At 39.1% G+C, this 144,179-nt stretch overlaps 6 protein-coding genes across 6 annotated transcripts in view; 4 read left to right on the plus strand and 2 right to left on the minus strand.

The window, feature by feature from the left end:
* Window positions 1-1,614: 1,614 nt before the first annotated feature.
* LOC134496680 (vomeronasal type-2 receptor 26-like) lies at window positions 1,615-42,816 on the minus strand. Its single transcript, XM_063302391.1, is given in 13 exon segments — window positions 1,615-1,832; window positions 1,835-2,545; window positions 2,921-3,047; window positions 5,120-5,347; window positions 8,099-8,567; window positions 8,569-8,936; window positions 9,495-9,786; window positions 10,686-10,770; window positions 22,535-22,855; window positions 36,403-37,164; window positions 37,750-37,876; window positions 40,217-40,444; window positions 42,271-42,816. Coding segments are annotated over 13 exon segments (4,482 nt in total).
* A 4,193-nt stretch (window positions 42,817-47,009) lies between these two features.
* LOC134496681 (vomeronasal type-2 receptor 26-like) lies at window positions 47,010-76,906 on the plus strand. Its single transcript, XM_063302392.1, has 7 exons — window positions 47,010-47,229; window positions 48,151-48,442; window positions 66,671-66,962; window positions 67,997-68,863; window positions 69,909-70,136; window positions 74,448-74,574; window positions 76,005-76,906. The coding sequence occupies exons 1-7, from the start codon at window positions 47,010-47,012 to the stop codon at window positions 76,904-76,906; spliced, it is 2,928 nt and encodes a 975-aa protein (XP_063158462.1).
* A 6,538-nt stretch (window positions 76,907-83,444) lies between these two features.
* On the plus strand, window positions 83,445-95,758 carry LOC134496682 (vomeronasal type-2 receptor 26-like). The gene is made up of 6 exons (XM_063302393.1): window positions 83,445-83,590; window positions 84,982-85,273; window positions 86,045-86,902; window positions 88,234-88,461; window positions 89,969-90,095; window positions 94,857-95,758. Exons 1-6 carry the CDS (start codon window positions 83,445-83,447, stop codon window positions 95,756-95,758), a joined length of 2,553 nt encoding a protein of 850 aa, XP_063158463.1.
* Window positions 95,759-110,778: 15,020 nt separating this feature from the next.
* On the plus strand, window positions 110,779-119,649 carry LOC134496683 (vomeronasal type-2 receptor 26-like). Its single transcript, XM_063302394.1, has 7 exons — window positions 110,779-110,861; window positions 113,856-114,002; window positions 114,875-115,166; window positions 115,939-116,796; window positions 117,846-118,073; window positions 118,445-118,571; window positions 118,748-119,649. The coding sequence occupies exons 1-7, from the start codon at window positions 110,779-110,781 to the stop codon at window positions 119,647-119,649; spliced, it is 2,637 nt and encodes an 878-aa protein (XP_063158464.1).
* Window positions 119,650-130,017: 10,368 nt separating this feature from the next.
* Window positions 130,018-136,886, plus strand: LOC134496684 (vomeronasal type-2 receptor 26-like). The gene is made up of 6 exons (XM_063302395.1): window positions 130,018-130,403; window positions 130,913-131,204; window positions 131,772-132,629; window positions 133,595-133,822; window positions 134,703-134,829; window positions 135,985-136,886. The coding sequence occupies exons 1-6, from the start codon at window positions 130,018-130,020 to the stop codon at window positions 136,884-136,886; spliced, it is 2,793 nt and encodes a 930-aa protein (XP_063158465.1).
* Window positions 136,887-142,240: 5,354 nt separating this feature from the next.
* Window positions 142,241-144,179, minus strand: part of LOC134496685 (vomeronasal type-2 receptor 26-like) — an 8,252-nt gene continuing 6,313 nt past the window's right edge. Inside the window, exon 6 of the mRNA XM_063302396.1 lies at window positions 142,241-143,139. Within this exon, the coding sequence (XP_063158466.1) occupies window positions 142,241-143,139 (899 nt within the window). The remainder of the gene's footprint in view (window positions 143,140-144,179) is intronic.

The raw sequence follows: 144,179 nt of genomic DNA on the forward strand, positions 1-144,179 counted from the left end.
CTCTCTCTTTACCCCTCCCTGCCTTTCCAGCATTAGAATTTCCATCTTACCTTGGATGCTGTAATGAAATATATGGGACAATATTCTATAGATGTATCAAAGCATAATCACTTTCTGCTTTTCATGGAATGGCTCAAAGAAAAAGGACAGAGTTTGGCCAAAGACAGTCCATGAATTCTCTGCTGAGGTGAAAACTAGGAAGTGGCTTTTTTCTAAATCAAACCCAAAATACAACTGTTCAGTGATTGAGTTATTAGTTCTACCTGGAAAATGCAAGAGTGGAACTGGGAATATTGTGACTGCAAAATGCAACCAATTACTGAATGCTATCAAGTAAGAAATAGAACACCTCAGATAATCAGTGATAATCAGTAATTCATTAATAGAATCTAATCTCATGAATGTGTTCTGATATTAAAAAAAAAATAAAATCAGGAATGCATAAGTCTGATGAATCAGGGAACATACAAATAATTGCAATACATAAGTAAATAAATTACTAGGATTTTGGTGGTGATAGTAAAACTGTCAGAAGGACATGATTTTGAGTGATGGAAGCACATCCACTTACTAATTACAGAAAAACTTAAGGAAAGGAAGAAGGAACGGGAGTAATCAGCTGCAGTGGGCAAAGTTTCAGATGAGAGAGCACAATAAAGCAGTTGTGAAATATTGAAATTTAAATAGACAAAATTAAAGTGCAGAATTTCAGAAAATGAATGAATGAATAAATAAATAAATGAAAAGCTTGACAATCAAGAACATGGTGATGCAAAGCAAACAAACATACCTGACAAACAAACACCAAAGTGTGACAATTAACAAAAATACTATGTGAATTGTTGGATATATTATAAATCATTATTAAATGCAAATTTTAGAAATAGTGTCCTAACAAATATTGAAAATAAAACAGGTGTGATTATTCAATAATAAGGAAAAATCTCATTCAGAAGGCAGATATCAGGATCCTGCACAAACTCATCCAGTTTTCTTTTGCTCAAGTGGGATAGAAATGCTTACATGGCTTCTTTCATACTAATCTCTGAAGGCTTTTCTAGGAAATCAGTTGACAAGTGGAGAAAAAAGACCTGGGAAACAACCTCTCCAATGGCAAAGTTCCCTGGCTGGTAGAACTCATGTAAAATCATGACTGGATCACTTATTTTGCATACAGTGGAAGGAGTCTTAATCCTGCTGGAAAAGGACTTTATCTTGAAAGCAACTGGACACAGTAATAAGAATGGAACAATCATGTTGAGGCTCAAGGATGTTTTGCGGATGAGCATTTTTCTGATTTCTTCAACAGTATGTAACATCTTATAATCAGACGAGGCTAGCAGGTTAATAAGGGAGAGACATGCAGATAATGATAGTGACATGAAAGATAATAGGACCTCAGGTGCTGAAGTTGTTGATATCTGGAGAAATGTTTTTTTCTCTTAACGTAGACTTCATCGGGTGCTCAGTAGAACACTGTTTCTCAAAATATGAAATGGAAAATGGCAATGGTCCCATATGTCCAAACATTCACTAGCTTCAACCAAACTATCTACTTTATTAGTATTTTAGGAGTCGGGTTAGTTATATATGTATGTATGTAAGTAACGATTCCTAGATAAATTGTTTCTTATACTGTATGACCAAGCATTGTCTCCTTATTAGTTGCTCCTTGTTATTCAGTTCAGGCCTGAATACAATTATGTAGCATTTAGGGAAAAAGATGCAACTCAACAACCCAGCACTCGAAGTTAAAATAGAGAAGACCTCCACAGCCACCACATATTTTCCTTTGGCGCTCAGGTACATTGGAACAAAAGACAACCAAACATGCAAAAGACCAACATGCTGAAGGTGATAAATTTGGCTTCATTGAAACTGTCAGGTAGCTTCCTGGCAAAGAAAGCCACAGCGAAGCTGACCATGGCCAGGAAGCTCATGTAGCCCAAGACAAGGCAAAACATGGTAGCTGAGCCCTCATTACATTCCAGGATGATTTCCTGATGGAGAGAGTGTAAATCCCTATCTGGGAATGGTGGGGACGTAAACAGCCAAAGAGAACAAATGCACACTTGGATAGAGGAGCAGGAAAGGACAATGGTATCTCCCAACCTTCTCCCTACCCATTTCCTCATCTTGGACCCAGGCTTGGTAGCCACAAAGGCCAGAACGACGGTAATTGTTTTAGCCAAAACACTGGAAACGGCCAAAGAGAAGACAATGCCAAAGGCTGTTTGTCGGAGAAGACATGTGGCAGGTGCTGGTTTTCCAATGAAGAGGAGAGAGCAGAGGAAGCAAAGGAAAAGAGAGTAGAGAAGAGTGTAGGTGAGGCTTCGGTTGTTTGCTCTGACTATAGGAGTGTCCTGGTGCTTCCAAAAAGTTCTAAGTACCCAAACTGTTGTCAGAGCAAAAGAAATAGAAGACCCCATTAAAGTGATCCCTAGCAGCTCTTCATAGGAGAGATAGTTTAAAAGCTTTGGGATGCACTGGTTCTGTTCAAAATTTGAATATTCATCTTCTTGACATTCAGTGCAGAAATCCATATCTGGAAATAGGAGGGAGAAATGGATTTTAGATGAGAAGAAAATCTGAGGCAATCTAGAAAGGAAATGGAGGTTTCAATCTCTTATTGGAGAGTCAAAGAGCTGTCCCCATTTTCATTTCATTTTCATATCACTTCTTTACCCTATTTGTTTTCAAAGAAATTCAAGCTGGTTTATATGGTTCTATCCTTTTTTTTTTTATCACCCCAGCAATTATGTGAGATTGGTTAGATGGAAGTCTAACTAAAAGTCATCTACTAGACACATGAAACACACAGTACTTTGTACTGGGCCACTGGGAACAGTCCCATTCTCCCTTCCAGGGCATCTAAATTTTATCTGGGGCTGATATTTTGAAAAGGAATCTTGTCTCATACCTTTCTGGGTAGAAATCTTTCTTTCTGGACATGGTACACAATGATAGCAACAAAATGGCTCCCCTTCCTTTTTTCTCTTATGGAGACCAGGATGACAGTGGTCATTACATACAGAAATTGGCAACACCTAACATAAAACATAAGTGGAGAGTATTTAGGACTGAGAAATATGACCACCACTGATATGTACGTGAGCACAACAGAACTATGTTATAATAAAACTTAAGGAATTACATTTACTCTGGATCTGCTATCAAGTCCAATTCATGGAGTTTTTAATAATTTTTAAATCCCTAAATACTGGACACATCTTAAACCATGTCACCATTGATGCTACTGCAGAGAGTGCTGAGTGTAAAAAAAAAAATCTTCTGAGTTGCAGATTTCAACTTTTAAGGAATGTGGACCTCTCCCACTACACCATTCATCTCCAAATGGGTTCTTGATACTTCCTCAAGTCTTTCAAAGTTTCTCCAGAATTCAAAGATGGCATACAGAGGTGATTGGCATATTTTTGACACTGCAGTCAAAATTTTCAGGTGATTTCCTCTATGGTGATAAAAAACATAGGGCTGTTCTGTTCAGACTATGAGGTGGCCAGACAGAATTCTTGTCAAAACTCTTTATTTACAACAACGATTTGGCAATTCCAATCACGATCACCCTGGCAGTGATGGATGAACAGGGTTAGAGTGCAGGGTCAGACTGTGGCAGAACAGTGAGGCAGAATTCAGCTAACTCTCTGATCAAGTCTGTCAGGCATGGTGAAGCTAGAGTGCATGGCAAGGCAGGAGGCAAGGAGCTGTAAGCTGGTGCACCGATAGGACCAGATCGACATGTGGAGACTAGGCGAGATGGCACTGGAACCACTGGGCAAGGCTTGACTCTTGAGACTAGGCTGGGCTGGACTGGACTGGATACTCTAGGCAAGGCTGAGAACTGGAGGCAGGGCTAAACTGGACTGGAGACTCAAGGTGAGGCTGCGAGCTGGAAGCAAGACTAGACTGGATTGGAAACCTGAGGCAAGACTGAGAGCTTGAGGCACAACTAGACTGGACTGAAGTTCCTAGACAAGGCTGAGGGCTTGAGGCACTACTAGACTGGACTGGAGATTCTGGGCAAGGCTGAGAGCTTGAAGCATGACTAGACTGGACTGGAGATTCTAGGCAAGGCTGGGACTCAGAAGCAAGACCAGGTGCACACCTGGATCATGCTGGAGTGCGGCAATGAGATCTGAACTCAACAGGGACAGCAGGAGAACGATCCTCTGGAGCAGCTGGTACAGGAAGTGATTTTACGGAGGCAGAAGACTCTGGCACTGGTTTCACTCTGGCTACAGGCAAGGCTTCTGATGCAGGTAAAGACTCTTCCTCATTGGCTGAGAGCAAGAAGGATTGGTTGTTTCCGGCAGCTTGCTCTTCGTGTGTCTGCCTTTTATGCCGATCCTTTGCGTGCCTGTTTCCTTCTGCAGCCAATCAGGCTGCCTTTTGCTTCATGTGCTTTTCTGCACGCCTTTCCTGCGCGCTGATTGGCAGATTCAAAGTCTCCTCCGAAGTCTGGCCAATCAGCATCTCGAGCTTCTCCTGCTCTGCTGAGTCACTTCTGAGTTTGTTTTCCCACGTTCTGCCTGGTATGTATCGGTTTCCCCTTCTGACTCAGAATCAGGTTCATTTTCTGAGTCAGAAGCCAGCTGAAACCTCACAAGGGCATAGGAGTAAGCCTTGCAGTTTCCTATATAGTAAAGCCATGGAATGCATCAAAGGATATCTAGCATTATTTTCTTAGATCTCCCAAGGCAATCACAGTGATGCTTCCAAGAAGAAAATATGGTCCATTGTCTCAAAATCTAAAACTCCAGAAGAGCTATTAGCCTTCAGTATCCCTTTCCCAACATCTTTTTGCTGCCATTAATCATCCACAAGGATAATCAAAGTCCATTTCATCCAAAGCTGAAGAGAACCGAGAAACTGCATATTTTCTGTGCTTTTCCTTGTTCTAAGCCATCTAACAGGATAATCAAGGCTTTAACATTTTCCCGACTAGACCTCTAGCTCCATGACTACACACAATGATTACGATTCTTACTGTAATTTGAGAGGACACTCTCTGAATCATTCCTTTTTTGAATCAAGAATTTGAGATGACACTACCTTTTCTTAAACCAAGAACCTGAGATTTTTCTTTTTTCCTTTTTCTTACCTGGTTAAACCTTCTGTGCCACACAATGCTTTCATCATGAATGGACAATTCTTTGCCTTGAGGAGCCAGAGGATCCAGACTTCCAAATTTGACTCTAACGTATGATTGATTGGGGAAAGTTACCCAGTTTGTAACATCAAATCCAGTTACTAGTTCACCATTTTCATCAAAATGCACCATTTCTCCAGCACTGTTGTTGAATGAGATACCTCTTAGAAAGGGATGGAGCTAAATCAAAACAAGAAGAACATTGATTGTTGAAATCCTGAAAAATAGGCTAAGGAACATTTATTGCTGAGGGATTAATACTTTCTAAGTCTGGTTAGAAGCAACTGGGGGCCTGTAGGGTTAAGTAAGCATCTTCAGGTTAATTATGGAGGGAAAACTTTAAGATGGGGAAATCAAGTTATGTTTTTTATAAAGTTGTATATTGTTCTGGTCAGTGATGATAATAAAGGTATTCATTTGTTTTATATAACAGAATTTGTTCCAGTGTCATTTTAAATGAGGAACTGAACTGTTGACCTCCAGCCACTCAAGAGTCAGTTGCTCAGATGATATAACAGAGAGGGAAGGTTTGCAGTAAGTGCTGTATGCTAAGAAAAGTAGGGAAAGTTCCTTTGCAACCTTTGTGGCAATGAAAACGTATTGAAAAGAAGATGTTTGAAAAACCTGCACAATTTGGGGAGCAACTTACAGTGTTACCTGTAACAGGCTAAACAAGTAGGGAAAACATGCAGAGCAATGACCTTGGGAAACATCTGCATTCTCTGCTCTGCAACAAAGTAAAACGTTACACCTCTATGTATACATATACATGCTTCTGCTCTCTCCTTCTGTTGCATCTGTGTGGGTTTGTGTTTGCATGTGTGTACTGGGAACCACATGAACTGCATATGCTTAGCTATGGTTCATGTGATCAAGAGGAACGAGGGAGGGGGCCTTAGAATGAAACAGTCCGCAACGTTCTAAGCCACTACCCAATTGCCTCTCTCTTGGAAAGCATTGGAAGATTTTTTTTCTGATTTTTTTTCTCTCCAGCCCCCACCCTGATCCAGTTCAGTTTTGAACTCAATGTTTCTCTTGCAAGCTTCTTCAGTGAGCTTCCTACCCGGCTGATGGAGAGTCCTTGCCGCCTTTACCTAATTCCTTTCCAACATGCTGTTGGATTGGAAAGAATAAACTATTTGTGTGATAATACAGCTGGCAGTAACAGACCTTGTGGCAGCAGACTAAGAAAGCTTATGTTACATGATTACGTTGTTCAGACTTGATCATCCCAAATAAAAAGAATGATATTAGATTATGCTGCCATCCCAGGATTCTGTTTCTAAAAATCCACAACCACTGAAATTCTTCCAGGATGATTCCAAATTCTTTTTTCTCCTACTTTGCAATTGATATTTAAAGCCCCTTTTAAATAACAGTTATTCATAATATGTCCTCCATCTTTTATTTTCTAAATGCCCTTTTAAAGTAATCTGTACTGTGGCCAATACTAGATCTGGTGATGCTAAATCCTATATTCTATTTATCCATATATTATAACCATCCTGAATCTACTGCCAATCATATGCTCTTGTTATATGAAATGAAGAGAGAGAGAGAGAGAGAGAGAGGGAGAGAGGGAGAAACCTTTCATAACCTTTTCTTCCATCTCTTCAATAATTTACTTCAAATGGGTACCCAAAGTCATACAAGAGTATCCCAAAGACACCTCCATTATTATAACAGCAGACAGTTTATTAACATGTCTCCCTGGGGGAGAGGGAGATTCTGGACACTTTTGAGTTCTTTAATAATATTGGGATGACCAAAACTTTACCCAATATTTGAAATGATGCCCAGGGCATCATCAAGATCAAGGGACTAGAAATTGTGTCGATTATGCCCAGAACTGCATTTCCATTTTTTCACTGATGTTGCACGCTAAATGCCTATTTAGGTCTGTCCACAGATATTGAAGTTGGTGGCATGGGCACCTAATTTAGATGGGAAACATGGAATGCAATATACTAATATTAATATTTAGGCTTTGGAAAAGATTCAAATGCTGTGATGTCTTTATACCTACAAAGATCAGAATCATGCAAACCAGGTGAGACTCTATGGAAGTGAAAGTTGGACTTTGAAGAAGCAGGATAGGAAAAGTATTGATGCTTTTGAACTTTGGTGTTAGAGAAGACTCCTGAAAATACCATGGCAGCCAAGAAAACAAACAATCATCAAACAAATCAACCCCAAGTTCTCACTCAAGGTACAAATGACCAGGCTCAAATTATCCTAGTTTGGACATATTTTGTGTAGACCTAGCTCTCTAGAAAAGGGTCTGGGAAAGGTGGAAGAAAAGAGAAGAAGAGGGAAGACCAGCAGCAAGGTGGATGGACTCAGTCAGGAGTTGAAAACAACTTGATGACACATAATCAATAAATCAATGTACTGTATGTATATGTGTATGTGTATGTGTATATACAGTGTGTATGATATTTATGTATATGTATGTAGGTATGTATTCTATCATTCTGACACATTAATTAAATGATATAATTACTTTGCAGTGCAAATTAAAGTCCCTTGGTTTGGACTACTGTAGGATCGTAGCTGGAGGGAAAAAGATTAAAACAGTTTACTTGCAACCATTCCAGTGTCCTAAACTGGATGAGATCTTTGCACTTCTGTGAAAAAAATTATCCAATTCTCATACGGCAGATACCCATTTGGAAATATACATTTTTTCCAATTACAGCAATACAATTTCTATGGCATTTCGTCACAACCAGTTCAGTCCCCATGTTTCTATACATGAAGTTGAGCATTTCTTTTCTCCAAAGCCAGGTTCATACACTTTTTTGGAACTGCATTTCAACACAAATGGAAGACACCAAGAATGGAAATTATACCCCCCTTCCCTCCCCCAAAGTTCTAGCTTCTGATAATCTGCCTATGAAAACTAAGCCATGCTTTTTGGATGCCAATTACCTGTTGTGGCTGGAGATTCCAAAACCTCAGGATTCCTCCAGGCACCCTTCTTCTGTATTTTGCTCTAGCTTCATAAATAGTATGTAGAGTATGTGCAATGGCATGGGCAGCATTATAGATATTATAGCTGTGGCCAGTCATTTTCATTTCAAAGAAAGTCCTTGGGAGGTTCTCCAGTTTCTCCTCTCCTGTGCACTCTTTCTTGGGCTCCTCATCTTCAGCCAACTTGTAATTTTTCAATGAACAGCTAAAAGCCTTTTCCCAAAAGTCCTGGATAAAACCATCTTCTTTTCTCCAGAAAGGCTTTACCTTCTCAAGAAATGCCTTAAATCCTGGTATGTCATTTGAATGTACTGAAAAAGATATAGCACCTTGGAAAGGATGAATATCCATGTTCTTCTGATAGTCAGTTAATGTGAAATCCCACTGTTCTGTCATAATCCACACCTTACCAGTTTGTGAATCCAAGGCTTAAATTAAGCATGGATATCAGTGTACCAAGGGCAATAAATACATTGGCTTTGCTTTTCATGAGACTGGGAAATTTCTCCAGATCATCTAGAAATAAGTCTAACAGTTCAGCCACATCAGTCCATTTGGGTGTTGCTTTGATAAAAGCAAAACAGATATGATTTGCAAAAAGCATAGGCACCATGGCTTGGAAAAATCTTTCTCCATTGTCATCATCCACCGCAAAGAGGCCAACCCATGTCCATCTAAAATATATCAGCAACTGAACAATCCCAATGTACTGATTGAATTCATTTGGAACCATTTGATATATGGAAGAAAGAAGAATTTCATCACTCAGTCCTAAAACAAGTGATCCATAAATGATCTAAAAGCATACATTTCAATAAAAAATGGAATAATTTTGGTATGACTGATATGTGCATTAAATTAATTCTTAACATGCATTTGTAGCCCAAATATCTTACAATCTGCATTTGAACAGAACTTTAATTGCATCAAGCTTGGGAGTTCCAATCCATTCTCTAACTTTATATTTCATTCTAGGGCCTAAATAAAATAAATACTATTCATGTCTTTGCCAATTAATCATGTAATGAAGAAAGTCAGTTAGAATACTTTCTCCTGACAAATTTATTACTATCTGCAGGGAATGTTTTGCACAGGGAAACCTTTAGAAACTATCTCAGCTGCATTCTTCAACTGCTGGCATAGGATTGCCATCTGATATGCTGTTTCTGGAAACTAATATGAAATGTATTTTGTATGGTGGATATGCTTTTTATGCATTATAGACTATACTTTTACTTACAACCTTGATTTATTTCTGTGTGTCTCATGAATACTAACTGTCCTTCAACAGCTTATAAATATACCATAATATTTTAGTTATGTAATGTTTTGCAGGTACACCCCAAAATATCACCTGTGGAATCTTGTAAACATTTAATATTGTAGCCATGTAACGAGAGGTTTCAGAATCAAGCCCTCCGATGACAGCTATCAAACGGTCCTCGGGGTCACACTTGTAGTTGGGGACAAATCTGCTCTTTGTGGAAAGCAGGCGCAGGGTGGCTTCATATGTGATCTGTCCACTGCAGTAGTTGTCAAAGATGTGCAAACCCAGGGTGACATTGGGAAGAATCATGGAATCCTCATTGATCTCATTTATTGCAAATACAAGAGCCAGAATGTACTGGTAGTTCTTTGGCATCACACTGCAGAGTTACATAAGGTGCAGTGAAACAGGTTTGAGAAGAAACAGTTTAGCAAACAAAAACAGTTTTTTTGTAATATAAAAACTAGCAAACATAGAATGTCCTGAGTTGTGTAGGTAAGAGAAAACTTTAGCAAAACTGAAAGGAAGTCTGTGAACAAAAATGCCATGTGAAATGATATATACTAGATTACCAGTAAATCCAGCTATCAGAAATAAATGGAAGTCTAACAAAATACTGAAAATAAGACAAATGTGATTCTCCATGAGTAAATAAAGGCATAATGCAAAGGAAAGAGCAACAATAATGCCATAAAAATCAAAGGATATTTTAAACTCCTCACTGTTTCTCATGTCCCAATTGTTTCAGTCTTAATGAAGTGATGCTCAGGGGTGGGAGAGTTGGCAGGAAGAGAGAGTGAAATGCTTACATGGCTTCTTTGAAACTAAACTGGGATGGCTGCTCCATGAAATTAGTTGAGAAGTGAAGGAAAAAGATTTGAGAAGCAATCTGTCCAATGGCAAAGTTCCCCAGCTGAGAGAATTCATGTGAAATTTTGACTGGATCCTTCATGTTGCATATAATGGAAGAAGTCTTTGAAATAGTGCTGCTGGAAAACGAATGTGTCTTGAACACGATTTGACATAGTAACATGAGTGATATCTTCATTTTGAAACCAGGATTACTTTTCAGATTAGCATTCTGCTGCTTTCATCAATAATGTCCAAACTGTTATTACCATTACATGGAATATCTCCTCTTAATGGTTGACAATGTTCTTGGAATCCATACGCTGTCTGTTGATTTTAGCTTGATTTCCAATGTTGTACTTGCATTTATGCATAATTTTTCTTTTTACTCATCGTGTAGTTCATATAGTTCAAGCTGATAGATTTTACCTCTTGAGGGCATAGGTTTTCCTGTTGACATTATGAATTTGATGCATTCCTGGCTTTATGAAGAAGCTGAACAGGTATACTTTAGCTGAGATATCAAAAGGCTGAATGGTCAATTGCTTAGGTTACATGCAATAAGTTTCCTTTCCATAATTCACAAGACACAAAAGTAAATCCTTCAGATCTATACTTGTTCCTGGATTTTAATTCATCGCCTACAACTAGAGAGTGTCCTTATGGATGTTCTTTAGATATTGCCTACAGCTTTCAATTTCCCTTGATGCTCATCTAGAGGATGCAGTAATTAGAGACAATCCAGTAAAGATAATAAATTTTAATAAGTCCTCTGGTGCTGAAGTTGCAGTTGACATTAGGGAAATGTTAATTTTTAACTTAAACCTCTTACACTTTAAAAATATCACTTCTCAAAATACAAAAACAAGAGATGACAATAATTTGATGTACCCAAATGCTCTCTGGGTACAGCCAAAGTGAGAGAAGCCTGTTGTAATTTATCAAAGGTGTTGTCTCTGTGTGTGTGTGTGTGCTAGTGTGTGAAGTGGGGGGAAGGGACAAATAATGAAAGGAGTGCTGTGCTGTCATGATGCCAGCTCCACCATTTTTGTATGTGCATTATGATATCTCATTCACCTATGAAAGCAGTGGAGCTGGCATCATGATGGTGTGACACTGCTTTCATCATTTTGGAGAAAGCATCAGATCCTGTGGATGCCTCCATGTTTTAGAGAATGTTCATGGACAAATGGCTCATATAGAATGGCTTCTATCAAAACAATCAGCTTGATGGTCCTGTAAATTAAGTGTATGCAAAACCTAGTATTCTGGGCATGGAATATTTTGAAGACCTCTAAATGATCTGGTTCTCCTTTAGGCTACAACGATCTGGTGGTTTTTGGGTGGCCCAGAGGTTTTTCCAGAAGTTAATATTCTAAACTGGAAGCAGTTTGTGGTATTATGGGCATGATGTTCAGATGAACCATGTTTGTTTGTTTGTTTATTTGTTTTATTGTTTTTATTTTTATCCTGCCTTTATTATTATTTTCTTTATAAATAACTGAAGGCAGCAAACATACTTAATACTCCTTCCTCCTCCTATTTTCCCCACAACAACAACGCTGTGAGGTGAGTTGGGCTGAGAGAGAGTGACTGGCCCAAGGTCACCCAGCTGGCTTTCATGCCTAAGGCGGGATTAGAATTCACAGACTCCTGGTTTCTAGCCCAGCACTTCAACCACTAGACCAACCTGGCTCTCTTGTAAGGGAGCCATTTGTTATGTCTGGAACTCTACAAACCACTTCTGCAAAATCTCTGGATCTCTCTCAGAACAGGCAGACTGGCATGTTCTAGAAGAGAAATGGATCATACTGTAGTTTTCTGGACTTTCTATTTCCAGCTGGTTTTGCAAATCACTGTTTTAATTCCTGCAGGCCAGCAGCCTTTACGTTCCTACACATTAATTGTCTGCAGGCCAAAAAGGCATGCAAATTCTGAGAGATATAATTCCAAAAGGATTTTTTAGAAATACTGTTTTTGAAATGATGCAGGCCCAGGTGCAATGATAATTGGAGTTTATAATTTGTCAGGCCTTACAGTGCTTATCTGGTTTAAGGTTGTAACATACAGTATCTTAGTTTTGTGAATTTATCTCAGTTTTGTGAATTCTACCCTAGTTTCATGCACGCATTAGTGGACTCACTGGACAGACAGCAGAGAAAGGAGCAGAATACAAATGACTCTGAATACAACTGAGTCAAATCCCAAAGAAAGGTCTGGTTAACTACGCATCACTGTTTAAGGCCTTTATGGATCAGTGTTGGTTCATTGACCTTACTGAGCCAAGATTGCTCTCTAATTAGAGATTGGTTCCCTGATCAGCTCTGACTTCCTTCAGCAGGTTTCTCCCGAGTAGGTCTCCCAAGTTCAGCTGTTTCTTGGTGTAGGCTCTACATCTACACCTCTTGACTTTTGATGTTTTCTCTTTAGACACTGGCATTCTTGAGAGTTCACTAGGGGAGAACTTAGTCTGGGCCCAGATTCTGCTGGGTCCAGGATAGACATGATGTGGTTGGTTGCTGGCTCAGTGTCAGCTGAAGCCATTTAGTGGCCTGCTAGAACCACTGAAATGGAGCAGAGCTTAACACAGCTGAGAAGCTGGCACAGAAAAAGAATATTGTCTTAAAATAGCTTTAATGAGCATGTCAGAGAAACACAGATTATTGATCTTACACACTCAGCCCTTCCAAGCATAAAGAATCATATGCTTAGACATAGTAGGTTTAAAGATAAGTAAAAGAATTCTTACTGACTTTATTCTTTGGTCCAGTTACATTCTAAACTTAATTCACCCTAAACTCTCAGCCCTATAGCTGCCAAGAGCTGCGTGGGAGAAAATGGGAAATCCAGACCCAGCACATGGCACCTGGAGATGGAGCAGCACACAGCTGTGTGCTTGCTGCTGGTGGAAGGAGGAGGAAGAGAGAGGGAGGAAATGGGAGTGGCAACAAACAGCTTCCTCAGAGTTGCATTGTGGGACAAACTCAATTTACATTTTAATGAGGCATGCTGGATTTGCCAGGGCCTCCAACATCCCTTCTCAAATCATGCATGCATCATGCCTAGACAAGGTTTAATTCACTTCATAGGCCTTGATAGACACCCTTTGCAAGTGGCTTTGTCAGGATGTCAGCAATCATGTTCTCAATCGAAGTGAATATTTGTAGCTCAGGGTTGAACTGTGGAGTCCTTGGTGCTCTCTGAGCCTTGTTTTCCTACAGATGTTTCATTGCCAGACTAGGCAACATCTTCAGTGTGAAGAGGGAGTGGGCCTTGCTCTCAGTATATATACTGTGGCTTGCCCTGCTTGTGTAGGTGGAGGTGTTGTTCTCTCCTTGGGAGTTCTTTGATTAGGCTGTTGTTTGCTGCTTGGTTGATTGACTGAGTTAATAGTTCCTTGATTAGGGTGTATTGTGCTGTTTGATGGTTCATCTGGTGTTAATCCTAATGTTGATTTTTGCATATCTGGGTGTTGATTGCTGGCGAGGGAGCGTATTGGTCTTTCGGCTTTTCTATTGTCTCTTTTGAATGGTATGTAAGTGTTGTTTACCTCTATGTGTCTGTTGATGGCTGCTTTGTCTGAGTGTTGGGCTTCTAGGAATTCTGTGGCATTTTTGGATTTGTCTTGGTTTAGGATGCTCTCAGTTTCCCAGTTGAAACTATGGTTGAGTTTGTCCATGCGTTGTGAGATTGAGGAGTTCTTATAGTGTCTTCTGACTGCTAGTTGGTGTTCGTGGATGCGTTCTGCTAGTCTTCTGCCTGTCTGTCCTACATAGTGGCTGTTACAGTCTTTGCACTGTATGTTGTAAATAACTCCTGTTTTTTCTTCTTGGGCTATTGGGTCTTTTGGGTTACTTAATATGTTTTCAAAAAGTTTTAGTTGCTTTATGTGCTCCGGTGATGCCATGCGGTTGTAACGGTCTGTTGGTGGTTTCTGAGATGTTTCTGAGATGTTTCTGATGTAATTATAATGCGCATGCTAATGAGGCATGCTGGATTTGCCAGGACCTCCAACATCAACTACTGGGGATACTTCTTCCTCGTCCTCTTCTGAGGAGGGATCATGAGATTAGGACATGACATCTCCTGGATTTTCGTTTCCTTTCATTATGTAGTAAATAATTGTTTTCTCCATTGTTTTATAGTGTCATGTTCCCCATTGCAAGGCATATGTGCATCACAATGGGGAACATACACATTAGGTAAGAGGAAGGGATAAGCATAATCCCTAAATCACTCATACATCCCCCAAGCACCCATATCCAGAAGGGAATCCCCAACACAATAGATAAGCCCCTCAGACCAGACTTGGCACCCATAAAGAGGTAAGGGGAACGCCTTCCCATTCCCCCAGGGGATGCATTCACACCTCCCTCAGGTACACATGTCCACAGAGGAATATCCAACATAATGGGAGCGCCCATCAGACAGGTCTTAACACCTATCGAAAGATCGGGGAAACGCCTTCCCATTTCCCCAGGGGACGCACCTGGTCCGGACGAAGACAGGGAGACAAAGGAGATTGCTGGAATCGCCCATCAGCTGACGCATCGCAGTCCCAAGCACCCATCCGGTCCTGGCTCGAGGGTGGAGAAGCACAACGTCCACCAACAAAGTATAAACAGGGCACCCTGTCAACACATAAGGATTCCTGTCTTTTTCTTTGCACGCACTCCATTCCAATAAAGCCAGAAATCCTTAGATCTTTTAAGTGAGTCTGTGTTTTATTTAGAGTGTGGCTGCCCTGACATATAGACAATGGCCCTGTAAACAAGAATGGAGGAAAACACAAAATAGTAAAATACTTTTGCAATTATATTTCAGCTGATGAAATTGCAGGTAGTGAGATCTTGAATAAATATAAAATTCTTCCTTGCCCTAATATGCAAAATCAGATGGTCTCTAGTCTACTTTGAGCTATTGATACATTTATTTTTGCCTGCTCAGCTGAAGGAGAGCTGAGGGAGCATTTGGTAATCATCTCCATGTTTGCTGAGCAGTAACTTATATTCCAAAGCATTCCAGGACAAAGAGCATTTTACTTCCCATGTGTCCTTGGGCTAGCCATTAGAATACAAATAGGCTGGATAATAATTTTTGTCTGGCTCATTATCCATCTAATGTGTGCTTTCCCTAAATTAACTAGTGAGGCATTATTTGCTCAAAGCTCTGATCTGTTTCACAGTCAAATATGCAGGGAGAATCCAAATTAGTAGCAGTCATTTAGAAAATAGTGAGTTCAGCCTTCCAGAAATAATGGCATGAGACATTATGACATTGAAATCACAGGTTTATTAATAATCACCATGATCTGTACCTGGTAGAAAACTGATCAACCCTAAAAAAAATGCAGGCAGATCAGCTCTGGAGAAGGTGGTTGGAATAATCTTCCAACCCAATAGTCCCAATGGCTATCTGTAGTTGCATCCTGCATGGCATATGCTTAATTGCACATACCGAATAGATGACTTTAAGCTTCCTTCCAGAATGAGTATATGATGTTCTACAGTATTCCTTAAAATATAGGTTTGAACCTAAATATATCTCCCATTCATCTCCCATTCATATACTACCTGAGGGCTAGAAGGTAGACAATAGAGAAGCATGATTCTTCATTCTGCAGATGGCGGAGTACTCTTTCAGGACCTTACCACTAGATGCATTAAACTGGATGTGCTACTACAAGATTACCATGTGTCGGGTTTCTGGGGAAGATATGGCGGACTGAACATGGCTCCTCAAAGAGTGGAGCTGATGACTGCAGCAGAAAGAGGAACCAGGAACTGATCAGCTCCTTGGAACCCCTCTCTGGACAAAGGAGAAGTCTAGGATTACCCACAAGTCTACTCCATACAGAAACTCTGTGCCTCGTGAAGAAATTGCAAAAGTGTTATTTACAGTGGTTTTAATGCTCTGGGAGCTGAGGAAAGACCATCCTGCCTATGCTGTCGTTCAGTGCCCTTAAAAGAGACACTGGGTTTGTCTACTTCCTTTCTTAATTACTTTAGGAAATTGCTTATTGTTGATCTTTTGAATTTTAAGAGCCTCCAGAAGAGCAAGCTTTATTACACTGGGAGATTTTCCTTCTATCCGTGATGAAATAATCTTTATGTAAGTTTTAAGAATAAAAAGAAAAACTTTTACCTTTGGAAAACAGAAAAAGGGGATTACAATGTTGTCTTTGGAAAACTAAGGGGGCAGATGGATATGAAAGAATATCTTCTATGGGTTGTTTAAAATTCTATAAAATATATATGAGGATTTTGAAATTAACTGTAAAATATCCTCCTGTGGGAATGTTTTGTGGATTGGAAAATGAACATATGATAAGAAGAGACTCTGAAGGTTGGCTAGAGGGAACTAGAGAGAAACAAAGATTTCAATTAGAGGAGAAGTGACCCATTGAAATGGAGCAATACTATTTGACTATAAAACAAATCAAAGCTGTTTGGGAACAAAGTACACAGGAATCACGTTTAAGATTATCTTATTTCTGTCTTAATAGACTTTTGCTGATTAGGACTGAAAGATGAGTTTTTATAATTTGATTATTGATAAAGGATGAGATATGGAAAGAGGACAGCTTTTTTTTCTTTTCTTTTGTAATAAAATACTAGAGAAGGTGTTACATTACTGAAATTGTTTATACTTGCCTGGAGGGAGGGAGGAGTCATCTTTTATATATCTGCCTTTTTCTCCCTCCCTCCCTCTTTCTTACTTTCTTTCCTCTATCTCTTTTCACTCCTTTCTTTATTTTCTATATTTATTTTAGTTTGTATTAGTCTTAAATTTCTATTTTTTTAAAAAATTAATATATTATTGTTAAAAAAATAAAAAGATTGCCATGTGTATTATTAATTTACCTGGATATTGAGACTGATTCTTGGATTATTTATTTATTTTAGTATAAGTAGACCTTATTGAAGTGAGTACTTCTGTAATGAAGCCAAAGATTATGTCTACATAAGCATATTGTAATATTTCATAATGTCTAAAATGAATGCCATCACTTAGAACTATCATGCGTGGCACAGTCGGTGATCACATTTCTAATTTTCATACCATTTCTAAAGTAATGCTTACAACCGTTATATAGAGATAATTCTTTTTAATAAACTGAAAACTTTTATCAGTTTTTTCCATATGAGCTACAGTTTGAGCAGAAAAAAAGAGGCATATCTGTTTAATTTGTGATATCAGAATGGAATATTTACTGTAAAGAAAATGGAAAGAAAAAGCTTTCAAATAAAGGCAAAGAGCTCAACTTGGAAAGTAAGACTTTCCTCCTCGTCCTCCTTCTTGTCCTCCTCCTTGTCCTCCTCCTTGTCCTCCTCCTCGTCCTTCTCCTTCTCTCTGAGCAAGTTTTATTCAAACACATTTCAATACTCCTAGTATTCCTTGAACAGAAGTTTGGCAATGATGCAGTCCAGCAATGTCTCTGTTTCACACTTTGGAAATTGCTATGTCATATAACTGAGGGGCAATCTTCACAACCATTCTGACTTGATGCCTATACAATGAATGTTGTTCTTTGTGGCAAGAACAAATTTGTTGTAAAGCACCTATTCTAGTTTGTGACCAAGAACTGTACATGCAGACAACTACACAACCTGCTTATCTGTCACTGTCAGGTAATGTCTTTCAGTGTCATGTTTCAAATCTGCCACCTTCATGAAGTAACCAGGATATTGATGTAACAGTCCCTGTTTGGGATGTCTGTGCTTCTACACAGGGCAAAATAAATCAGTCCATGTTTTATGACAGCTGTGGGCATACATTGTCTGCAAACACCATGGACCTGTATTAATGAAGTTCTCATAGCACTACTGAACTGATTCATGATTTTGTTTAAAAGCATGGTAGACATTCAGCAACATAAAATGATGCCATCTATGCCAGTGAATCTCATCATGTGCTCATTTGTGTTTTCTTGGCTTCTGTGGGGTGAACAAACCATTTTAGGACTGACAGCATGGGAGCAACAGAATCTCATTAGAACAGTTGTAGTCATAACTTGCAGGATAATTTATCTCAGCATGGACTCCTAAGATTAGTAGCAAACGGTTCTGGGGACTTGAAGTCAATCAATCTGAAGGGCATTCAGACTGGAAAATGGTAGCTTATTTCTTATATTCTTAGGATTAGCTGTCTCCTGTTATTCAGTTCAGGCCTGAATACAATTATGTAGCATTTAGGGAAAAAGATGCAACTCAACTCAATTTTTCAATGAACAGCAAAAAGCCTCTTCCCAAAAGTCCTGGATAAACCATCTTCTCTTCTCCAGAAAGGTTTACCTTCTCAAGAAATGCCTTAAATCTTGGTATGTCATTTGAATGTACTGAAAAAGATATTGCCAGGCTCCCTTTGCACACCTGCCATAAAGCACTGCTACACGTATCAGCCTCCTACACGCATCAGCCGAGGGAGAACAAACCCATGTCAGCTTTGCAGCTCTGCAGCTTTGCAGACAGAGAGATTGCTTCTGCACATTCTTTCACAAGCTGTTAGAGCCAAGGATGGGCTGATAATTTATTCCAATAACAAAGATGTGAGGGATTATCAGGGATTGAGTTACAACTTCATCAATAATCACAAGGATATGCAACAGATATACAAGTAATATTCTAGAAAAACCTTAAGTAGACCCTTGAGATTGTCTTGGCATAATCAGTCACTCTAATCTACTTTCTATTTTTTTCTCATCTGAAGTAATTGTTGATTACTGATGGGCAGAAACTGGTGAATAAAAGCACTCTGAATTCTCACACTGTTAATAGCTGTCAAATAACAAGTAGGATGATTAACATCTTTTCACTGTTTTATTTATTTATTTATTTGAATTTATTAGCCACCCAACTCCAATGGACTCTAGGGTGCCCAGGTTCCCCTAGCTTGCTCACTATAGTATGATCTCAACCTCTTTTCACCTGTGATTAAGAGAAGCTTGGATCAGTTAGCTAAACTGCAGTTAAACACCTAATCAACATAGGCATAGTTGTGAAACTGAATGACATATCTAGGGAATCCTAGATATGGTCATATTTCACAGTAGATCTGAAACAACAGAGTAGATTCACTGAGACTTTCTTTCTTAATGTTCATCAATTCCTTAAATGAGGTCATCCATGAAGACTAATAAAACTGAACATATTTTGGATTTAATGTTTTTGAAGTCATACTTTGGGCTGTTTTAAGTGTATCTTCAGTTGAAATATATGACGAATACAACTCAGATCATAATCCACAGATTTTTTTTTAAAAGGAAGTCCCATTAAACCCAATGATTTTTCATAGAAACCTAGAGTAGAAAAAAGTCATTCAGGGAAACAAGTTTCATTGTGCACATGTACAGTATACTGGGATGGATTGTATTAAACATTTCTAAGTAGAATAACACTCTATTAAGGGACTACACTTGACTTACAGCAATAAGGTATATTAACTCACAAGAAGGGATATGGCTGCACCCAATCCAGTCCCCAGACTCCCAATACTCATATTGCTTATGAAAGTTTACAATAGGCTTATAGTTCCATTAACTGGATTCATAGTAGAAGTTGTGATAGGACCAGAACTCTGCTTCTTAGGATTCTCAGTTGTTCAAAGGGAACTAATCCCTTTGATGTAAATGTAAATAGAACTTGGAATGTTATGAGTGGCCAGATATAGCCAGCATGTGTGGCTTCTATACCTCTTATCTATCGTCTGCACCTACCCAATGGAACAGCATTTCCCCAGAAGTTTCTATGGCCCTGGCCCTGTTGTGTTTTTGCAAATCTTTAAAGACCTGCTCTTCCAATAGGCCCTGGAACTGGGTGGGTTATGATCCACTTCCTGATATTAGCATGCAGTTTTCTCTTGCTTGCTATTGGTTTTTTGGTTTTGTTCTTCCCCGACGTGCTGTGGGTTACTATTATTTTTTGGTGTTATTATGATGTTGTGTCTGTATTTTGTTTCTTTTTGTTTCATATTTTAGTCCTAATATGTAAGTCACCTAGACTTACTTTGTGATTGGGTGGCATACAAATTTATTAAATCAATCAATAAATAAATATTGTCCAAAGAGGATTTTTACTTTGTTCAGGTATGAAACAGGACCACTGGGGTATATATTTTTCAAAGATAATTCAAAATAAATATTCATAAATTAGGGTAAAGGAAAGTTGATTCTAAAACCTTTTATTTTTTATTTTTTGTTCTTGTTACTTCCTCATGCTGTTAAGATTTTTTATAAATACATGCACACCCACACCCACCCACACACCCACCAGTAAAATATAATTGGAGGATAAGAGAGAGGAGATCTTCCCAGCTGCCATGTCTTTCTTTTTGGTACACAGCTCCTTAGTGTTTTGAAGAAACTCTTCCAGATCACTGCACCAGTCCTCCTGTTCTGGAGGTGGTCCAGTGAGTTCCAGAAAGTTGATCCTCTGAATCTGAAGTAGTTGAGGGTGTTCCAGACATACTCTGCCTTCTGGATGTCAGCCTCACTTGGTAAGCCTGTAGTTATTTGTGAATCTACGTGTTGCTGATGTTGCAACAATGCTGCAGCAAGGTGCTCAGTGGACCTTGGGAATATACTGAGGATTAGTGGCCTTCTCTAGCTACAAAGGTGAGACCTTCAGCCTCTCTTGAAAGAGATTAGGAGATTTGCAAGATTGTTGTAAGCCCAACTAGGTAGACAAGACCAGGAAATCAACTCCACAGAAGACTAAAAATATTTTTATTGAGACTGGCTATAATAACAGAATCTTGCAATTTTGATTGTGCTGTACATCTCCCCTACTTATACCCCAGTGAATCGGGGAAGCATCTGCCTGAGTCATTTCTGAATATTACTTCTCAGGAGTTTAAAAAAAAAAGTTTCAGCCCCTTTTGCTTAGGTAACAGTTCTTGCATATTTCTACCAAGGTCATCTTCCTTATTGACTACACTGGAACATCACATCCTGAACCCCATGAATTGACTCTGGTTTGGAGGATTAAGTAATGGAAAATCACTTGCAGGTTTATTTCAGAAATTCATTAAGAGAAATGGGAGGAAGGCTTTAAGAAGAAAGGGGAAAATGTCACAGTCTCCCCACCTTTCATTCCATTAGTATGAGCCTTGAAGGCCATGTCATGTTCATGACATTGAAGATGCAGCTCTACAGCATTGACATTTTGCCGCTTTTCATCATATTGATTACTATGCAATAAGGGGTTAAGCCAACAAGTCAGGTGCTCCTTCTTTGTTCCACTCTGCTGTGTTTTACCCTGATTTTGAGAGTGATAGTTTTAATTTTTCCAATCCATCTGCTTCCTACAGGAAGAAAAAAAAACCTTTTATTTCTTCAAGGGATGGCAACTTGGGGCATTTGAGAGGTAGCAAAATATGTCCCAAGTATCCCGCACCATTGGCTGTACTGTGAAAACAAGTATGTCAGCAATACCTATATGGAAGTCAATTATTTTTTCATACTTTAACAACTAAAAAAATAAGTCATTTTACATGTGGCTTTCAATTTTCTGAGGCATGATTACTCTACTTCAGTGTGAAGTAAAAAGTAAGAGAAGAGACATACAAAAGAGCCAGCTGATTAGAAAATAAACCCCACATCACCTCACAGAAGAAAGGTGGAAAAAATTCTCCATGCACCTTCCTAAAGACAGTCTAATCAGAGTGGAAAATAGGATGGGAAATCTCAGTGCTTTTGCTTTATTTTGTTCTCCTAACCAGTTGCTCTTTTCTGTTCAGATCTGGCCTGAACCAGATGATGTAGCATTTAGGGAAGAAGATGAAAACTACCAAGCCAGCGCTAGAGCTTAAGATGGAGAAGACCTCCACAGCCACCATACCTTTCCCTTTTGTGCTCAGGTAGGTTGGCACAAAGCAGAACCAAACACTGCAATAGACCAGCATGCTAAAGGTGATAAATTTGGCTTCGTTGAAACTGTCAGGTAACTTCCTGGCAAGGAAGGCCACTGCCAAGGTGACAAGAGCCAGGAAGACCTTATAGACCAAGACACAGAAAAACAAGAGAGTCGACCCCTCGTTACACTGCAGAATGATTTTTCCCTTCAGTGAGTGCAGGTCCCTATCAGGGAATGGTGGAGCCTTAGTCAGCCAGAGAGTTGAAATTCCCACTTGAAGAAAGGACAAGAGAAGGAAGATAGTAGTTGCTAATCTTTTCCCCACCCATCTCCTTAGTCTGGAGTCTGGTCTTGTAGCCATGAAAGCCAAAAGAACTAATATGGTTTTTGCCAAAATACTGGAAAGGCACACAGAGAAAATGATACCAAAAGCAGCCTGTCGGAGAAGGCAGGTCAATGTTTTTGGCTGTCCAAGGAACAGGAAGGAGCAGGTGAAGCAGAACATGAGGGAGGAGAGAAGGATGTAGGTCAGGCTTCGGTTGTTGACTTTGACAATGGGCGTGTCCTGGTGCTTCAGAAAAGTTCCAAACACAAGAGCTGCCATGAAAGCAAGGATGATAGCCAAGCAAGCAAAAGTGATCCCCAGGGGCTCTTCGTAAGACAGGTAGCTGATAACTTTAGGAATGCATTGGTTTTGACCCATGTTTGGATAGTAATCTTCTAAACAGTCAGTGCAGGCATCCATATCTAGGAGAAAAATATTAAATCAATGTAGACCCATTTCAGATATCCCATTAAGCCACAGTGTGGTTACTTTACTGTTAGCCTAGTATGTTTTTGATCCCAGCCATTGTTATTTGCAGACAGTGGTTTGTGGTAAAATAAAAAGCCAGGAAAGATGCCTTCAGCCTTTCCCAAATTTGATAGATGTTCTCCTTGCAGGGAAGGAGGAACAAGATAAGGCTGTTAATTCTTTCTTGGCTCCTTGAATATCCCACTTACCCAAAGCAAAAGCCAGTGAAGCAATATTCAGCAGTTTAGTCAATATCCCTGATTCTTCACTTGGTTTATACTGGAGGACTGACAGATATGATTGGGTGTGAAAGGCAAAACACGCTGGAAAGTTCAGAGAGTTTGGCCAGACTTCCTAAAACGTTGTTTAATACCATTATCAATAATGGTAAAAAAAGGACTTGCTTTACGGTATGCTGTGCTTTTTGTCATGTATCATTGAAGATATGTTGAGAATACTGAAAATGGTAAATAAAAAGTCTATTATCTGAAAAGCATAATGCCTACTTGTGGCTCATTACGAAGCCTGACTCCTACCTTTCTGGCTTGAAATCTTTCCTTCTGGACATGGAATACAATCATAACAACAGAAAGGAAGCCCTTCCTTCTTTTTCTTGTGATAGCCAGGAGAGCAATTGTCATTACACACTGAAATGGGCACAACCTGTAGTAACATCAGGAATTTCTTTTTTTTAAAATAGTAATTTTATTAAAAATTACAACTACAATCATAAAAAACTAATACAAATTATAAAAAGAAAAAAGAAAAGAAAAAATTGTAGATGCAGAAAAGAAAAAGCATATAGAAAAAATAGAAATGAAAGAAAAAATAGAAATGAAAGAAAAAATAAGAACATAGTAAAGAAAATAAAAGAAACATATAAAGAAATGACTTCCCCCTTCATCACAAGAAGTGTAAACAATTTTAGTAATCATTACCTAAATTATCACCTTCTCTTAAAATACAACAATGATCTCTTCTTCCCATATCACATCTCTTATCTATAAACAAATCTGTAAAAACCTCATCATTTCAGTCCTGATGATCAAAAGTCCATTAAGGGTTACCAGAGATAACAACATATCTATTTTAACCTTGATCCAATAAACCAACTTTATATTTGTGACTTTTACTTTTAACATCAGAAATTTCAGAAAGTGTTATTTTCCTTCATTCACCACACAGTTGTCATGTATCTCAGCTCCCTATTGATAGACAAGACCCAGTAATCTTACAGCAACATACAGTATGTTAGTTCTTAGTACAGGTAGTTCTCACTTAACAACCACTCATTTAGTGACTGTTCAAAGTTACAATGGCACTGAACAAATGGGATTTACAATTGGTCGTTGTGGTTCTGGCTGTTGCAGTGTCTCTGTAGTCACATAATCGCAATTCGGGTGCTCTGTGACCAGCTTGCAATTATGCTGATCAGCGTCCCACAGTCGTGCGATTGCCATTTGTGACCTTCACTGCCGGCTTCTGAGAAGCCAAGTCAATTGGGTCTAAGTCAATGGCAGCCATGTGATGTGCTTAATGACCGTGTGGGATTTGCTTAACGAGGGCAACCAGAAGTGCCGGAACTGCCATCAAAACTCAGAACGCACACGTGACAACGTGCTTTACGGCCATGTTCCTTAGCTATGGAGTGTCTGGTTCAAATTACTGTTGTTAAGCAAGGACTATCTGTAGTGTTTTTAACCTTATTCTTATAAAAGACCTTGATCATTTAAGCCCCTGAGATGAGTACATCCTTTCCTCTTAGGTTTCTTTAGAAGAATTTCTTAAAAATCAAGGATAAATTTCATGAATGGAGTAATAAAACAGCTGTGGGGTTCCAATGAAAGCCATGCATATGCATACAATCGATTCCATGTATATGGATTTGAATATTTGAAATTTTGGTTTTAATACAGTACATCACAACTCTTAATTGATTGGGTGCTTGTAATCTTTCCCAAATGTAATCCATATCTGCATAACCACCCTGTGTTCCCCTCATTGTTTTTCAGCCTAGCTCATCTCAGCATAAATCCTACATAAGTTAAGCCACTCCATGCACCTGATGAAGGGAGCTGTAGTTCACAAATGCTTATGCTGTGCATAGAACCTGAAAGGGTGTTACCAGACTCCTTCTGATGTTTGGTCTTACATGGTTCTTCTTCTACAATCCTACCTGGTTAAATTTTCTGTGCCACACAATGCTTTCCTCCCGAATTGTTATGCCTTCATGTAGGGGAGCCCAAGGATCCAGCCTTCCAACTTTGACTCGAAGAGAAGACTGATTTGGGAAAGTTATCCAGTTTGCAACCTCAAATCCTGCAATTAATTCTTGATTGTTGTCAAAAGAAATTGTCTCTCCAGCGCTGTTGTTGAATGAGATTCTCCTGAGAACGTGATGGAGCTAAGCTCAAAGAGAACATGAAAAGATTCATTTTGTTTTATTTGCCCTGAACCAGGTGGATTTAGTAGCTTTTAGCCAAGGATTTGGTCAGAAATGTTTCTAGTGAATGTCTGGGAGAAGAACAGAGGATGAGGAGGATGAGGAGAAGAAAAAAGGGAAACATAATTTAAAGTGAACAAAAATTGATAATTATATTTGACGATTGGTAGGAGCTATCACTCAGTATCTCTCTCCTTTTTTTTTCTTGACAGAAAAAATCTTTTTTTTCCCTAATCCTCAAGCAATAGCCCTGAAATTTCCATGCTTTACATGCAGTACCCTCATGGACATGAGAGTGTGATGTTGAACACAACCAAAGAACAATAGCTAAACTATCCAGCAGAATCACAACCCCATTCTTGAACAAAAAAAGCTTCCAGAATGACTTACAACTGACATTTTTTAGTTCTTAAATGACTGTCCTTTGTATATCCAGTTTGACTAATCAAAGTTTCCAGCATCAAGAGCTGATGTCCAGGTGACCATGTGTTTGGCATAGCACTTGGAGTCAAGCTCGTGTCCTGCTAATTGTGGCACAAACTTTCATTGCTAACTTTTGAAAAGGACATGAAATTATGACCTCAACCTGCCTTTCTAGCAGTGGAGAAAGACATTTTTAATGAGGTAGGCTTTTTATTGTCAACGTTAATAATTAGTAAATAGATTTCTTGGAGGAGGGTGCTATATTTTCCAGTTGTATGATGTGCTTTTAGTTCACTACATTTTTTAATAGTCTATTTCAGTATAGTGGTTTAAATATATTTAAGTGATGCAGTCTCCACCCTTTCCAGGTGCCTGGGGCTGTGGGGGCCTGGATGGGGAACAACAGGCTTCAACTGAACCCTGGTAAGAGTGGCTGTGGATTGATGGCCCCTCAGTTTCCAGGAAGTTGTCATCTTTGGTTCTGGATGGGGTGGCACTGCCCCATTCGGAACCAGTGAGGAACCTGGGGGTCCTCCTGGACTCGTGTCTCCTGCTTGAAGAGCAGGTGGCAGTCATGGCCAGGAGGGCCTTTGCACATCTTCAGGTGGTGTGCCAGCTACGCCCATTCCTGGACCAAGATGCCCTCTGAACAGTCACTCATGCCCTTGTCATCTCCCATATAGACTACTGCAATGCGCTCTACATGGGGCTACCCTTGAAAAGCATTTGGAAGCTTCAGCTGGTCCAGAATGCGGCTGCGTGGACAGTTATCAGGGCTGTAAAATCAGCCCATGCGACACCACTGTTATGCGAGCTGCATTGGGTACCAGTTTGCTTCCAGGTCCAATTCAAGATGTTGGTTATCACCTTTAAAGCCCTACATGGCATGGGACCAGGGTATCTGAGGGAGCATCTCGTCCCCATAACATCAACCCGTCCCACCCGGACAGGCAGGGAGGGCATGCTATGGACCCCATCAGTAAAGGAATTTAATCCAGGGGGGTCCAGAAGGGGAGACTTCTCTGCAGTGGTGCCTGCCCTTTGGAACATCTTGCCCCTGGAGTTGAGACAGGTTTCCTTGCTCTCAGACTTCTGGAAGAAACTGAAGACCTGGTTCTGCCACCTTGCTTGGGAGAGGGAGAGTGATAGCTCCACCTGGGGATGGCTGGCGCCATAGCACCACTTAGTGATTGTGTTCCATCTCCACTTTCATTTTACAGTTATATGTGTGTGTGTGTGTGTGTGTGTGTGTGTATGTATGTATGTGTGTGTGTATATATATATATATATATATATTTATTTATTTATTTATTTATTTATGGTAATTTTTAGATGATTATGTTTTAATGTTGTTTTATTGTAAAACACCCAGAGTCCCCCATGGGGGAGATGGGTGGTGATATAAATTTAATCAATAATAATAATAATAATAACAACAACTCTATAAATTCTATATAGAAAGGCAGAAAACCATGCATCGGGCGTGATAATTACTTGCCACGGTTGGAGATCTTGGGGAGTCAGCTTCCTTCCAAGTCCTTGTAATTTTTTGGATCCAGATTGAAAAAGATCATGTAGAGCATGTGCCACAGCATGGACAGCATTGTAGATGGCATAGCTGTGGCCAGTCATGCTCATTTCAAAGAAAGTCCCTGGAAGACTCTCCAGATTCTCCTCTCCTGTACAAACTGGCGGGAGCTCATCAATGACATGAAGATCTTTCAGAGAGCACTTGAAGACCTTTTCCCAGAAATCGTGGAGAAAAGGATTTTCTTTTGCCCACAGAGAATTGAGACCATGAAGAAATGTCCTGAATCCTGCAGGTTCATTTGAGTGAAGTGACAGGGATAGGGCACCCTGGAAGAGTTGTATATCCCAGTCCTTCTGGATGGTGGTTCTTTTGAAAACCCAGTATGTGGTCACAATCCATACCTTACCTAGAGATGAATTCAGGAGAGTTGGATAAAGACGCACATAAAAAGTATACATTGGTAAAGTACCAAAACTGATTACAAAAATGTTGGCTTTGCTTTTGGTGAGAACTGAAATTTTCTCCAATCTATTATAAAATAATATTGACTTTTGAATGAAATAATTCCATGTGGGTATCTTTACAATAAAATCTGTACAGATGCCATGGAGGAAAAGCAGGGGCATTATTATTTCCAAAAATCTTTCTCTAGGATAGTATTCCCAGGAAATCAGCCCAATCCAAGTCCACCTGAAATGAAGAAGCAATCGGACGATCCCAGAATACTCCAGGATTTCACTGGGGACCATCTGATACAAGTGAGGAAATAGCCTTTTCTCAGTTATGTTTGGATCAAGGGACCCATAAGGGAACTGCAGAAACAAAGAGGTATATTACAAATAAAGTATAAAATATATGTGCTCTTTATCTGTATTAAATACATGGCTAATATGCAATTCTTTGTCTTATTTGACTTTATGCAAAATTTATAGTGTACTACATATCCCTTTCTTCTTTTGTAAAAACCTTTGTGTTATATTCAGTGATATTTTGAAATGCAATACATTTAAACAGCTTTCAAGTGACTTTAAACAACTATCTTAGCCATCCACCCATCCATCCTTCCCACATTTTCCATTGAAGAAATAAAATGGAATTGAAACTGCTCTAGTGTGTGTCTCAGAATATCTACCTGTGGTATTTTATAGGTGTTCATAAGAGTGGCTAAGCTGTGAGAAGACGAAGAGGACATTCCACCAATGACGGCAATCAAATTGTTCTGTATGACACATTTGTAATTGGGACCATGTCTGTTTTGTGCAGAAAGAAGGTCCAGTGCAGTTTGATAAGTCATCTGAGTACAGCAGAAGTTGTTGATGATATGGAAGCCCAAAGTAGTATTAGGTAAGATTTTAGGATCTTTATTAATCTCCTTTATTGCAAAGGTAATGGCCAGAATCTGCTGGTAATGGCTTGGTATTAGGCTGCAATAAAAGGTACATTCTGTGTAAAAGAATATGCAAAGAAATGTTTTTTTTTTTATTTTTTTATTTTCAGTTGCCATTAAATATACTCCTCTGTTCTCCATGGATCAAACTTACTCAAAGATTTATGTCAACCCCTGTCACAGGTTCGTTTGATACCCAAGGGTTGTTTACTCAGACTCACCACGATGTTCCCAAATGAGACACTGCACATGAAGAGCTTTTGTTCACCCTTTTTATGTAGGGGGGTTCTTTTACTTAGAAAACCACTATTTACAGTATAAAAGTGATTTTTTCCTACCAACTAACACAATTCTTTCCAACTAACCTATATTTCTATCACTATGACTACTCTAAACTATGTCTATTCTAACTAATACATGTAGGTCACTAAGCTATTCTATCACTATACTATTTCTATTACTAACAATTCTACTACTACCTTTAGAACCCAGTTCTCCTTCAAATGGACAAAGTCTCACTTACTCCTTCTCTACCTTTGCTACAACCCTTGACTGCCGCTCTCACCCTCACTTCTTTCTGTCTTCTGCTTCTCCCCCACAGCACCCCCACTACCACACCACCACCCCCAGCTGTTCCAAACCCAGGGCTTTTAACCATCTCCCAGCCCTCCTTAAGCTGAGGTGTGTTAGGCTTAAAGGGGAAGGAAAGCACTTAAATGGGTGCCTACAATTTTATGACAGTCCATCCTGCCACAACCCCATTTTATTCCCCCTACCTCTGATGATTACATATTTGGGATGAGACGGCAAACATCAGAACATCCATAAGGCACAGTTGGAGAAAGTCTACTTCTGCCAAAATGGCTAGTTTGATCACAAGACAGTTTGGAAAAAAATGGAGGAGAGAAAATATGGGGTAGGCACAAATTGCAGCAGAGTTAATGTTAGGGAAGGACGATCAGGACAGCCATAAGAGCAATCTTACAATTAAATTGAAAACCACAAGCAATGTTGATGCTTATATGGAGAAAAATACCAAATGTTAGCTGAGAAGGAACAGACTCAGTAACTTAGTATCTGTGCTTCGGATAACAGAAGACAGATTTTTAATACTTACCATGAGAAACTTGAAGCGACACCAAGGAGGCCTAAACTCCCTCAGTGTGAGTTAAATCTTACCGATTCAACCATACAGAATATCCATAGTAGGGGAAACTATAAGATGTCAGGGTTCTTTCTGCTGATCTCTCTCTCTCTCTCTCTCTCTCTCTCATCTATCAGTCATCTCTGTCTATCTTCTGGAGCTGTGCTGGTGGAACAATACAAGACTGAACTTACATGTAACATAGCAATACAAATTAAATGACTTTAGGTCGAAATGCAAAGTATTATTTTTCACATTCAAAAGAAGGTACAACTCCCATGAAACAGTTTTTTCTTATCATTTTGTTTGTTTCTAATTTATCAGTTCACCTGGGGGTATCCATCTTCCTTTGGTTCAAGTGCTGAAGCAGACATTGTCCAGCCTGTTGAGAGCCCCATATCACGGTTAAATGGGACCAACATTACAAATGCTCCTGATAGTTTGGAATTAGTAATTTCAAGGGTTGAAGTATGTGTCTGAAATCTTCACAATTGTTAAGACCACCCATCTGGCCATTTAAGCCCTCTTCTTTCAAAGAGAAGAAAAGGCCAAAGTTTAGGGGTTTGCCCAGCATGGGGAGCTATTGGGTGGCAACTTATATAGGTTCTGCGTTTTCCATCATTGATCTAAGCAGATAAATGTCAATGAGAGAATGAAGAAAGCAAAGAAAATTCCTTACACATTTTCCTGGATCAAATGGGAAGAAGGAGGTGCACTGAAATTTGTTCTGAAGCGTAGATGGAAACCCAGACAAGGTACTTCTCCAATGATAAGTTCTCCTTCCTGAAACTTCTCCTGAGTTTTAAGGACCAAGTTACTTATTCTGCATTTTCTAGAGTGAATCTTTAGATCAGGAGGAAGAAGAATTTTCTTACTGACACTGTGAGGCAGAAGTCCAAGCATCATCATCAATAACAGTAGCATTTTGTGGACAAATCCATCATTCCAGGAACTTATTCCACTCTCCCTTTCAACTCCCTTCACTTTGGGCACATCTGCTTGTTCCAACCTGCTCACGTTCTGTCAAAATGAGAGATTAGCAACTAGTCAGATTGATTATATAGTTATTAAAGCAAATCTGCCAGAATCTTGGTCACAGATGGCTTGTTTGGACCTCATCTGTGCATTAAAGAAGGGTTTTATAATCAGTGTCTGAAATAGTTGTTCTTCTTCCCTCTCGGTTTAGAAATTACTTTGGGTGTGGTAGACAGAAAAATTACATGCTGATAATTGCAAGACAAAATATTAGCCACCATTTTGCTGATACTGCTGTGGGGTCAAACACAGAAAAACATCTGTGAATGTGGCAGGTGTTGAAGATGACCCTTTTGTGAACTTTTCCCCATCTTCAAATCAGAAAATGATCATTTTTCTCTAGTCTAATTCAGTGCAATTAGTTATTAGAGTTAGAGAGTCCTCCATGTGTACAGGTAAATATGCAGAAGGTCTACATAATGCTGAAGAAGTTACATAGGCTGGGAATGCCTGATCATGGTAAGATAATTGTTCAAAAGATGCAGAAGGGTTGGGAAGAGTAGGATGACAGCAATAACAACAACAACAATTATACACAGAAAGTACCCTAACCATTGTAATATTTATGAGGTGTATTAAAGCTGAAATCACAAGAGGCTTACAACTGTTTCATTCTTTTTTTCTATCTGAAACATATACATGGACAAGAAGAAATAAACCAAGCTGAACTGAAATGGCTTTAGCATAAGGTTGCTTTTTACATTCTTCCTAATATAATATTTAATTAATTGCTCATAGTTCTTGTTTGACTGAGAGTTATGTGCAGATAAGTCCCCCATTCATAAGGCGCAAAGGCAAAATCAGAGACAAGGTGAGTCAGAGTCCTACAGACAATCCAAAGGTACAGGGTCAACATTTTAGGCAGCTGGTCAAAAAGAAACCCAACTATGGAAATTGTTTCCTAGTAACATGTCACCTCGGATAACCAGTTTTCTACTCCAGATTTCCAACCTCTGCTGTAAGATAGCTGCACTCAACTTCTGTATCTCAGAACATCTATCTATCTATCTATCTATCATCTATCTATCTATCTATCTATCTATCTATCTATCTATCTATCTATCCAGGAGCACCGACGATGTATTAGCAGTTGTGAGTGTGATAACTGATCCCTTTGTCTCCTGGTGCTCAAACCCATGGGAGATGGGTTCTCCCTAGCTTTGGCTAATGTGCCCTGGCTTATGGCAATTCATGGTTTCCAAGCAGTCCATGTGTACCCCCCGCCCCCAATTAATGATTGAAGGAGACAAGGAAGCCCCATGCTTTTGGCTTTTTTAAAAATCAAGGAAGCAATCCCTTGTAGTGGTTTGGCTGTTGTGATGTGTGGCATTATGAGAGGATCAAATCAAAACAGGAAAATAAGAGTTTCTCTAAAAGAATGAACGACAGTTCATTTATTGCTGCTTTCCCTTGGGTTAAGGAGAAACCTTGTAGTAGGAACAGAAGTAGTAGAAATGGGAGAAGAAATAGAAAACCATACAAAAAAATAACTATTATGGTTACATGTAAGGAAGATCTGAACACGAGAAAAGAAAGTGCTCATCTCCTCTCCAGTTCTCTGGCTAGCTTTACTTTATGAATACATCCAATTAATTAAGGATGTGGAACAAAGGAAGCAAAGAAGGGACGCTATTAAGGTGGATGTAGATGAAGTTTTCATTGCTAATTTTTACTACAGGAGTATTGTTCTGTACCCAAAGTAAAATAAAAAAAAATAAACATTGGTGAGATCTGCCATCTCGCTTGAGGCAGGAAGGGGGGAGGTAACCAACTCTGGGGGTGGTTAGTGCCCTAAAGAGGCCCCCGTGTATTTATGAATTTAAATTAAGAACTTTTAATGTTGGCATACTGGATTTTATATTGATATTTATAATTTAAGAGGTACTGTTTTTATTGTATTTTAATCTGTATTTAGTTTTAGTTTTATTGTAAACTGCCCAGAGTCCCTGTTTCGAGGGAGGTGGGTGGTAACAAATTTTAAAGGTAAAAAGGTAAAAATAAATAAATAAATAAAAATATTAACCCCAAGCACAAAATCTGTGACCAGAGCAAAAGGAACAGCATTTGAACTTATTCTCAAAGGTTCTTCATATGAGTGGCAAGCACTGATCCTAGTCAAAGTTCCCTCTGGTCAACTCAGCCAGGAATCCATATTAGAACAAGAAAATATATAGATTGCCATGCCTTTTGACTCTGCAGCATTTAAGAGAAAATCCAGATGAGGAAGGATTAGGGGAAGGAGGGAGTTTAGTCTATGTAAACAAAACAACTACCGTTTCTTTAATGAAGCAGTTTGAACCACTTGGGATTCTCTGATTTTTCTGTAACGAGCCTTGAAAGTATTTTGGCACCAATGGAAGTGAGTCCAGGATGGGAAGCTTTGGTGCATGCATGCTGCCGGTAATCCTGCTGCATTCATGGAGCTGGCTAGTATAGAAAAAGTTTGACTCAAGGGGGCAGAAAGGTAGGTGAGGCACTGCTGAGAGGACAGGGGCGTTAGCTAACTCCCATCTCTTTTGACACTGTGTGAAGAAATTAAGATCTCTCCCTCCCTGCCATATTGTCTTCCCCTCCTCATGTGAGGTAAACAGTTACAAGTTACAAAGTGGAATGGGTTCATACCAAGATGAAGCAAGAAATTAAAATTTGACAGGAAATCCCAGCTGTTTAGACAAAAGATTCCCTTCAGACTGAATCAGAGACCTTGTAAGACAAAAGGTTGCTCCTTCACAGAATTTAGCAGAGCCTGTTCAGGTAGATCTTTCCCCCCAGCCAAACAGATCTCCATAACTGAATAACAACATTAATAAGAAAACAACAATAAGAACATTCCAAACTAGTAGACAAAGCCTCAGCCCAGCAGGGAACCTAGACTATCTGAGAACAGGAAACCACAAACAGCAGGGAGCCAGACCACAGAGTGCCTCCTCTCTGAACTCTGGTAAACTGCACTTTCCTGGAATTCCTAGAGAGTGTCCCCTTCCAAGAAACCAGCCAAATGCACTTTCTCAGATGTTCTTACAGGGCAGGAACACTTTTACATAATAATAGCCAAGCTCTCCTATATAAAGAGCTTGTGGAGAGAATACAAATGTGGCCCCCTCCGACCAGCAGACTCTGTACCATGCTCTTGGAAAAATAAGGTTCACCTCTGTCCAAGCAACTGCCTGAGTACTTTCATTCTGGGCTCGGAACGGACCTGGTAAGATTTCCTTCCAACAACACAAACTGATAAAGTTCCTGGCCAGCACATCCTGCTTGTTCACCACCATCTGGCACAGACTGGAAATGTTCTTGGTCACTGTATGTAACCACATGCTATAAGCCTCCATGATGAGAAATTCATGAAATGTGCATTGTGACATAAGGATGCAAACCCCAGCCTTTCATTATTGATTCTGATAGAGCATTCAGATTCATAAATCATGTGGTTTATTTTGCAATGTTGCAATGCATGTTTCATCATTCACTCATTCTTGTCCCTTCCTTTGGGTCCCATGGCAGGCTATCCTGGCTCGTATCCTATCCTGGGCTATTGTGACCAACTTGTGTGGGAGGGAGTACACAGGCAGCAGACAAATTAGCACAATTGGCTTGCATCTTCCATAACAAGGGGCCCAGGAACTTTACCCAACCAGTGCTGGAAACAGCTGGGCAATCATCACCACTGGTTAACCTCACCCGGAGTTGCTGGCCAGGAGTTCTAGTCAACAGATGCTAGAGAGAGGGTGGGTTGAAGACAAAGCCGCATCCCCAGCTGGTCTTCTCCAGAGCTGCTGACCAAAGCTTTGCATGGAATGACTGAGGAAGTTTTCAATCAGCAACTTTCAGAATTCAGACAATGCCAGAACCATCTAGCCAGGGACATCCCTTAAGCAGTGCTTCAGAAGAAAGCTTCTCTAAATAGACTTCTGCAGCATTCCCCAGAAAAGACTCTTCTCAGCCTCCTTTGGTATAAATATTTCTTGGAATCCCATGATGTGCACAATTTTTAAAAATGCAATTTTTATAGCATTGTCTCTGGGAAGGCTTGGAAAAAACCCCAGTATGGATATTTTAAGAAGGAAAATGGTGCTGATGAAGAATATAAGATATTAAACCCCAGCCACACCTTTGGATTAAATCACCATTAAAATAAAAGTCTCTTTCATGCTATCTCAGTTTTTTACTTGAACTTTATTCAACAACCTCTCAGTACAAGGGCATCTCAGGGACCATAGAATACATGAGACTGAGAAGCATCCTTAAGTGATGATGGGAAGGATTATTGCTGTTGCTCCTCCATGACACTGTTCTAATTAGTTGGGAACATTCCAGTGGTGTATTGGTGCATTTTAAAGAAGAAACATGATCCTCTAAGCCCAAGCACTTGGATTTCTCCAGCATTCCCTTAAATGGGGTAGAGAAGAACTACATCAGAGCTGGAGTCTGCAGAGATTATTGCCCTCCCATTAAGAGAAACGGGAGGAAGATGTTGGGAAGAAGAAAGGGGAAAATATTGCTTTCCCCAACATCCACAGCACTGGCAGGCCATGGAAATGGATGATGTTGGGGAGGCAGCTTCAGAAGCATTAACTCTTTGCACCTTATATATTATTCACCACTAGAAGTAAGTCATAGAGCCTCTTTATTTCATTTATTTTAGTAAACGCTGACCACCTCTATAACAACTTTGGATGGTGTACAATAAAATAAATTCTAAAATATAATGAAAATCCCAAATGTCTGGAAGAAGAAAAAACATTGAAAAACTATCAAACTCACAGAACCCACCTCTCACTCTAACCCAAGGCCTGGGGAAAGAATCCAGTTTTCAGGGCTCTTTTAAATATGGTCAGGGTAGGAACCAGATGTATCTCAGGGGGATGGTGTTCCCCAAAGCAGGTGCGGCAACAGAGAGGGCACATATCCTAGGTGCCATCAGGTGATGCTGCTTTAGATATCCTGGCCTTAAATTATGAAGAATTCGATGTCTCTTTCAGCATTCCTTTCTCCAGCTTGGGATACTGATCCTCAGTGTCATTAAATAGCATTCAAGTGTGAGTAACTTGGGACATTGGAGATGCAGCCCACTGGATCCCAAATCCCTCAGACCTGATCCTGATGTAAAAGTACAGAGCTGACCAACAGCCAGAGGTTGAGTAATTTTTCTTGTTGAAAGGAATAACTCCCTGAGGGATACTACAAATGACTGTCAATTGGCTGATGTGTGCAATAGTATATTTGTTCTGTTTTAAAGTAAAGCAAAGAGGAAGAGAAAAGTCCATCAATCTATCTGGACCATAGAACAGTAATTAGCTCATCACCTGAAAAAGGAAAGATGGACGAAATTATCTTGGCACCTTCAGTAAAGGATGACAAACCAATGAAAATAGAAGATGTCTTGGGTGTTTATGCTTCAGTTTGTTCTCCTAACCAGCTGCTCTTTTCTGTTCAGATCTGGCCTGAACCAGATGATGTAGCATTTAGGGAAGAAGATGAAAACCAGTAAGCCAGCACTAGAGCTTAAGATAGAGAAGACCTCCACAGCAACCATACCTTTCCCTTTTGTGCTCAGGTAGGTTGGCACAAAGGAGACCCAAACGCTGCAATAGACCAGCATGCTAAAGGTGATAAATTTGGCTTCGTTGAAACTGTCAGGTAACTTCCTGGCAAGGAAGCCCACTGCCAAGGCGACAAGAGCCAGGAAGACCTTATAGCCCAAGACACAGAAAAACAAGAGAGTTGACCCCTCATTGCATTGCAGAATGATTTTTCCCCTCAGTGAGTGCAGGTCCCTATCAGGGAATGGTGGAGCCTTAGTCAGCCAGAGAGTTGAAATTCCCACTTGAAGAAAGGACGAGAGAAGGAAGATAGTAGTTGCTAATCTTTTCCCCACCCATCTCCTCAGTCTGGAGTCTGGTCTTGTAGCCATGAAAGCCAGAAGAACTAATATGGTTTTTGCCAAAATACTGGAAAGGCACACAGAGAAGACAATACCAAAAGCAGCCTGTCGGAGAAGGCAGGTCAACTTTTTTGGCTGCCCAAGAAATAGGAAGGAGCAGGAGAAGCAGAAAATGAGGGAGGAGAGAAGGATGTAGGTCAGGCTTCGGTTGCTGGCTTTGACAATGGGCATGTCCTGGTGCTTCAGAAAACTTCCAAGCACAAGAGCTGTGATGAGAGTGAGGATGAGAGCCGAGCAAGCAAAAGTGATCCCCAGGGGCTCTTCGTAAGACAGGTAGCTGATAACTTTAGGAATGCATTGGTCTTGACCCATGTTTGGATAGTAATCTTCTAAACAGTCAGTGCAGGCATCCATATCTAGGAGAAAAATATTAAATCAATGTAGACCCATTTCAGATATCCCATTAAGCCGTAGTGTGGTTACTTTACTGTTGGCCTAGCATGTTTTTGATCCCAGCCATTGTTATTTGCAGACTGTGGTTTGTGATAAAATAAAAAGCCAGGAAAGATGCCTTCAGCCTTTCCCAAATTTGATAGATGTTCTCCTTGCAGGGAAGGAGGAACAAGATAAGGCTGTTAATTCTTTCTTGGCTCCTTGAATATCCCACTTACCCAAAGCAAAAGCCAGTTAAGGAATATTCAGCAGTTTAGTCAATATCCCTGATTCCTCATTTGGTTGATATTGGAGGACTGACAGATATGATTGGGTGTGAAAGGCAAAACACGCTGGAAAGTTCAGAGAGTTTGGCCAGACTTCCTAAAACGTTGTTTAATACCATTATCAATAATGGTAAAAAAAGGACTTGCTTTACGGTATGCTGTGCTTTTTGTCATGTATCATTGAAGATATGTTGAGAATACTGAAAATGGTAAATAAAAAGTCTATTATTATCTGAAAAGCATAATGCCTACTTGTGGCTCATTACAAAGCTTGACTCCTACCTTTCTGGCTTGAAATCTTTCCTTCTGGACATGGAATACAATCATAACAACAGAAAGGAAGCCCTTCCTTCTTTTTCTTGTGATAACCAGGAGAGCAATTTTCATTACACACCGAAATGGGCACAACCTGTAGAAAGATAAGGAATTTCAAAAAGTGCTATTTTCTGAAATCACCACAGGAACTTTTGCTTGCAAGAAGATTACCATTGCTGCAAGGGTTGGATTGTCTCATAGGTGTGTTGGCTTTTTTGATGAGTGTATCAGTGTGTGCGTGTGACATCCTGACCCTAATAAAGACTCAAATACTTCATCACTATTAATGAGATGTTTAGGTAAAGAACTCTTCCCTGTGGTAAGGAATGTGGTTTTGTCTAGATGCACACATGTACACAAACACACTCTTTTATCTAGCCAGAAGCAATATCTGTGTAAACATACAAGGGAGGTGGACCAGATTCAAATATTTTATCCTGAAGTCAATTTTGGTTTAGAATAAATGAGAAAAGAAAGCAAAATTATGCATCTTACATAATTCCAATGGTATAGTCCCATTTACTTATCACTATTTTTTCAAGAACGCCTTTTCCTTCATTCAAAGAACAGTTTTCATATATCTCAACCCACCACTGATATGCAGGAACCTGTAATCTTAAAGCAACATATGGTATGTTAGATCTCAGTAGTGTTGTTAACTTTAACCTTATAAAAAGTCCTTAATAATTTAAGCTGGTATCCTTTCCTTCGATATTCATTTTAGAGGAATTTCCTAAAAATCAATGGTAAATTTAAGGAATGATGCAATAAAAATGGTATGGGGTTCTACTGGAAACCACACAGATGTATAAAATCAATTCCATGGATATGAATTTAAATATCTGTAGTTAAACTAATTAAAAGTTTTGCATAATTGTATAACTTGATAAAAATATTTGGCCATCTGGTATGAGAGTAAAGAATCACTCAAAAAGCAATAAATGTAAAATCTATCAGTATGACCCACAGATTTAGAAATACTTGGGGAGATCCGAGCACGTCTTGGGGCATCATAAATAGGACATCATATGAGGAGATGGGCAAGAGCTTCTGCCTCCCTGGATCCACAGGGGCAAAGTCCCTGTGACCAAGGCGTCCCATGAAATCTTCCTGCCAGCAGTGCTGAAGGGAGGGCATCAAAGCGGACTCTGGAAAAGGCCCATCTATATTTGCTTAAGGAGAGATTGTACGGATACCCTGCAGTAGAGGGTTTGAGGCTATCTAGAATTCACTAGATTCCATCCAAATCTTAAAGGAGCAGAAAAGACAATATAAGGCTCTGCTCAGAAAGAAAAAAAACCCAACATCAGAAGAAAAAGTGGTCACAGCTAATCAAAGCTACAAAGTCAAAAAAATCCTTCCCTATTCTGGCATATTATAACTAATTGCTCCCATAATGACACCATACAAGTGCACTGTAGTATTCCCTCAAGCTCCTAGGTATATCATTTCCAAACCCTCTACTGCGATCCACATGCTAACACCTATGTGATGGATTTGCCCTTATCCGCACTGCAGCAGTGGCTCCCAGTCACACGCAAGGAAGTTAAAAACCTTGTTAACTAGCTTAAGTGTGGTAAAGCCCCCTGTGTAAACACACAAGGGGGACCAGATTGAAATCTTTTACCCTAAAGCCAATTTTTGTTTGGACTAAGTTATTCATCTTAAATGACTCTGGTGGTAAAATCCCATCTTCTTATTTCTTCAAGTCCAGATTCATAAATTCCTTCCTAAAGTCAGTTTTTGTTTACAATAAATTAGAAAAGAAAGCAAAATGATGCATCTTACAAAATTCTGAAGGTAAAGTCCCAATTTCTTTTCATTATTTTTTCATCTATTCCTTTTCCTTCATTCAAAGAACAATTTTCATAATCTCAACCCACTATTGATATGCAGGACTCAGCAATCATAAAGCAATATATGGTATGTGAGATCTCAGTCGTGTTCTTAACCTTAGCCTTACAAAAAGTCCTTAAAATTTTTAACCCCTGAAATGAGTGTATCCTTTCCTTCAATATTCCTTTTAGAGGAATTTCCCAAAAATCAGTGGTAAATCTACTGAATGATGTAATGAAAAAGGTATGGGGTTCCACTGAAAACCATTCTTCTGTATACAATCTATTCCATGTCTAGGAATTAAAAAAAAAAATTGCAATTAAACATCTTATCAAAGAAAATGGGTTTTTAATACATTATAACTGTTAATTGAGTGGATGCTTGTAATCTGTCCCAAATGTTATCCATATCTGATGACCACCCTGTCTTCCCCTCTTTTTTTCAACTCACCTCATCAGATTAAGCCTCCATGCCCTTGATGAAGGGAGCTGTAGTTCATGAAAACATATGCTTTCAATGATATTTGAAAAGGGATTACCAGATACTATCTGATGTTTTGCTGCTATGGTCCAACATAGCTCTTCTCCTACAATCCTACCTGGTTAAATTTTCTGTGCCACACAATGCTTTCATCCTGAATTGTTATGCCTTCATGCAAGGGAGCCCAAGGATCCAACTTTCCTACTTTGACTCGAAGAAAAGACTGATTTGAGAAAGTTACCCAGTTTGTAATCTCAAATCTTGCAATTAATTCTTGATTGTTGTCAAAAGATATTGGCTCTCCAAGACTGTTGTTGAATGAGATTCTCCTTAGAAAGTGATGGAGCTATACTCAAAGAGAATATAGAAATATTCACATTGTTTCAAATTTACCCTGAAACAGGTGGATTTAGTAGTCTATAGCAAAGGATTTGGTCAGAAATGTTTCGAGTTTATGTGCGACAAGAACAAAGAGAGGGAGGATAAGGAGGGGAAAAAAGGGACAGATATTTGAAAGGATGTGAACAAAAATGGATAATTGATAATTGTTTGTGGGTGATAGTTCTGTGTATATCGACTGGAACCTAAAAAAATGGGTTAGATTGCCCAGAAGAATCATGATTCCACACTTGAAGCAAAATTGCTTCCACAATGGCTTACTATTGACAATGTTCAGTTCTCAAACTGACTGTATTTATTATGTCCAGTTTGAATAATCAGAGTTTGTGATAGACAGATTTCTAGCATCCAGACCTGATGACCAGGTGACCATGTGTCTGGTATAGGACTTGGGGTTCAAGCTCATGTCCTGCTAATTGTGGCACAACTTTCCATTGCTAACTCTTTGAAAAGGACCTGACTTTATGACATCAACCTGGCTTCATCTGGAGCCCACCAGAGAGGCTGTGTCAATTCATCATTAGCTGTTTCCCCGCATGTCCCGACAAACATCTCCCCATCCAAAAATATATGTCACACCTTATTAATGATGCAGTCAATGGCTGGGATCTACTATGCTTTTGTTGGCCACTTCATATACATGAGGACATGCTTCATCCCTACTGTGCTGGGTTCTCCCCTGTACCTTACAAACCTGCAGTTACAAGGAGCTGATCTGTGACATGAGAGACCTGGCACCAAATGGCCACCATCCCTCACTTGTCATACTCCCTGGTGGAGTAGTTATGTTTAGCTGATAAAAAGCAATTAAAAAAAAAAGTGTTTGTTGCAATGCTGAAGTTAGTGCTATTCTGCATGTGTGCCATCCTGTTTTAGTGCTAAACCTGTATCCAAAGGAGCCTGACTATCAGCACCAATGCAAAGTATAGATATACCTAAAAAACTTCATTCCTTAGTATCAGCTCGATCAGGTTTAAGAATCTCAGTTGCATTTTTCTTTGTTCTGCCCGTTGTTCGCTTCTTGGTAGCAGTTTCCACTCCCTAAAAGAAGACTAATTTCATCATCATTGCTTTCCTACCAGTGGGTGGAGAAGTTTTGAATGAGATAGGGTTTCTATTGTCAATCTAACATAGTTAGTAAATAGATTTCTTATTGGAGGGTGCTAAGTACTCCATGTGTATGATGTGCTTTTAATTCATTGCATTTTTATTTAATTCTTACATTACAAACATCATGAAATTGCTGTGAGTAATCAATAAATGGTAAATGTTAGGAAAGTAGAGCTGTGGCCTAATCGCTTAGTCTTTCAATTAGACAAAGTCTCCAGAAATAGGTTTATAACAAAATCAAAATTAACTTAGTGCAAACATAAAAAAAGGAACCATAAAATATGAATAGGAAAGGTATGTATGAACTTTTAAAGGAAACAGTAATTGAAAAACATGCCATTCCTGTCATTTAAATATGACTGAAGAACCAAACATTGAAGTGGAACCACTCTAAAATCATTGTCTTTTGTGCTCTTCAGAAAATAGAAGGAAGAGGAAGAGGAAGAGGGGGAAATGAACTAAGTTATACAATTCAACATTATCAATTTTATATGGCACATAGGCACACATACACATACATATACACGAAGAGAGAAAACATATATTTTTAAAAAAATTGAGCCCAAAGTATTAGAAAGTTGAAAACTTTTCTCACATTTAGAAGTCTGGGATATGCTAGCCTTGTGTAAAAGAATAAAACCGTGCTTTGTGTGTGATAATTACCTCCCATGGCTGGAGATTTTGGGGAGTCAGCTTCCTTCCAAGTCCTTGCAATCTGATTTTGGATCCAGATTGAAAAAGATCATGTAGAGCATGTGCCACAGCATGGACAGCATTGTAGATGGCATAGCTGTGGCCAGTCATGCTCATTTCAAAGAAAGTCCCTGGAAGACTCTCCAGATTCTCCTCTCCTGTACAAACTGGCTGGAGCTCATCAATTCCATGAAGATCTTTCAGAGAGCACTTGAAGACCTTTTCCCAGAAATCGTGGAGAAAAGGATTTTCTTTTGCCCACAGAGAATTGAGACCATAAAGAAATGTCCTGAATCCTGCAGGTTCATTTGAGTGAAGTGACAGGGATAGGACACCCTGGAAGAATTGTATATCCCAGTCCTTCTGGATGGTGGTTCTTTTGAAAGCCCAGTATGTGGTCACAATCCATACTTTACCTAGAGATGAATGCAGGGGTGTTGTATAAAGATACCAATACAGTGCATGCATTGGTAAAAGACCAGCACTGGTAACAAACACATTGGCTTTGCTTTTCATGACTATTGAAATTTCCTCCAATCTGTTATATAATAATGCTGATATTTTGTCAGCAGAAGTAATTGTCGGTATCTTTACAATAAAATCTGTACAGATGCCATGGAGGAAAAGCATGGGCAATAATATTTGCAAAAATCTTTCTCCAGGGATGTAGTCCCAGGTAATCAGCCCAATCCAAATCCACCTGAAATGAAGAAGCAATCGGACAATCCCAGAATACTCCAGGATTTCATTGGGGACCATCTGATACAAGTGAGGAAATAGCCTTTTCTCAGTTCTGTTTGGGTCAAGGGAGCCATAAGGGAACTGCAGAAACAAATACGTATATTATGAATAAAGTATAAAATATATGTGTTCAGTACATAGCTAATATGCAGTCCTTTTGCACAATGGCTTATTTGAATTTATGCAAAATTCTCAGTGTAGTTTTCTTCAATTATAAAAGCTTTCAGATTATATGAGTGATATTTTGAAATAGTAATACATTTAGTAATACATTTAGAAAACTTTCAAGTAAGCTTGAAATATCTATCTTCAGTATCCATCAATCCCTCCACCAATCCCAATTTTTCCTCTGAACAAATAAGATGGAATTTAATATTGCTGTATGTTTCAGAATATCTACCTGTGGCACTTTATAGGTATTTATAATAGTGGCTAAGTTGTATGAAGACAAAGAGAACATTCCACCAATGACAGCAATCAAATTGTTCTGGACGACACATTTGTAGTTTGGGCCATGTCTGTTTTTTGCAGAAAGAAGATCCAATGTTGTCTGATAAGTAATACGAGGATTGCAGAAGTTGTTAATGATATGGAACCCCAAAGTAGTATTAGGTAAGATTTTAGGATCTCTATTAATTTCCTCTATTGCAAAGATGAAGGCCAAAATTTGCTGGTGATGACTTGGTATTAGGCTGCAATAAAAATTACATTCTGTATAAGAAAACGAGAATTTATTCTGAAATATGCAAAGATATAAAAATTCCCTTCTCACTCCTGTGTGTGGTATGTGTCTTCCTCAACCTTGGGTCCTCTACCAGAGGCCTGGGAGTTTGAGGGTTCTGCTGAGTATCTTAACAGTAGCTGTTTCTAGCACCGGAGTCTTCTGGACAGAGAGCTGTGATGTTGTTCCTGGGAGCTGTTGGGGACAGTCTCGCTCTTTGGAGTCACAGCCCCGAGTGCTCCTACCACCACTGGCCCACTTTGGTCTTTACTTTCCACACCCTCTCTAATTCCTCTTCCAGGCCCGGGTATTTCTCCAGCTTCTTATACCCCTCCTTTCTGATGTTGCCATCACTTGGCACTGCTACATCTATCACGACTGCTCTCTGTGTGTATTATTTTCAGTTGCCATTAAATATATGTCCTTTGTTCTTCATAGAATGAACTTACTCAAATATTTGTTTCAACCCTATTTTATTCCCTCCCACTTCCAAGGATTACATATTTTGTAAGATAAGATAGTTTGGAAAAATTGGGGGAGAGAAGATATGGGGTAAGCACAAATTGCAGCAGACTTAAATGTTAGGGAAGGATGATCAGGATAGCCATAAGGGCAGTCTTACAATAAAGTTAAAATCCGTGAACAACATTGATGCTATTGTGGAGAAAAATATAAAATGTTAGCTAAGAAAGAGAAGACATAGTGGCTTCCTTTCTGTGCTTAGAATAAAAGAAAAGAGTTTTTTAATACTTACTGTGTGAAAAAATGAAACAACACCAAGGAGGTATAAGCACCCTGAATGGAATCAGTACTTTCAAAGATGAAATAGATGTCTGACATCTCAGCAAGCCTTAAGACCACCCATTTGGCCATTTAACCTTCTTCTTTCAAAATGAACAAAAGGGAAAATGTTAGAGGTTTGCCCATAATGGGAAGCTACTGGGTGGCCACTTTTTAATAGGTTCTACTTTTTGCATCATTGAACTAAGCAGATAAATATTTTATGAAAAAAAGAAAAGAAACTTCCTTACATATTTTGCTGGATCAAATGGGGAGAAGGAGGTGCACTGAAATTTGTACTGAAGTGCAGAAGGAGGCTCAGAGAAGTTACTTCTCCAATGGTAAGTTCTCCCTGCTGAAACTTCTCCTGAGTTTTAAGGAAGAAGTTACTCACTCTGCATTTCCTAGAATGAATCTTTAGATCAGGAGGAACAAAAAGCTTTTCATTGACACTGTGAGGCAGAAGTCCAAGCAGCAGCATCAATAACAGTACCATTTTGAGGACAAATCCATCATTCCAGGCATACATTCCACTCTCTTTCACTCTCTGCAGTTTGTGCACATCTATTTGTTGTAACCTACTCACATTCTGTTGCTTTAAATCAAAACTAGTCAGATAAAATGTACAGTTAATAAGCAAACCTGCCAGAATCTTGGCCAGTGACCACACCTGAGCATTAAAGAAGGCTTTTATAATTAGTTTCTGAAATAATTGTTCTTCCTTATGGGTATTTCAAAATTCCTTTGGGTGTGATGGGCAGGAAAATTATGGGCAGGAAAATTACAGGGTGATTATTGGAGGCATAATACTAGCTACCATTGTGCTGACATTGCTGTGGGGTCAAACACAGAAAAAATATCTGAAAATGAGGCAGATGCTATTGTGAATTATGTCCCATGACCAAATCAGAAAAAAGATCATTTTTTCCTCTAGTATAATTCAATGCAATCACTTATTAAAGTTAAGTATGTACAGGCAAATATGCAGAAGGTCTACATAATGCTGAAGAAGTTGTGTAAGCTGGGAATGCCTGGTCATGATAAGATAATGATTCAAAAGTTGCTGAAGGAAGGCATTAGGAAGAGAGAATAATAATAATATAACAAAGTACCAGAACTATTTTAATATTTCTTTAGTGTATTAAAGCTGAAATCATAGTATTCTCACAATTTTCATTCTTTTTTCTCTCTTAACCATATACAAGAAGCAAGGAGAACTGGACTGAGCTGAACTGAAATGGCTTCAGCATCAGGTTGCTTTTTACGTACTTCCTAATCTAACTTTTATTTAATTGTTCATAACTCCGGTTTGACAGAGAATCATGAGCAGACAACTGGAGATAAAACCTTTATTCCATATTGTAAAATATTGTTATATCAAAACCTTTATCAGTGTTTACTTTCCTGAGATAGGTTTAGATAAATACAATTATATTTCCAGTTTCTGAAATATCAGTGTTGTCATGGTTCCTGTTCCAATGTTCCTGAAACACCACAACGAGTTCCCATGTCATGCTGGTGTTGACACGTGTCGTTGTACAGGAGGGGGCTGCTGCCGCTCCTTGGTGCCAGGCAGCGAGCTGGATGATGCGAGTCTGGAGGAACGCATGTTTGGGCTATCTCAACTGGTCAAGGAGGTTACCTGAGGACTGCCAGCAACCATTAGGAACACCTGCTGGGGGATGGAATTGTACTGACTCTGGGGGGAGAGGTTTGAGATTGCCTGGGAATTAATTGGGAGAAATCCCACACTTTTAGTATTCTCAGCTTTGCCTGTGTTTCTTTATACTATTCATTATTAAATTAGATATACATAGAATACCTGTGTGAGTCTGACTGTCATTTTGAATAGGCAGTCATTACAAGTGTTGTGTCTTTAAAAACTTTGCTGTCAGGTTTGGAGACCTGTCATTTAATATTCACAGAGAAGTTTATGAACCTATATACCTTGAACTCACATTCCTTTGTGGCTCTGAGTTCCACTGGTATGGAGGTTAGGGTTAGAAATACCCTAACCCTAAAACTAACCCTCCATGTAGGAAGTGTTGAATGGGGTCTCCAGGTTTCCTCTCCAAACTTAAGGATTTTTTTTTTTTTTTTGGTGTGTGTGTGTGTGTTGCAGTGTTTTTTTTCTGGGTCTTTTTGTGACACCCTTCAGTGGGAAGGTGTCCCCCCCCCCAAGTTGGGGTGATTCCTGCCTCCTGTTCCTGGGGAGACCCCCCTTTTTTTTGTTTGCCTCTATCCTGCTGCCTTTTGGTGGCAGCCATTTTGTGGCTTGCTTTGTCTTCTGCTTTTTTTCAATTTTCTCTTTTAGTAGTTCGTTTTTTTCCTGGCCATTACAGGAGGGCTCTTCAGGGGCAAGGGGAGTTATTGTTGGGCTCCCTCTTTTTGCTGACTGGCATTTTTTGGTGGGTGAGTCTGTCTCTTTCTTTTCCCCTTCCTGGTGTGTTTGTTTGTCTTTGGCGTTATGGCTGACCTGTCTCAACTGGGGTTTCAGGAGAACCCGTCTTTAGAGCAGGTAGGAGGTGTGATGGAGGGCTTGGAGGGATGCAGGAGGCACGTAGTGGAGGCAGTCGCTGACTGTTCGGAGGTTGCTTTGCTGGAGCTGGTGGCTCAGGCGCTGCCTTCGTTGGGGCTTCCTTGGGAGTCACTTATGCAGCCGACTGGGACTCCATCCTTCACAGTAGGTGAGCCAGCTGCAGTTCCTCAGCAGGGCCTGGCCTTAGCCAATCACTCTGTGGGCCGTGCTCAGGGGTACCTGTCTCCCAGGCAGGAGTGAGTCCCCTGGGAGTTTGGGGGGCACAGGGGGAAGGGGGGAGCCCTGCGATGGTTTTGCCCACTGAAGCTGAGTGAAAAGCAGCAGCAGCAGCAGTTGCTGCTGACCCAAGTCCGAAGAGGGGAGGGATCCCCTTCTTCAGGGCCCATGTGGTTGTCCCACATGTTAGGGGACAGTATGGAACCTGTGCATGGCCAGGTTTAAATATGGCCACAAGAGGTTCTGGCTGCTCCTGGAGTGGGAACTGGAACCACTGCTGGGAGGGTTTTCAGGACAGGTTTTCCCTGCAGGGCCCTGGGTTTGACTGTGCCACACAGGCCTGCACGCTCATGCTCCGGGTGGTAGAGTGGTTTTTGGTCACTTGGAAGCCAAGGGGGCCTACTTATTGGCTGGAGTAGATAGAGGACTGGGGGTTTATTTGGGCCTTTCAGGAGATCCTCAGGGGGTGGCAGGCCATCTTGGGTGCAGAGCTCCCCATTGTGGCTCACGAGGGACATGATGCATCAGTTCTGTCCCCTGAAGAGTTTGCTCAGTGGGTGGATCAGGTTATAGCAGCGCTTAAGCATCATCAGTGTTGCATCAGCCAGGACCATTAGCTGGCCCCTCGCTCAGCCAGCCAGGTGGCTGGCAGCAGCTCACCCCCTGCGAGGAGTTGACCAGACATAAAGGGAAGGGTTTGTCACATTGCTTATGTGCACAGCGACACATGGACACCAGTCTGTCCCAGTAGGACAAGGGGTGTCCTTCTCATCTGTGCCATTGCAGGAGGTTAGGCAGCACTGCTGCTGTATGCAACTGGGGCAGTTTGATGCTCGATGTCCATTTTCCACAGGTTCCAAAGAGGAAGCAGTTGGGGGGACTTGGACATCTGATGTGGGCCAAGGGACCATGAGGCATCCTTCTTCTCAGCTGTCACCACTAGGCCCCTCTGGGAACCTTTTGGATGTTTCACCTCCTCTGACACTGGGGGCAACTTGGTCCTGCTCTCGGCTGGTGGCATTATCTTCCTCTTCGAGGGGGTTTGGCACAGAGGTGGCCTGTGAGCCAGACATCTTGGAACAAGATGTCCTATTGTCGGGTTCCTCAGTCCCTCCGAGTTTGCCAGAGAGGGAGTCCTTGGGAGGGTACTGGCCGCTGCCATATTCCTCAGGTCAGGGGCCTAACCCTAACCCTATCCAACAGGCTAAAAAGGTAAAGAGTGTAGGCCGCTTTCCACTGCATTAGTGGAAGGGTTCTTTTAATTGGCCATGACCAAATGTGCTTTCTTGCACATTTTCTATAGTTTGATAAAAACAATTCTGACAATATCTGATTGGGAACTTAAACTTGGAGAATACACAGTAATGGCAAAACTTACACAACAGAAGTTTAACCAAATTTAAGCAAGAACAGTTCCCATACATACAACACATCATGTAGCATGGTAAATATAATCACTTATTATATGGCTTTTAAGGGGGGCTAAATGTTTACAAATGTTGCAAATTAGCAAATGTATAAAAAGGGGGGAGACAGAAATTAATAGTTGTTGTTGTTATTATTATTATTATTATTATTATTATTATCTCTCTTTTTTGTTTTTCAGGTATTTTAACTTTTGTTAAATTTGTTTTTTTTCCTTTTATCAATATATAAATATATACGCTAAGTAATAATACAATGGAGATCTTAATCCTAAGTAATTCATTTCAGACCGAAACTATTGTCACATAACTACTACTTTGATATGATATGCAGCAGTCCTTTTTTATGTTATGCTCAATTTTGGATGGAAAGTTAAATAGTTTTATGCTTGCAATATACATCCTAAGATGCTATTAATACTGAAAGAATGTTTACTTTTTTCTTCTTATTTTCAATACTTTAAGCTTTCTAAATAATAGAATGTTCATAATTTATAATCATATTACATGAACATGGCATTGAAATCTGCATTGAAATAACAGTGTATTAAGATTTATAATATTACAATAAAAGAAAAAAAATACCCTAAGTGTCTTTTGTTTATCACCAGATATTCAAAGAAATAGAAGGAACTGTCCAAGGAGAAGAGAGTTGTTGTGAACAGCTTGTTGATGATGATGGCAGATCTCACTGATGGTTCAATCATGGTTGCAGAAGACTATGAAGGAGTTTATAATTCACATGACCTATAGGACAGTGGAACCCTGCTTTTAAAAAAAAAAAAAAAAGCCTAGCTAGGAAAAGTTATTTAGTTAGCTGAAGTAAAGAAGATACTAACTAAACAAAATATGTGTTTTGAGTCAGCAACCTCTTACATGCAATGCCACGGTGACATTTTAGTATTAATATCAAAGGTGAGGTCTTGGAATCTCTCAGATCAGGGTAGCGGTTGCCTCAGTTGAGGGGGCATTTCTTCCTCTATGAAGGAGTGAATGACTACCAGAGCTAACCTGTAATGAATTAAAGTGCTCTGGCTGAAATGGACAAGAACACTCATGGTGACAGAAAAGGAAAAGGCTACTCTCAAACCATAGCCAGAAAATGCACCTGAAGGTCACATTGTGGTTGGAGAGGGGTGCATAAAGGCTGACATCAGCCATATATGCCCTGAAAAAATGGTTGCTGTCCTGTTTTGGTGGTGGGGCAATTAGGCACTAAATTGAGAATCTGTCTGAGGAGGAGAGAGCACCTAACCACCCTACCTGGGCATGGAATCTAAATAAGGGTTGGGACCACCAGGGAAGTTTACGGTAGTGTGTTAGACTGGGAAGTTGTAAATACAGCCTGGAAAAAGCAGTCACAAACTGCTAATATACTGCTTCCCAGAAAACAGCATGATTTTGTCCAGGAAGTCCCTCGGAGTCAGGCTGAGCTCAAGGGTGTCTTAGTCTTAAATGTCAGAGCTCTATAAAATATAATTGGGTCCTCAGACAACCTTATGGAAAACAGATTCCCCATTTTTTATGTGCTTGGTAGGAGTGCATATTATTTTACTTTCCCATTTGGTTGGGAATGGGTTTTTTTGACCATAGAAAGAACAATTACAACAATAAAATTGCTTTTCTCCCTTCCTTCATTTATTTAACTTGATTGCAATTCTTGTGACACAGTGACATGAAAAATTGGGGAATTTTAATATCTTTTCCTTGTGGACCCTTTTCAGGTGTTCAAAAGACAAGAGGTTGCTAGTGTTTTTGGATGAACATACTGTAGTTATCATATGCATTAATACAATTTCCTTTCAGATGGTCTAATTCAACCTGGGAAATTCAGGAGAAGAGGATACCATGTTGGTGGTCTAATTCTTGTGTCCTCTCCATAGGCAGTGTTTTGGATGCCTGAGGAGAGCTCTTATCATAAATCAACCTTTTCACTGTTTATAGCTAACAGCCATTGAAATCACATAAAAATAAACAATCACAAACCTAACCATAAAGCAATATAATATAGATATTGCTTCCCCAAATTTAATTCCAAAAGCATCTAAATTATATTTTGTATTTGAAATACAGTATATATATGGATATGGATATGTATACGGATATGTCTTCAGCAAAGGATTGTTACCTTGTCGTGGTGTTGGAGCTTGAGCACCTCAATGATGCCATGAGCTAAACCCTGCAGGGCCACCCAAGACGGGAAGGTCATGACAGAGAGGTCAGACTAAATGTGATCCCTGGGGAAGGTAATGGCAACCCACCCCAGTTTTCTTGCCGTGAAAACTAAATGGATCAGTACAACCAGAGGTATGTCGGTATACCATCGGAGGATGAGACCCCCAGGTCGGAAGATGGTCAAAATGCTACTGGGGAGGAACAGAGGATGAGTTCAACTAGCCCCAGACGTGATGACGCAGCTAGCTCAAAGCCAAAAGGACGGCTAGCGGCCGATGGTGCTGGTGGTGAACGGCGAATCCGATGTTCTAAGGATCAACACACCATTGAAACCTGGAATGTAAGATCTATGAGCCAGGGCAAATTGGATGTGGTTATTGGTGAGATGTCAAGATTAAAGATAGACATTTTGGGCATCAGTGAACTGAAATGGACTGGAATGGGCCACTTTACATCAAATGACCACCAGATCTACTACTGTGGACAAGAGGACCACAGAAGAAATGGAGTAGCCTTCATAATTAATAGTAAAGTGGCTAAAGCAGTGCTTGGATACAATACAAAAAACGATAGAATGATCTCAATTCGAATTCAGGGCAAGCCATCACAGTGATCCAAATATATGCCCCAACCACAGATGCTGAAGAAGCTGGAGTAGAGCAGTTCTATGAGGATCTGCAGCACCTACTGGACAACACTCCTAAAAGAGATGTTATTTTCATCACGGGAGACTGGAATGCTAAGGTGGGCAGTCAAATGACACCTGGAATTACAGGTAAGCATGGCCTGGGAGAACAAAACAAAGCAGGACATAGGCTGATAGAATTTTGCCAAGACAACTCACTCTGCATAACAAACACTCTCTTCCAACAACCTAAGACACGGCTTTATACATGGACTTCCCCAGATGGACAAGACCGAAATCAGATTGACTACATCCTTTGCAGCCAAAGGTGGTGGACATCTATACAGTCGGTAAAAACAAGACCTGGAGCTGACTGTAGTTCCGATCACGAACTTCTTCTTGCACAATTTAGGATCAGACTAAAAAGATTAGGGAAGACCCACAGATCAGCTAGATATGAGCTCACTAATATACCTAAGGAATATGCAGTGGAGGTGAAAAATAGATTTAAGGGACTGGACTTAGTAGATAGGGTCCCGGAAGAACTATGGACAGAAGTTCGCAACATTGTTCAGGAGGTGGCAACAAAATACATCCCAAAGAAAGAGAAAACTAAGAAGGCAAAATGGCTGTCTGCTGAGACACTAGAAGTAGCCCAAGAAAGAAGGAAAGCAAAAGGCAACAGTGATAGGGGGTTTGTTGTTGTTGTTTATTCGTTTAGTCACTTCCGACTCTTCATGACTTCATGGACCAGCCCACGCCAGAGCTTCCTGTCGGTCGTCAACACCCCCAGCTCCCCAGGGACGAGTCCGTCACCTCTAGAATATCATCCATCCATCTTGCCCTGGGTCGGCCCCTCTTCCTTTTGCCCTCCACTCTCCCTAGCATCAGCATCTTCTCCAGGCTGTCCTGTCTTCTCATTATGTGGCCAAAGTATTTCAGTTTGGCCTATAATATCGTTCCCTCAAGTGAGCAGTCTGGCTTTATTTCCTGGAGGATGGACTGGTTTGATCTTCTTGAAGTCCAAGGCACTCTCAGAATTTTCCTCCAACACCACAGTTCAAAAGCATCGATCTTCCTTCTCTCAGCCTTCCTTATGGTCCAGCTCTCGCAGCCATATGTTACTACGGGGAACACCATTGCTTTAACTATGCGGGCCTTTGTTGTCAGTGTGATGTCTCTGCTCTTAACTATTTTATCGAGATTTGTCATTGCTCTTCTCCCAAGGATTACGCATCTTCTGATTTCCTGACTGCAGTCAGCATCTGCAGTAATCTTTGCACCTAGGAATACAAAGTTTTTCACTGCTTCTACATTTTCTCCCTCTATTTGCCAGTTATCAATCAAGCTGGTTGCCATAATCTTGGTTTTTTTGAGGTTTAGCTGCAAGCCAGCTTTTGCACTTTCTTCTTTCACCTTCATCATAAGGCTCCTCAGTTCCTCTTCACTTTCAGCCATCAAAGTGGTATCATCTGCATATCTGAGATTGTTAATGTTTCTTCCAGCGATTTTAACTCCAGCCTTGGATTCCTCAAGCCCAGCTTGTCGCATGATGTGTTCTGCATACAAGTTGAATAGGTAGGGTGAGAGTATACAGCCCTGCCGTACTCCTTTCCCAATCTTAAACCAGTCCGTTGTTCCGTGGTCTATTCTTACTGTCGCTACCTGGTCGTTATACAGATTCTTCAGGAGGCAGACAAGATGACTTGGTATCCCCATACCGATAAGAACTTCCCGCAATTTGTTATGGTCCACACAGTCAAAGGCTTTAGAATAGTCAATAAAACAGAAATAGATGTTTTTCTGAAATTCCCTGGCTTTTTCCATTATCCAGCGAATATTGGCAATTTGGTCTCTAGTTCCTCTGCCTTTTCTAAACCCAGCTTGTACATCTGGCAATTCTCGCTCCATGAACTGCTGAAGTCTACCTTCAGGATCTTGAGCATTACCTTACTGGCATGTGAAATGAGCGCCACTGTTCAATAGTTTGAACATTCTTTAGTGTTTGCCTTTTTTGGCATGGGGATATAAGTTGTTTTTTTCCAATCTGATGGCCATTGTTGTGTTTTCCAAATTTGCTGGCATATAGCATGCATTACCTTGACAGTATCATCTTGCAAGATTTTGAACAGTTCAGCTGGGATGCCATCATCTCCTGCTGCCTTGTTATTAGCAATGCTTCTTAAGGCCCACTCAACCTCACTCTTCAGGATGTCTGGCTCTAGCTCACTGACCACACCATCAAAGCTATCCCCGATATTGTTATCCTTCCTATACAGGTCTTCTGTATATTCTTGCCACCTTTTCTTGATCTCTTCTTCTTCCGTTAGGTCCTTGCCATCTTTGTTTTTGATCCTACCCATTTTTGCCTGGAATTTACCTCCAATGTTTCTAATTTTCTGGAAGAGGTCTCTTGTCCTTCCTATTCTATTGTCTTCTTCCACTTCTGCGCATTGCTCGTTTAAAAATAATTCCTTATCTCTTCTGGCTAACCTCTGGAATTTTGCATTTAATTGGGCATATCTCCCCCTATCCCTGTTGCCTTTTGCTTTCCTTCTTTCTTGGGCTACTTCTAGTGTCTCAGCAGACAGCCACTTTGCCTTCTTGGTTTTCTCTTTCTTTGGGATGTATTTTGTTGCCGCCTCCTGAACAATGCTGCCAACTTCTGTCCATAGTTCTTCCGGGACCCTATGTACTAAGTCCAGTCCCTTAAATCGATTCTTCACCTCCACTGCATATTCTTTAGGAATATTAGTGAGTTCATATCTAGCTGATCTGTGGGTCTTTCCTAATCTCTTTAGTCTGATCCTAAATTGTGCAAGAAGAAGTTCGTGATCTGAACTACAGTCAGCTCCAGGTCTTGTTTTTACTGACTGTATAGATGTCCGCCAGCTTTGGCTGCAAAGGATGTAGTCAATCTGATTTCGGTGTTGTCCATCTGGTGAAGTCCATGTATAAAGCCGTGTCTTAGGTTGTTGGAAGAGAGTGTTTGTTATGCAGAGTGAGTTCTCTTGGCAAAATTCTATCAGCCTATGTCCTCCTTCGTTTTGTTCTCCCAGGCCATACTTACCTGTAATTCCAGGTGTCATTTGACTGCCCACCTTAGCATTCCAGTCTCCTGTGGTGAAAATAACATCTCTTTTAGGCTTGTCGTCCAGTAGGTGCTGCAGATCCTCATAGAACTGCTCTACTTCAGCTTCTTCAGCATTTGTGGTTGGGGCGTATATTTAGATCACTGTGATGTTAGATGGCTTGCCCTGAATTCGAATTGAGATCATTCTGTCGTTTTTTGGATTGTATCCAAGCACTGCTTTAGCCACTTTACTATTAATTATGAAGGCTACTCCATTTCTTCTGTGGTCCTCTTGTCCACAGTAGTAGATCTGGTGGTCATTTGATGCGAAGTGGCCCATTCCAGTCCATTTCAGTTCACTGACGCCCAAAATGTCTATCTTTAATCTTGACATCTCACCAATAACCACATCCAATTTGCCCTGGCTCATAGATCTTACATTCCAGGTTTCAATGGTGTGTTGATCCTTAGAACATCGGATTCGCCGTTCACCACCAGCACCGTCGGCCGCTAGCCGTCCTTTCGGCTTTGAGCTAGCTGCGTGATCACATCTGGGGCTAGTTGAGCTCATCCTCTGTTCCTCCCCAGTAGCATTTTGACCATCTTCTGACCTGGGGGTCTCATCCTCCGATGGTATACCGACATATCTCTGGTTGTACTGATCCATTTAGTTTTCACGGCAAGAAAACTGGGGTGGGTTGCCATTACCTTCCCCAGGGATCACATTTAGTCTGACCTCTCTGTCATGACCTTCCCATCTTGGGTGGCCCTTCACGGTTTAGCTCATGGCATCATCGAGGTGCTCAAGCTCCAGCACCACGACAAGGTAAAGATCCTTTGCTGAAGTGTGATAGGGGGAGATATGCCCAATTAAATGCAAAATTCCAGAGGTTAGCCAGAAGAGATAAGGAATTATTTTTAAACAAGCAATGCGCAGAAGTGGAAGAAGACAATAGAATAGGAAGGACAAGAGACCTCTTCCAGAAAATTAGAAACATTGGAGGTAAATTCCAGGCAAAAATGGGTATGATCAAAAACAAAGATGGCAAGGACCTAACAGAAGAAGAAGAGATCAAGAAAAGGTGGCAAGAATATACAGAAGACCTGTATAGGAAGGATAACAATATCGGGGATAGCTTTGATGGTATGGTCAGTGAGCTAGAGCCAGACATCCTGAAGAGTGAGGTTGAGTGGGCCTTAAGAAGCATTGCTAATAACAAGGCAGCAGGAGACGACAGCATCCCAGCTGAACTGTTCAAAATCTTGCAAGATGATGCTGTCAAGGTAATGCATGCTATATGCCAGCAAATTTGGAAAACACAAGAATGGCCATCAGATTGGAAAAAATCAACTTATATCCCCATACCAAAAAAGGGAAACACTAAAGACTGTTCAGACTATAGAACAGTGGCACTCATTTCACATGCCAGTAAGGTAATGCTCAAGATCCTGAAGGTAGACTTCAGCAGTTCATGGAGCGAGAATTGCCAGATGTACAAGCTGGGTTTAGAAAAGGCAGAGGAACTAGGGACCAAATTGCCAATATCCGATGGATAATGGAAAAAACCTGGGAGTTTCAGAAAAACATCTATTTTTGTTTTATTGACTATTCTAAAGCCTTTGACTGTGTAAAAGTAAAGGTAAAGGTTTCCCTGGACATTAAGTCCAGTCGTGTCTGACTATAGGGGGCAGTGCTCATCTCCGTTTTCAAAGCCGAAGAGCCGGTGTTTGTCCATAGACACGTCCGTGGTCATGTGCCTGGCATGACTACATGGAACGCCGTTACCTGCCTGCCGAAGTGGTGCCTATTAATTTACTCACATTGGCATGTTTTTGAACTGCTAGGTTGGCAGGAGCTGGGACTAACAACGGGAGCTCACCCCGTCACGCGGATTCGAACCGCCGACCTTCCTATCGGCAAGCTCAGCAGCTCAGCGGTTTAACCCACAGTGCCATCGTGATGATACTCAGCTATATATTTCCATCCCGAATGAAGTAAGTGATTTCTCTGTGCCTGGGGGCTGTTAATGTAACTTTACAATAAAGATACAGCTAGTAGATGCACATACTTGTGCATCTTTTCTGGAATACCTTGAAGGGCTAACACATTCAATAATTATGTGTATGATATTTAGGAAGTATTCAGTCATAATATTATTGTGAGAATCAAACTGAAAACCAGGGCAGAGAAGTCAGTAATGTAATAATGTAATGTAAATAATCAACAACTATATGAGAAATTTATCCGAAGAGGACTTTGGTAACAGGGATCAGAGGCACTCATTGAAGCACAAATTGTTTGATTATGGTACTGGAGGTGGCTGAAGCAAAAGCCTAAAAAGGCACAGGATGACACCACTCTATATAGATATGCAAACTGGAATATACATACTATTGAATATGGCATTATAACTGATTGATCATAACATAATATGTGTTAATGAGGTATTGATGGCAAGGTAATGGGTATGTCACTAAAAAGACAATGGTCCCTTGAATTAGACAAAGACTGTGTCTTATGTTTAAATCAGTAAATCTAAATTCAACTGTCCTTTAGTCCATTTTAAACTTTCTTAAGTTCAACTCATGGCAAGCTTTTTGCCTTTAATTATTTTTAAATCCTTAAAAATGTTCCTTTGCTCTTATCTTTAATCTGGGTTGAAGGATCACTTGCCAGGTGGCTTAATCTGCTGCATCGAAGATCTTTCTTTAACTCTGAAATAATTGTCTTCCGAATGTGTTTAAGAAAGTGGCATCTTTTGCAAACCCAGTGTCCTTTTGCAGGCTCTGCTGTGGCTGTGAACACACTGTCTCTTTCATAGCCTCTGGTGCTCAGACTCATGAGAAGCCGGCAGAACTTTTTTGGATCTTGCAGATCTCCTTGCAAGGAGCAGCCTTTCAAAGCACAAGTGGGCAATCTTCTGACCTCTGGAGAGGTGACATTCACCCAGGCTTAACACTTGGCTGCCAGTCTTTGCCACAGTGTTGTCTCCCCTGTTTGTGGAGGTGCATCAGTCTGCCATTTTTCTCCCACCTACAATATTGTAGGAAGCCTACAATAAATATTCTTAAGTAGCTGTGCTGTGTTATGTGTCTGAGAGACTTCAAGTAATTTCAAGCCTAGCAATCAAGCTTAAGCATCCAGGAATTTCTTTAAGGTTTGCTGGAGCCTGACAATGATATTGTTGGCAGGGAGAAAATGTTTGTCTTGTGGACAAGGGGACAGAATGAGGACCCATGCCATGAATAATTGGGGTGGGAATTTAATATTTATGTTAGTTCTATTCATAATATGGATCTTCAGAAGATGTAATGGAATTTGTCAGGACAGAATCTTTCTTCAATGTGTGTATGACACCACCCCAGGTCTCTGAAATAACTTCTTGATCAATTTTGCTTTCTGGCCTAATAAATGTGCTATTTGGCACTTGAGATTCACTTCTGTCTCTCTCTTCCCCAGACCGCAGTCTACATCACAAGATTGTTATCGTAACACGGTTGCCAACAAGAAATTTCTAACCATATGGAAATCAGCCCTGATTCTGTATGAATTGGAGATTTGAGAAATGAAGTGGGCTTGATTTAATTTTGAGATCTGAGATTTGAGGGCAACCTCATATCTGGATTCTGCTATTATATGGCATCTATTGATCTCCAGTTGGAACTCCATATCATCCATCCTTGTCTGGCATTTTCATAACCCAGCGTAAGAAGGTACATGTCTGAGAGTCCATAGGAGAATATTCTTCTGCCAATACAGGGGTAGTAGGGCATTGGGGAAGAACTGGAACTTTAGCCAATAACTGATCATCAGCCTTCAGGCCACAACCTCTATTCCAGGCATTTCCGCCTCAAGTTGGAGAATGGCATAATGGGGAAGTATTAAGATACCTGAAGAGGATTCGTTTTTGGCTAGAATGACATGAAAAAATCAGGGATGATAGAACCTTGAGACCTTCAGTTCTGCCAGGTATCAATTGGATAGCTTCAAGGGTATCTAATTTTATATTTTTGAATTGTCCTCCCTATATTTCGTTTAAAGTAGATACTTTATTTATTTTATAAATGAATTATGAGGAAAGGCTAGCAGAACAGCTTGCAAAGTGTCAAGCAAAGTGTCCATAAAGATGTTGGCTGAAACAATATAAACAATATAAAAAGTTATACTTCAATTTAAAAATAGGAATTCTGAAAACATTACTAAAAAAAATAAAATTTAACTTTTCTACTTGTTTTTCTGGGATGCCACAGCCTTGTGTCCTGATGACTCCGATCCTGCATTTTTGGGGCTGCAGGACCCTTGGCATAGCTAGCTGGCAAGCTTGGTGCCTTCTGGGAAGGATGTCCTCATCACCGGCCTAGAAACTACTACTACATTTAACATAGTAGCAAATTTTATTTGTATGGAATATATGCCATAAAAAACAAGCTACAAAATCAAATCAAGTAATGAAAACAAGATAAGGGAAGGTACAAATATAGGGTTATTTGAGATTGTATTTGCAGTTACCAGCATGAAAAAAATTCTTCTTAAAAACAGCTGCAAACAAGGCAAATCTGGCTGTAGCCCCCCAAACATTATCTTTATATGGAGATAGGGAAAAATTATATAATGATGTGACCAATACATTCTGTTCGGCAGAATAGGCAACAGAATGAATGTGATCCAAAATGCTGGCTTGAATCAGATTTCATCTAAAAAGAACTTTTGCCAGTTTCTTCTATCACCATTTCCTGTTGAAAGCAAAAGTATTGTTTTTGTCACTGTTGAAGAAACTGCCACTGAGGGAAAAAAAATGGTAAAAAATGTTCTTCATAAAGAACAGGTCGCAGTGTAAAAGTGTTCCAGGAACAGAGAACAAAGGAAGCACACTAACAGGGGAATGAGCATATAACAGACTAATAGCTGTTTCTGATGTTTTCTGGGGTTTAATAAAGGCCGAAAACTAGTGCTATGTGCATAGAAAAAGGCAGAGTGAAGGAAGCTAATGTGTGTTGCAGAATGCTGGGAAAGCCTTTAGCCCAGGAGAGGTCAAAAAAGTCACACACCAAGCATTTCTATAAAACTAATTTATTTACAGAAAACAAAAACAAAAGCAAAACATTTAAAGTACTTAGCTCCGTTTGGAGCAAGCCTTGCTGAGCTACATTTCCAGCAGAGAGAAAAAGAGGAAGTGAAGAACAAGTCCGGGCAGGTCCTCCCCCCAGGCTATTTTGCATGAAGCACGTGAGAGGAGACAATCACTTGCAACCTTTCACCCGGCCAAATGATTAGGTATAATAGTAGCTTAATCTATTAGTAGGAAAACCTCAACAATGTGCTGATCATGTCTCCATCAAAAAAGAAAGCTAATGGTCTTGAGAAGGACAGTCTACCAGCAGCAATCTTAACTACCCTCCAGTTGTCTAATTAAAGCCCTTTTGAGGCTCCTTTGCTCTCTACTCAGGCCCCACAGCTGTGGAAGCCAGGTGTCCAGTCTGTCCTGCAGCCAAAAGGGCCATGAAGGGCCATTCCCAGTGATCAGAGGGGAAGGGGTGTGACCACAGCAGTCTCAAGTGCCCATTAGGATCCAGTATATTTTTATTGGGATTTTCAATACAACAAATGTTTTAAAATTTAAAAGAAAAAGAAGAAAGAAAAAAGAAGAAAATAGAAAAAAATGAAGAAAAGAAAAGAAAAGAATTATAACTTACCATCTGTGGTTCTGGATGGGGTTGCACTGCCCCAGACAGATCCAGTGCGGAACCTGGGGGTTCTCCTGGACTCACGAGTCCTGCTCGAAGAGCAGGTGGCAGTCGTGGCCAGGGTAGCCTTTGCCCAACTTTGTGTTGTGTGCCAGCTATGCCCCTCCTGGATTGGGAGGCCTTCTGGTCAGTCACTCATGCCCTAGTCATCTCCTGCATAGACTATTGCAACATGCTCTACATGGGGCTACCCTTGAAGAGCATCTGGAAGCTACAGCTGGTTCAGAATGCAGCTGTGTGAGCAGGTTTAGGAACGCCAAAGACGGCACATATAACACCTTTGCTGCGGGAGCTGCACTGGGTGCCAGTTTGCTTCCGGGCCCAATTTACGGTATTGGTTATGACCTTTAAAGCCCTACATGGCATGGGGCCAGGTTTGTTTTTTTGTTTTTTGTTTATTTATTATTCAAATTTCTATTACCACCCATCTCCCTCCAAAAAGGGGGACTCTGGGAGGTTTACAATACATCATCCTTTTAAAAGCCTCAGCATATAAAATTACAAAGTCAGCATCCAAAATACTAAAATAATAAATATAAATATAAAGTCCAAGTGGGAGAAATTACATTTGGTATTGAGAACTCTATGCCACTAGCCACCCCCATGAAGAGCTATTGCCCTTCCCCTCCCAGGCGAGGCAGCAGACCCAGGTCTTCAAACCCTTCTGGAGGGTTGGATGCAAAGGGGCCTGCCTCATCTAGAGGGGCAGAATGTTCCAAAGGGCAGGCACCACTGCAGAGAAGGCTCGCCTCCTGGACCCCGCCAAGTGAAACTGCCTTGCTGACGGGATCCATAGCATGCCCTCTCTGCATGACAGGGTGGGACGGGTCGATGTTATAGGTATGAGATGGTCCCTCAGGTAGCCTGGCCCCATTTATTTATTTATCAAATCGCCTATTTCCCCCACAAGGAGGGACTCTGGGCGGTTCACAATAAATAGCCTGGCCCCATGCCATGTAGGGCTTTAAAGGTCAAAACCAACACCTTGAATTGGACCCAGAAGCAAACTGGCACCCAGTGCAGCAGTGGTGTCAGATGTGCTGATCTTGGGGCACTCATCATTGCCTGCGCAGCTGCATTCTGGACCAGCTGAAGCTTCCGGATACTCTTCAAGGGTAGCGCCATGTAGAGCACATTGCAATAGTCTATGTGGGGGATGATCAGGGCATGAGTGACTGTCTGGAGGGCACCTCGATCCAGGAAAGGGCATAACTGGTGCACAACATGAAGTTGAGCAAAGGCCCTCCTGGCCACGACTGCCACCTGCTCTTTGAGCAGGAGTTGTGAGTCCAGGAGGACCCCAAAGTTCTGCACCAGTTCTGAATGGGGCAGTGCCATCCCATCCAGAACTAGAGATAACAACTCCCCAGATACTGAAGAGCCATCAATCCACAGCCACTCCATTTTACCAGGGTTGAGCTGAAGCCTGCAGTTCCCCATCAAGACCCCCACAGCCCCCAGGCACTGAGAAATCACTTACTTCATTCAGGATGGAAATATATAGCTGAGTATCATCAGCGTATTGATGATACCTCATCCCATGGTGATGGATGATCTCACCCAGTGGTTTCATGTAGATGTTGAAGAGGAGTGGAGAGAGAACTGAACCCTGCAGCACCTCACCTACCTGAGGGACTGTGATGGTTGCCTTATTCCAAAAAACACAGACTCACCAGCCAGGGCTAAGGATTTCTGGTTTATTAGGAATAGAATGCATACACGGAGAAAGACGGGAATGAGCACATGGCATGCGAGGTAGCCGGTAAATACCCGCGGTGTGGACCTGATCCTTCCCCACCCCCCATTGTCCCAAAGTCTTGACCAACGGTGAACCCGGAGTCTTGATGGGCGATCAGGGGGCGATTCTGGAGTCTCGATGGGCAATCAGGGGGATTAGCGCTGATTACCTCTGTCCTCTTCCTGTGTCCGGAGCAGGTGTGTCCCCCATGGTAATGCAGAGATGTCAGGGAGATAGGATGATGGCTTCCCGGGTCAGGGCAAAGGAATGTCTCCTTTGTCCTTCATCTGTATTGTCTTTCCGTGCTTATGGGATTAGCCCTGATTCTGTCCTTCCCCTTCCCCTTTGCCAGAAAGGCATGTTCCCCATTGTGATGTATGTATACATCGCAACGGGGGACATGACAGGGACTGCTTCATCCTTATTACATTGACCCGTCCCACCTGGTCAGGCAGAGAGGGCATGTTACAGATCCTGTCCATGAGAGAGTGTTGATTGGCAGGGTCCAGGAGGAGGGCCTTCTCTGCCGTAGCCCCCACCCTCTGGAATAAGTTACCCTGAGAGGATAACTTATAAGGCTTCCAGTGTTTTAAAAAAAGTTTTTATCATTTTTTCCCCATGTCCTGAGGAGGCATTGATACTGATCACTTAAAACACAAGTCCATGCTCTGATTTCAATCTTTTGAAGATACTCTGTCTAATCAGTAGTGAACAAATTAATCTCAAATATCTAACAGTAAGATCACAATTTCTTTCTTTATGAATGTCATTCTGTCTGAATACTCTTCTGCCACAAGGTATTAACCCTCCAAATCTCTGTACATACCCCAGATCAAATTCAGGGTGTAGAGAGAGAAGGTGTCATGTTCACTGTTTCAATGTGCACTGTACATCGTAACGTTTCACATACCATGGCGCTGACACGCGTTTCTGTTTGGGAGGGAGCTGCTGTGAAACCTTGTACCAAGCTCTGTATCTATGTTCATTTCAATGGAATGTGTTTGGGTTATGTGCTCTGTTCAAGGTCTTTTCCCACAGACCATCAGAAGCCATTACGAGCACCTGGGATTTGAGCTTGGGAAGATTCTACGGGGGGGGAGGGATCTCATTTGTACCGAGGGTTTTTAGTTTGAATTTGGCGCGCTTTTATCATTCTCAGCTTTCTCAGATATCTTTGCATTCCTACTCATGAGTCTGAGAGTGTTTTAGAATAGGCATTCATTACAGAAGGATAGAGAAAGGAGCAGAGCTTAGATTACAGCTGCCATATTGACGTTTATGAACCCTCCTGGGATTACTGTTTAGATGGGAGAGCACCAGGCAACCACAGGCTAGGCTGGAAAGTAAATACACCCACACACCCTCACTCACCCTGGATAAGGCAACGGCAAAAGTGTTCCTTTGAAATAAATTTTCATTGCATATCCCATGATTGTTTTTGCATTTGAGGTATACTATTTATATATTTTGTGGCTAAGTCTGAACTGAATTTTCCCCCTGAAATTTACAGAAAGAATCCATGCTACTTTTATGTGATAAAAGTCAAAGCAAATCACAGTAATTAAATACCCACTTCTAGCCACTTTCTCAGGAGAGATTGGAGGAGGACTTGAGCATTTTTCCAACCATTGTAAAAATTATAATCTTCTTTTATCATTACTGATTACATTCCTGGAAAATGCACACAAGGCCTTGTATAAACTCTTCAGATCTTATAAATAGTCTAATGATAAGAATATGTTTAAAATATTAATTATTCAACTACTTAAACAGAGCTGTCATGTGAAGGATTCCCATCCTGACCTGGACATTACATTTCAGGATGTCTTCACTCTAGTTCCTTCTCTTACTGTTTCTAGATGTATTTTTTTTTCTCCCTATTCGCCTTATCTTTCTTACTCTAATTCTGACAAATGGGAAAATATACTTTGTGAGAGAGTGAGCGAGAAACCATGAATATGTGTGCTTTAAGAGAAGATTGCTTTAGACAATGGACTTTCTCCCTGCCACACTGAGAGAACAAATGGAAGCTTTATTAACTGTAAAACAAGGTCAGCAGGGCAGAGTTTTATTAATTCAATTTAATGATGATGAGAAAAATTATCCCACTTTTCTCTTTCAAACAAAGAAGTGAGCATCTCAAAGCAGCTAATCAATTTATTTTGGTCAGTTTTTGACTCCTGGTGACTATCTGGACAAGTCCCTGCAGTTTTCTTGGCAAGGTTTTTTGGAAGTGGTCTGCCATTGCCTCCTTCCTAGGGCTGAGAGACCCTGGCCCAAGGTCACCCAGCTGGCTTTGGGGCTTAGGCAGGACTAAAACTCACAGTTTCAGTGGAAATACAGCTAAAACCACATATGTGCCCATTGTGACTGATATCTAGCAACTAAAAAGAGACAAGGGACAATAAAAATGGTAATATTTTTAACCTGGGAGTATTCTGTTGCTATGAAAAAAGACTTGGAAAGCCATATATGTAAAAGAGAAAGAAAACAGAACTAGTCATTTTAATGCTGTCGGGTTAGAAACAGGAGTAGAATCTGCCCCTGATGGGAATTTTCAATTATAGGATGGAGGAGGTAGCAATGTTGCTATTCTGTATTCTTTAGCATTGCTGATGATATTAAAATCTGTCACTTTTTAGAAAGTCAGCCTAATAGTAGGAGTGCTTCTACCTATCTTTAAAATATTATTGTTGAACAGTGTATAGAGAACTGTCATTTGAAGCCTTTCTATTCTAATCCTCATGTGATGTTTCAGGCTGTTTTATCTCTAGCTCATTCTCTGATAGTCTCTGTACTTTTTTTCTTCTTTGTTTCCTCTTCCCCTTCTCATATTTCTCATTCTACTTCTCATAAATGGGAAGATGTAATTTCTAAGACACACACTGAGAAATTCTCTCTCTGTGTGTAATGTTTGCTTAGATCCCTTTTAGATAAGGGAATATACCATGTAGAGAGATCACGTAAGAGAAAGTGAACGAATGAGAGCTTTATTACCTGTAAGACATGGTCATCAGGGCAGAGTTTAATTAATTTAATATAATGACAATGAGAAAAATCATCCTGTTTTTCTCTTCCAAACAAAGAAGTGAGGATCTCAAACTAGCTACTCTAAGATAAAACCTGTTTTTTTTAATGGCATTCACTGAAAGCACATTAAATAATTGAAAGCAGCTGAAAGCCCAGACAAACCACATGTGTATGCATACAGACTGAAAACTAACAGTCACAAAAAAAATAATAGAATCTATTTGGAGAAAACATCCCAGTACTGTGGCAACAGTCCTGGAGGCCATATATGTAAGGATAATGAAAACTGATGCCACGGAGTTTCATGTTGTGGAGACAGGGTATTTTTTTGTATAGGGACATCTGTCTTTCTCCGGATGAGAATTGTCAATAACAGGATGGGGGTGATAGCAATGTTGCACCTTGTGTTGCTATTCTGTGTTATATGCAAGACACACGCCATCAATTGTACCATACGTGATGACCCACTTCCTATACCCCATCAATTTGCTCAGCCAGGAAATGTTATCATTGGGGCAATTGCCACTCAAGCCTTCTTCTTTCACAACAGCCCTTCCTTCACAGAAGAGCCCTCTCAGACGTTGATCAATGAAGTGGTGTAAGGAATTCTATTTTTCTTCTCTTCAGACCACTGAGTGCAAAAGAATTGGGGGAAAAAAGTTAAGCGACAGGATTATAAAGTGATAAGTCTTTGAAAATTTTCATAACCCCAATATCACTGGGAATTTTCTGTTAATTTGTTTGCTCTCTTTTTTAAGTATGGCTACTGAGTAGCAAACTCCATGTGGCTTCACACTCTGCCCTAAATCCATATATGATTCCTCTGATTTTCACTGAGATGTTTTCTGAATGTAGCCTTTGTGATTGATAAATCATTTGTAATAGTTTCAGACAATTTGTCTATCTGCCAAATATAGGAGACTGAGCAAATCATAGCTAAAGCACACCACATCTTAACCCAATGTGTGAAGTAAGTGACTGTCAAATACTTAATATTTTCTGAGACAGGGAAAGGAGATTCTATAATAAGACTACATATTAGATAAGAAGAATAACCTTGGGAAACAGAATCAAAGCACACTACTTCTCTCTTTAAGGGGAAAGTAATATTATTTAAATTAATTAATTGACATGTCAGTCTTGGGCTGTAACCTGTTTCTTAAGTTATTCCAGGAGATTAACTTTCTTTCTCTTTGGTCTGGCCCAAATTATTCTGTCACCCCAAGGCAGGGACAAGTGTTGCCTTCTCCCATTCCCTTCAGACACCATCTGAAGTGGCCTTTTCTCAAACACTAGCAATGGGACAAGAGGTAGCAACCCTTCTGTAGAGGTTAGGCTATTCAAAGGGTGAAGAACATGTCATGTGTTGGGGTCTCCTCCATCCCTTGTTGCTGGATTTCAGCACCTGCAGTCTGAGGTGGCTGCTTCTCAGCGCTGGTCCTATGGTCTCCTTTGAACTTCGTGACTTTGTAGCAGAGAGTACCCTAGATCTAAAAAAGGATAAGAGTATACAAATACACTTTCTATATTATTTAATTAAGTTGGTAGGGTTTTTTTTTTTAGTTCCTTGACAAAGGAATATCAGCAAATCCTTGCTTTAGTGTTTGCTGTCAAAGAGATCAACAAGGATCCTGAACTCTTACGGAACATCACATTGGGTTTCCACATTGTGAACAATTATTTCACTCCAAGGATAACCTGTAAGGCAATATTGAGCCTACTTTGTATGCACCAGCGGTTTGTTCCCAACTTTACCTGTGATTTGAAGAAAAAGTTTATTGCTGCCATTGGAGGACGTTTGACAGAAGCTTCATCCATCATGGCCACTGTTCTTGCCAACTACAAGATTCCACAGGTAGGCCCTTGAGATGGCTCCCTAGAAATCCCAAATTTCTTTAAATCCTTCCATTCTTAAAGTGCCTTTAGGCTAATTTTCAGAGTTAAAACTTTGTCTAGGAGAAAATTGTACACTAGGAGAAAATTGCACAGTACATTCAATAAATATACAGTAAATATGAATAAACTGAGGGATGATTACATATTTGACAGGGGGCAATCTAGGTGAAACCTATGTTGTCAAACACCTGTTGGCATTGAGTTCCAAACAGGTTGGGCCACTACAGAACATACTCTGTCTCTTCTACCTGCTGCTTGATTCCCTTCAGGTGGTCAAACAAGAAGACTCTTTTGTAGATCATAAATGCCTGACTTTTGGTCTTGTGTTAGGTTTTAAGTGTTTTGCCTACCAGTTAATATCAGAGCAGTTAAAATGAAGACATAGAAACATACAGGCAACCCTTGTAGCTGATATAACATTGCAGGCATGTGATCTCACTGGATAATCTCCAGCAACTCTTGAGTGCCTACATTCTCCCTTAGCTATTTTGAGGGTGGATCCCATTTAAATTATTTATTTATTGATTGATCAAATTTAACCACCACCCATCTCCCCCAAAAGAGGGACTCTGGGTGGTTTACAATAAAATCAAGCTTGAAATAAAAACATTAAAATCTCATAAAAACAGTTATTATAAAATACAGTAAATAAATATAGAATCCAAGAAAGGTATAAAATACAGGCTGGTGGGAGAGGCTCTAGGGTGCAAGCCACCCTTAAGAATAAAGTAAGGTTATTATAAGGTAACCTGGCCCAATGCCATGTAGGGCTTTAAAGGTGATAACCAACACCTCGAATTGGACCCGGAAGCAAACTGGCACCCAGTGCAGCTCGCGCAGCAACGGTGTTAGATGTGCCGACCTAGGGGCACCAAAAATAGCCCGCAAGGGGTTATTAGTATTCTAATAATAAATAGTATTCTAATTTAGTATTCTCTCTTCTGATTATGCTTGCTTCTCACTTCTGATTATTTGCTATGTATTTCCTTTCAGCTTGCTTATGGAACATTTATACCACTACATGGTGACAAAAATATATTCCCATTCCTGTACCAGATGCTCCCAAATGAAGTCCATCAATACACTGGGATTATCCAGTTACTCCAGCATTTTGGATGGACATGGATTGGGCTCTTGGCTGTGGATGATGACTATGGAGACATGTTTTTGCAGAAAATTGTACCGTTGCTTTCCCAAAACAATATTTGTTATGCTTTCATACTTAGAACACCAAAGCGGACTTATATTGATGAATATATACAGTTGATTTCAATGAAGTCAAGATATGTTCAACTTTTCAGCGATCAAAATGTCCGTGTGTGCTTTGTATATGGTGCGCCTCCATCCATGCAGAATCTGAGAATGATAATCTTTCTAGCAACTTTTACTTTATCACCATCTCTGGGTAAAGTGTGGATTGTTACATCCCACTGGAATTTTGAATCAATGTCCGTTCAGAGGCTTTGGGATATACAGAGTTTCCATGGTGCTCTTTCGTTCACTATTCGCTCAAAAGAACCACCTGGATTCCAAGAATTTGTTCACAGCATAAAGCCATTCTGGGCAAAGGAAGATAATTTCATTCAGAATTTTTGGGAGCAGGCATTTGACTGCCCATTACACATTTCCAGTGTAAATGAAGATAACAAATTATTGTGCACTGGGGATGAGAAGTTAGAGAGCCTGCCTAGTACATTTTTTGAAATGAATATGAATGGTTACAATTACAATATCTACAATGCAGTCTATATCATGGCACATTCCTTGCATGTCTTACTCAAGTCCAGATCCAGAGGTAGAAGATTAATGGGAGCAGAGACAGTGGGATTTCATCATTTAATTTCATTAAAGGCATGGCAGGTACTTTATTGTGTTTCTATAACATGAATCTTTTTTGTTCAATGGGGCCACCATGTTTCTCTAACTCCTAAGAATGCTATGGTGAATGATGCTAATAAGACTGTAATGCTTCCCTAGTTGGAAAAAAATATGATCAAAAGTTCAGATTGGGTTAGCAAATGTAGATGACCCTTCTATGCCAATGAAGATTGGTCACTTCATCATGAAATTTCAAGAGCACTATCTGAGTATATATTGTGGGGTGTATGCAGATTTTAAGCAGCCCACAAACTGTAGGTTGCCCAGTGAGACCATTCTTTGTGAGTCAATTTCTCTCATGCTCCTGAAAATTCTTGCAACAGACACTTGTCACAACACTTATTATAATTGGTATAGGATATACTCAACATGGCTTGCAGAGATTGACCTTGAAGCAGAGAAGCTAGGAGGTTAATAGTTTGGCTGATACATATGATGTTCATGCAATCGTCTTAACTAAGTTGAAAGAGGCCATGTGATTTGCTTGAAGAAATAATGTGCGTTGCCTTCCTTAAGCATCCCTATTGTTTCTAATCTCTTCCTTTAGGCTTCTCACAGCTTTCCCAGTGCCAGATGAGAAGCAGCTGAGCTTAGAGTCTTTCTCCATTTGCAAAAGCAAGAATAGGTTGAGTTTTGCACATCTTAGAGAAGGACAAGGAGTGGTTGCAAAGCAGAACAAGCAAAATCAACATGGTTGTTTCTTTTCACTCATGCTTTGGGGAGGTCCTTGTTCAAATCCTGAATTATATCTCCTTCTGGAAGATAATACCTACTTTCAGTATTTTGAGAAAAGAGGCTAACATGAGTGGTAGAGTGAAACCTGCATTCTAAATCTCTAAGGGTAATGCTTGTTCATGAATCCAGTGGGTATAACCTGAAAGAGAGAGGACGTGATTTTTAAATGTGTATTATCTATGATACTCTAGATCCTCCTCTGTATTTTTCAAAGCAGGGTAGTCCCATTTGAAATAGTTTTATGCAGTTGTGATTTCAAACCCTTGCTGTTACTCTTTTTTTTCCCATATAGTTTCACTCTTTCTTGAAAAGCATTGTATTCAACAACAGTATGGGAGACACTATGAGTTTTGATGAAAACAGAGAATTAATTACAGGTTTTGATGTTGTAAACTGGATCACTTTCCCCAATAATTCCTTTGCTCGAGTCAAGGTGGGAACATTGGAACCTCAGGCTCCACCAGGCAGAAAATTAACCCTTAATGACAATCAAATTGTATGGCACAGAAGCTTTAATCAGGTGAGAAGAAGCTGCAGATTCTCAACTAAAGACAAAGATAAAGCATCCTTTGAAGCAATTGTCAAATACATGGCAGTAATTGAAGAAAGTGTTTTGGCCTTTCTGGAGCCTTTCAGGTGATGAGGTGTAACATTCTCTATATACGCAACTGAGCATCAATTAAAACCAATGGCAGGTTTTAAGATTAATGCTTCCTTTTTCAAAAAATATTTTTTATTAAAGCTTTTAAGAAAGAAGATTAAAAACTAACACAAACTAATATAAAGGAAGTAAGAAAGAAAGGGGGACAATAAGGAAATCAAAGAAAAAGCAAAAAGTGCAAGAAAAGAAAAGGTTAAAGGAAAATAGAAAAGAAAGAAAAAAGGAAGTGGCTTCCAATATTCTTCATAGCAGTTATAAGTATAATACATTTTAAACCTCTCTCTCTAACAGTACATCATATTACTCTTCTTTCTATTGTCTGTCCTGTCTAATCATCAAAACCATAAATCACAAGTTCATTTTTTTCATTTTTATGCAAAACGTCCATAAGAGTCTTTCAGTCACCAATAAATGTACCTAGTATCTTTTCTCTAATCAAAGAAGTCAATTTATTCATTTCAGCAAGTGCCATCATCTTGATCAGCCGTTCCTCCATTGTGGGTAATGCTGAATCTTTCCACCTCTGTGCATATGGTAATCTCACCACAATAATCTTATTCTGAAACAATCTTCCATGGCTTTTTTCTAATTGTTTATCCATTAATCCTAAAAGGAAAAGTTCTTGCTTCAACTGAATATTGATCTTTAATATCCTCTGTATCAAAGTATGTATTTGAATCCAATTTTTTTTTTGGCTTTTTTACATGTCCACCAAGCATGATAAAATGTCCCTTCATGCTGTTCACATTTCCAATATACATTTGAAGTGCTTTTATACATTCTAGATAGTTTCTCTGGCATCATGTACCAACAATACATCTTTTTTATAAAAATTCTTTTTGAGATCATAACAACATAAATTTCAGCCCTTTTAGCCACATATTTTCCCATCTGTATATTATAACCAACATTCTTAGCCTACTTTATCATAATTTTTTAAACCTATTCTTCCTCTGTTTCCAATTTCAATAAAAGTTTGTACGTTTTAGCAATTACATGCTCATCACCAGTACACAATTGTATTTGAAATTCTGATTTAGTTTGCTTCATATCGTAAGTCTTTTTATCCATTTCAAATCTTTCAAGTAACCGTAAATGGCAAAAGCATTGACAGGTATATCCTTCTGCTATTAGTTGTTCTCTTAATTTAATTTTAAATTCCCCTTGAGAGTAAGTCATGGTACATCAACCATTTGCCTTTGTCTGCTGTTTCTCATCTATAAAATGCTTCTTGAGCTGAGGTCCACAAAGGTGTTTTTGGGCCCAACCTGGGTTTATCTCTCTTCCATATCCTCAGTGTGGCATGTCTAATAAAATGATTTTTAATGTCCACATTAATTTTAAGTTAAGGTACCATAAATCTCCAAACCTCAGGTCATGACTAACTGTAAAAGTTTCTTGTTTCTCAGCAACATCCATTCTTTCATCTAGACCAAACAATAAGCAGCGAAATACAATTTCAAATCTGGTAAACCCAACCTTCATTTTTCCTTTGCATCTTGTAGCACATTGTATTTAACTTGTGGTTTTTTCCCTTGCCCTATAAATTTAGGTATGACTTTTTGTGATTGTTTAAATGGTACATCTGTTGTCAAAACAGGTATTGTCTGAAACAAAAACATCATTGTAGGCAAAACATTCATTTTTATCACAGGAATTCTCCCCAACAGTGATAGGTTTAATTTCTCCCATTTTAAGATTTCCTTCTTAATTTCAGTCCATGTTTTAACATAATTACATATATATAAATATAAATATAAAAATATAAATGTATGTGTGTATGTATATATGTATGTATGTATAAGTATGAAATAACATACACTTCATATTTGTCATAGTATTTTACTTTTTTCTCAATCTTAGAACCAGTTTTCTCTATGAATTCTATTTGATCTTATAATTTCATATTTTTTGTTAACATTTTTGTCTTCTGATTATTAATCTTGAAGCCTGATAATATACCAAAGTCCTTTTGTTTATCCATTAATGCTTCTACCCCCTCTGGTGGATCTTCTAAAATCAACACCAAATCATCTGCAAATGCCCTTAACATACAAGATTCTTTTAAAAATCTTAATTCCCATAATTCTCCGGTCTTGTCTTAGGTCTCTATTTAATACCTCAAGAACAAAATGTGGAGACGGTGGACATCCTTGTCCCTTTTTGAACTTCACAGGGTCTTGTTAGTTCTCCATTAACAATTATTTGTGCTTTCTGGGAAGAATAAATTGACCTTATCTATTTAATAAAATTATCTCCAAGGTTCACATGTTCCAGAACTCTAAATAAAAGTCAAAATTGTCAAAGGCCTTCTCTTCATCCAAGAATATCAATGCAGCTTGTTTTTCATTATATTGTTCCAAGTACTCCAGATATTCAAAATGTTTCTAATAATATCTCATAATTGTCTTCTAGGTAAAAACATGCATTGATTTTCACAAATAAAATCCTGTAAAATTATTTTCAACCTTTCAGCTGAAATTTTAGTCTTTTTGATAGCTTCACCCAGCTCCCTTGTTATAGGTCCATTCAAAATTTGCCTCTGATTGTTTGTAATCTTTGGTAAATTCTGTTTCTACAAATATTCATCCACTTTTGCCAAGGAAATATCTTGACCTTTGTATAAAGAGGTATAATACTGATGAAATACTTTCAGCATATTCACATTATCTGTTATTACAGTATTCTGTTGTAACTTTAATATCAGTTTCTTTTTTCTTTTCACAATTTGTATGCCAACCATCTCCCTGGTTTATTTGCAAATTCAAAATTTCTTTGTTTTGCATAGTTCATCTTTATTTCCATCTCTCTCACTGTTAACATAGATAATTACCTATGTATTAATTTGATGAATTATAGTTATCATCCCTGGAGATTTTTTAAAATTCGTCTTTTTTTTAATCTCATCTAGAATCATTTGCATTTTTTTCTTGCCTTTTCTTTTTAAATTCACTATTGCATTCTATAAAATATCCTCTTACAAGAGCTTTACTTCACCCCAACCATCCTTAAGTCTTCTGTACCTCTATTAAGATTATTCTCAAAAAATTCCTTTAACTTCTTTTTACAATCCTCCCCCCCACTGTTTCCTTTAAATATAACATCTCATTAAATCTCCATCTAAAATATCCATTTTTTCTTTTAAAAGTTAGTAAAATGATTATGATCTGAAAATGTCTTTGGTTATATCTCCACTTTATAGACATTATTAGCCATAGTCTCAGAAATTCAAATATACAGTATCTATTCTTGAAAAAGATCTATGTCTTTCATAAAAATAGGTATATTCCTTCGAATCTCCATTATTATGTCTCCATGCATCAACAAACTCCAAATTATCTATTAAATAAATAGAAAAAAAAACTTTGGTAATTTACCCACTGTTATTTTAATATTTTTCTCAGAAGTTCTATCTTTTTGTGGGGAAACCATTCCGTTCCAGTCCCCCAGGAGACACCAATTTTCATACGTAAAATCCAAAAGTTTATCCACAAGTCCTTTGTAAAATGCAGTTTTATCTTCATCTGGGGCATAAATTCACAGTATCAAAGCCCCCTACCTGAAGGACCATTTCTTCCCCATTACATTGACCCATCCTACTTGTTCAGGGAGAGAGATGCACCCTCTCTGCCATGCTCCCCACCTTGGAACACTCTTCCCCTAGAGGTGAGGCAGGCACCCACTCTCCTGGCCTTACAGAAAGGGATGAAGAGGGGTAAGCAATCCTGGGGGTGGTTAATGCCTTGAAGACTATCCTATGAATTACATGAATTTCATTAAGAACTTTTTAACATCCCCATCTTGGAATTTATATTTATGTTTATATTGTTATTTAAGAATACAGTTTTTATTGTATTTTAACCTGTATTTATTTTAGTTTTATTGTAAACTGCCCAGAGTCACTCTTTGAGTGAGATGAGCAGTGACGAAATTCAAAATATAAATAAATAAATAATCATAAGTCATTATAAGGTTTGGATATACTGTAGTTGGGGATTTATATTCAAAATAACATTTTTTTTCCAATCCTGCTGAGATGAATTCCTCTCCCAGATTTTTCTTGTTTTCATTTTCTTCTCCTTCCACATCCCAGTTGTGGATTCTTTGTTTGGGAAAGCTGTATTGATGCAGGGGTTTTATTCCGTTTCTCTCACACATGTTTCTGTTTAGGTGCTGCCTCTCTCTGTGTGCAATGACCACTGCTATCCGGGCTACAGCAGAAAGAAGAAGGAGGGAGAGAAATTTTGCTGCTACGATTGTGCTCCATGTCCAGAAGGGCAGATCTCTGACAAAATAGGTAGGACAGAGAAATGTGAGTACTTTGGCTAACTGAGCAGCAAAAATCCACCCCGGTGCCCTTATTTATTTAAGTACAAAACAAAAAACAGCAAAAAGTAAAAAGTAAAAAAAGAAAAAAGAGAGAAAATCACAATGATAATATCCATCTATCCATCCATCATCCATCCATCCACTTCTTATGCCTGTATATATGTAAATAAAGTTATAAACAAGATTTTTTTTTATTATGACCACATTCTACTGTAGTCATCTGCATATAAATGAATTTTAAAGGAATTCATACATAGGTCTAGCTAATATCAGGTGTTCAATGCACTGAAATCTGGGCCATATCTTTAACCTTCCAATGTCAAAGGACTAGTCTCCAGGTCAAAAGGAAAGCATGGGGAATCTATTTCCATTGCTCAGCTATCAGTTTCCATGTAATGGGTATGTAGTTCCAACAAAAGGAGGGTTTAGTTTTTCTTTTTTAACAGAAAAGCAGTTTTATTCAATAAAAATATTACATGATCCATTAAATCTTCTAATGCAATTGTTAAGATTATTTTTCATTGTTTAGACAAAATAGGCTTCTCCAATTTCTCGTTCCATCCATTCTTTAAATTTGCATATCAGATTGATCTATTTGTATCATATTTATTTCTAAAAACTTAGATATCTCTGAAGCTGTAAATGCTGCTGCTCCAAACTGAGATGGCACATAAAGAGTCTATTAATAACTGCCTCATTTTGCATGTGTACAAACAGGATTAAAAACACTAATATGAGTTGTACTGTTGTTCTGATTTAATATCACATTGGTCCTAAGGATACATCTACTATTTGCCCAGAGTTTGGTGATAACATGATAAAACTACCATTTTGGGTGATAATACTTTGAGAAAAATAAAAATAAATGTATTGAGCTAATTAAAGATTTTTCTTTGCTTCTTATTTTCAGTCAATACCCTCTGTTTCCCTCCTCCAAAGGTATATGAGTAAATTAGTACAGGAATAAGTAAGAGCTTGTATGCAAGAAATTGGATTTATTATTGTTTATTCTCCCTCAAAAAAGATCAGAAAAAAAGAAAACAAAAATGTAGATTTTAATGGAATATACAATCTAAATTTATTTTTAAAGGCATAGATCAACTTTATAATTCATGTACATTCCTAGGAATTTCACAACGTTGCCACTGTTTCTGGTGGCATAGAAAGAGTGCACAAATATCTTCAAAAGTATGTATAAAGTTCTTATAGATATCTATAACATTGTAATCATATTACAATAATGAATATGAGATTGTTGTATCTTTTTGCATTAAAAGAGGAGAATTCCTGTCCTATCTTCACTAAATAGTTAGCAGGTATTAAAATCAGGGGTGGCCCTATAGAGTGATACAAAATTCTGATGTATTTAAAAAAGAGTTTCTTTTTTTCTTTTTCCAGGTATGGATGCCTGCATGAAATGTCCAGAAGATCAGTATCCCAATAAGATCCACAATCAATGTATTCCCAAAGTACTGACCTATCTCTCCTATGAAGAACCTTTGGGAATCCTCTTTATTGTATTGGCTATTGTTTTCTCTTTGATTACAACCTTTGTGCTTGGAATCTTTTGGATGCATCGAGAGACTCCTATAGTCCGAGCCAATAACTGGAGCCTCACTTGCATCCTCCTCCTCTCCCTTCTTCTCTGCTTCCTCTGCTCCTTCCTATTCATCGGAAGGCCTCAGAAGATGACCTGCCTTCTCCGGCAAATGACTTTTGGCATCATCTTCTCAGTGGCCCTTTCGTCTGTATTGGCCAAAACCATGACTGTGATTCTGGCATTCATGGCAACCAAGCCAGGCTCTGGAATGAGGAAATGGGTAGGGAAGGGACTGGCCAATTCTATTGTCCTTTTGGGTTCCTTCATGCAGGTGGGAATTTGCATCGTGTGGCTGAGTACCTCTCCTCCTTTCCCAGATACAGACCTGCACTCACGGAAGGGGGAAATCATACTGGAATGCAACGAGGGCTCAGTGATCATGTTTTACTGTGTCCTGGGTTACATGGGTTTCCTGGCTAGTGTCAGCTTTCATATGGCTTTCCAAGCCAGGAAGTTGCCCAACAGTTTCAATGAGGCCAAGTTCATCACTTTCAGCATGTTGGTCTTTTGCAGCGTTTGGCTGTCATTTGTTCCAACTTATCTGAGCATGAAAGGAAAGTACATGATAGCTGTGGAGATCTTCTCTATCTTATCCTCCAGTGCTGGCTTACTGGGATGTATATTTTCCCCCAAATGCTATATCATTTTATTGAGGCCCGAGGTGAACAGGAAGGAACATTTAATAAGGAAAGAAAAGTAACTTTCTTTCTGTGTTTTATTATAGTGCATAGTTCAGTTACCATCTTTAGAAAATTCCACTTCCTAAAGTTTCATAGAGCAACTCCTATCAGGGCCAGCCCAAGAACAATGACAAGTCAGTGTATTCCAAAACTCTAGTCCTTTATTTGCTCCAACCATACAGACAAAATCTTGCCAGACTAAAGCTATTCTAACTAACCTAAGGGGAAATAACCCAGGAGACTCTCGGGTGGGGCTACTCTAACTCTCTTTGTGTCTCTGCCAAGGCTTTCCCAACTGTGAGTCAGCTTATCTCCTTGGAATGCATTTCCTCCTTCCTAAGAATCACGGGGAACTTCAAATTCCACCACATCTTTCCCCCTTCAGCACCCCCCTCTTCAAAGTCCATCTCTGACTTCAGGGGAACTGGGCAGTGGGGGTTGAGAGGCAAAGAACTGTTTTAACTCTTGGAAAGCTAACTGCTCATGTGCTGTCCAAGCAAATTTCCGTCCCTTCTTTAAAAGTTGTGAGAGAGTCTTTACCCTGTAAGTTAAATTAGAAATGAACTTTATGTAAAAGTTGGCTAATCCCAGGAAGTGCTGTACATCTTTCACATTACAGGAAAGCGCCATGACAACACTGCTTGCACCTTAGCTGGGTCCATCTGTAGACCTTCTGTGGAGATCTTGTACCCCAGATAGTCTAACTGATGCAGATTGAAAGTGCACTTCTCCAATTGGGAAAAAAGCTTATTCTCCCTCAGTCTTTGCAACATATTTCTGATGTGTGTTACATGAGATGTTGCAACCTCAGAATAGATTAAGATATCATCCATATAAATTACCACATAGGCATTGGTTATGTCAGAAAAAAAATATGATTCATGAATCTGGAAAATATTGCCCCAGAATTAGCCAATCTGAATGGCATTAAAGCATACTCAAACTTTCTATACCTGGTATTGAAAGCAGTCAGGTATTCATGATCCTCTTTTACCTGAATGCAGTTGTATGCATTTCTGAGGTCTAACTTTGTAAAGATGCAGGCCCTCTGCAATCGGTCTAATAGGTCTGATATCAGAGGAAGTGGGTAATGGTCCTGTATAGTGACCTTACTGAAGTCCTTGTAATCATGGACTGTGCGCATGGGAGTCCCCTTGCTCGATCCCTGTGAGGAAGAGGCTTGTGGGTCTGGCTTCTTTGGAACAAAGAAAGTTGGAGTGGAGGCTGGGGATTTCGATGGCCTGATAAATCCTATCTTGAGATTTACATCCAAGTATTCCTTCAGAATAGCTGGCTCCTTGGCAGACATAGGATACTATTGCTTGGCTGGGATCTTTGCCTCCAGTTTCAGATCAATCATGCAATCGCACTCCTGATGAGAAGGAAGGACAGCCACCTGTTCCTCCCCAAAGACATCTGCAAAATCAGCGTACTTGGTGAGCAGTTCTATGCCCCTGCCTTGATGATTGCCTTAGGAGCTGAGGAGAATGAAGTTGTTTGCAACTTATGGTGCTGGCAATCTGGGAAAGGAAAAGAGAGTAACCTTGATGCCCAATCTACCAAAGGGTTATGGAGTCGCAGCCATGTGGTGCCTAGCACTATGGGTACCTGTAAAGAGGATGTTACATAAAGGGATAGCAACTGTGAGTCCTCCAGTTGTTACTTGTAATGGAGCTGTACATTGTACAATGGGGCCTGTCTTCAAAGGTTGACCATCTATAGTTTCCACTTCTATGGGTCTTGGTAGCTTTACAGTAGGTAGCTGCAACTTCTCAACTTTCTCTACATTTATGAAGTTTGTGGTGGCCCCTGAATCAATAAGAGCCTCTAGTTCTACTTTGTGTCCCAATTCTAAGGTTACTGTAACAGAAATAATTATTGTAAACCACCCAGAGTCCCCTGTTGGGGGAAATGGACGGTGATATAAATTAAACAAACAAACCAACAAACAATAAAGAAAAAGGCTTGCCTGTTGCCTTCAGAATGAGCTCTTCTTACTTGCTTGACAGCCCCCCTTGCAAGCCAGTAGAGTTTCTCTGGTAGCTGAGGAAGGAGCTGGGTGCTTGTTGGAAGCTTGCCCTGCTGCTGGATTTCTTGCCAGGCATGCTCTCACTATATGCCCTGAGGCTCCACAATAAAAACAAAGAGCCAGTTCTCAATGTCTCTGCCTTTCCCCAGAAGAGACTGATCTGTTTACAGCACTGATTTGCATTGGCTCCCCTGCCCCTTCATCTGAGGTCACATAAGGGATAGCCATGAATCCAGTAAGGAGTGACCCATAGTGCATCTAACCTTACAACTCTGCTTCAGTTCTTTGAGGTGAGCATCAATCACCACACAAAGCTTATACAGTTAATCCAAGGTAGCTGGGGTTCACTGCCTCAGCAGCTCACCTCAAATATCATTATTCAGCCCCTCTCTAAACTGGTCCATAAGGGCCATCTTGTTCCAGTCAACGTCTCTAGCTAACAGCTTAAAATCTGTGACGAAAAGCCTTACTCTTCTGTTGCTTTGCTTGAGTCTCCAAATCTCCTGATTGGCTGTGTCCCATTTTGGATCCCCAAAATGGCCTCTGAGCCTCCCCATTAAATTTTGATAGTCATTCAGAATCAGGTCATTGTTTTCCATCATGGGAATGGCCCATTTTGCTGCTGATCCCTTTAACACATGACATGAATGCTACCTTGGTGCAATCTGTTGGGAATTCAGTGGGTCTGCTGTTGATGAACATTCCACATTGAGTAACAAATGTCCTTAAGTGGTTGGCTTTCCCCCCATACTTCTCAGGTAAGCTGCCATAGGTCTGCAGAAGCACTGGCTGAGCCGCTGCTGCTGCTGGTTGTTGGGCATTCTGCCTGACTTGCTGCAACATCTGCATCACTGCTGCTTGCAAGTTATTGATTTGTGCATCCACTTGCTGTTGGTGAGGCGGTAAGGTTGCCGCCAAATGCTGTGGAGTAACCGGTGGCCCCTAGGGATCTGAAGCCATGCTGTAAAAAAATCCTTCCTCTTTGATGGGGGTATGAGTCTGGCAAGATTGATGTCAGGGCCAGCCCAAGAACAATGACGAGTCAGTGTATTCCAAAACTCTAGTTCTTTATTTGCTCCAACCATACAGACAAAATCTTGCCAGACTAAAGCTATCCTAACTAACCTAAGGGGAAATAACCCAGGAGACTCTAGGGTGGGGCTACTGTAACTCTTTGTGTCTCTGCCAAGGCTTTCCAAACTGCGAGTCATCTTATCTCCTTGGAATGTGCTCCCTTCTTCCTGAGAATCAGAGGGAGCTTTGAATTCCACCACATCACCCACCCACCCCCTTCAGGGACAAAATCCATCACAACTCCTATATGGAAATATTTCATTTTATATTAGTTTCCCTTCAAGGAATCTGGGAAAGACTCTGTGAACATACACCAAACAGATTTTGGGTAGAAAAGAAAATGAAAACAAAACAAAACAATGAATTTTTTAAAAGGGCTGTTCTTCAACATGAAAGGATGGATTCAGCACCCCCAATATAATTTGAAAAATGAATGTAGATGTGTTCATGTGTGTGTGTGTGTGTGTATAGTTAAAAAAACATTATCAAGTAACTAGATAACCTAAATGCAAAATAGATAGGGAAAAAGAAGATATAGAAACTAATAATTAAAAAAACATATTGAAATATAAGTAAAGACATAGGTAAAAACTTACCATATAAGTAAAATATTACCATATTATAGTCTATTACTATTGAGATAAACTATAAAATCTATCCAAATTCAATAGAACTGTGGTTCCTGCTTCATGAATGTACATATGTAGAAAAATAATCATATGTATCCATATGATCTCTTAACTTGAAAGAAGTATCATATACAAACATGGAATCCGCTTAGTGTGCTACAAACTGAATATATCTCAATGGGGAATCTCTTGTATTGTAACTGCTGGGATTGGATTGAAATGCAGATTTTGATGTATTTGAAATTATAAATGTACAAATTTTCCTAAATGTACTTGTCACTGTTCTCATTTTTAAGAAAATTATCTTCTTGTGAGTGTTTAGATTATAAAAATCTTCTAATTCCCCACTCCAGTACTAGTTAATTTTATCTTCATCATGAAAGATTTGATGAAATAAATATGGTTGAAAAAGTGATGGATGGGGAGTTAATTTAGGGACCTGACTTTCCAAATTTTGAACATATTCAGAAGAAATTGATTCTGAATATGTTTCTGTTCTTTATAAATGATTTTGGAAAAGGTAAATACCTTCATTGTTTCAAATAGTATATTTATACATTCCATCTTTAAACCAGATGTTAATTATTTGGACTGCATCAAGCCAAAATGTGATAGAGAGGGTAAGCATCATAGTAAGGTTTAATATTTGAAATTCTGAGCTCTCCTTTATAGAGACTTTTTAAATTAATTCTTGCTTTAGTGTAAATTTACTAATGATTTTCTGGGATCTGTTGAGGAAGTAAAGTCATTTTTACTGTTGCTATTTTACACAGCCATGATAATTTCAATTTTGAACACTTTCATGTTTAGAAATGAGCTATTCAATAAGAATTTGAAATTTGGTTTAAATAATTGGGCCAAAGTTTTAGGGATATGAATTTTTGTAAGAGTTCTGCTGAGTTGGAAAAGAGTAATGGGGAAAGTAGAGGCATCCTTGTTTAGCACACCTTTGCATAAAAAATGTTGGGAAATATTTACCATAAAGTTGAAGACTAGCCCTAGTATTTTGAAATAGTTTCTGAATTATAAAATAGATCTCCCAACTTCATGTATTCTAAAGTGAACAATACCAATGTATTCTATAGTAAACCATAGAGATTGTTAAATGCCTTTTTTACATCCAGATATAACACTGACAATTGTATAACTCCATTATTAATGAAATACATTATATTAAGAATTTTCCAGATAACATTTGCAATTAATCTTTTAATAAATTATTCTTGCTGTGGTACCCAGGAGTTCCAATTTGTCCAAAAAATGATGGTTTTCCTATTTATTGAAGCTCATTGTATAGGCAGGTGAGCATGGAGCTATGGGGACAAGGAAACTGCTGCTTGATATGAGGGTCTTATATAAACTCTCCCACTTATGCAACTTCTACCATGGCTTTGCTTGGCTTGTTCTTAAACAATGAGGACTCCATTGCCTTATTGATTTTGCCTGAGCTTGGTAGCTAAGAAAGGTTGGGCCTTGTTAGTTCTTGGATTGGGAGAGCACTGGTGAATCCTATGGCTGTAGGGCAGAATGAGAAATAAACAATCCTGGAGGTAGGCAATCCCAAAACTCTGGATAAGACTCCAGGAAGACATCCATTTAGTCACCAGGGATTGAGCTTGACTCAGAGTCAATGGTATAATTTTTGGATAACCAAGTAAGTTTAGAGCCAATAAAAAGAATATTTTGGTCTCATTATCTGGACTTAAATAATATTATATCTTTCAATTTTAATCACTACTATGTATTTATCATGTCTGGAGGCTCACTTGTATATTTGTCAGGAAACTTGATGAAGAAAAGACTCATGGCACTTCCATGGAGTCAAAAGTTCAATCAAATCACAGCCATTAAATATAAACTTCTAGCCCTTTTCTCAGGAGAGACGTGCAAAATATTGAGAGTTGGAGAGGACTTCATTATACTTCCAATGATTGTCAAAATTACAGGTTACTTCTTTAGCATTAATGATGATATTTTTGGGGAATAGACACAAGACATCAATTAGACTTCACAGATTTTTTGAAACTCAGCCTAATTATAGGAGTGCTTTTACCTATGTTTAAAACATTATTTGATGAACATTGTACAGAGAGCTGTCATCTGAAGCCTTTCCATTCTAATCCTCACATATCTCTTTTTTTCTTTTTCTTTTTTTCCTTTCCCCCCTCTCATATTTCTCATTCCGATAAATGGGAAAATGTACTTTGTAAGACACACTCTGAGAAATTCTCTCTCTGTGTGTAAAGTTTGCTTAGATCCCTTTTAGATAAGGGGATTTATCTTTACCATGTGGAGTGATCACAGAAGAGAAAGTGAAGAAACGGAATCTTTATTAATTGTAAGACTTGGTCATCAGGGCAGAGTTTTATTAATTTAATTTAACGACAATGAGAAAAATCATCCCACTTTTATCTTCCAAACAGAGAAGTGAGGATCTCAAACTAGTTACTGGAATATAAAGCCTGGTTTTATTATTGTATCTTTTAATGGCATTCATTCATTGCACATTCAACAATTGAAAGCAGCTGAAAGCACAGACAAAGCAACCATGCACACAACCAGACTGCAAACTAACAGTTAAAACATTGAATCTGTTTAGAGAACACATTCCAGTACTGTGGCAACAGTCCTGGAGGCCATATGTGTAAGGATAATCAAAAATGATGCTGCACAGTTTCATGTCGTGGAGACAGGATGTTTTTCTGTATAGGAACATCTGTCTTTCTCCGGATGAGAATTGTCAATAACAGGATGGGGGTGATAGCAATGTTGCTCCTTGTGTTGCTATTCTGTGTTATATGCAAGACACACACCATCAATTGTACCATGCGTGATGATCCACTTCCTATAGCCCATCAATTTGCTCAGCCAGGAAATGTTATCATCGGGGCAATTGCCACTCAAGCCTTCTTCTTTCACAACAGCCCTTCCTTCACAGAAGAGCCCTCTCGGATGTTGATCAACGAAGTGGTGTAAGGAATTCTATTTTTCTTCTCTTCAGACCACTGAGTGCAAAAGAATTGGGAAAAAATGGTTGCTTACAGGCTTAGAAAGTGATAAATCTTTGGAAGTTTTCATAACCCCAACATCATTGGGAATTTTCTGTTCATTAGTTTGCTCTCTTTTTTAAGTATGGCTGCTGAGTAGCAAACTCCATGCGGCTTCACACTCTGCCCTAAATCCATATATGATTCCTCTGATTTTCACTGAGGTGTTTTCTGAATGCAGCCTTTGTGATTCATAAATCATGTGTTAATAGCTTAAGACAATTTGTCAATCTGCCAATTATAGGATATTGAGCTAATCATAGGTAAAGCACACCATATCTCAACACAATGTGTGAAGTAAGTGACTGTCAAATGCTTTGTATTCTCTGAGACAGGGAAAGGACATTGTATAATAAGGCTACACAGTATATTAGATAAGAAGAGTAAACTTTGGAAGTGGGTTCATGGCACACTCCCGGTTGATGGGTCATAACCTGTTTCTACTTTTTTTTTTTTAGACCACTGTGCAGAAAATAATTAGAAAAAAAAATTAAGCAAGAGGTTTATAAAGTTTCGTAACCCCAAAGTAATTGTAAATTTTCTATTAATTAGTTTGCTCTCTCTTTTAAGTATGGCTGCTGAGTAGAAAACTCCATGTGGCTTCACACACTCCCCTAAATGTGAATATGTTTCCTCTGATTTTCACTTAGATGTTTTTTTAAATGCAGCCTTTGTGATTTACAAACTGTGATTAATGGTTTAGGATAATTTGTAAATTTTCCAACTGTTTCAGCAAAATATGTCTTATCTCAATGTGTAGAGAAGGTCACTGCTGAATGCAGTATTTGCTATGAATTACAGTTTTCTGATTTGCTTCATTTTATTGCATGTAAGTACTGCTAGATTCAAAGGTTTGTTGTATATATTTTCAGCTAGAAATAATAAGGCTTTCTAATATATAAGAAGAGAAAACTTTGGAAATGGATTCATGGCAAACTTCCCATCCCTTAAAAGTTCAATAAGAATTTAAAATGTGTATTAATTAAACTTCCCATCCCTTAAAAGTTCAATAAGAATTTAAAATGTGTATTAATTAAACTTCCCATCCCATAAAAGTTCAGTAAGAATTTAAAATGTGTATTAATTAATTAATTGATTGATTGATTTGTCAGTTTGGGGCTGTACCCTGTTTCTTTCCAAAGATAGTCATTTCAGGAGATGAAACAAACCAACCTTTCTCATGGGCTGACCCAAATCATTTGCCAACTTAGGCAAAACCAAAGTGTTGCTTCCTCTAAATTATTTCAGACATCCAGTGTAGGAGTATGGAAATGCACTCTTCATATCATTTCATTAAGTTGGGAGTTTTATTGCAGTTCTGTGCCAAAGGAGTATCAGCCCATCCTTGCTTTGGTATTTGCTGTCAAAGAGATCAACAAGGATCCTAAACTCTTACCGAACATCACATTGGGTTTCCACATTGTGAACAACTACATCCATGCAAGGATAACCTATAAGGCCATCGTGAGCCTGCTTTGTACACATCATAGGTTTGTCCCCAATTTCACCTGTGATCCAAAGAAAAAAATTATTGCTGCCATAGGAGGACGTTTGACAGAAGCTTCTTCCATTATGGCCACCATTCTTGCCAACTATAAGATTCCACAGGTAGGCCCTTGAGATGGCTTCCTAGAAATCCCAAATGATTTTATATTATTTAACTTCTTAAAATATCTTTAGGCTGTTTTCAGAATAAAACCTTTCACAAGATGAGAATACGGTAGAGTACATTCAATAAATATATAGTAAAGATGAATAAACTATAGTGATAATTAAATATTTAGAACCCAAGGACTCATTGCAGTCCCCTCAAAGGTGATGAAGGATGGCAAACACCTGTTTGTAGTTTGTTCTAGAGAGGTTGGGCCACTGTGACAAAAGACACTCCCTTTCCTTGCCAATCCATCAGCTCTCAGGTGGTCAAACACGATCTTAGAATCTATCGGAATGGTATGTACAATCTACCTTCCTCCAAGCTCTCAGAGCAGAGAGATACATATTTTCCATAATGTCATCCTCTGCATATGGAATTTTGTATGACTTCTACCTCCATCTTTGATATGTGTGGAGGGTATTTTTCTATTTTTACACAATGTATAAGTTTATGTGCTGGCATTTTGTTTTGCTACATTTAAACACTGACAATCTTTGTAGCTTACATTATCATATTTCAGCAAGACTGAGTAACTTATTCTGCATCAGATTATTTATTTATTTAAATTTAGTATAGCTACCCAAATCTCAAGGACTCTGAACTAAAGCTAACCCCCCCCCCAAATCCATAAAAACAGGTAAAACTTTTAGTTTTAATTTAACAACGAACTCTATTTAATATTCTCTCTTAATCCTTCTAATTATTTGCTGTATATTTTCTTTCAGCTTGCTTATGGAACATTTGCACCAGTATATGGTAGCAAAAATATGTTCCCATTCCTGTACCAGATGGTACCAAATGAAGTCCATCAATACACTGGGATTATCCAGTTACTCCAGCATTTTGGATGGACATGGATTGGGCTCTTGGCTGTGGATGATGACTATGGAGACATGTTTTTGCAGAAAATTGTACCATTGCTTTCCCAAAACAACATTTGTTATGCTTTCATACTTAGAACACCACGGAGGAAATATCTGGATGAATATATACAGATGATTTCAGTGAAATCAAGATATGTTCAACTTTTTACGGATCAAAAAGTTCACGTATGCTTTGTATATGGAGCACCTCCATCCCTTCTAAATCTGAGAACAATAATCCTTATAGCATCTTTGAACTCACTGCCACCTTTGGGTAAAGTGTGGATTGTTACATCCCATTGGAATTTTGAATCACTGTCCATTCAGAGAGATTGGGACATACAGAGTTTCCATGGTGCCCTTTCATTCACAGTTCGCTCAAAAGAACCACCCGGATTCCAAGAATTTGTTCACACTGTAAGGCCATCCTGGGCAAAAGAAGACAATTTCATTCAGAATTTTTGGGAGCAGGCATTTGACTGCCTATTACACATTTCCAGTGGAAATGAAGATAACAAATTATTGTGTACTGGGGATGAGAAGTTAGAGAGTCTGCCTAGTACATTTTTTGAAATGAACATGAGTGGTCATAGCTACAACATCTACAATGCTGTTCATATTGTGGCACGTTCCTTGTATGTTTTATCCATGTCCAGACCCAGGAGTAGAAGATTTCTAAAAGCAGAGGGGTTGGCATTTCATGATGTAAAACCATGGCAGGTACTTAAAATAGCCACAACAATAACAACAGCAACAATAGAAAGGCAGTTCGTATATCATAATATAAAATCATGACAGGAAAGGCACTGTTGTTTTGGCTAACAGCTGTACTTTTAGATATTAATTTATTTTGGCTTCCAGGAGGAATTGGAAATATGACTGGATATGCAGTGATGTTGTGGAAGTGGGAGACATTAGCACATTAAGCCTTATTGATGTGATGTTAGGGAGACCTAGAAGGCAGAATAAGTAAAAACAAGTCTTCCAGTCTTCACTTTGGCTTAACAGTTATCCTGGATCACATCTACTGTATGTCATTGAAGAATGCTAGCTTTGCCAAATAATTTCAGTCTCATTATTTTTGTCAGAAAAATTGGGCTGAGAGCTAAGGCATAAACTGCAGATGATCCAATCCTGGCTTAGACTATTTTTTGTGAGCCAATTTCTCTTCTGTTCCTGAAAATTCTTGTACCAGATTCTTTGGCCTGATACACTTTGTCAATGTTATAGGATATGTATTGCATGGTTTGTACAGGTCGAGCCTGAAAGAGAAAAGTGTGGAGGTTAAAATTTTGTCTCTAATGCTAATATAAATGCCTTCATTAATTAAGTAGAGGCCATGTGATCTGCTTGAAGAAGACATTTGCATTGTCTTGGAGCTACCCAGTGGTCTCTTATTGGCTGCTTTACCTTCTCCCCATTTTCCAACTGTTAGAGGACTCGCATTCCAACTTAGTGTCCTTCCTCATTTGCAAAAACAAGCAAAAGTTGAGTTTTCACAGGCCTAGAGAAGACTGAGGAGAGGTTAAAAAACAGAGGATGGAGAATTACAATGGCTGTTTCTTTTCACTCTGAGAATTGTGGGGTCCAATATTCCAACCACTCTGTGGGGAGAGATGGGCAGTAGTATAAATTTGAGAAAGAAAGAAAGAAAGAAAGAAACAAATAAATAAGTATTCTTTGTGAGGAAGCTTTGAGGGGGTCCTTGCTTAAATCTTTGTTGAAGCAAATCTGCTTTTTAAAGATTTGCACAGCATAATACCTACATGTAGTCTTTTGAAAGAAAGTGTTAACATACAACACTAAGGTATGATGGAGCCTCCATTCTAAGTTGGAAGGGTAATGTCCTTCCAAAACATGTTCCTTTATCCAGTGGGAATGAGCTGAAAGAGAAGGGCTGTAATTTTGGAATATGCAGCCATTTTATCTATTATACCTCAAAATCCCAGCTGTGTTTTATAAAGCAGAGTGCTTGACTCTGAAGTAGTCTTGTTCACTGGATCTGATTTCAAGACTTAATATCCCTTTCTTGCATGTTTTTTTTTACCCAGATTCATCATTTTTTAAAGAACATTTTATTCAACAACAGTATGGGAGACACTATTACTTTTGATGAAAAGGGAGAATTAATTACAGGTTTTGATGTTATCAACTGGGTCACTTTCCCCAATAATTCCTTTACTCGAGTGAAGGTGGGAACATTGGAACCTTGGGCTCCACCAAGCAGAGAATTAATTCTTAATGACAATCAAATTGTATGGCACGGAAGCTTTAATCAGGTGAGAAGAAGCTGCAGAGTCTAAACTAAAACAAAGGCAAAGTGTCCTTTGAAGCAATTCTCAAATACTTGGCAATAATTGTCAAAGACTATATTTTGATCTTTTAAAGTTCTTGAGCATTCCATGTACTGAAGTGGAATATTCTATTTTATACATTATATTCTACCCTGCATTAATAAGACCTTATCCAAGGCAGATTAAAAGATTTATACTGTCAATGGTACCTGAAACATACAGAATTTAACATCTTTGGTTCTGGGTGGGGTTGCACTGCCCCTGACAGACCCTGTGTGGAACTTGGGGGTCCTACTGGACTCACGTCTCCTGATCAAAGAACAGGTGGCAGTCGTGGCCAGGAGGGCCTTTGCACAACTTCATCTTGTGTGCCAGTTACACCCTTTCCTGGACCAGGAGGCCCTTCGCACAGTCACTCATGCCCTGGTCATCTCCCATAAAGACTACTGTAATGTGCTCTACATAGGGCTACCCTCGAAGAGTATCTGGAAGCTACAGCTGGTCGAAAATGTGGCTGCGCGAGCAATTTTTGGTGCCCCTAGATTGGCACACGTTACACCATTGCTTCATGAGCTGCATTGGGTACTGGTTTGCTTCTGGGTGCAATTCAAGTTGTTGGTTATTACCTTTAAAGCCCTACATGGCACGGGACCAGGGTACCTGAGGGACCATCTTGTCTGCATTACAACTACCCATCCCACCCAATCCTGCAGAGGGGGCATATTACGGACCCCATCTGTAAGAGAATTCCATCTGATGGGTCAAGGAAGCATGCCTTCTCTGTAGTGGCTCCCACCTTTTGGAACATCCTTCCCCCAGAGATAAGACAGATTCCATCTCTTGTGGCCTTCTGAGAAGAACTAAAAACCTGGCTCTGCCACCTTGCTTGGGGCGGGAGGGGGAGTAATCACCCCTGGAGATGGTTAGCACCCTAAATGGCCTCTTAGATATATATAAGTGATATTCCAACTAGCATCGTCATCTGGATTTTATACTGTATTTATTTTTAATATTATATTTGTATTTATATTTATTTATGGAATTTTAATGTTTTATTTTGGTCGTAAACCACCCTGTCCCCTCTTTGTGGGGGAGATGGGCGGTGGCAAAATTTAATAAATAAATAAACACATATGGCCAACGTAGCAAGTGCCAAATTGATTTTACCTGTTGAAATATTCCATCCTCAACAGAATATGGACAACCAGGTTTGTAATCTGCTTTCAAATCATCTTTAGAAACAGCATTACAGGAAAAAAAATCAGTTAGGGCAATCAAAATTGAGTCAGATCTCGTAAAAACATGAGTTTCTGCCATTCTTAACGTCTAGGTAGTAAACATTTCAACAGCCCCCAAAGCTGCCCATTTTCAGGGGCATGGGAAATGTATTCAGGATTAGTTTGATAATGTTACTCAGCCTAACCTAATTCCCTCCTGTCAACAATATATGGCATTTTATTTCCCTGTTTCTTTCATACGTGTTTCTGTTTAGGCGCTGCCTCTCTCTATGTGCAATGACCACTGCTCTCCAGGCTACAGCAGAAAGAAGAAGGAGGGAGAGAAATTTTGCTGCTATGATTGTGTGCCATGTCCAGAAGGGCAGATCTCTGACAAAATAGGTAGGACAAAGAAATAACTTTGGCTAACTGGCCAGAAAAAATCCAGCCCAGCGCCCTTATTTATTTAGGTACAACAACATGAACAATAGCAAAAATAAAAGAAAAGGAAGAAAGGAAGGAAATGAAAAAGTGTGTGAGAGTCAAAAAATAAAACCAATGACAATAGCTATCTATCTATCTATCTATCTATCTATCTATCTATCTATCTATCTATCTATCTATCAATTGATCGATCTATCTTTCTATCTATCATCTACTTACCTACCAACCAACCTACCTACCATCTTCTACAGTATATCTATCATCTATCAGTTTCTCATGCATGTATTTCCTGTATGTAAATGAAGCTAGAAATATCAGTTCCAGTAAACAATGTCCATGTTTGACCATATTTTACTGTCATCATCCATACATAAAAGATTTCTAAAGGAATTCATTCATAGACCAGGCAATATCAATGCACTGAGTAACATGGGCCACATATTTATCTCTCCAATGTTGAAGGGTTAGTTTCTAGGTAATAAGAAGGGCACGGAGAATCTATTTCCACTGTCTGCATGTCAATTTCCATGCAGCAGTTGAAAAGAATATGGACATCTGAAAATATTAAACCTTGTCTTCACGTCAGTTTAATATATAGGGCATCCCGATACCTTGTCTTTTAATGATGATAATTCTTACTGCATTGCTAACAACCTGATGATTTAATAATTCTTTTTCAATAGAAACAAATTGGTATTCAGTAATAATAGTCTGACATTTATTCAATTTTTGGACAGAAATGTTAAGGTTGTTCACATTGTTTAGATAGAATGGGGATCTCCAATTCTTTCTTCCATTCATTCTTTAAAAACTGCATATCAATTTTACAAATGGCAAGTGGTAAAACAAAATTCTTTTTGTTCTGGGTGGCCTAAAAAGACTACATCAATGCCTTTGAAATGTATGGGGACCATATACATATCTACATAACTATGGTCTTATTACTTTAATGAATGAATGATCTCAGGTGTCAGTGTAATGTCTGAGATTGCTACCTCTTTATGTATTAAAAAATAAGAATTCCTATCCTAGTTGTCCTGATGTCATATATATTGATAGAAATCTTGATATGTTTAAAGAGTTCTCTTTTTCCAGATATGGATGTCTGCATAAGATGTTCAGAAAATCACTATCCAAACAAGATCCACAATCAATGTATTCCCAAAGGATTGACCTATCTCTCCTATGAAGAACCTTTGGGAATCCTCTTCATGATATTGGCTATTGTTTTCTCTTTGATTACAACCTTTGTGCTTGGAATATTTTGGTTGTATTGAGAGACTCCAATTGTCAAAGCCAACTTTTTCCCTAGAGTTGAGTTTTCCCTTCCTTAAAAGGAACAAATAATTTCAAAAAATGGCAAGTGGTAAAACACCAGGACTGGATGAATTTCCTATAGAATGGTATAAAACATTTATAGACCCTTTGGTGCCAAAACTCTGTCAATTGTATAATGAGATACTTGATAGGGGAATATTATCAGAGGCATTTAATCAGGCTTATATTATAAATATACCAAAACCAGGTTAAGAGCATACTCAGTGTTCTAATCATCATCCAATTTCTCTGATTAATGTTGATACAAAGAGTTTAACAGCAGTGCTAGCAAACAGATTATAGCAAGTGATACTGCTCGTTATTAACAATGATCCAGCAGGGTTTATAAAAACTAGGCAAGCAGCAGAAAACTTTAGGTTAGTTGTAAACTTAATAGACTTGAATAAAAATAAAGACCAATTTGTAATTTTATCTTTAGATGTAGAAAAAGTTTTTGACAAAATATATAGACAGTACATGTTTGCTGTACCAAACAAGTTTGGATTTCCCTTGAGATTTATAAAATGGGTTAAGATGTTATATTAATTGCCCACACCTGAAGTAAAGGGTACTGGTATCCTTTCTGCTACTTTCTCATTATTTAGAGGAAGTGGACAAGCATGTGCTTTTTCACCCTTGCTTTTCATTATTTACATGGAATCCTTGCCTTGTGCTATAAGACAACACAAGGAGACTTACAGAGTAGTACACAATTCGGTTGAACAGAAACTGGGTTTATTTGCAAATGATATTCTTTTGTTTATTACTAAACCTCATACTACTATTCCAGTGTTGATGCAAAGGCTAGATGCCTTTAGTAAAATAGCAGGGTATTTTATTCATTGATCCAAATTGGAATTGATGCCAGTAGGTGAAAATTTAGTTATCCATCCATTTAAGGAATATCAATTCTATGTTAGTACTGAATCCATTAAATATTTAGATATGTGCATACCAAAATATATAACTCTGTTAGTAACATGCAGTATAAATAAAATATGTAAAGAGGTTTCTTTAGATATGGATAGATGGGAGTCATTAAACCTCACCCTTTGGGGAAAGGTGAATATTATTCCCAGATTAATTTATATTCTGAGAGGAATTCCTGTTCAAATATCTGGAAAATATTTTCAGAAAATGAATTCTTTGTTTAGAAAATTTTTATGGGGTTTTTGATTAGAGGAATACCTTTACAGAAAATGCAATTACCAATTAATGAAGGAGAATTTGGTTTTCTGAATCTGGAGCTGTACCATCAAGCTTACCTTCTGACAATTATTAAATACTGGAAGTCAACAATTGGTGTTAATTTCCAAATGGGGCAATTTTGGAATATACAGATCAGGCACCTTTGGTTGGATAGATAGTATTAGGATCTAAATACAAAAAACCTCCAATATCTCTGGAAACACATATGTCAGTTAGAAAGCTATGGAATAGAATGTCTAATAAAAAAATGATCCTTTTTCTCATGCTAAATTGAATTTATGGGAAAATGCAAAATCAAAAATTGGGAAAAAAGATAGTGATATGGAAAAGTTGGATGCAAGCAGGGATATTGACTTTAGACCAATTGATAAATGATGAAGATGAATTTTAACACAGGGTGTGTTAAGAGGTAAATAGCATCTATTGGATGTTTCCCAATGGCAATATCTACAGCTACACCATTTGTTAACAACATTGTATGGAGAAGCAGCATTTTCAGCTTCTGAGGCACCTGAGATACTAGAATGACCTGTTAAATCTTTTAAAACTAAAAAAAAAAAACCCCTACTATTAGCTTTTATAGATATTTGTTATCAATAAATAAGTTTGATGTGCAGATGTTAAGGGATGAGTGAAATAAAGAATTAGAGGTTTCTATGTTGCCTAAGAATAAGTGATTAACATCTATAGCAAGAGTGTCAATGGGCCTTAACCTATGATTTATAAAACAAAAAATAATATTTAGAATTTATTGAACCCACTACATTTGTATAGAAAAGGATTGTCCAAAAGAGCATTTTGTTGGAGATGTAATAAGGACAATACCTCTTGAAAGCATGTGTTTTTACAATGTCCTATACTTACTACATTTTGGGACAATATAAATAAGATTGTGTGACAAAAGCTAAATTTTTCAGTTTAAAATTCAGTTCAAAATATTCTTTTGAACTATATACCCAGAGTATATATGGAATTTCTCATCTGGACAACATAAATGGATTCTCCGTGCCCTTACTAGGGCCAAAAGACTGTTACTGTAACATTGGAAAGGTAAATGTATGGCCCCATTTACTCAATGGATTGAAGACCTGATTGCACTTTCCACTTATGACTAAATTGCCTATAGACATAGATTTGTATGGACAAGTATAATGAAATATAGAACTAATTTATACTAAATACATCAGGTTAAAAAAAAACTTGGCAGTTATATAAATGTATTAGAAATATATATGCATTAGAATAATATTTGTGTTGATAAATATACATAGATTTGTAACTGTTTACCGTTATAATGATATACTATGCCAAGATTTTTCCTTTGTTGTATTTTTTCACTTTTTTGTAAAAGCACTTCTAAAGTGTCTTTTTTCTTCTTGATAGTGTATGTATTATTATTATTATTATATTCTGTGTTTTGATTTTCTTTTTTTGTTATTAATTAAAAGCGCACATGTGTGTGTATTTATATAGTATATATATGTTATATATATATATATAAGATATGTGTGTGTGTGTGTGTGTATGTGTATATATATATTAGTTTCCACTTCCAATCCCAATTAAGCTATTTTTGAATTTATACTAGAAAGAGAAAACTTTGATAGTAATAAGCCACATATTTATTAATAATAACCTCTATGGCAATGGGGGCATGTTGGTGATCATACTTTAAGAAAAAGTAAAATAGATGTATAAAGTGATTTCCTTTCTTCTTTTCAGTAAGCACCCTCTCCTCTCCCTCCTCCCCCAATGTATGAAATTCTAAAGAAATGGACAAGAACTTTCTGCAGGCATTGGGTTTTATTACTGCTAATTTTCCATTAAAAAAGAAAAGATGGTAGAAACTGTAATACAAATAAATTTTTAAAAATGTATAGTTCAGATTTACTATTCATATAAAGTCCTACAATTTCACAAAATTCTTTTTGTTCTGGGTGGCCTGAAAAGAGTACATCAATGCCTTTGAAATCTATGGGGACCATATAAATATCTACATAATTGTGGTCTTATTACTTTAATGAATGAATGATCTCAGGTGTCAATGTAATGTATGAGATTGCTACCTGTTTATGCATTAAAAAGTAAGATTTTCTATCCTATTTTCGCTAAAAACCAACATGGATCAAAATTGTTCTGATGTCATATATATTGATAGAAATCTTGATATATTTAAAGAGTTTCTTTTTCCAGATATGGATGTCTGCATAAGATGTCCAGAAGATTGCTATCCGAACAAGATACACAATCAATGTATTCCCAAAGTATTGACCTATCTCTCCTATGAAGAACCTTTTGGAATCCTCTTCATGATATTGACTATTGTTTTCTCTTTGATTACAATCTTTGTGCTTGGAATCTTTTGGATGCATCGAGAGACTCCAATTGTCAAAGCCAACAACCGGAGCATCACTTGTATCCTCCTCTTCTCCCTTCTTCTCTGCTTCCTCTGCTCCTTCCTCTTCATCGGAAGGCCTCAGAAGCTGACTTGCCTTCTCCAGCAAACGACTTTTGGCATCATCTTCTCAGTGGCCCTTTCATCTGTATTGGCCAAAACCATGACTGTGATTCTGGCATTCATGGCAACCAAGCCAGGCTCTGGAATGAGGAAATGGGTAGGGAAAGGACTGACCAATTCTATTGTTCTTTTGGGTTCCTTCATGCAGGTGGGAATTTGCATCGTGTGGCTGAGTACCTCTCCTCCTTTCCCAGATACAGACTTGCACTCACAGAAGAGGGAGATCATACTGGAATGTAATGAGGGCTCAGTGATCATGTTTTACTGTGTCCTGGGTTACATGGGTTTCCTGGCTAGTGTCAGCTTTCATATGGCTTTCCAAGCCAGGAAGTTGCCCAACAGTTTCAATGAGGCCAAGTTTATCACTTTCAGCATGTTGGTCTTTTGCAGCGTTTGGCTGTCATTTGTTCCAACCTACCTGAGTACCAAAGGAAAGTACATGGTAGCTGTGGAGATCTTCTCTATCTTATCCTCCAGCGCTGGCTTACTGGGATGTATATTTTCCCCCAAATGTTACATCATTTTATTGAGGCCTGAGATGAATAAGAAGGAACATTTAATAAGGAAAAAAAAGTAACTGTCTTTTTGTATTCATATCTAATGAATCATCTTTAGATTATTCCTGAAGTTTATGTTTGTTTGTTTGTTTCTGTGTTAAAACATTTCCTTCAATTCCTTGAAGGAATTTGGAAAGAACTCTGTAAGCTTGATTTAAATCCATCCATACATGAAACACTGTATGGAGTAAATAAGTCCTTAAAAGGGGATATGTTTCAACATCAAAGAATGGATTTGTTCCATCCAGCATAATGTGAATGATGATTACATGAATGTAAATTTTGGTGAAAATAATCTGATGTGTCCATATATTCCCCTAACCTGAAAGTATCATCATATAGAAGTTTGGAATCTTATTAGGTTGTATATGGTCCTGTGGGATATTAAAAGTTTATTTTGGAGCATGTTCAAATTTTATATGTTTTTCAGATTGGCTCAGTAAAGTGGTAGGTTATGTAGCCAGGCATTGAATTAGGCTTTGGATTAATGGGAATATTCATGCCCTGGTTGCATGATAACATGCAAATATTGGACTAAAGGCTTTGGCAGGAGATGTGAAAAATGAGTAAGAGAGAAGAATGAATTTGATCTTTAGAGAACAACATTATTTCCAAATTTTAATGGTAGATACTAGAAATTCTGTTCTGAGTTGAAGCATTCACATGTAGCTGTTGATAGTATTGATGCCTATGGTGACATTCTTGTGAACAGCATCAAGCAGAAAATATTGAAATTATCATCATCTTGTGAGTGAAATGCTGTGACCTCCAATATGGTCTCCATCTGAAAGACTGATTTGGAATTTAAGTATAGTAATTGTGAAGCAACAATGGGAATTTCAGTAGAAGAATATTAAACTTACTCCAGATGTTAAGCTCAGCAAAATTGTTAGATGTTCATTTGTATATTATTCCAGTTTTGATTGCTAAAATGACAATTCATTTTCTCAAAAATGTTGGAAGTGTAATGAACAGATCAGATCAGATCATTTTTTTCATATGTGGTAGCAATGCTGTAAAGATCAACCATTTTGGAAAATGGTTGATATTACAGTGGAACAAATTTTTAAAACTGAATTCCCATTGAAACCTGAGAAATGAAATTTTTATTAAACCATACAGTCCCTCAAAGTAGTCTGAACTACTTCTGCCTCTGCTAAGTGCTGTGTTATAAGCTTCTTACTGGAGATGTTTGATTCCTATCTGGGAAGAATGGCTAAACAAGTTGTTGGAGTGTGCTTCAATATTCAGAATAACTTTGTATTTAAAAACCTATTTAAAGTATATTTAACTTGGAATTAAATTAGACAAATGAATCAGACCTTTGTGGGAATGATTTTTGCTTGTTTGTTTGTTTTGTTTACTATTAAAGAGTGTGGACAATTGGTGGATTTTACAAAACAAAAAATAAGGTAATATGAGCCAGACTGTGATGCTGACTGTAACTAAGGAGTGCCGCTTGAGACAAAAGTATAAAGGCCCAGGAAGACAAAACAGAATTTTTTTAAAAAAGGGTAGTGGGAGAAGCTTGTCTTTTCTTTTTCCCTTGTTTGAGACACTTTCATTTTGGATTATAATATCATAATGGCAACCAGAAAAATGGGAGAAGTGGCAAAATTGGAGGGGAGGAGACAATTGCTAGAACATAATTGCTCTTAAAGAAATTCCTATTAACATTTCACATAAGAGTATTTTTTTTCTGAATGAAACATTAAAGCAGAAAAAGATCCCATTCTACTGGGACAAATTGGAAGGTGTGATTTTTCTTTTAAACAGCAGAGGTTTTTATTAAATTCTAATCCCCTGCCAGGTAAGTACATTTTTTATTTTTATTTTATACTTACTAATGTTTTAGGCTCACATTACCTAGGTAACAAATGTATTAATAGAGTAGTAGTGGAATGAATGCTATATCATTATGTGATATATTTTATTAGCTGGTAGTATATTATTTTATTTGTATTTCTTTGTTTTACTTTGTTTTTCTCCTTTTAAATTTTGCTGGTCATTGACCAAATAAATATGATTGATTGATTGAATTCTGTCCAGAAAAAGAGATTTTCTAGAAAAATTCAAAGAGGACTTGAAGGAGATTCAAATGAGAAGAAAAAGAAAAAAGAAAAAAAGAAAGGAAAAGATTTTTCTAAATTTTTGGCTTGATTATGGATTACAAATGGTTAACATGGAATATAAATGGAGGGAAAGCTTCACAACAGAGGGAAAAATATTATTTGAAAAAATTAGAACAGGATATATATTTGCCTACAAGAGACACATATTAAAAAAGAGATAAGAGTTGATTTATAAAGATTTGGGTGAAGAATTTATTTCAGCAGGAAAAAAGAAAAGAAAAGAAAAGAAAAGAAATGGAGTTGTTTTGTATTTAAATCCCCAACTAGAGCCAGAACTTGTATTGACTGATGAGCATCGTAGATTCACTGGGGTGGAAGTTAATTTGCATGGGACTAAGACTTTGATTCTGGGAATTTATGTCTCCCAGATGAGGACAAAGTATTGTTTTATAAACCACTTATGGAGAGATTAATAGGTTTCTCTTATGAAAATCAGTATTTGATGGGGGATTGGAATGGAGTGATCTTCCCACAATGGGACAGAACTTCTGAGAAAAGTATTAAAATCACTCAAGGCAAATTACCAAAGTTTCTCTTTGATTTGATGGACAGTGTAGGGCTGGTTGATATATGGAGACAGAAAAAGGGCAATTCAAGAGAGTATACCAACTTTTCTAAAAGACATGGATCCTTTTCAAGAATAGATGTGATTCAGATTTCAAAGAACTTGGCTACTAAGGTTTCTAAAGTAGAGATATTACCAAATATTTTTTTGGATCTTAATCCTATGAGTTTGTTTTATAAAAGAAAATCTAATTCTTTTAGATGGAGAGTCAACCAAATGTTGATAGGCAAAGAAGCAATGGTGGAGGGTTGTGAAAAAAAAATAAAAGATTTTTTAAAAAATAATTTAGGTAAAGCACTGATTTGAGAGTGGTTTGGGTTGCAAGTACAGCTTTCATTCAAGGTTGTTTTATACAGCATAACAGTGCACTTAAAAAGAAGTGTCAAGAGAAAACACCAACTATTTTGGATGAAATAAAGAGAAAAGAAGAAGAATTAAAGAAGTTACTATATATGTATTTCATAACAAATTAAACTTTTACCAGGACAAATGTTAACAGTAAGAGAAATGGAAATAACAATGAATTATGTAAACCAAACATCAGCAAAGGATTGTTACCTTGTTGTGGTGCTGGAGCTTGAACACCTCAATGATGCCATGAGCTAAACTGTGAAGGGCCACCCAAGACGGGAAGGTCGTGACAGAGAGGTCAGACTAAATGCGATCCCTGGGGAAGGTAATGGCAACCCACCCCAGTATTCTTGCCGTGAAAACTAAATGGATCAGTACAACCAGAGATATGTTGGTATACCATCGGAAGATGAGACCCCCAGGTCAGAAGATGGTCAAAATGCTACTGGGGAGGAACAGAGGATGAGTTCAACTAGCCCCAGACGTGATGATGCAGCTAGCTCAAAGCCGAAAGGACGGCTAGCAGCCGATGGTGCTGGTGGTGAACGGCGAATCCGATGTTCTAAGGATTAACACACCATTGGAACCTGGAATGTCAGATCTATGAGCCAGGGCAAATTGGATGTGGTTATTGGTGAGATGTCAAGATGAAAGATAGACATTTTGGGCATCAGTGAACTGAAATGGACTGGAATGGGCCACTTCACATCAAATGACCACCAGATCTACAACTGTGGACAAGAGGACCACAGAAGAAATGGAGTAGCTGTCATGACCTCGTTGCAAGGCACAAAGAGCCTCACAACGTAGATCATGATCATCAAGGAATAACGGAAGAAGATAATCAGAACAGGGATTAAAACAAGCACCCAAAGCACCCACACCCATGGATCCATATGCAGCTGAAAAGAAGGACATCGGATGAACAGAGATAAGCTGCACCTGGTGCCCTGGAGGACACACCAGAATCGAGAAGACAAGAGAAGACACCGGGAAAATGCCCAGGCAGCAATCAAGGATCCCATCAAGAGGGATTGGGACAATGAAGGGTGGAGGAGCCTGGGGTCATACAAGAGGGTATAAAATGGGCACCTCCACACCACACACCCCGTTCCCGTTTTTCGTTCTGTCAGCCATCATTCCAATAAACCAGAAATCCTTAATGCCCATTAAGTGAGTCTGTGTCTTATTGCGAAGCGAGACTGACCCTGACAGTAGCCTTCATAATTAATAGTAAAGTGGCGAAAGCAGTGCTTGTATACAATCCAAAAAATGACAGAATGATCTCAATTCGAATTCAGGGCAAGCCATCTAACATCACAGTGATCCAAATATACGCCCCAACCACAAATGCTGAAGAAGCTGAAGTAGAGCAGTTCTATGAGGATCTGCAGCACCTACTGGAAAACACGCCTAAAAGAGATGTTATTTTCATCACAGGAGACTGGAATGCTAAGGTGGGCAGTCAAATGACACCTGGAATTACAGATAAGCATGGCCTGGGAGAACAAAACGAAACAGGACATAGGCTGATAGAATTTTGCAAAGACAACTCAATGTGCATAACAAACACTCTCTTCCAACAACCTAAGAGACGGCTTTATACATGGACTTCCCCAGATGGACAACACCGAAATCAGATTGACTACATCCTTTGCAGCCAAAGGTGGTGGACATCTATACAGTCGGTAAAAACAAGACCTGGAGCTGACTGTAGTTCAGATCACGAACTACATCTTGCGCAATTTAGGATCAGACTAAAGAGATTAGGGAAGACCCACAGATCAGCTAGATATGAGCTCACTAATATTCCTAAGGAATATGCAGTGGAGGTGAAGAATAGATTTAAGGGACTGGACTTAGTAGATAGGGTCCCAGAAGAACTATGTACAGAAGTTCGCCACATTGTTCAGGAGGCGGCAACAAAATACATCCCAAAGAAAGAGAAAACCAAGAAGGCAAAATGGCTGTCTGCTGAGACACTAGAAGTAGCCCAAGAAAGAAGGAAAGCAAAAGGCAACAGTGATAGGGGGAGATATGCCCAGTTAAATGCAAAATTCCAGAGATTAGCCAGAAGAGATAAGGAATTATTTTTAAACAAGCAACGCACGGAAGTGGAAGAAGACAATAGAAGAGGAAGGACAAGAGACCTCTTCTAGAAAATTAGAAACATGGGAGGTAAATTCCAGGCAAAAATGGGTATGATCAAAAACAAAGATGGCAAGGACCTAACAGAAGAAGAAGAGATCAAGAAAAGGTGGCAAGGATATACAGAAGACCTGTATAGAAAGGATAACAATATCAGGGATAGCTTTGACGGTGTGGTCAGTGAGCTAGAGCCAGACATCCTGAAGAGTGAGGTTGAGTGGGCCTTAAGAAGCATTGCTAATAACAAGGCAGCAGGAGACGACAGCATCCCAGCTGAACTGTTCAAAATCTTGCAAGATGATGCTGTCAAGGTAATGCATGCTATATGCCAGCAAATTTGGAAAACACAAGAATGGCCATCAGATTGGAAAAAATCAACTTATATCCCCATACCAAAAAAGGGGAACACTAAAGAATGTTCAAACTATCGAACAGTGGCACTCATTTCACATGCCAGTAAGGTAATGCTCAAGATCCTGCAAGGTAGACTTCAGCAGTTCATGGAGCGAGAATTGCCAGATGTACAAGCTGTGTGGACCATAACAAATAGTGGCAAGTTCTTAGTGGTATGGGGATACCAAGTCATCTTGTCTGCCTCCTGAAGAATCTATATAACGACCAAGTAGCAACAGTAAGAACAGACCACGGAATAATGGACTGGTTTAAGATTGGGAAAAGGGTACGGCAGGGCTGTATACTCTCACCCTACCTATTCAACTTGTATGCAGAACACATCATGCGACAAGCTGGGCTTGAGGAATCCAAGGCTGGAGTTAAAATCGCTGGAAGAAACATTAACAATCTCAGATATGCAGATGATACCACTTTGATGGCTGAAAGCAAAGAGGAACTGAGGAGCCTTATGATGAAGGTGAAAGAAGAAAGTGCAAAAGCTGGCTTGCAGCTAAACCTCAAAAAAACCAAGATTATGGCAACCAGCTTGATTGATCACTGGCAAATAGAGGGAGAAAATGTAGAAGCAGTGAAAGACTTTGTATTCCTAGGTGCAAAGTTTACTGCAGATGCTGACTGCAGTCAGGAAATCAGAAGACGCTTAATCCTTGGGAGAAGAGCAATGACAAATCACGATAAAATAGTTAAGAGCAGAGACATCACACTGACGAAAAAGGCCCGCATAGTTGAAGCAATGGTGTTCCCCGTAGTAACATATGGCTGCGAGAGCTGGACCATAAGGAAGGCTGAGAGAAGGAAGATCGATGCTTTTGAACTGTGGTGTTGGAGGAAAATTCTCAGAGTGCCTTGGTGTCATGCGCTGCCTACCGCTGAGTAAAACACAGACGCTGATTCAGAGAAGAGCCGGTTCAGGTTTATTCAAACGTAGAGCTAGACGCGAAAAAAGCTGAGAGTGAAGGGAGCGCGCCGGTGCGGGGTTTAAATACCCCGCGCCGGTCAGCGCCCCCTCACCTTGGGTTGCGTCATCCCCCCTTTGTCCTGCATGCTTTCGTGCCGGTAGGTGAAGGGTTGCGGGGCCCCAGCTGGTGCCCCGGGATTGCCCATAATCTGTTTCTTCCTTCAGCCGGTGATTGCTGTCAGCTGGGCGATCTCCGTTACGCTTTTGCTGACAGCTTAGGTGTGCCTCATGATCCGCCCTGTCTTTGTCTTTCCTTCTTCCTCTTTTGTGTCCTGATGGCTGAATCATCCGGCCGGGGTCTGTGTCTGTTGTTGTGCGTGCTATGCTTATCTTAAGTCCCTTCCTCTGCTTCCTCGGTATTGTCATGTGTGCCGTTGTGCTGATGTCTTCAGCTCAACGGCACTCATGACACTTGGACTGCAAGAAGATCAAACCAGTCCATCCTCCAGGAAATAAAGCCAGACTGCTCACTTGAGGGAATGATATTAAAGGCAAAACTGAAATACTTTGGCCACATAATGAGAAGACAGGACACCCTGGAGAAGATGCTGATGCTAGTGAGAGTGGAAGGCAAAAAGAAGAGGGGCCAACCAAGGGCAAGGTGGATGGATGATATTCTAGAGGTGACAGACTCGTCCCTGGGAGAGCTGGGGGTGTTGATGACCGACAGGAAGCTCTGGCGTGGGCTGGTCCATGAAGTCATGAAGAGTCGGAAGCGACTAAACGAATAAACAACAACATGTAAACCAAAAAAAAAAAAAAGATTTTGAAAATAACTCAGAGAAATTGCTAGCATATAAAGTATGAAAAGAAAAAAAAAGAAAGAAAAAGAAAAAGAAAATGATATTGAAATTACAAGAGGGAGATACTGTATTAATGGACAATGTGGCCATACAAAAAGCATTTCATCAATATTATTCTAATTCATTTAAAGGAAGTGACGTCTCCCTAGAGAAATTAGATGAATATCTAAAGAAACAAAATTTTCTAAGGATTACGAATGGACCTATAACAATAAGGGTAGTTTCTGAAGCTATAAAAAATATTAAACCAGGAAAGGTGCCTGGACCAGATGGATTATCAGGTTCATATTATAATTGTTTTGAGGACAAACCTTTACAGTTTTTACAAAACATGATGAACTCTATCCTACATGGAGGAAAGATGCCAGAGAGCTGGGAAAAAAGGCCAATATAGCACTAATACCCAAAGAGGGACAAGATTTGACTTTAACAAGAAACTATAGCCAATATCATTACTGAATAATGACTGAAAGTTGCTCACAATGATTCTAGCTGATAGACTAAAAATAATTCTGCAAGAATTTATTCACGAAGATCAATGTGGATTTTTACATAAAAGAGAGTTAAAGGACAACGTTAGAAACATGTTGGACATTTTGGAACATGTGGAGCAGCATAATGAAAAACAAGCCACATTGATTTTCTTGCAGAGAAGGCCTTTGACAATTTGAACTGGGCTTTCTTGCTCAAGGTTTTGGAAGATAGGAATTTTGGAGAGAATTTTATAAAGTGGGTAAGATTGATTTACACTTCAGGGAAAGCACAAATAATTGTTAATTGAGATATAACAAAACCCGGTCTCCTCTCTTGTTTATTTTGGTTCTTGAAATACAGAAGAAGGTTATAAGACAAGATGAGATGATTGTGACTTGGTATTGTTTTGGAAGATCCTTTAAAGGGAATTGAAACATTAATGAGCAAATTAAAAGAATTTGGTGCATTAGCAGGTTTCAAGATTAATAAACAGAAGACAAAGATCTTAACAAAAAATATGAAAACAGAAGATCAAACAGAATTGATGAATAAAAAGGTTTTAAGATTGAGAAGAAGGTAAAATATCTGGGTATCACTATGACAGATATGAATTGTGTGTTATTCCAAAATAACTATGTTAAGACATGGAATGAAGTGTAAAAAAAACATGTTAAGATGGGAGACACTACAACTGTCATTGCTGGGGAAAATTTTTGTGATAAAAATGAATATCTTGCCTAGAATGATGCTTTTGTTTCAGACAATACCTGTTTTGACAACTGATGCACCATTTAAACAGTGGAGGATATATTTAACTATGTGGTGGGGAAAAAACCATGAGTTAAATATAAGATGTTACAAGATGCAAAGGAAAGAGGAGGATTGGGTTTACCTGATTGGAAAGTGTATTTTGCAGCTTGCTGTTTGGTTGAGATGAGACAGCAGAGTTGCTGAAAAATAGAAGGCTCTTGGAGTTAGAAGGACATGACTGGAGATTTGGGTGACATGGATATTTGTGGTACGACAAAGTCAAGGTTAATGTGGATTTTAAAAATCATTATATTAGAAGTCCAATATTGAAAATATGGAATAGGTACAAACCCAGGTTGTTCCCAAAAACACCTTTGTGGCTCTCAGTGCAAGAAGCATTTCATAGATGAGAAATCATAGGCAAACACAAATGGCTAACTTGTCGTGAGATACTAGAATTTTGTCAAGGGGAATATAAAATAAAATCAAGAGAAGAACTGGTGGCAGAGGGATGTAGTTGTCAATGGTTCTCTTATTTACAATTATTAGAAAGATGTAAAGTAGACAAAAGAATTTATGGCTTTGAGCTTTGTAAGACTGAGTTTGAAACAGAATTGTGTACAAAAGAAGAACATGTAATTGCTAAAATGTACAAGCCTTTGTTGAATTTTTAAACAGAAGAAGGAGTGAAATAATGTATGATAACATGGGCTAAAACTTTTGGTTTTATCCAAGTCTTTCCAGGGCATTTATGGAAGCCCCCTTCCTTATGGTTTATAGTTGCTGTTTGGTTCTTCTGGTCAGTTGTAAGGATCGTCCTATTATAAATAATGCGCAGACGCTGTTTCGAGTAAACAGGTTCAGGGTTTATTTAGATAGGTACTTGTCCAGTAAAAAGCCGAGAGTAGTGTAGCCTGTTACAGATTTCAAATATATCCCCTTGTTCCTGCCAGAGTTCCTCCCCCCCACCCTTGCTCCGCCCCTTCACCGGATTTCCTTATTTGGTTGCGATCGAGCCATGACTGCGCATGTCTCAACCACACCCTACCTGTTCCTGCCCTGCTCGTTGTCGGGACAATGGCGTTGATGGTCGAGTGCCAGCTCTTCTCAGGTAGGATATTTCCAGGCTATTGCTTTCTTTTGTTTTCTAACTACTTCTCCTTTTCCTCTCTCTACTTGAGGCTATCTATTGTCATGTGTGCGCTGCCATGCATTTGCCCCATGGCAGTGCACTCGTGACATACTGCCCTTCCCCAGTGGAAAGTTGAGGGTGGTGTTTTGGGGAAGGGGGGGGGTCCCAAGGGGGAACAGGCCTTTTTAAACTGCTGGTTTGGCGGGGTATGCATGGTGGAACTCGCGGACTAAGTCGGGGGCTCGCATGTCACGGGCCGCTACCCATTCGGGTTGGGGAAAGTGTCGCCATTTTATTAAATATTGGAGGGTGCTCCTGTGCTTGCAGGAGTCCAGTACTTCTTGTACTTCGAAATGCTGCTGCTCGTCGATCATGATGGCCGCTGGGGTTGGTTCTTGCGGATGCCACCGCGAGTGTTGGATTGCTGGCTTGAGGAGGCTGCAGTGGAATACTGGGTGCAGCCATTTTAGGTTGTGCGGGAGGTCTAGTGTTACCGTGACCGGGTTTACTATTCCTGTGATGGGGAAAGGGCCTATGAATTTTGGTGCCAGCTTTTTGGAAGGTTGGGTTGACTTGATAAATTTCGTTGAGAGGTATACCAAGTCCCCTATTTGGAAATTCGGCTGTTCGCGTCTGCGTTTGTCGGTGTGGAGTTTGTATGTGGCTTGCGCTTCCCTGAGCGCATCTTTGATGACTGGCCAGGACTCTGCAATTTTTGTGCCCCATTCTCCGGCGTCTATCAGTGCCTCTGATGGCTGCGGGAGCTCAGGTATGGGGACAAAGTCTCTGCCCGAGACTACGGCGAATGGGGTTTTCCCCATGCTTTGATGGACGGTGTTGTTGTATGCCGTCTCTGCGAGTGGAAGTAGCTCAACCCAGTTGGATTGTTGGTAGTTCACGTAAGCACGTAAAAATTGTTCTAGTGTTGAGTTAAGGACTTCGGTTGCGCCATCTCCTGCAGGGTGGTTTGCTGTTGTGAGGGCCTGTTTGGTACCGATGAGTTTTAGGAAGGCCCTCCAGAATCGGAAGGTGAAGTTTGACCCTCTGTCTGTGATTATACGGGATGGGCAGCCATGTAAGCGGTACACATGGGTCAGGAATAGCTTCACCAGTTGCTGTGCCGTTGGGACGGAGGCACAGGGCACGAAGTGCGCTTGCTTGGAGAAGAAGTCTTTGATGACCCAGATGACCGTTTTCTTTTGGCTTGGTGGCAATTCGACGATGAAATCCATGGAGATTTCTTCCCATGGTCGGGTGGGGCTAGCTACTGGCTGCAGTAATCCCTGGGGTTTTCCCGGCAGTTGTTTGGTCGCTGCGCAGACAGGGCAGGACTTTATGTATTCCTTGATGTCTTTCCTCATCGACGGCCACCAGAATTGGCGCCGGAGCAAATGGAGAGTCTTAAGGAATCCAAAGTGCCCTGCCTGCTTGCTATCGTGTGAACGCCCAAGTACTGTCACTCGCTGTGTGTCCGGGACATACAGGCATTGTCTAACCCATGTGAGTCCCTGCTCCATTTCCACTTTCCCGGGGTTTGCCAGGAGCCATGGGTCAGATTCCAGTGCAGACTCGAATTCTGCCTGAATCCCCCCCAGTTCTCATGCGCGCCTGCGGCCTGGGTTGAGTGGCTCTGCCGGTGTTCGTGTGGCGCGAGGGTTGGCCAGATCCGTGGCGTGGCTTCTGGTAGTCACTGTCAGGCCCAGTTGAGATGTGGAAAAGACTGTTCCCATAACCTCGGGGGCCGGTTCATCATCCTGGGGCAGTCAAGAGAGTGCGTCTGCTAGGAAGTTCCTCTTCCCCGGGATGTATTTCAATGCAAAGTTGAACCGGCTGAAGAATTGTGCCCAGCGGATTTGCTTTGGGTTTAGGCGTCGATGCATTTGAAGGGCTTCCAAATTCCTATGGTCTGTCCATACTTCGAAGGGCTGGGTTGCCCCCTCTAGGAATTGCCGCCAGTGGTCTAGGGTTGTTTTCATGGTGAAAGCTTCCTTCTCCCAAATGTGCCAAAGCCGCTCTGTTTTGGAAATTGTTTTAGACAAATATGCACAGGGTTTAAGGGCTCCAGCGGCATCTCTTTGTAGTAGGATGGCTCCGATGGAGAAGTCGGAGGCATCTACCTGCACTACAAATTCCTTTTCGGGATCCGGGTGGGCTAAGATGGGTTCGGAAGTGAATAGGGTTTTCAACCGGTTGAATGCTGCCTGACATTTGGGTGTCCAGTTGAGCACCGCCCCCGGGTTTTTCACTCTGCGGGTCTCCCCCATGCCTCGTGTGCATAACAAGTCCGTGAGTGGCAGTGCAATTTCAGAAAACCCCGGTATGAAATTTCTGTAGTGGTTGGCGAATCCTAAGAAGGATTGTAGTTGTCTGCGCTTTCGGGGCCTTTCCCATTCGAGGACGGCCTGGACCTTGCCTGGGTCCATTTCCACCCCCTGTACAGATATCCTGTAGCCCAAGTAATCTAAGCTAGATTTGTGGAACTCGCATTTCGAGAGTTTAATGTACAGTTTGGCGTCTCTGAGTTTAGCAAGTACTCGTCGCACTAATTCCACGTGATCTTTTTCATTTTCTGAGTAGATTAAGATGTCGTCAAAATACACCAGCACACCTTTAAACAGAAACTCATGTAACACTTCATTAATGAGTTGCATAAAGACTCCCGGGGCTCCCGCTAGGCCGAATGGCAGGACTTTGTATTGGAAAGAGCCCAATGGGCAGTTAAAAGCTGTTTTCCATTCATCGCCCGCTCTAATTCGTACCTGGTAGTATGCCTCCCTCACATCCAACTTGGAGAAAACCTTTCCCGTGCACAGGTGTGCCAATAGTTGCTTAGCTAGAGGCATTGCATACTTGTTACAAATAGATACAGCGTTCAAATTTCGATAGTCCATGCAAAGTCGTAGAGTCCCATCCTTCTTTTTGCGGAAAAGTACAGGTGCACGGACTGGGGAGTTTGCCGGTTCAATGAACCCCTGCGCGAGATTTTTGTCAATGAATTCCCGCAATGCCGTCATTTCCTGCCGCGACATCACGTATGTTTTTGGCCTTGGGAGGTGGACATTGGGGAGGAATTCAATGCGACAGTCCGTTTTCCTGTGGGGGGGTAGTTCGTCGGCTTCTTCCTCCCCGAATACGTCTGTCAGGTTGGCATATTGTGCCGGCAATCCTTCCAGTGGGGAGTCCTCTCCGGGAGGTTGAGCGATTTCTCCCCTCCCTACTAACATGGCAGAGTCTTTGATGTTGGTCGGCACTTGGTAGGTCCCATTGGCAAGTTCGATCGATCGGGCCTTCCAATAGATACGAGGGTTGTTGCGGGTTAGCCATGTGATGCCCAGCACGACCATGGGTCGGCTTACCGGGGCAACCACAACTTGTATAGCTTCCCGGTGTGTGCCCAGCCGGAGGGTCACTACCCCTGTCCCCAGGGTTGCCGGTCCCCCTCCCGCTGTGGAGCCATCTAGTTGCTGGAATTCCAGTGGTTCCAGGAGGGGAATGCAAGGTGACTTCAAGGCCACGACTATGGAGGGGTGGATTAGATTTCTGGAACAACCAGAGTCTATAATGGCCCCTGCTGTGATGGTTTGGCCCTCAAAAGTCAGTTTGATGATGATCCTGAGGATCAGGGCATATTTACTCACGTTGCTAGCCCTGCGCATCTCCTCTACCACCTGTCCCTCCGTGCCATTCAGAACAGGTGGAAGTCATTTCCCGCCGGTCGCGTTGGTGAGTCAGAGGTGTCCTCCTCAGAGTAGAAGTCCTCCGTCTCCGTTGTGGCAGCAACTTTCCTGGTCAGTATTCGCGGCCGTGGTTGGGGTCTGGGGACCGGTTTTGGCGTCATCTTGGGCGGTTGGTTCCTCATCCGAGGTTCGCTGCAGTCCGCCACTCCGTGGCCCTCTCTGCCACATTTAAGGCATAGCCCTCGGGTCAGCCGCCGTTGCCGTTCTTCATCCCATGGAGTTCTCGGTGGTGGTATCGGTCTTCTGTCTTGGGTGGCCATCTCGTCGCTCCGGGTCACCATACGGAAGACGTCCTTCGCATGCTCGGTCTTCCCAGCTAACCGTATCCATTCGTTTAGCGAGTCTGGGTTGTCCCGGTACACCGCCCATTGCAGGATGTCGCGGTTAAGGCCCTGTTTAAATAAGTCAGTCAGTGTAGCTTCCCCCCATTCCAGAACTTTCCTGGCTAGGACTTTAAATTGCAGCGCATATTCCGCTACGGATTTCTGTCCCTGTTTGAGTCCCATAAGGGCGACCTTGGCTTTGTCCTTAGCTAGCGGGTCTTCAAAGTAGTCTCTCAGTGCCATTAGGAATGCGTCACAGGTAGCCAGGGCTGGGTCCCTGGAGTCCAGCATCTGCACATACCAATCCGCAGCTCTGCCCCGCAGTTTGGTGGCTATGGCTGAGACTGTTGACCTCTCAGAGGTAAAGTTATGGCCCTGTTGTAGTACATAATCAGTCGCGTTTGCCAGAAAGAAGGAGAGGTTTGCCGGCTCACCGTCAAACTTCACGCCAAAGTCTTTCATGACTTCGCCCCTCAGGTTGCTTTTCGGGCATGCTTGAGTTGGGGTAGATGCGGCCAGAAGATTCATGCGCTGGTTGGCTACGAAGTCTTGCACCTGGTCTCCATCCCTCAGGGCCGACGGTTGGTGAGGTGAGTTGCCGTTGGGCCCCCTTGGTCTTGCTGCCGCTATGTTCGTCGCAATGTCTTGGAGTGCCTGCACCATGGATTGCATCGTGACCTTGATCGACCGTATTCGGGCCTCGATCCCTTGGCACCAGTCTCTTTGAGCTTCTGCCACCTGCTGCTCCGTCTGTCATTTGGTTAGTACTTTCGCTGATGTTCCGACGGAGTGGAGTTGTTCCGCTTCGCGGGGTGACTCTGGTCGGGGTTCGGAGGTGCCGTCCCATTCTAGTGTGTCCGGCTCGTCCAGGACTACTTCTAGGTCCCCCAGCTGTATGGAGTCTTCTTCGTTGTGGCATTGTGCCATTGCAGTCAGGGACCACACTGGTGTGGCCATCGCTAGCTTTTTCTCTCACAAAAAAAAAATTCTTGGTAGAGGCTAGCGGGTTTGGAGGTGACTCTCGGCTTTATGTAAGGATCGTCCTATTATAAATAACGCACAGACGCTGCTTCGAGTAAACAGGTTCAGGGTTTATTTAGATAGGTACTTGTCCAGTAAAAAGCCGAGAGTAGCGTAGCCTGTTACAGATTTCAAATATATCCCCTCGTTCCCGCCAGAGTTCCTCCCCCCCACCCTTGCTCCGCCCCTTCGCCAGATTTCCTTATTTGGTTGCGATCGAGCCATGACTGCGCATGTCTCAACCACACCCTACCTGTTCCTGCCCTGCTCGTTGTCGGGACAATGGCGTTGATGGTCGAGTGCCGGCTCTTCTCAGGTAGGATATTTCCAGGCTATTGCTTTCTTTTGTTTTCTAACTACTTCTCCTTTTCCTCTCTCTACTTGAGGCTATCTATTGTCATGTGTGCGCTGCCATGCATTTGCCCCATGGCAGTGCACTCGTGACATCAGTTGTGTTCTTTTTATATGTTCTGTTTTATTAATTTGTAAGCCAGTCAGAATTGTCAAACAAATAAAAAGGAATAAAATGGATTTCAAAGGTTTTGTGTGCCACTTGGACAACTGTAAACTCAACAGTAATGAAGCTTTTATATCTGATTCTGATACTGCTTTAACCCCTTCAAGAAGTTTGTCTTTCCTTTTTATAGGATGTTGTAAAGTTTTGAAATTCTCCCTTTCTCTATTTAGTCTAATTTCAGATGTAGTCATGGCTCTTAGCTCTCGTATTGTAACTGCTGGGATTGCATTGAAATGCAGAATTTGATGTATATGGATCTGTAAATGTACAATGTTTCCTAAATGTATTTGTCCCTGTACTCCTGTTTAAGAATATCACTTTCCTGTTAGCCTTTTAAATAATAAAGTCTTTTCATTCTCCACTCCAGTACTGGTTAGTTTTATTTTCATCATGAAAGGCCTGATGAAGTACAAAACGTTGAAAAAGTTATGGATGTGGAGTTAATTTAGGGACTGATACTTTTAAACATATTCAGAAGAAATAGATTTTGAATATGTTACTGTTACATATAAATGTTTTTGGAAAAGGTACTGTAAGTGCCCTTGTTCTTCCAAATAGTGCGCTGACACATTCCATCTTTAACCAAGCTGTTAATGATTTGGACTGTACCAAGCCAAAACAGTTGTAGAGATGGTTAGCATCATAGTGAGGTTTAGTATCTGAAATCCTGAGCTCTCCTTTATTGAGGCTTTTTGAAGTAATTCTTGCTTTAGTATAAATGTACTAATGATTTTCTGGAATCTGTAGAGGAAGTAAAGACATTTTTACTGTTGCTATTTTACATAGCCATGATAATTCCAATTTTGATCACTTTTGTGTTTAGAAATGAGTAATCCATTAATGGCTTGAAATTCAATTGATATAATTTGGCCAATTTTTAGGAATAGGAACCTTTGTAAGAGTTCTAATGAGATGGCAAAGCATAACGGGGAAACTGGACATCCTTGTTTAATACAGTATATCTGTCTGTCAAAATTATTGGGGAATGTTTACTATAGATTCTAACACCAGCCCTAGTATTTTGATATTTTTTGTTGTTTATTTGTTCAGTCGCTTCTGACTCTTTGTGACTTCATGGACCAGCCCACGCCAGAGCTTCCTGTTGGTCATCAACACCCCCAGCTCCCCCATGGACGAGTCCGTCACCTCTAGAATATCATCTATCCATCTTGCCCTTGGTTGGCCGCTCTTCCTTTTGCCTTCCACTTTCCCTAGCATCAGCATCTTCTCCAGGGTGTCCTGTCTTCTCATTATGTGGCCGTAATATATAAATACTGAAGAGTATTTTGATATAGATTTTGATTTATTCTAGCAAAGCGATCTCCCAAATTCATGTATTCTAAGGCAAACAATAGATGTGTCCAAGAGTGTTTGGTAAATGCCTTTATTGCACTCCATGATAATATTTATATTCCCCTCCACATTATTAACTGAATATAGATTTTACCCATCAGATAACTAATGAATATAAGTGAAAGACGAATGTTTGTTGTTCTTGCTGTTGGACACAGCAGTTCCAACCTGTCCACAAAATGATTGTCTTCATATTCAATGAAGTTACTTGTGTAGGCAGGTAAATATGGAGCTACAGGACCAAGAGCATTGCTGCTAATTGGAAAGAATCTATATGAATTGCCCCACTTGTGTAAAAAGTGGATTAACTTTCTCATTCTTGAGCAATGAGAATCCATCACCCACCATCCATACTACACTTTGGTGGTAAAATAATAGTAATTGATAATCCAGGCAAGTTAGTAAATCCTCAGGAGAGGGTTAGATCTTGGCTGACTGTCTTGGCTTGGAAGCTAAGCAGGTATGGGCCTTGTTAGTTTTTGGATGGGAGAACATCAGGGCATAATAGGGCTCTGGGTTAGACTGGGAAATAGAAAGCAATACTGGAAGTAGGCAGTCTCAAACTTCTGTGTAAGTCTCCAGGATGACATCCATTAGGCCCCAGGCCCCAGCTTGACTCAAAGATAATGGACTCTGAACCATGTAAGTTCAGAGCCTACGAGAAGAATATTTTGGTCTGATTGTCAGGGCAAGGAGCCCTTCAGCAACGCTTATTCTATTTTACCATTCAATTTTAATATATACTTTCTTATATATTGCAGTTGAAGGCTGACTTGTGTTTTTTCTCAAGAATTTTGTAGTATAAAGGGCTTGTGGAACTTTTACAGTGCTAAATATCAAAGCAAATCACAGTCATTAAAATGTGCAAAATGATGCAAGGGGGAGGAGTTGATTATGTCCCTATCACTGTCAAAATTACAGGTTCCTTTCTTCAAAGTACTGATTACATTTTTGGGAGATACACACAGCGCATTACATGAATTCTCCAGATTATTAAAAACTGAAAGCTGCAACCAATGGACACCTTATTAACTGTAAGCCATGGTCATGAGGGCAAAGATTTACTGATTTATTTTATTGCTTATGGGAAAAATTATCCCACTTTTCATGTCCCAGTAAAGAAGTGAGCACCTCAAAGTAGCTGAAGAAACATAGACTCCTTTTTTAAAAGCACATTAATTTTTTTAAAGCAAGTAAAAGCATAGCCAAGCTGATACATGCATGTACAGAGATTGCAAACTGTACTGTAAATCTAGAAGAACTTAAATTTCCTCATGGAGAAAATGTTCTATCGATGTGGCAGCAGCCTTGGAAGATAGAAACGGGAGAAGAATCCATATCTGGAAGGGAATACTTCAATATGAGGATTGGGGTGATTGCAGTGTTACTGCTTGTGTTACTTTTTCGCTCTGTATGCAAGAGACATTCTATTAATTGCAGCGTATCTGAGGATCCACTTCCTATACCGCACCAGTTTTCTCAGCCAGGAAATACTATCGTTGGTGCAATAGTCACTCAAGCCTTTATGTTCCAGAATGAACTTTCTTTCACGGAACAACCTGCTCGGATGCTGGTTGATGAAGTTGTGTAAGGAATTCAGACTATTTTTCATTTATTTCCTCTAGACCAGCAAGAGCCAAAAAGACACTGGACCATATCTGAACCCTAATACTCTCTATTCTAAGCAATGTGTCCGAGTTTTCTTCTTTAACTACTTTCACATACTTTCCTAAGTCCAAAGGTGGTTTGTATGATTTTCATTAAGATTTTTTAAAACTCAGCTTTGTGATTCATAAACCATGATTAATGCATTAGTAGAATGTGTAGATTTGGAAACTGACTGACGGCATACTCCTTTTGTCTTTAAAGTTTAAGTGATGCATCTTTTTTTGACCACATCCTGTCTCTTTCCAAATATAATTCCAGGGATAAAGGAAGCCATTTTTTTTTTTTTTAGATTTGATAATCTTTTACCAAATTCTTGATAAAGCGTTTTGGTCAAATAAATAAATATTTTCTTTCTCCATTCTGCCCTTCCTTCTTTGCTTCCTGACCAGCCCCATTCATTTGTCACTTGAGGCAAAGAACAGGTTGCTGTCTCCTCCCAGTCCTCTCAGAAACACAACTGGACTAGCAGTCAAAGGTTTCTTTGGAACTGTTGGTGGGACAATATATGACAGGCTGCTTTGAGAGAGCAGGCTGATTCTGTGCGCAATGTGACACACCATCAGTCTCCCGCTTGCTGCTATCTCACAGCCTCTGCTCAGGAAGGTCACTTCCTCTCACTGATTAACAGTAAGCCAGATCGTGAGGTCAAAGAAGAGTTGCAACTATCTATTCTCCCCTCTGAATTTTATTCTGTATTCCTTTATAGTTTGAGGTATAGTTTAGTCTAGAAGCATAGGAGTATAAAGTGCACTTTTCATATTATTTCATTAAGTTGGCAGTTTTTATTGCAGTTCTGTGCCAAAGGTATATCAGCAAATCCTTGCCTTGGTGTTTGCTGCGAAAGAAATCAACAAGAGCACCACACTCTTACCAAACATCACACTGGGTTTCCAGATTCTCAACAATTACTTCACTGCAAGGATAACCTATAAGGCAACCATGAGCCTGATTTGTACATGCCACAGTTTTGTCCCCAACTTCACCTGTGATCCAAAGAAAAAGCTAATTGCTGCCATTGGAGGGCGTTTGACAGAAGCCTCATTCATCATGGCCACCATTCTTGCCAACTACAAGATTCCACAGGTAGGCCCTTGAGATGCCTTTCTAGATTTCCCAAATTTGTATACATTTAATTTATTAAAAAAAACAGTTAGGGCAGCTTTCAGAGTAAACACTTTCACAAAGGAGATTCAAGGAGAGTACTGAACAAGATATTAAATAAATATATATAATCAATTACCTCTTCAGTGATAATTCAGTACTATAAATAGATCTCCCTTGGGAGGGAGATGGGTGGTGATAAAGTCTGATAAAATGAATGAATGAATGAATGAATAACTTTAGAGTCCCTCTAAAAGTGACAAAGGTTGGCAAACACCTGTTGGCAGTGCATTCCAGAGAACTTGAGCCTCTGTAGTCTCAGTGTCCTCTCAGGTGTCAAAAAGGAAGGGTCTTTTGCTGATCATAAATGGTTGACTTTGGCTTTTGTGTTCCTACATTTTCAATCTTTTCTTAACATTGAAAATGGGATCTGAAGCATACTGACAACCACTGTAGCTGATATAATATTGATGGCATGTGAGTTGACTGCATAATTCCCAGCAATGCCTGAGTGTCCACATTCTCTGTTAGCTATGATGTAAGGAGAGCCAGTTTGGTTTAGTGGTTAAGCCATCAGGCTAAAACCAGGACATTGTGAGTTCATGTCCCTCCTTAGGCATAAAGCCAGCTGGGTGACCTTGGGCCAGTCACTTCCGTCAGTCCTGGGAAGCAGGCAATGGCAATTATACAAAGACAGGCCTTATTTAGTATTCTTTCTCAGTTTGTCTGTTATATGCTGTCTGTTTTCTTTCAGCTTGCTTATGGATCATTTTCCCCAATCCATGGTGAGACAAATAACTTTCCATTCTTGTACCAAATGGTCCCAAATGAAGTACATCAGTACACTGGGGTTATCCGATTACTTCAGTATTTTGAATGGACATGGATTGGGCTCCTGGTTGTGGATGATGACTATGGGGACATGTTTTTGCAGAGAATGGTGCCATTGTTTTCCCAAAATAATATTTGTTATGCATTCATACTTAGGACACCAAAGCGGAGTTATGTGGATCAATACACACCACTGTTTTTAGCAACGTTAAGGCACTATCTGCTTTTCATAGAAGAAAACATCCGTGTATGCTTTGTATATGGAGCACCTCCATCCCTGGAAAATTTGACAGTAATAATTCTCCTAGCGTCTTTGCATTCATTATCACCTCTGGGTAAAGTGTGGATTGTTACATCCCATTGGAATTTTGAATCACTGTCCATTCAGAGAGATTGGGACATACAGAGTTTCCATGGTGCCCTTTCATTCACAGTTCACTCAAAAGAACCACCCGGATTCCAAGAATTTGTTCACACCGTAAGGCCATCCTGGGCAAAAGAAGACAATTTCATTCAGAATTTTTGGGAGCAGGCATTTGACTGCCCATTACACATTTCCAGTGTAAATGAAGATAACAAATTATTGTGCAGTGGGGATGAGAAGTTAGAGAGTCTGCCGAGTACATTTTTTGAAATGAAGATGTATGGTCACAGTTACAATATCTATAATGCTGTCTATATTGTGGCACATTCCTTGCATTTCTTACTCAAGGCCAGATCCAGAGGTAAAAGATTAATGGAAGCAGAAGGATTATTATTTCATAATGTAAAACCATGGCAGGTATTTTTTACACTTTTAATAAGCAAAGTTTGTTTGTTCAATGGGGCGATCATATTTCTCTATCTCCTAAGAATGCAACTGGGAAAGATACTACCTAATACTGTAATGTAATTTGCAGTGACATTGCTTCCTCAGTTAGAAGAAAATTCTATCAGACAACATACCTATCAGTTTTAGCAATGGTGAAGCTTTTGGAGTAGGAGGAAGTGGTCTTCTATTTCAGATTATTCACACAGACCACAGCCTTAATCCAGAGATTACCGTTGGTGGCTTTGCTAAGAGTTTTAGTTTTAAATGTTATTTATTTTTTTTACCCAGATACTTTGCCTCAACATGTTTCATCATTGCTGTAGAATACTGTATATTCATACAGATAGAAAAGAGAGGAGATTAACATTTTGGTTGATAGATATTATGACCATGCAATTATCTTCATTAACTAAAGACTGGCCATGTAAGTTGCTTGAAGAAATAGTTTGTATTGGCTTGAAGCTTCATAATTGTGTCTCACCTCCTACTTCTAGTTCCTCCCTGCTTTCCAATGGCCAGTGGACTTGCAGCCCAACTTAGTACCCTTCACCATATGCAGAAGCAAGAATAGTTGAAGTTCACCTGTCTGAGGGAAGGTCGAGAGTTTGTGAAGCAGATCAAGGAGAATCAATGTGACTGTTCCTTTTCACTTTCAGGATTGAGGGCTCTATCTTTCTTCAGAAAGCAGCTTTGAGGGGGTTCTTGCTCAAATCTCATGTGAAGATTTGCATAGCGTAATATTTACATTTAGTATTTTGAGAAAAGTAGCTAACATGTGATGGAATGATAAATTGACACTTGTAGTCTAAATATGTAAGGATCACGTTCAAGATTGTTCAGGAATCCAGTGGCATGAACTGGAGAGGCTGTGATTTTGGAACATGGGGTCAGTTTTCCTATGATATTTAAAGTCCCAGCAAAATTTTTCATAGCAGAGTGGTCCAATTTGAAATAGTTTGCTCACTTGTTATGATATCAAGACCTTGCTCTCCCTTGCTTTCTCATTCATTTTTACCTAGTTTCATCATTTCTTGAAGAGCATCGTATTCAACAACAGTATGGGAGACACTATTCGTTTTGATGAAAATGGAGAATTGATTACTGGTTTTGATGTTATAAATTGGGTCACTTTCCCCAATAATTCCTTTGCTCGAGTCAAAGTTGGAAGATTGGAACCTCAGACTCCACCAGGCAGAGAATTAACCCTTAATGACAATCAAATTGTATGGCATAGAAGCTTTAACCAGGTGAGAGGAAACTCCAGATTCTCAACTAAAGGTAAAGGTAAAAGTGTTGTTTGAAGCAATTGTCAAATGCGTGGCAGTAATTAAAGAAAACAAAGTGTTGGTCTTTTAAAGTTTTGGATCGCTTCAGGTACTGAGTTGTAAAATTTTATTTCATATATTCTAGACAGCATTAATAAGATCCTATCTTGACAAGTTTAAATATTAATATGTTTGATTGTACCTGAAATGTACAGATTGCCAATGTAGCCAGTGCCAAATTGAGGTTACCCTGTTCTCCTTTACCACCCCAGTTGATGGTTTTTTGTCAGGGAAAGCTGTACTGATATCTAGTATTTTACTACCCTGATTCCCTCCTACATGTTTCTGCTCAGGTGCTGCCTCTCTCTGTGTGCAATGACCACTGCTCTCCAGGCTACAGCAGAAAGAAGAAGGAGGGAGAGAAATTTTGCTGCTATGATTGTGTGCCGTGTCCAGAAGGGCAGATTGCTGACAAAATAGGTAGGACAAAGAATTGACAGAATATTGGCTAACTCAGCACAGAATTTCTAGTCCAGAGCCCTTATTTATTTAGGTATAACAACATGAACAAAAGCTAACCATCATCAAGATAGCTCTGCTGCCCTATGTATCAAGGGAAATCTTTACATATTTAAACAGTTGTTTTCTTTTTCCAGATATGGATGCCTGCATGAAATGTCCAGAAAATCAGTATCCCAACCAGATGCACAATCACTGTATTCCCAAACAATTGACCTATCTCTCCTATGAAGAACCTTTGGGAATCCTCTTCATGATATTGGCTATTGTTTTCTCTTTGATTACAACCTTTGTGCTTGGAATCTTTTGGATGCATCGAGAGACTCCTATAGTCCGAGCCAATAACTGGAGCCTCACTTGTATCCTCCTCCTCTCCCTTCTTCTCTGCTTCCTCTGCTCCTTCCTCTTTATCGGAAGACCTGAGAAGATGACCTGCCTTCTCCGGCAAACGACTTTTGGCATCATCTTCTCAGTGGCCCTTTCGTCTGTATTGGCCAAAACCATGACTGTGATTCTGGCATTCCTGGCAACCAAGCCAGGCTCTGGAATGAGGAAATGGGTGGGGAAGGGACTGGCCAATTCTATTGTCCTTTTGGGTTCCTTCATGCAGGTGGGAATTTGCATCGTGTGGCTGAGTACCTCTCCTCCTTTCCCAGATACAGACCTGCACTCACGGAAGGGGGAAATCATACTGGAATGCAACAAGGGCTCAGTGATCATGTTTTACTGTGTCCTGGGTTATATGGGTTTCCTGGCTAGTGTCAGCTTTCATATGGCTTTCCAAGCCAGGAAGTTGCCCAACAGTTTCAATGAGGCCAAGTTTATCACTTTCAGCATGTTGGTCTTTTGCAGCGTTTGGCTGTCATTTGTTCCAACCTACCTGAGTACCAAAGGAAAGTACATGGTAGCTGTGGAGATCTTCTCTATCTTATCTTCCAGTGCTGGCTTACTGGGATGTATATTTTCCCCCAAATGCTATATCATTTTATTGAGTCCAGAGATGAACAGGAAGGAACATTTGATAAGGAGAGAAAAGTAATTATCTTTTTGTATTTTCTTGTAATGCATAATTTGTTTAGCATCTTTAGATCACTCTACTTCCTAAAGTTTCTTAGATCTACTCCTTTATGAAAATATTTCCCTGTATATTATTTTCCCTTCAAGGAATCTGGGAAAGACTGTGTGACCATACACCAAACAGATTTTTGGTAGAAAAAAAATGATTTTTTAGGAAGAGATGTTCAGCATGACAGGATGGATTCAGCCCATCCAATATAGCTTGAATGATCCTTATAGGAATGCTAAAGTTTATGAAAATCACTTGTATCCATAGGATCCCCTAACCTGAAAGAAGTATCATGCATAAACATTTAATCCCCTTAGGGTTCATCTATTCTTGGATATTAAAGGAAATTATTTTTCAGCAAGTTGATATTTATATTATTTTCATTGTGACGTATTTTGATTGTAAAAGAGATTTATTATGTGTGCTATTTATTGAATATATCTCAATGGGAAGCATACTAGGCAAATTTTGGATTAATGGGGGAATTATTTCCTCCCTCCTTGGTTTATTGGAGTAACTACAATAGATGAAGATTTAAATAAACATCTATATGATTTGTGTTCTGTAAACCATAGATTATTGCTTCATAATCCAACTGTAGTTTATTCAGTAAACCAGTGTCCTGGCAACTTCCCAGAATTCCCCAGCCAGTAATGAATAACAATTAAGGAAATTATGTCTTAACTATGAATCTCATCTCATATACAAAGAACTTTTTATCCAGGGCGGTCTCTGAAAAATATTCACAGAATGGAGTTGATTCAAGAGAGTGAGATCAACTGTTTACCTTTTCAGTTTATTTTATAGCTGCCAAGAGAACTACCAGAGTATGTTTACAAAGTTACCAAGACATGATCAACTTGATTGATACTTTGTGTTTCATTTTTCTAGTGGAGGTGGGACTTGCTTTATCTGTCTCTCTGTTTTGGTCTTTTCTTGACAGATTATTTTATCATTTTATTCATTTAGAGAAAACTCCTCTTATGTAGATGGGAGTATCCTGAATGAAGTCAATGAGATTTCCTCTTTAATGGGCAAATTAAAGTTTAAACAGAATCAGTTTAAAACATTCAAAGAATCTGGAGCTAATAGCCATGAAAAAGTCTTCAGAAAGCTACTCAGAAGGAAGACAAGCCATATATTTTGTGGGGGGGGGGGTTCTTCGGTAGCCTTCATATAACCAGAAAGCCCATCCTTGCCTTGGGTGGAAACCATAGGATTTTAGCCAGTGGTGTGCTGAACATCATGAGAATTGACTGTTAGATTTTTGGGATTTTTTAAAAATAGATTTTATTAAAACTTTTACCAAGAACATAAAAACAAATATAAGTACAATTACAAAATTATCTCTTACTCTATGATTAGAAAAAAAGTCACTTTTTTCTATTATCCAGTTTTTTTCTTAATCATCAATACCATAAATCATAAGTGCATTTTGTCCCATTTCATGCAAAAAGTCTATAAGGGGTTTCCAGCCATCCAGAAATATAGATGTTGTTGTTTTTTTCTAATCAAAGAAGTTAATTTAGCCATCTCAGAATGTTCCATCATCTTCACCAGCCATTCCTCTATTGTGGGTAGTGCCAAACCTTTCCACCTTTGAGCATATACTGTAATACTCTCATTGCAGTTTTCATATATACTAACAGTGTTCCATGACTTTTTTCTAATTGCCTGTTCATTAATCCCAAAAGAAAAGTCTTTGGTCTCAGTTGTCCTTTAACCCTTAAAATCTTCTGGATTGATAAATATGTATTTGTATTTGTATCCAAAATTTGTTAGCATTTGTACATGTCCGTGACAATGTCCCTTCATGTTGTTCACATTTCCAACAAAGATTTGAGATACCTTTTTACATTCTAGACAATTTCTCTGGTGACAGATACCAACAATACATCATTTTATAAAATTTTTCTTTAATGATAGAAGATAGTGTAAATTTCAGTCCTTGCAACCACATATTTTTCCATTGATCCATTTGTATATTATAGCCAAAATATTTAGCCCACTTTATCATACATTCTTTCACTTCTTCCTCTGTCTCATATTTCAGCAAAAGTTTATACATTTTAGCAATTACCTGGCCATCTTTAGTACATAGTTCTACTTCAAGTTCAGTCCTACTTTGTTCAAAACCATAAAATCGTTTATGCACTTTAAAGCTTTCTGATAATTGTACGTAAGAAAACCATTGACATGAATATCTTTCTGTTGTCAAATTGTCTCTTGTTTTCATTTTACAATCTCCTTGAGAAAATTCTAGTTCATCATGGTAGGTTAACCATTTATGTTTGTTTATACTTTCTTGTCTATAAAATGCTTCTTGTGCTGAAAGTCACAAAGATGTTTTCAGGCAAAACCTAAATTTATGTTTATTCCCTACTCTATGTATAGCCTGTTTGACATAGTGGTTTTTGATGGTTCACCTTAGCTTTATCATACCATAGATGTCCATGCCATCCAAATCTCTGATTGTGACCTTCTAATCCCAATAAACTTCTATTTCTTTTTAAAAAGAAACTTTATTAAATTTCAAAATATAAGTAAAGCATATAAGAATATAAAGAGATTGAAGAAAGAATGAAAAAAGAACAAACTTAAAAGTGCAGAAAGAAAAAGAGACATAGAAAAAAGAGTGACTTTTGACCATCTGCAGTACAGATAAAAATGTAAAAATACATTAACCTCTTACTCTTACTCTATTTTTAACTATAAAACACATTATTTCTATATTCTTATACAATTCTAAAAGCCAAATCCAAAAATCAAAAGTTCATCTTTTTCAGTTTTAAGCAAAAAGTCCAGAAGTGGTTTCCAAATAGAAACAAAGTTAGACGATTTTCTTTAATCAATGCAGTCAGTTTTGCCATCTCTGCCAGCTCCATTAATTTCACCATCCATTCTTCCACTGTAGGAATTTGTAAGTCCTTCCATCTTTGTCTATATAAAAGTCTTGCTGCTGTTATCACGTATAAAAACAAAGTGCCAAATTTTCTTTCAAACTGTTTCTCCATCAGACCTAAAAGAATAACTTCTGGCTTCAACTGCATATTGACCTTAAGGATCCTTTGAATTAAAGTACATATCTGGCCCTAATAATTCTTAGCTTTCTTAAAAGTCCACCAAAGGTGGGAAAAAGTACCTTCACCTTGAGAACATTTCTAACATGTATTTGAGAACATTTCCAACATGTATCTTTGACAATTTATCAGAAGCTAAGCATCAATGATACATCATCTTATAAACATTCTCTTTCAAATTATAATTCAATGCATGTTTAAAGCCTTTCCTCCACATACTCTCCCACTGATCAAGCATGATACTGTATCTCACCTCACAGGGTTGGTGTTGTGGGGCAAATAGGAGGAGGAAGGAGTATTAGGTATGTTCGTCTCCTTGAGTTATTTATAAAGATAATAAAGGCGGGATAAAAATTAATTAAATAAATAAATAAAAATAAAAATAAAAAAAGTCTTTGCTCATTTAATCACACAATCTTTAATATAGTTATCTTCCAAATTCATTTTCAATAAAAGTTTATACATCTTAGCAACAAGATGCTCATCATTAGTACACAAGTCTAGTTCGAACTGAGTTTTCTCATTTGCAAAGTTATAAATCTTCTTATCCAAATTAAATATTTCTGTCAGTTACATATAAGTAAACCAATGGCAAGTGTAACTTTCCATTTCCAATTCTTCTCTTGTTTTTAGTTCAGGTTCTCCCTCAACAGTCAATAATTTAGCATAAGTCAACCATGTTGATTTCACTGTCATCTCTCTTCTAAAAAAGGCTTCTTGGGGTGACATCCACAAAGGAACTTTAGGAAACAGTTTTGTTTTATATCTATTTCAAACTCTCAGTATGGCACACCTAATGAAATGATTTTTAAATCTATATTAATCTTAGCTTTCTCATACCACAAATAGTCATGCCACCTGAATCTCAAATCATGACCTTCCAATTCCAATAACTTCTTGTTTCTCAAAGTCACCCATTCTTTCATCCATACCAAATTACAAGCATCAAAATATAATCTTAAATTAGGAAGTCCTAACCCCTCTCTTTCTTTAGCATCTTACAACAACTTGTACTTAATTCTTGTTTTTTTACCTTGCTATATAAATTTATAAACAACATTATTCCACACCTTAACATTATTATTTTGGAACAACATACAATTTTAATATTTATTTATTTGAAAAACAGCTAATGCACCCACATATTCAATTTCTTCATCAAATGTTCAATATCTGTCTGAAATTCTTGTATAATCAAAACTAAATCATCAGCAAAGGCCCTTAGTTTATAAACTTCTTTTTTTTTTATTTTTCAGATCTTTTATTCTTTCAGCTTGTCTAATGTCTCTGCACAACACTCCCAAAACTAAATTAAAAAGCAGAGGGTGCTGAAGCCATCTTTATCTTGTCCCTCTTCCCACAGTTTGGTAAAATCACCATTAACAATAATGCGTGCCTTTGAGGTGTATAGAGTATATCAACTTAATTCCATGAATAAAATTTTCCCCCAAATCCATATCCTTGAAGACTTTAAACATAAAAGACCAGTTCAAATTATCAAAAGCTTTCTCTGCATCTAAAAACATCAGTGCCTCCTGCTTTTCATTATGTTGTTGCAGGTATTCAATGCTATCCAATTCTAACGTTGTCTCTTAATTGCCGCTTGGATAAAAACCCACATTGGTCAATATGAATAAAATCCTGTAAAATCTTCAGTCTATCAGCCAATATTAAAATAAATATTTTATAATCATTATTCAGCAATGAGATTGGTCTATAATTCTTAGTTAAACTAAAATCATGTCCCTCCTTTGGTAGTAAAGCAATATTGGCCTCTATCCAAGATTCTGGCATTGCAGATCCCTGCAATATAGAGTTCATCAAATTTTGAAGAGATTGTAAAAGTTGATCCTCAAAGCATTTATAATACAAACTTGATAATCCATCTGATCCAGGTGCTTTCCCTACTTTAATCTTTTTAATAGCTTCAGCTACCTGAAAAGTTCTTATAGGACTATTCAAAGTTTGTCTTTGTGGTTGTGAATGTTTTGGCAGCTTTTCTTTCTTCAAATATTCATCTACCTTTTCCAGGGACACTTCCTTTTTTAATGTAAGTTTAAATAAAATTCATGGAAAGATTTCTGTATTCTCTCATTATCTGTTATAACAGTACTACCTTCTTGAACCTTTAGTATTATTTTCTTTCTCCTTCCTCAATTTATAATCTGTCCTCCTGGTTTATTCGCAAATTCAATTTTTTTCTGCTTTGCATTTAGTCTCTATTTCTTGCACAGTCAACATAGATAAATGTTGATGTAAAAGTTTAAGTCAGTATAAAATATCTGTATCCATAGTTTTCTGCAACTCTCTTTTACTTTAATTTCTAGTATAATCTGCATTTTTTCTTGAGATGTCTTTTTTAAGTCCCAATTATATTGAACAAAGTAACCTCTCATTACAGCTTTACTAGTGTCCCAATCAGTACCTTTATCCAAATCGATATCAAAAAATTCATTCAACTTCTTTTTACACTCTTCCACTACCCTTTCTTTTTGTAGTATTGCTTCATTTAGTCTCCATCTAAAAGTTGTAGATTTTCTTTTAATTATCAAGATGACTGGATTATGATCAGAAAAAGTCTTAGGTAAAATATCCACCTTGAGAATTTTATTGGCCAAGGTCTTTGAAATCCAAATCAGGTCAATTTGTGAAAAAGTCTTGTCTCTCTGAAAAAAAAAGTATACCCTCTAGACATCCCATTCTTATGTCACCAAGAGTCTACCAAAGCCAATTTATCCATCAAATGAGAAAAGGAATTTGGTAGTTTCCCTTGTTTAGGCTTAATTCCTTTCAGGAATTAATTCCTTAATTCCATCATTTTTCCTAATATGTGTCTCTTGTAGGCAAATAATATCTTGCTTTCATTTTTCAAATAATGAAATACATTTTTTCTCTTCTGAGGAGCATTTACTCCATTTATATTCCATGTTAAATATTTGTAATCCATAGTAAAGGTTTCCCTTGACATTAAGTCCTGTCGTGTCTGACTCTAGGGGGCAGTGCTCATCTCTGTTTCAAAGCCGAAGAGCCAGCGTTTGTCCGTAGACATTTCCATGGTCATGTGGCCAGCATGACTGAACGGAATGCCGTTACCTGCCCGCCGAAGCGGTACCTATTAATCTACTCACATTGGCATGTTTTCGAACTGCTAGGTTGGCAGAAGCTGGGACTAGCAACGGGAGCTCACCCTGTCACGTGGATTTGAACTGCTGACCTTCTGATCGGCAAGCTCAGCAGCTCAGTGGTTTAACCCACAGTGCCACCGCGTACCTTGTAATCCATACTCAAGCCAAAAATTTAGAAAAGTCCATTCCTGTAGCACCTAATTCAGTATCATCTTTTGTTCCTGTTGCATCTGCTGTGGTTGTTGTGTAGCTCCCTGTGAAACCTCCATTTCCATTTCCTCCAATCCTCCCTTATAGTTTTCTAAAAATTCTCTCACCTTCTGAACAGAGTTCAGTCTAAATCTTTGCCGTTGAAGAGTAAAAATCACACCTTCCAATTTATCCCATTGAAATCTTCTTATGTGTTAATTTTTCAGCCAACAAGGAGTATTCTTTTCTCTTGTGTAAAATTCTAATAGGAATCACTTTCAAAACAATTATATCTGTATTGTCCATTTTCAGTCTTGTATTACAATGTTGCTGCAGGACTTGGTCCCTTGTCTTCTTTCGAACAAAATGCACCAAAATATCTCTGTCCTGGCAAATTCTATAAATCTTATTAATTTCTTTCTCCATATCATCTTCTTCTAAATAGAAAAAAAAATTGCCACTCTTGAATATTTTCATCTGGAACCTCTGGAACAGCTCTAAATCTCAGAATTCTTTCTCTTTCAATTCCTGTAAAGCCATGTTATCCAATTCTCTTGCCAGTTCTCTATCTTGAACCTCTGAGTTATTCTCTAAGATTTCCACTCTAACATTAATTTGCTTTACCTCTCCAGATATTTGTTTTATAGAATTTTCTATCTTTTTAAGATCTTCTCTCACCTCCTCTCTTAGCTTTACAAACTTTTATCCATTCTTTTTTCAAAAGCATCCATTTTATTTCCCATTTGCTCAACAGGTTTCTGTAGCGTATCTTGTGTCATTATTTTTTCCATAGGTTGCTCAAGCGAGCCTCGTCTTCCCTCTTTTGCCATTTTTCTGGGGGTCATTTGTACTCCAAAGAGCAATAAACAAAAAAGAAGTCCTAAGCCAGCAGAATAGAAAGACAAGCCCCTGCTGTTTTCTCCCTTTTACTTTAGTAACTCTCAATAACCTTCACCATAACAAAGCTCACCTTTCCATGGCAACTAAACATCACAGTCTGTCTGTGCCTTATCTCTTGTTATGCAGCTTCCACCATTACATAGGCTCTTTAAGAATAAAGTGAACATTCCCATGCCAAGTTGATTTCTTTAGCTGGCATAATAATAATAATAATAATAATAATAATAATAATAATAATAATAATAATAATATAGCAAAGCACTTTCAACAAAAGTAAAAATAATAAAAATAGAAGTAGAAAAATAGGGGAAAAGAAAAAAAAAAGAGTGTCCCCCTTGTCTGTTTTGCAAAACTTCCTTCTTCTCTTAGTTCAGCTTTCTGCAAATAGTTTTTAAATCTTTAATGTCTCTTGAGTTATTTTTGTAATCTCAAAAGAAGGTTTAACTTCTTTAACTCACCTCAAGGAGTCATATCATTGTTGCAGAGGAGATCTCTCTTCATCTATTACTAATTACTTATCAAGGTGATTAGGAAGAGGGGAGAAGCAAGGCTGTAATGTCCATTTGGCTTCACTGCAGTTAGGAGCATAGATGAAAGTGCAGGTCTCCCAGTGGCTCAACCCCCAAGCCGGCCGCAAAAACCTTTCAGTTTCTGCAGTTAACTCAGAAGGATTACTGTCCAGAGCATAGGTGGTTTATCTCTTGATCTTCTTTTGATCCAAGAAAATTGTGCTGGCTGGAATCTGCATCCCAGCCAGCATTTCTCAGCTGTGGTAGCTCTCCAAGCTTGGAGAGTATCAGCCTGCCATGAATCCCCACCATAAGCCTAATACTCATTGGAAGCCTAGATTTTTAGGAATTTTGTGAGCTGGATGAGACCCGAGCTGAGCTACAACGCCTAGTGTACTAATCAGCTGTTCTGCAGCTAGTGGCATGGTGAAGTGACAGCAATGTGTTTCCCTTATTTTTTTAAAAAAACTTTAATTTCATTTACAGTACACTGATGAGAGTATAAAAGAAAAATAATTACTTAAATTATCTAGGAACCTGGAACTACTTAAATTATCTAGGAACCTGGAACTACTAGTGAACAATCATTAGGCCTTTGTTGTTAATAAGTTAAAACAGATGGAATTTCTTTTTTTTCTGTTAACGTAATATTGGCATCTTTTTTGTTTTTAATCAACTTTTACATCTGAGCAGTCTTTCAACAAATTTGTGAATTGATAGAACTATCCCAATCCTTTCCTCTTTTCTAGGATCTTGCCACTACTGGTCTGGCTACAAATAAAAAAACAAAAACAAATGAACAAGAACCCCCCATTAACTATTAACTCTTTATACTTGAAAATGTTGTTTGGGCTATCAAAATTAAGGCCACCTTGGGGTATCACCTTGGATTGTGAGATTTCCTATTTTAATAATGATGTAACAAGTTTGCAGAGCATCATACATGTTACTTCATTCTTCACTTTTTTTTCCTCCAACACAAAATTATAAGTGTACAAAGTTTCCTAAATGTATTTGTCACTGTTCTCCTTTTAAAGAGTATTACCTTCTTGTAAGTCTTTAAATTAATAAAGTCTTTTAATTTCCCATTTCAGTCCCAGTTCATTACATTTGCAATTTATCTTTTAATAAATTCTTCTTGCTGAGGTACCCAGGAGTTCCAAGTTGTCCATAAAATGCTGGTTTTCCTACTGATTGAAGTTCATTGTGTAGGCCACTGAGTATGGAGCTATGGGGCCAAGAGAGCTGCTGCTTGATGTGAAGGTCTTATATGCACTCTCCCACTTACACAACATCTCCGGCCATGGCTTAGCTCTGCTCACTTTTGAGCAATGAAGACTCCATTGTCTTGACTGATTTTGCCTGGGCTTGGAAGCTAAGCAGAGTTGGACTTTGTTAGTCCTTGGATGGGAGAGCACCATGGAATCCTAGGACTGTAGGGTAGATTGGGAAATAAAAAGCAATCCTGGAGGTAGGCAATCTCAAACATCTGGGTAAGGCTCCAGGAGGACATCCATTTAGTCACCAGGAGTTGAACTTGAATTAAAGGCAATGGTAACAATTTTGGATAACCAAGTAAATTTAGAGCCAAGGAAAAGAATCTTTAAGCCTCATTGTCAGGACTATGACCCCTTAAATAATGCTCACTATAGTATACCTTTCAATTTTAATCACTATTATCTTTTTATTGTGTCTGAATGCTGACTTGTATATTTGTCAGGAAATTTGATGAAAAAATGGCTTATGACACTTTCATGGTGTCAAAAGTCAAAATAAATCACAGTCATTAAATACCCACTTCTACCTTTTTCTCAGGAGAGATGTGCAAAATATTGAGAGTTGCAGAGGACTTGATTATTTTTGCAATCATTGTCAAAATTACAGGTTCCTTCTTTAGCATTACTGATGATATTAAACTGAGCCTAATCACCAATCACCTCAGAAAGTCAGCTTCTACCTACCTTTAAAATATTATTGTTGAACAGTGTATAGAGAACTGTCATTTGAAGCCTTTCTGTTCTGATCGTCATATGATATTCCAGGCTGTCTCATCTCTAGCTCATTCTCTGATAGTTTCTGTAATTTTTTTTTAATTTTTAATTTCCTTTTCCCCCTCTCATATTTCTCATTCTACTTCTGATAAGTGGGAAGATGTACTTTGTAAGACACACACTGAGAAATTCTCTTTCTGTGTGTTCTGTTTGCTTAGATCACTTTTAGATAAGGGAATTTGTCTTTACTGTGTGGAGAGATCCCGGAAAAGAAAGTGTACAAATGGAAGCTTTATTACCTGTAAGACATGGTCATCAGGGCAGAGTTCTATTAATTTAATTTAATGTAATGACAATGAGAAAAAAGCATCCCACTTTTCTCTTCCAAACAAAGAAGTGAGGAACTCAAACTAGCTACTCCAATATAAATCCGGTTTATTTTTTTTTAATGGCATTCATTGAAAGCACATTAAAAAAATTGAAAGAAGCTGAAAGCACAGACAAACCACATATGTATGCAAACAGACTGAAAGTTAAAGTCAAAAAAATGGAGTCTGTTTGGAGAAAACATCCCAGTACTGTGGCAACAGTCCTGGAGGCCATATATGTAAAGATAATGAAAACTGATGCCACGGAGTTTCATGTTGTGGAGACGGTATTTTTCTGTATAAGAACATCTGTCTTTCTCCGGATGAGAATTGTCAATAACAGGATGGGGGTGATAGCAATGTTGCTCCTTGTGTTGCTATTCTGTGTTATACGCAAGACCCACGCCATCAATTGTACCATACGTGATGACCCACTTCCTATACCCCATCAATTTGCTCAGCCAGGAAATGTTATCATCGGGGCAATTGCCACTCAAGCCTTCTTCTTTCACAACAGCCCTTCCTTCACAGAAGAGCCCTCTCGGACATTGATCAATGAAGTGGTGTAAGGAATTCTATTTTACTTCTCTTCAGACCACTGAGTGCAAAAGAATTGGGGGAAAAAAGTTAAGTGACAGGATTATAAAGTGATAAGTCTTTGAAAATTTTCATAACCACAGTGTCATTGGGAATTTTCTGTTAATTAGTTTGTTCTCTCCTTTAAGTATGGCTACTGAGTAGAAAACTTCATGTTTCTTAACATATTGCCCTCAATCCATATATGAAGGGGCAATGAGACTTTTCTGAAACACTAGCAATGGGACAAGAGATGGGAACCCTTTTGTAGAGGTTATGCTGTTTGAAGGGTGGAGGACATTCACCCCTTGTTTCTGGCTTTCAGCATCTGCAGTCTGAGGTGGCTGCCTCTCAGGGAATGGTAGGGCTGGTCATATGGTCTCCTTTGAATTTCATGGCCTACTGTTTTATAGCCTTGGGTACCCTAGATCTAAGAAAGGATAGTATAAAAAAGGTACTTTTTATGTTATTTGATTAAGTTGATAGTTTTGATTACAGTTCTGCACCAAAGTTGTATCAGCAAATCCTTTCTTTGGTGTTTGCTGTCAAAGAGATCAACAGGAATCCTGAGCTATTACCAAACATCACATTGGGTTTCCACATTGTGAACAACTACTTCACTGCAAGGATAACCTATAAGGCAATGTTGAGCCTACTTTGTACACACCAGAGGTTTGTTCCCAACTTTACCTGTGGTTTGAAGAAAAAGTTTATTGCTGCCATTGGAGGACGTTTGACAGAAGCTTCATCCATCATGGCCACTGTGCTTGCCAACTACAAGATTCCACAGGTAGGCCCTTGAGATGGCTCCCTAGAAACCTCAAATTTCTTTAAATCCTCCCATTCTTAAAAGTGCCTTTAGGTTATTTTTCAGAGTTAGGACTTTCACAGCAGAGAATCTAGGGGAACACTGAACCATACATCAATTAATATAAATATGAATAAACTCTAGGGACGATTAATATTTTAAAACTGAGGATTCTTTTCAGTTTCACCTAAATATTGAAGATTGGCAAACAGCAGTTGGCACTGAGTTCCAAACAAGTTGGGCCAGTACAGAAAATATGCTGTCTCTTCTACGTGCTGCTTGACCCCCTTCAGATAGTAAAACCATAATGCTGTTTTGCAGATCATAAGTGCCTGACTTTTGATCTTGTGTTATATTCAATTGTTAAAATGGGCTCAGAAACACACAGGCAAGCCTTGTAGCTGATACAATATTGCAGGCATTTGAGCTCAATGCATAATCTCCAGCAACACTTGAGTGCCTACATTCTCCCTTAGCTATGATGAAGATGGATCCCATTTAATATTCTCACTTAATGCTTCTTCTTATTCCCTATATATTGCCCTTTAGCTTGCCTATGGAACATTTACACCCGTACACGGTGACAAAAATATATTTCCATTCTTGTACCAGATGGTCCCAAATGAAGTCCATCAATATACTGGGGTTATCCAATTACTTCAGCATTTTGGATGGACATGGATTGGGCTCTTGGCTGTGGATGATGACTATGGGGATATGTTTTTGCAAAAAATTGTACCGTTGCTTTCCCAAAACAACATTTGTTATGCTTTCATACTTAGAACACCAAAGCGGACGTATGTAGATGAATATATACACTTGATTTCAGTGGAGTTAAGATATGAACAACTCTTTATGGAACATAAAGTCAAAGTGTACTTAATCTATGGAGCACCTCCATCTCTGCAAAATCTGAGAGTGATAATCCTTCTAGCATCTTTTACTTCATTGCCACCTTTGTGCAAAGTGTGGATTGTTACAACCCATTGGAATTTTGAATCACTGTCCATTCAGAGACTTTGGGACATACAGAGTTTCCATGGTGCTCTTTCATTCACAATTCGCTCCAAAGAACCACCTGGATTCCAAGAATTTGTTCACACTGTAAGGCCATCCTGGTCAAAAGAAGACAATTTTATTCAGAATTTTTGGGAGCAGGCATTTGACTGCCCATTACACTTGTCCAGTGTAAATGAAGATAACAAATTATTGTGCACTGGGGATGAGAAGTTAGAGAGTCTGCCTAGTACTTTTTTTGAAATGGACATGAATGGCCACAGTTACAATGTCTATAATGCAGTCTATATCATGGCATATTCTTTGCATGTCTTACTCAAGTCCAGATCCAGACATATACGTTTAATGGGAACAGAGCAATTGATATTTCATAATTTAAAACCGTGGCAGGTATTTTATTGTATTTCTAATACAGAAACCTTGTGTGTTTAATTGGGCCATCATGTTTCCCTGATCCCCTATAATGCTACTGGGAATGATGTTACATAGCACTGTAATGTCAGTTGTAGGGATATCACTTCCCTAGTTGGGAAAAGAATATTACTACCAATTTAAAAACATTTCTTTGGTATAGGAAGAAGTGGTCTTCTATTCTACAGAATTCATTGGGTCCACAGTCTTTACCAGAGATGGCCACTGTTGGTTTTCTTAAGAGCTGTAGTTTTAGATATTAATTTGTTTTGGCTTCCAAGAACCATAGAGAATATGGCTGATGATGTGGTGATGTTCTGGAAGTGGGAAGGAGTAATATATTAAGCCTTATTTGTGGGATATTTTGAAGGTTCAGAATGCAGAAAAAGTAAAACCATGTCTTCTAAGGTTCAGGTTGGTTTAGCAACTGTAGACGACCCTTCCATGCCAATGAGGATTGGTCATGTTGTCATGGAATTTTGGCAGAACTATCTGGGTGCCCACTGTGGAATGTGTTCAAATACTAGACAGCCCACAAACTGCAGGTTGCCCAGTAAGACCATTCTTTGTGAGTCAATTTCTCTCATGTTCCTGAAAATTCTTGCAACAGATACTTGTCACAACACTTATTATAATTCGTATAGGATATATCTCTTTCTTGAAGGTGATACCAACATTCCGTATTTTGAGAAAAGGGGCTAATGTGTTAATGAGTGGCTGAGTGAAACCTGCACTCTAAATATCTAAGGATAATGCTTGTTCATGAATCCAGTGTGTATGTGGTGAGAGAGAGAGGCTGTGACTTTAAAATATCTATCATGTATGATATCCTAAATCCTCATTTGCATTTTTCAAAGCAAGGTAATCCAGTTTGAAATAATTTTATGTAGTTGCTGTGATTTCAAAACCTTGCTGTTACTTTCTTTCACTTTTTAAAAATATAGTTTCATTCTTTGTTGAAAAGCATCATATTCAACAACAGTATGGGAGACACTATCAGTTTTGATGAAAACAGAGAATTAATTACGGGTTTTGATGTTATAAACTGGATTACTTTCCCCAATAATTCCTTTACTCGAGTCAAGGTGGGAACATTGGAACCTCAGGCTCCACCAGGCAGAGAATTAACCCTTAATGACAATCAAATTGTATGGCACAGAAGCTTTAATCAGGTGAGAAGAAGCTGCAGATTCTCAACTAAAGACAAAGATAAAGTATCCTTTGAAGCAATTGTCAAATACATGGCAGTAATTGAAGAAAGTGTTTTGGCCTTTCTGGAGCCTTTCAGGTGATGAGGTATAACATTCTCTATATATGCAATTGAGCATTAATAAGAACCTGTCCATGGCAGGTTTTAAGACTATCACTTCCAATAGTACGTGGGACATAAGGGTTTCCCATGTAGTTAGTGCCACATTCACGGTATGTAATAAATCATTCTGACCCCACCAGAACCTGGACAGCCAAGTTTGCATTTGCTCATCTTCAGAAACAACATTACATAAAGAACCCATTAGGAGTAATTCAAATACTAGTCAGATCTTATAAAAGCATGACTTTCTGTCATTCTTAATTGTACAGATAGTAAGCATTTCAAGAATCTCCAAATGGTCTGTCTTGAGGAGCATGGGAAATCTATCCAGGATTAGTTTTATAACATTACTCAGCCTGTCTCTGAGAAATGTTGTACATCTCTGATATGAGGATGATCTGGCTGTGATATCTGTCACCTCATTGATCAGCAGGGTTGATTTGGCTGAGCCTGCTGGCTAGGCAGGTGTCACCTCCCACCTCACTGCTCCATGTGGGTCACTCCTGAAACTGCATGCTCAGTGGAAGAGGATGACCATCCCATATAGAAGGAGTGTACCTATCATTGGTCAAGGGTATACCATATATGGTCCTCTGCTAGAACCTCCAAACAAGCCAATCTTAATTCCCTCCCATTCCCTCAGTTTTCCTCATTTTTATTTTCTTCTGCTTCTTCATCCCAGTTGTAGGTTCCTTGTTTGATGCAGGGGTTTTATTCCCTGTTTCTATGTTTCTGTTTAGGTGCTGCCTCTCTCTGTGTGCAATGACCACTGCTATCCAGGATACAGCAGAAAGAAGAAGGAGGGAGAGAAATTTTGCTGCTACGATTGTGCTCCATGTCCAGAAGGGCAGATCTCTGATAAAATAGGTATGACAGCAAAAACAAAAGAAAACAAAACAGAAATGAAAAAAGAAAAAAAAGAAAATCTCTCTCTCTCTCTCTCATCTATCTATCTGCTTCTCATGCATGTATATATGTAAATAAAATTTTAAACTAAAGTTGTTTATGATGACATATTATACTGTAATCAGCAGTACATAAACACATTTTAAAGGAATTCCTTCATAAGCCAAGATAACATCAGATTTTCAATTCACTGAGTAATCTGGGCCATATATTTATCCTTCCAATGTTGAAGGACTAGTCTCTAGGCAAAAAGGAAAGCATGGGAAATCTATTTCCAATGTTCAGCTATCAGTTTTCATGTAATGGGTATGTAGCCCCCAAAAATACATGCAACTGAAAATATTATATTCTATCTCAAGGTTGAATTAATGAATAGGATATGACAAAAACATGCCTTTCAGTGAAGGATTACTCTCTTTACATCTCCAATAGCATGAGAATGTAGTCTTTATTGTTCAACAGAAATACAGTTGTATCCAATAAAAACAGTCTATGACCCATTAAATCTTTTAATACAGTTGTTAAGATTGATTTCCATTGCTTAGACAAAACAGGGTTCTCCAATTTCTTGTTCCATCCATCCCTTAAATTTGCATATCAGATTGATCTGCGTGTACAAAGTATTTATAGTATTTATTTTTAAAAACCCAAATGTCTCTGAAGCTGTAAATGTTGGTAGTTGAAACTGGGTTGGTACATAAAGTGTCTATTAATAACCACCTCATTTTAAAAACAAACAAATATGACAGAAAACACTAATATGAATGGCACTGTTGTTCTGATTTAGTATTATGTTGGTCCTAGGGTTACCCTTACTTTTTCCCCAGAGCACGGTGAAAAAATGATAAACTTCTCATTGTGGGTGGTACTACTTTGAGAAAAAGTAGAAGTGTGTTGAGCTAATTAGAGATTTTCCTTTGCTTCTTTTTCTCAGTCAACAACCTCTGTGTACAATGAATCATGTCAAGTTTGAATTTAAATTATGATACTGCTGTAATTTTTTACTGTAATAAAGGAGAATTCCTATCCTATCTTCACTAAATAGTTATCAAAATTGATTATTGCTCTATATATTGATAGAAATTTTGATAAAGAGCTTCTTTTTTCTTTTTCCAGATATGGATGCCTGCATGAAATGTCCAGAAGATCAGTATCCCAACCAGATCCACAATCAATGTATTCCCAAAGGATTGACCTATCTCTCCTATGAAGAACCTTTGGGAATCCTCTTCATGATATTGGCTATTGTTTTCTCTTTGATTACAGCCTTTGTGCTTGGAATCTTTTGGATGCATCGAGAGACTCCTATAGTCCGAGCCAATAACTGGAGCCTCACTTGCATCCTCCTCCTCTCCCTTCTTCTCTGCTTCCTCTGCTCCTTCCTCTTTATCGGAAGGCCTCAGAAGATGACCTGCCTTCTCCAGCAAACGACTTTTGGCATCATCTTCTCAGTGGCCCTTTCGTCTGTATTGGCCAAAACCATGACTGTGATTCTAGCATTCCTGGCAACCAAGCCAGGCTCTGGAATGAGGAAATGGGTGGGGAAAGGACTGGCCAATTCTATTGTCCTTTTGGGTTCCTTCATGCAGGTGGGAATTTGCATCGTGTGGCTGAGTACCTCTCCTCCTTTCCCAGATACAGCCCTGCACTCACGGAAGGAGGAGATCATACTGGAATGCAACGAGGGCTCAGTGATCATGTTTTACTGTGTCCTGGGTTACATGGGTTTCCTGGCTAGTGTCAGCTTTCATATGGCTTTCCAAGCCAGGAAGTTGCCCAATAGTTTCAATGAGGCCAAGTTTATCACTTTCAGCATGTTAGTCTTTTGCAGTGTTTGGCTGTCATTTGTTCCAACCTACCTGAGTACCAAAGGAAAGTACATGGTAGCTGTGGAGATCTTCTCTATCTTATCCTCCAGCGCTGGCTTATTGGGATGCATATTTTCCCCCAAATGCTGTATCATTTTATTGAGGCCTGAGATGAACAAGAAGGAACATTTAATAAGGAAAGAAAAGTAACTTTCTTTTTGTGTTTTGATGTAGTGCATAATTCATTTAGCATCTTTATATCACTCCAGTGATACACTCCACTTTATATCACTCACTCCTTATTGTTCTTCCTATATGAAGATATTTCATTGTATTTTAGTCTGGATCAGTGGTTCTGAAAGTGTGGTCTGGGGATCCCCAGAACCTTCCAGTGGGTCCATAATGAAATAAATATTTCATATGTATTATTTCATAATTTCTTTGCCTAATATATTCCAGACAAAAAAGTTAACCTTTCAAGCACAACAATGGGATCTTGAATGGAAGATTATTTCCTCTTTGTAGGAGTAGTCATATAGGATTAGAAGCACCTATGACAAGCTAGACTGGATTGCATTTGTTGCAAGTGGTATGCACTTGAATACTGTTTTCCCAAAAGCATAGTTAAAATAAACTGCTCACCATCATACCACAATGAAAGTTCTAGTGGGAACATTTTTCAAAAAGGGGGAGAAGTAGTAAGCAAACTAGATCAGGGGTCCTTAACCTTCAATTTTCTAAGATTGCCTCTGTGAACCCAAAGACACTGTTGAAAATATAGGTTATACTGAAGATCGGTGGTTTGCTGTATAGCACATTCATTTCTCATTCTTTTTTTAAAAGTTGAACATTAGAGCATGTGTCAATGAAGGTAGTGATGACCACATTGTCACCCCTCTGGGCCTTTTAGTCTGGAACTAGGAACTCGATTATGCAAAGTGCACCTGGGTCTACATTTCCATGCTCTTGAGTAATTTTTATTGGTCATAGAATTCAGCTGTTCTTGGCTGAGGAATTAGATACTTGGAGCACTATGTGACAACATAAGAACAGCTGTGACTTCTTGGGTCTAAAATAGACAATTCATTAATAGCAATATAATGAAATCTATCATCTTCTTTGTTAGCATTCCAAAACAGTGGACTGACTTTTATAGAGGCATTAGTAATCTGTATTTCTTTAAACTTTTTCTTTGGCCTACTGTTAATCCTCAGAGGAATAATTCTTTCAAATGGCAAGCAAAGCTAAGATATTACAATTAATTCTAATTGCCATATGTCCAGCTAGTGTAATGAAAGTTAACTGGTGCTATTCTAACTTCAGGAAAAAAATGTAAAAATCTTATTTCTGTCACTGGCCACCATAAAATGATAAGAAATTACATAGATGTAAAAATTACAGATATTTCAGCAGCAATAAACTTTAATAGTGTTGAAATAATAACGTGTCAGCCCTTCAAGACTAATACTGCATTTATTATAAGCTTATAGCAATGCAGCCTTGTAAGTCTGAATGTGCTTCCCCCACCTCCCTTTATCTTCATGAGAATTAGGTAGGGCCCTGTCTGAGATGCTTTCTCAGGTTATAGTTCTATCCCAGACTCAGGTTTCTTTTATCTGACCATTTCCTTGGTAATGGCTCTTCCTCCTGTTCCTCAAGGTCATTCCCTCTACCCATTACATAACATAAGATTTAAAGCTCTTAAGTTCTGTGAATAGTTATTCTTCTAGTATTAAGTTAAATGAAAAAAAAAGTTTACAAAATATAAAATAACAAATATAATACAAATAATAAACTTTATGTCTAAAACGTAGATGTATAGTTCTGTAGACGTACAAGTTGACCCTTGAATTTTTAACCAAAATATCACAAAAAATCTGCCACCAGTGGACAAGCTGACCCTCAAATTTTTGTATGTTTTATTTTCAAAATTAGCTTATCTGTGGGTAATCCATGGATTATCGATTTTTCATGGTATTTTGGATAAAAATCCATGTATCATCTTATCCACAGATGGGCTTGTATGTGAGTATATGTGGGATATATGGGTACTTTAAAATAGCTGAGGGAAAAAATCTACCATATATATTTGTGGATAAGCCCTCTGTGGATAAGCCAAACCCAATTTTTTGTGTGTATTTGGGCACCCAAATTTCTCAGCTTATTCATGAGTATATGAGGTAATAATTAAAACAATTAAAAACATAGACAAAATGAAACAAAATAGCCCAAACTAAAAACAACAATTAAAACCAAGAATGTCAAACTCCTCCCTAACATAGTAACACCAGGATTGGAATCAAAGTCAGATTTTAAGGGCTTTTTGGAACCCCAGGAAAGAGGGTGCCAACTGTATCACTGGCAGGGAAGCTGTTCCAGAGAGTGGGGGCCATGACAGAGAAGGCACACTTCCTAGGTGCTGTTAAAGTGACAACATTTAATTGAAGGGACCTGGAATGCACTGACTCTGCCTGAACATACTGGGTGGGCAGAAAGAAGGGGAGAAAGTCAGTACCCAGATCCTATGTCATGAAGGGCTTTAAAGGTAAAAACTACCTTGAATTGTAACTGGAAGCCAACTGGCAGCCAATGCAGCTTATGTAGCTGAATTGACATGTGTCAGTTATTATTTTAGAGAAATATTCTAGTCTTTAGTATAGGACTGCCAAGATACATTTTCTTTTGCATCAGGTCATAAGACTCATAGGCATTTCTGAATACAGACTGCAGCAGTCCAACCCTTACTTACTTGAAGGAGAAGAATATACAGTACCTAGGATTTGTGACTTAAAGTTGACTAAACCTAGCCATTTGAGCACTAGAGAGCAACAGGGAGAGGAGGCATGTAGATAATCTTGCTGAGGAATAAGATACTGGACATCATAGGCTATAAATCAGATCCAGGAAGCTCTTCTTTCCTCCATATATAGAATATATAGGATATACCTTTTCTCTCTACGATACATATTAGAATTTCCTCTCCCCAACATTCACTGACATGGCCAAGCCAAAAGGCAAGCCTTTTCAACTAGGGAGCTACGTATGTTGGGAAGACATGTCACTGGGATCAGGACAGCCACAAATTCACAAATGCCCATGCACACGTGCTCTATTGTTTTCTCTTGTAAAGCGACAAAAGGTGTTTTTTTTCCCCACAGCAATTTGTGTGTCTGTGGGCAGAGAGATAGGCTTTATTCTTGCCCTTTCAAGCAGCCCAAGTCAGTATATTTGGGAAGGCAAGCTGACATCTCTACTCTTTCAGAATCCTTTTCATTGAAAGCAATTCAGCTTATCTTTATCCATAATAAATATCTCCTTCTAAAATTTAAAAGTTAATTGTCCAACAAAAAACTAATAAAGCTCCTGGCAAAGTTTTAATTCCACCCAAATGTTTAAAGTTAAATCCTACCTAGTGAGCATTGGCGTTAGCCCCACTTCTCCCTGCTATAAGAAATTCTATATGCACATAAAGAATGCTCTTCCTGTTCCTCAAGGTCATTCCCTTTACCCATTAGAGACAGATTAACTTACTTGCAGACTTACTTCCATTATATTGCCTCTATATAAAAAGGAGATAGATGTGACCCTGTAGACCCCAACAATTACCACCCAGTTAGTCTCATTTTAGTAGTTAGTAATTTTTTTTATGGTTTTTATATCATAAACTTTTGGAATGGCTGCATTCTGGGAATATCTTAGGGCCTGAGCAAGCTGGATTCAAGTCTGGATATCCAACAACAAATATCTAGACCTGTGGATAATAGACTAGTGGATAATTCTGCACCATTAGCAGAAAAATATAAGTTCCCAAAATATAATTTCCCAAACATCACCTTCATAGATCTTATGGTAGCATTTGATTCTATAACCTGAGAGAAACTGGAGAAAATCAGCAGCTTCAACAATTGATCACTGTCTCCTTAAATTGATCATATAGTTACACCAAGGCACTATCATACAGGCCAAGGGTAATAGTAGGGTGGCCTAACAGGGTTTATTTCTACCTGTAAAGGGGCCTAGCAAGGATGCATACCTTCCCTTTTGCTGCTCAACCTTTACATTAATGACATTTGAGATTTATATTAATGACATTGAGATTTTTGCCAACACAGACTTTAATACTCCCTCTCTTGCCAGTCTCCCCATAGCTATCCCTTTATATGCAGATGATGCAGCTATTTTCTTCATATCAAAAATCAGGCTATACATGTCTCCTTCAGCATTATCAGCCTACTGCAATATGGAACGCTTTGAAATCACTCAGCGACAAAAGTCTTAGTATTTCCAAGAAAAGACTTTATCCCCTCAGCTAGATGGTCGCTAAATAAAAGAACTATTGTATAGATGAAACTTTTCAAATATCAGTCTTTTAAACTGAAGCTGCTGTGGGTTTGGGGCTCAGGCGGCACACTCTGGGTTTCTTTGATGTAGCTAGCATAAATGAATAATGTTTTCTTCTAATTAGCTGGCTTTGCTCTTTAACATAAGTCGGAACATAATTTTAAAATGGGATTTATAAATAACTTTTGTAACATTTAAAGAAGTTGGTTGTCAATTTCATTGTGCATGAAGTGTAAAATAATGGGAGATAGACATACTGTGTATGTATATAGATATATTGTAGATATAGATATATAGATATATAGATATGAATGATATGGGTTTTCCCCACTCTTGTCCTACTTGATTTTAATATTCAGGTTTGTTAACATGGTTTTAGGAAATGTAAAATGGTTTAAAGATGTAAACATGATTTTGAATTATATATAAAAATGTAGAATGTATCAATATACAATATGAAGAATTATGCATTTATCAGACTTGGAGCATAGAAAAAAATGATTATTCTTTACAATAGAAAAACAGCACAACCCTGGATTTAAAAAATTGGATTGATTATATGTATTCATTCCATGCTTATGGGCTGGCTCTTTATTAGTGTAATGGGAAGAAAAACAGTATTTTCTGATATGGGTAAGTTTTAACTTTTTGTTTGAAAGCTGAGAGTTTTAAAAATATATGTTAGTTTTAAGTCTATTTTTGTCTTTCTTGTTTGGTTTTATTTTTCTTCTATTGTTTCTTTTTTTCCTTTCTGCATCCATTCTGTAAAAAATGAAGAAAAACCTTGAAATAATAATAATAATAATAATAATAATAATAAAGCTTTTATATGTTATGATGTTTCTCTGAACAAATTAACAGTTCTTTGTCAGCCCTATGCCATTCTGTTTTGTTGAAACATAATGCTGAAGATCCCCAACTGCTAGTTAGAGTTCTAGCAGAGCCACAGTTTTTCCTTGCCTGTTCTTGATTTCACTATGTTGTCTACCCCAATACAATTGTATCCAAATATCTTCATTCAAGAGAAATTAACTGTGATTGAACCAAAAATTATACTGCAACAGAAATTCTTTCAATTATTTAATTCAATTAATAGGAAGAAAAGGATGAGAAACATAATGAATATAATGAAAACAAAAGGTGAATGATACCTTTATGCAGAATTTTGAATGAAATATTATTGTTAAATAATGAAACAGTAAAAATGAATTAATACATGAATACTATTTCCTTCTAATGACCTGGTCTTTGCTGTTTAACATAGGCTGAAATAGAATTATGTAGCATTTAGGGAAAAAAATACAGCCCAGTAATCCAGCACTAGAAGCCAAGATGGAGAAGATCTCCACAGCCACCATGTATTTTCCCTTGGTGCTCAAGTAAGATGGAATAAAAGAGAACCACACACTGCAAAATACCAACATGCTGAAGGTGATAAATTTGGCTTCATTGAAAATGTCAGGCAGTTTCTTAGCAAGAAATGCCACAATGAAGCTAACAATGGCTAGAAAACCCAAGTAGCCCAGAACACAATAAAACATGGTATCTGATCCTTCCTTGCATTCCACCACAATTTCTTCAGCCAGAGCATGAAAGTCAAAATCTAGGAAAGGAGGAAATATCCATAGCCATACAGCACAAATCCCAGCTTGAATCAGGGAGCAGCCAAGAAGGATAAAGTTGGCCAGTCTTTTTCCTACCCATTTCCTCAATCTGGATCCTGGCTTGGTGGCCATGAAAGCCAGAACCACAGTGACAGTTTTGGCCAGTATGCAAGAAACAGCTACTGAAAAAATGATGGAAAAAGTGGTTTGTCGCAAATAGCAGGTCAGGTTCTGAGGCTTGCCAATGAAGAGGAAGGAGGAGTGGAAGCACAGCAGGAGGGAAGTAAGCAGATAGTAGGTTAGATCCCGATTGTTGGCTTTGACAATGGGAGTGTTCCGATGTGTTGTGAATATCCAAAGCACCCAAATTGTGATCAGAGATAAAGTCAGAGCCAAGAAGATTAATATGATCCCCAAAGGTTCAGTGAAAGAAAGGAAGTTAATTCTCTTGGGAAGGCACTGATCATGGTTTTTGTTTGGGTAGCAGTCTTCTGGGCATTGGAAACAATCATCTGTGTCTGAAAGATAGGATGTGTGCTGTGTTAATATCTCAAGGAGGATTCATTTTGCCCTAACTCTTGCTGTGAAATATGTGCTTAAATAGACAACTTTGACCAATTTTGTTTTTTTAATTATCCTAAAACTTCACATGGCTGAAATATATTGTGCGGGCATATCTGAACTGGATATGAGCCAGAATTTCTCACAAGAGATTAGAAAAACTATTTGTGAAATTCATTTCTGACTCAATCTTACCAAGATCAAGTGGCTGCAGTTTTTTAAGCCATCTAGATCTGGGGTTATTCCATCTTTGACCTTTCCTTTTCAAGATTGGTAAGCAATCTTGGGGTCTTCCTGGATGAGCAGATATCAGCTGCGGCCAGGAAGGCCTTTGCACAACTCCCTCTGGTATGTCAGTTGGGTTCTTTCCTAGTTTGGAGGACCCTTCAGGCAGTCACATTGTGGCTTGACTCTGCAATGTGCTGTACACGGGACTGCTCTTGAAGGCCACCTGGAAGCTTCAATTGGTCCAGAATGTGGTGGTGCCAGCAGTAATGGACATACCTCAATATGCCCATGTAACACTTCTGCCTTGTGAGCTGCACTGGTTGTAATTTGCTTCCAGATTCAGCTCAAGATGCTGGTTGTTACCTATGAAGTCCTCCATAGCATAGGGCCTGATTATTTGAGAGACCACCTGTTTCCTATAACATCTGCCTGGCCAATTCAATCTTGCAGGGTTGGTGCACTCTGGATTCCTTCAATTAAACAATGCCATCCATCAGGACCCCAGAAGCATTCCTTCTCTGTAGAAGCACCAGTCCTCTGAAACAGGATTCCCCATGAGGTCTGGATGGCCCTCACTATGCTAGAATAGTCATGAAGACCTGGCTTTTCACCCAGGCCTTGGGTAAGAGACAGTGTGTCCCCTCACTTAATCACACTTGCTATCTTTTATCTTTATTTTTTATTGATTTGATTGTAATTTGTTTGATTGTTGTGAGCTGCCCAGGCTCATTCAGAGTCAGGCAGCGTACAAGTTTTTATTATTATTATT

This window comes from Candoia aspera, chromosome 4 (genome assembly GCF_035149785.1).
Source record: "Candoia aspera isolate rCanAsp1 chromosome 4, rCanAsp1.hap2, whole genome shotgun sequence".
NCBI classification, from domain to species: Eukaryota; Metazoa; Chordata; class Lepidosauria; order Squamata; family Boidae; genus Candoia; species Candoia aspera.

Bases quoted from the DNA above. Each gene is read 5' to 3' on its own strand.
- LOC134496681 (XM_063302392.1), top strand. From the start codon at position 47,010: ATGGCTGACCTGTCTCAACTGGGGTTTCAGGAGAACCCGTCTTTAGAG. The intron at 68,864-69,908 runs GTACTTTATTGT...TTTCCCATATAG, and splicing joins TTTCATTAAAGGCATGGCAG to TTTCACTCTTTCTTGAAAAG. The intron at 70,137-74,447 runs GTGAGAAGAAGC...GTTTCTGTTTAG, and splicing joins GGCACAGAAGCTTTAATCAG to GTGCTGCCTCTCTCTGTGTG.
- LOC134496682 (XM_063302393.1), top strand. From the start codon at position 83,445: ATGCGTGATGATCCACTTCCTATAGCCCATCAATTTGCTCAGCCAGGA. The intron at 86,903-88,233 runs GTACTTAAAATA...TTTTTTACCCAG, and splicing joins ATGATGTAAAACCATGGCAG to ATTCATCATTTTTTAAAGAA. The intron at 88,462-89,968 runs GTGAGAAGAAGC...GTTTCTGTTTAG, and splicing joins GGCACGGAAGCTTTAATCAG to GCGCTGCCTCTCTCTATGTG.
- LOC134496683 (XM_063302394.1), top strand. From the start codon at position 110,779: ATGTCTCAACCACACCCTACCTGTTCCTGCCCTGCTCGTTGTCGGGAC. The intron at 115,167-115,938 runs GTAGGCCCTTGA...GTTTTCTTTCAG, and splicing joins CCAACTACAAGATTCCACAG to CTTGCTTATGGATCATTTTC. The intron at 118,572-118,747 runs GTAGGACAAAGA...TTCTTTTTCCAG, and splicing joins GCAGATTGCTGACAAAATAG to ATATGGATGCCTGCATGAAA.
- LOC134496684 (XM_063302395.1), top strand. From the start codon at position 130,018: ATGGAGTCTGTTTGGAGAAAACATCCCAGTACTGTGGCAACAGTCCTG. The intron at 130,404-130,912 runs GTAAGGAATTCT...TTTTGATTACAG, and splicing joins ACATTGATCAATGAAGTGGT to TTCTGCACCAAAGTTGTATC. The intron at 131,205-131,771 runs GTAGGCCCTTGA...ATTGCCCTTTAG, and splicing joins CCAACTACAAGATTCCACAG to CTTGCCTATGGAACATTTAC.